Here is a 112,993-nt window from a genome sequence, read left to right on the forward strand (position 1 = left end):
TGCTGTTGCGCTGACATTGCCCTCTCCTGGGCAAACAGGACAATCTCATGTACAGCAGTGAGATGAGCGCAACTATGTGTTTCATTATGTTCTGAATATTTGTCAGTAAAACAAACAAATGAGCCAAATGAGAGAAAAAAAGTTTACTGTACGAGTAATTATTAATCGTGCAATTTACCGTTTTAGAGAGGAAATATCATCAGTGTTGGGGAAACAATATGTATGTTTATTACTTTTTTAGTGACACAGTGTTCTCTTTAAAAAAAATGTATTAATCTACAAAAAAATAATTTAATACACACATGATGTAGAATCACTAACTTTACCAACATACTGCATCTTGTGCTCAACTCTTCTCTACTATAAACAAAATAGCCCCGACACACTATTTAATTCAACTGTAACTAAAACCTAAAAACACTGTAACTGACCCTCTGAGGCAGTGAAACCCTCAGCTGCCATATTAAGTAAAAACATATTCACGTCAATTTACAAACTGAGGTGAGACATTAAAGCAAAAGGCACTAACTAAAAAAAACACTTCATTTTAATTGTGGATCGGGCTTTATTTTACATCTTATAGTGCTGTAGAGAATTGAGATCACTGTGATAGGAGCGTTGTTGAGTTATGGAGTGAGACAGAGAAAATTACCTAACAACCTCTTAGACACTTAAAAGGGGAACTACATTTTTTTTTAATAAATTGGACTTATTTTAATGGTCTAAGACAGTCTAAAAACATGAGTGAACATGAACAACTCTCTGATAAACAAAAACTAGAGTGCTAAAAATCAAATTTATGATGTCATCTTGACTATAGTCTGGACTGCTCAACAGACAGTGAATTAGGAAAGACATTATACATGCCCACCAGAATGTTCTGAGTATAGACCAAATTACATTTGTTTTCATTAACTTTCAGGTAAAAAATCCCTGAGTTATGTGCCTTAAATGAAATGGCGCTGAGCAAATACGGTCCTCAAATGATTTTTTTAGGTGGTGGCTACAATACAATTTGCTGTATCCAATGTGGTAGATTTGGTTTCTCAAAGACACTACTAAAGCAACATAGTGCATTACATTTGTTTCCTGTCTGTCTGTCACAGAATTCATTTTACAATGTTCTTATTGGTTTTTAAACCACTGAATGGCCTTGCCCCAAATTATCTGTCTAGCATGGTCAACATATATGAGCCTCCAAGGTCCCTGAGATCATCTGACTCAAACCTTTTGATTGTTCCCGAGGTCAGAACTAAAGAGCACGGTGAGGAAGCCTTTATCTATCATGCCCCTAAACTCTGGAGCAGTTAACCTAGGGGTCATAGGGGCTCTACAACAATAAAAAAATTTAAACGTAACCTTAAGACACATCTTTTTACCATTGAAATGTATTTTTAATTGACGGCTGTTTTATCTTAGCCTGTAATTTGAACTCATTTATGCATGAATTGTAATATTCAAATAAAATTATTATTATTATTAAAAATAATTAAAAAAAATAAATAAAAAAACAGCAGGAAAGACAGATAGGTCAGAACACCGTGTTTAACTATACATCTTTAAACGTTACAGGTACAGCTGAAAATGACAACAGAAATTAACAAGCATGCTGATTTTACATACCTCCATAACTCAAATCATTTGGCAGTTGTCTACCTGGAAGTGAGTGAGCTAAGTGTTCTTAGCGTGACGTCACTGCGATTCAGTCTATGTGGGGACATTTTCTGTTTTAAAACTGAGAATACTACAATAGAATAAAGCTAATTTGGGTATAGTAAAGAAAAGAAACATTGTGGATTCACAAAATCAGGCTCCTATCCATTGCTGATGGAGCAACTCCAGACTTTATCAGGGTGTCTACAGGTATCAGACAGTTACATTTAATGCTTTTTATGACCTGCTGAAGACATCATTTAGCCAAATTTAGGGCAGATTTTTGGACAAATCATGTTTTACTTATTTAAGCATCACAGATAAACATTGCAGGCTAGTAGTATCTATGTAGTCTTGTGAGTCAGTGCACCTGACTCAGCAAAAAGGTCACAGTGACCTTTGATCTCTGACCACTAAAATCTAATCAGACCATTCTTGAGTTTATCTGGACGTTTGTGCCTAATTCGAAGAAACTTCCTCAAGGCGTTCTTGAGATATTGCTATCATGGGAAAGGGACAGACAAGGTCACCATGATCTTTGACCTTTGACCACCAAAATCTAATCAATTTAATCTTAGGTCCAATTGGACGTTTGTGCCAAATTTGAAGAAAATATCCTAAGGCGTTCTTGAGCTATCACGCTCATGAGAATGGGACACACAGACAGAAAACCCCAAAACACAATGCCTCTAGTCATGGCTATCACTAGTGCAGTGGCCTAATGAATCAAAACAGGTCAATGCAAATATGAAAGAAAATGACAGTATTGTAGTTTTTTAAAGATTTGTAACAGTAGAAATGTGGACTTTTACATAGAGAGGCTTCACTCATTTTCACAAAAAGAAATTAAAAAATGGATAAATTAAATTTGATAAAATGTTTGTAGTAGTTAAGACCTCACAAATTCAAATCTAAGACTATTTAATGACTTTTAAGGCCTTATTGTTGTTACATTGGATTAAGGACATGCTAAGACATTTTAAGGACCTGTAGACACCCTGGTTATACTTGACGACACCACAAGTTTGAGACTTACTTCTCTGGTTTCTGGCTTTGAGAGAAACAGCTCATGTTCACTTTTATTGATTCAACTTTTCTAGGCCAAGGAAATAACATTGGAATTCATAATAATGGCTGTGTTTCCCTCTCAGCTTGTTTATGAGTAGAGAAAATCTATGTGAGTAAAACACACAAATATCACAATGATAAAGAACAACCCACAAAACAAATGTGTATCCTCTGACTGTTAAAGTTCGTCATAAAAAAGGACACTGACAAGAAGTTTTTATATATATATTTCTTTATTAAAACAATAAACATCCAAAGTGTTAGAGAGAGGAATAAAAGCACACCAAGAGTTAGGCAACTGGAAGGTTTCAGTATGAACTCAACAGTGCTCTGCGAGATAAGGTTATCAGTGCATTGTAACATTGTGAATTATAAAATTCAAAATACGAAAAGAATCAAATACATCTCGATTGTGAGGGCGGTATCTGCCAGTGAGGAAGCCATAGTTACAGTCAGTGTGAGAGCACTGACACACAATTTAAACTACTACACACTGCTGCTGCTATTTGAGACATTGTGTCCTTTATCTATCAGTATACACATCTTTATAATTAATGACCCAAATTATACAAAAAGCATAAGGTATGACTACTAAATGTTCAAAGTTGAAATACAGCTGGGAGTCATTTTAAAACATCCCGTGTTAATGGGACAGATTAGCTCTACAGACACCAAGATAATAGTACTAGAAGAATTACATTTGCTTTTTACAATGCAGAAGCTGGTTTACTGAATTTAACATAAATTATTATACTTAAAAAGCTTATTTTTAAAACAGGGTTCTTCAAGTACACTTCAAAAAATGTTGGCAACTGTATTCCATGTAGTTTTGGTTGTTTTTTAATGATAGACAAATCTAACAGAGGACTCAAATATTTCACGGTTGATATATATTGTGTCACACAAACCACTCTGTTCAGTCTCATATGCAGTTTATGAAATTATGTGCTGAAAACATTTTGACTAACACTGTTGGATACATTTTGAAATGATGGACAGAACAACAGACTGTAAGACTGCATGTCCAAGAATCAAAGGATGGAAACACTGAACTGAAACTTCTGGATTTATTGATGTTTAGGGGTAGAGATAAAGGGTTACTTGAGTATCTATCAACCTGGGGCCGTATTCACAAACACTCTCAGAGAACTCCTAACTTAGATGAAAAACTTTTAGTATGGACTCCTAGCTTAGGAGTGATTTAGGAAAGCTCTTAGAGCAACTCGGATTGAGGAAGGGACAGAAACTTTTACCTTAGTGAGGAGGTGTGGTTGACCCTGTTGTTAGGTGTGATGCATTCTTTTAACAGATGTGATTGGTTGTCACATACACACCCTTCTGTGATCCTGCAAGGTGTGGACACCCAGTGGAAATGAAGTGAACTGCTGACTGTGAAAGTGTTCTCATTGTTAGTGTGATCACTCTGCTGATGGATGGTTGAGACAGACTCAAGTCATCACTGCTGCACTGTTGCATTTTTCCAGTTTTCCAAATATCTTAGCGTTGTGATCATTTTATTTCTGGCATTAAAACGTTACGTGGGAAATACGTGCACAACGCTAATGACATCAACCACACATAATATCCCTGCACGATCTAATCTGTAACATTTACTCACTGTCATACAGTGTTTGGAGAATATTTCTCCGAACTCTTTGTGTTTCCACTATTTTCTCCTCTCATTCAGAAACTCTTAAGCTTCTTAAAAGTCCCTCTCCCTGCTCCTAACAGTCCTTCATCTTAGGAGCTCTTTTAAGGGCTAAGATGCTCTGTGAGTAACTTTTATCTTAGAATTTCATCACTAGGAGCAACTCTTAGTACTAGCAAGCTTTGTGAATACGGCCCCTGGACCCTTTTTCCAATGTTTTGCATCTAAGTGACTAATCAGATGAACAGTTTTTGAAACTGGTGTAGTTTTGAGCAAGACAGCTGCAGCCAGCAGTGACGACATAAGCTGCAATTTACAAACACTGAAAGTGCCTGTTATTGCCACTGACAGGCAGATTGTGATTTTAGGTGTCTGACAACATTATGGAGAGGATCCCTACAGAGATGGACCTTCTTGTTAAAGAGCAAGATCATTTTTGTTTAACCAGAAACAGCTCAAAATAGCTATCATTAAACCCACCAGACTCCATTTAAAAAAACAGCAATTTTATAATCATGAAATACACTTCATTGAAACAAAACTCACAAAAGATGTCTTGGTTCATTTTTCCACTGTTCCAACAATCACCACCTCTCTTCTATTTTGAATAAACCCTTAATTCACCCAGTAAGGTGTGAAGATATGCCGCCTCTATACACAGCAAAATTACAGTTTATTTAAATTGAGTCTGGTGTATTTGCTGAGGGACTTTTGGGGCTGTTTCTGGTGAACAAAAAGATCCTACTCTTTAACAAAAATGTAAAGTTCTATAGTGATTCTTTCCATATGTTGTCAGACACTTTTAATAACAATCTGAGCCAGTCAGTGACAAACACAAGCACTTTTAGTGGGCGTAAATTGGCGATGCTTAGTTGCTCCACTCCTGGCTGCAGCGCTGTCGCTCAGTACTGGACCAATTTAAAAAAAAAAAAGCTCCCATCAGTCACATAGACACAAAAACATGGAAAAATAAGGTCCAGGTTAAAAAAATACAAGGTACCCTTTAATGTTCTCCCTCTCAAACAAATGTGCTTCTAAAATATTTACCTGGGTAGATATCAGGTAAGAAAATCTTGGCCATCTTTACAATGCAAAGTCACACCTGTGAAACCTATGAGAGGCACCATCCCTCATAAATCAGACTGTTTAATCACTGCAGTGCTCATAAATAACTCTCCACAATTAATAACCGGCGAGACAAGCTGTTCCTTGTCTTGGAGTGATTGCTGATAATGACTTGTTGGCATGAGCACTCTCACATTAGTATCTGAGCATATGAAAAGTGTGTTGAGTGGTCGTGGTTATCTGATACAGTCATGGCTGTGTGGCTTGTGACTTTATTTTTTTGGCAAACAAGCATGAAACATTCTGCTGACAGTCTGAAGTAGCGTCGGTTACCTCTCTTCCTCCCCCCCCCCCTGCTCGATGCGTCACCATCAGAGGATGCACCAGAATACAACAACCCAAAACATTAAAATGTTAACATTGTTAACAAATATTAATCATATTAAATCTTTTAAAAAGAATAAAATCTGGAATCCTTCTCCTGTACAGCGACTGGTAACAACCCCCCCAGCCCAGTTGGTTTTGGCAGTGGTCTAACACTTGTGCTTCATGGCAAGCTGAAAAAAAAAATGGGGTGGGGGTTGCAGAATAATATCATGAGCATTTTGAAACCAATCATTGAAAATGCTATCTAATGAGAAACGAGAACTACAGATGCGGCACTACATGCAATAGCAAGATTAGGAAGTAAAATTAGTAAAGCAGAGATCTGACTATTTAAGCACCTTTCCACAAAGGAGGAAGAGCTGTTAGAGAAGGTTTATTATACAAGTGCTGGCAGGCAGCCAGGGGTCATGGTGTTTTTATTCAGGCAATGACAAGGCAACTTCATTTATCTCATTAACAAGGGTTCTAATGGGCTTGGCTGGAGGCTCGTTAAAGAGATGACCAGGGCCACCAATCAAGTACAAAGCTACGGGCTATGGAGATATGAGGATGATAGACACACTTTTACACAAGCATGCGTGCAAACACACACACTGCAAACTGAGTATGTAGCTGTAGGATGAGGAGAACTGAATTCTACAGATTGAGCAAGTGGGGGCAGTAGAGCAGCACACAGAATTTTAGAGTCATGCTTGAAACTGAGCAGCGAAATTGGCTGCTGTCACAAAGTGAGGTGTAGAAATGGGATTGCAGAAGTGAACTAAGAGGAAGAAGAGTCAAGGTGACCCTCTCGCAGCACTGCAGACGAGCTGCTAACAACACATGCAGATGGCTCGATCCTGACAAGCCATCGTGGAGCCATCGTCAGACAAAAAAATGTGATGGATAAAATGCAGACTGTCTTGTTAATCCTACCAGTAATGACTTCTTTATGCATCTGTAAATCCACCGACAGAGGGCTTCTGACATGCAACATTATGAGCTCTGATAATAACGTGCAAGACAAATGATAAGTGATAACACACAAAAAAGCTAATGGCAGCGAGTGAAATGATAAACGCCAGCAAATGAGTGAGTCTTCACGGGGGTTCTACAGTCAATCTCTCCTGAAACCAGCAGAGCCAAGGCATTTTTCTTTGCTTATCACAGTTTTTGTAATACATCACGGTGGGGAAGCTCATCTGTGAGCAGTAAGAAGGCTCTTTAAATGTCTTTCAATTATCCCACCATCACCAGTATGGCTTTACGCATCGCTCATAAAAGTCATTTCAATCGGCAATGGGTGGCTGTACTATTAAAGTCATTGACATCAGTGAGGGCTATCTGCTAACAACATGACAGCGCAGAAGGGCCGCCTAATCTCACGCAAGAAGCCGAGCTGCGAGCCCAGGGGTGTGTGATATACTGTGTGCCATTAGGACGACAGCTATGATGATCATAATCAGGTGCGCTCGTTACAAAGCAATGCGGTTTTTCTTTTGTTTTGCAGTAAAAAAAATCATATTATGTTAACAGCCTCATTAAAGAGCATGCAATTAGTTTTCCTGACAAACAAGAGATATGGGATAGATGGAGGATGAGGGAGAAGGCGCAACAAACGACAGAGTAAATGAGGGAAGAAGAAAAAGACTATTATCGTCGCAGAGCAGAGAGCAACACAGCTGAGAGTCGCAGTGAGGCAGCTCCTACAAATATCCTCAGGTTTAAGTAAAATGTTTGATCCTTTAGCTGGACTAATAATGACTTTAAAATGTCTAGATGTTTCATAACACATGAAGTCAGCTGTGTTAATATACATACAGTAAGCACACCCTGAGGTCATGCGTTGTAAAGTACAGTGTCTTGCTAACACGGTGCCTCACCTTGTGTGCAGTAACAGCGAACTGCTCAGCACTGTTCATCATGTCTGCAGTCCTCTCCTCGGCCCGACCTAATCGCTCGCCGCGCTCATTCAGAGCCTGGCTGGCCTTCTGTACAGCACTCGTCACACTGTCCGCAGCTGAGTGTAGTATACTGTTACCTGCAGATAAGGGAGGGAGTGACGAAGCGAGACAGAGCGGAGTGAAGTGAGGAAGAGAAGTAAAGTAGGACCCAAAAGAGGAGCGAAAGAAAGGGGAGAGAGATTATCATGTGCTTTGTTTAACACCAGAATTTAACAAATGAGATGCATGTAGCTACATCAGTGACCCTGAGCATTAGTGTTAATGCTGGGAGACAAACATGAACAAGTAAATGGCTTCCATCAGGTGCAACGTGGGAAGGTTGCTAATGAGATTCCCTCAAAGTTAATTTACTTCAAGGAAAAGATCAAGTGAAATTAACCTTTTCAGACTTCAAAGTATGCAACAGCAGATTTAATGTCTCTTTTTAGGAAGGCATGTCATTCCCGGTGACATTCTGCACTGCTTTTCTTCAATGTTGAACTTGCGGTGCCAGCTCTGTGATTGCTCTCCTCTCCTCTGAACTGTAGTGTAATAAAGAGAGGATATGTGCCCAGCTGCATCGGGCAGCCCCGGAGACCCAGTCGTGGATATAAGACAGAGAGAGAGCACATCTCACCGATAGCTGTGGCAGCCCTGCGGATGTTTCCTCTGACAAGCCATTAATCTACTGCACGTCAGGAGTGCTGCTGTTATGTGCTACGCTGGCATCCAGACTAAGAACAGCAATTGTCCTGCAGCTTTCTCTCTGTCGACAATACAGTTGCACTGTTGTGGGGTTTAATCTGTCACTTCTAGCAGTTCGGAAAATAATATGCACTGATTTTGAAGTTGACGCTTACTGCCCATGAGAACATCTACCTTTGGTGGGTCAACAGACAAATTCAATCTGTGGTGGCAAGTCATTTTTATTCTAACACCGGAGCGAAAAACACAGGGTCCCAAATGTGACAAAAAATGACTAGGAGCATAAAATTCTGTCTAATAAAATATAAATCTTTGAAGAATTGATCTGGTGATGACCCAAGCCACTCCAGGAAAACCCACAACCACACGGTCAACTCCTTTACCTAACGTACAAAAACACAAAAAGAAAATCACCCAGAGAAAAGATAAGCTAGATTCGATTTTCCAGGGTCTATATCCTCGGATACACAGTAAATGAGTTTGAGGGGAAGGAACAGGCAGAGCAAAGCTAGAAGGTACCTGCTGTATTAAGACTTGACAAGCCTGATTCTATCTACTCCCACAGGAAACTGCAATATAGTGAGTGTATGTCCCGTGGCATCAAGGCAGGTAGGCTGAGTGACAGATAATTGGTACAGCTCTACTGCAGTGGGCTATATGACAGCCCAAAAGCAGATGGCGAGGCCAGCTGGTGTTCCTTCGGAAAGAAGTTAACTTGATAAAGTGAAAGCGGTTTATGTAAAGACAAGCCTGTGCCGCAGACACACAGATGGATGTATAGATGTTCATCCCCATGGCTATGCACACAAAAGGAAATGGAAACAGATGCATACACGAGGCTTTCCCTCAGTCAAGTTTCCACAGATTACAGTAAATGAAACACAGACTGCGGGCCACGTTGCACATGACAAATACATCTGGAACGGTGATGAAATAAGCTTCACACCTGTCGGGAGTCATTTTTCATTTAGTCAGAGGTTTAAATATTAGAGTCTGTCCTCAGCACATATGGAATTCAATGTAAAGCCACAAATATTTATTGTTTAACCAGGAATCCTGCAGCGATAATCAAAGCAAAGTTCATAGTTATCATACATTGCAAAAGTGGATTTTGATTTACATTAGGGTTGGGTACCAAACTCAGGACTCTATAGGGTATTGACCGAATTATGGCAGTACTATGGAGTACAAATTCATGATAATGCCAGCGGTGTGCCATATCATCTTGCTCATGATAATACCGGTATAATTCTAGTAACATATGAAAAATTCATATCATGATACTACGCAACAACAAGCATGGCTGAAAGCGAAATTATTACCGACTCTGCAGCAGTTCCAAAAAGAGGAGCAGCTTCAGTAGTGTGGAATAAACTCTGGTGTCCTGAAAGTTTTATGAACAGCCTGGATTTCTCAGACTCTTTCAGCAAGTTACCGCTCAGAGGGAACTCATTCAGCGGCTCCTCTGGCAGCAGCACAGTGTCTCTCCCTCTCCTCTCCCGCCATGTGCACACTGGAGTCTGTGTTGTAAAGTGATTTTGTCATAAACCTTTGGTAATGTAAACCTACATGACGCTCGCGGCTCAACAAAAACTACATAAATGTGTATGTGCGATAGTTATGGTATCATAACAGCCTGTCACAGGTTACAGCATGATGATTAGAGGAGAAATGGCAGAGCATAAAGGTCCAGGTGGAAAAAAAAAAAAAAACTCAACCATTTAGGATTTTGCTAAAAGAAGGAAATCACCTGTTGATTTATAGATATAGATCCAGGGGACATTTTTTGTATTTAGGAGCTGTTTAAATGTGTAATTCTGTGTTGTTTACAAACTAAAGAAATGAGAGATGTTGTTCTTTACTGAATATTTGAAGGCAGACTGTTAGGTTAAAATATAAAACTACATCTAAATTAATATCTTAATATTATCGCAAAAATAGTTCTGTGAGTGGCCTCCGTGTAGCACAGAAGCTGGCCACAGAGCTCCGTCGGCAAAACACATTCATGCTCTGCTTCTATTTGGAAAAAATGAAAACACTTTCTCTGGCAGCTTTAGGTCGTCACTAGAGAGGATAAGACCTTTTCACCTTCAGACAGATTGCTCTTAATCCGCTCCTCCTCGGGAAGAGCCCGGTCAGTAATACCACCATCATCCTCAATATCACCCCCATTCTCACAACCCCTCCGCACCAGGCACGCAGAGAACATCTCCCTTCATTTGTCTGTGCACAATTTTCCTTTCTCTGGTGCCTTTCTTCTCCAGATCTCAGAGATGTGTGGCGGGCTGCAGCGTGGGCTCCCCCAGTGGAGAATGTAATTACAGTAAAAGGCAGGTTGGAGACATTCTGGAGAGCTTTATGAAAAGGCTCCAGCATCAGGAGCTGAATGAAAGATGTGTAGGAGTAGATTATGTTATGTGGTGCCATCGCTGTGAGCTTTAGAGTCTCTTAACTTAAAGGAGCTGATCAGCCATCACTGTTATCAATGGGGATAACAGCGTCGCTTTTATATTACTTAGGACGTTTACTGGTATTATTACAGTCATTTTAATGGTGCAGGAGTTTAAACTTTTCTCGGTAATGACATTTTTGCACTAGTTATTTTAAATCTGTGACTATTTTGTCAACCTACACTGTAGATTAAGAATGAGCTGCAGTACGAGGCCAATCCTTGCACCTCCCTCACACGCCTCTCTCAACAATGCAGGAGGAATTTTGTTGTTATACCCCATGATATCATGTCAAGCCAGGGTCTCTTTAACAATGGAGACTGAGCAAAAAGCCAAGTTGTTTTCTGGTAACAAAATATCCCAGAAAATACAAACTATGAGCAAAGACAAACATAACAAGGAAGGGGAAAGATCATTCAAAGTCTGCCCCTCCTTTTCCATTTTTGCTGTAAGCTGGAGATTACAGGCTGCGCTGCTGTGGTGCTGAAGAAAATAAGATGATGGTTATCAACAGGAATTTGTCAGATACACTTCACCCCGCTCACAGCCAAGTCACATTTCACTCATTCTGCATTTGGGATTGATTAAATTGGAACTTCAAGAACAAACACACCTACACAAAAAGATCCTTTTAAACATGCTACAGCACCTTTAATATTTCCACTCTGGCAGCACACATGATCATGTTATCACTGTGCTAGCATAATGCTGTGGGGTATAATATGTGTGGGTGTTTTAAGGGAGAGAGTGTCTTACGATAATTTCTTTTAAGTATTAGCGAGCAGCACATACTTATCTGCACTTCACCAAGTTCCATCAGAAATTCTCCTTATTACCCTGATATTACCAGAGGGCTTTAGGCTGCTGTTATTCATCCAAAGAAATGCATAAAGTATTCTGTCAAGGATTTCTGTGAGTGATCCCAGCCCTACTCAGAGCTGTACCTACATATCCAGAGCTTCTTGACTCTGAAGTACTCAGTAATTGCTGTTATTTTCAACCTGGGCCTTATTTTCCGAGTTTATGCTGTTAGGAGATGGGCAAATTAAAACATCTCATTGCTAACTTTACCATAGAGATATATACTTCCAGTTCACAGAAAGGACATACAACATGATTATTACTTTATAAGTGTTAAGTACAAGCACAAAAGCATGTCGATCTAAGGAGTAAGCAGCATAAAAAAAAAAAAACACAAAAAATAGCTCTAAAATTCAAGTCAACAGTACTAAAAAACAAAAGGGAAAATATTGTAGACAAATATGTGGTTGATTTTAAATAAATACACAATCACATCAAATGTGGCTGTTTCAAAGTGTTCAATATTAACAGTATTTTCGGCCTAAATCAACAAAGTCTGTTTACCTGCTTCTAGAAGTTATCAGAAGACCTGCAGCCATGAAAATAAACAAAGTGTGCGAGGAATATTAAAACAGTTTCAAATATATTTCCATGTTATAACTGCTATTTTGTGATAAATTACATCCAAACCACATCTGTATTTACAATTTGAGTGCTACTGTGATAGAATAACATCTTTTCATTTATCTTTGCTTTAACAGAAGTTTCTTTTGCTCTGTGTATGTGTGTGCGTGACAGCAGCACTTTCTGAAGTGGAGCTATGAAGCTCTAAAGTAAATAGCTGACAAGGGCTGAGCACAATAAATCATCATGATGGCATGAAGGCCAAGGCTGAAAAACTGTTTTAATAAAGCAAAGCATTCTTCCTTTAAAGGGATAGTTTTTTTTATTTTTTAAGTGAGGTTGTATGAGTTTATCCATCGTCAGTGTACCTACAGTAGATGGCGGTCGGCACGCTCCCAGTTTGAAGCCACAGGCAGGAGTGCAGCCACGGAGACTAAGCGATGTACTGCTGTGGACAGCGGCAGCAGCAAAACATATTTTAGACACCAAAAAATCAGTATCCGTCCAAGTGAATGCTATATTTAGAATACTTTTCACCTTGCTGGCAGACAGCCCTTTCCTATAGGGAACTAAAGCCGTTATGTGCTCTCTTCACAGCCATCAGTCTCCACTGTTTGACTTTGGTGAATCCAAACTAAGAAAGTAAAGATCAAGAAAGTACTTCAATTTGTATTTTTAATATTGCCACACTTTAAACCACAAAGTTACACAATATTTATTTATTTACTTATTAAAAGGATCCCCATTAGCTGCTACCTAGGTGACGAGCTAGTCTTCCTGGGGTAACATAAACAGACTAACTGTCCGAGACAGCAGTAGACCAGCAACTCCTGTTTTCTGCAAGGTAAAATTACTGTTTTAGTCACTGGAGTCTGGTGGCTTTAAAGAGAGCATAGATAACACAGCTTCAGTTCCCTGTTGGAAGGGCCCGTACACATGCAGCGTCGGGTGCTGGGCGCTACTTTTTTGAGCCAGCTTTCAAAAGCGCGGAGGCAGGCTGTGTCTACGGTTGCTAAGCAACCTTGACAAGCAACACATCGTAGCCTATTCACCTAAAATCCTGAGTGCAGAGCTGATCATCTTACAGGCACTGTTAATAAGTGTGTAGGTCTATCGTCCGTGGGACAGGTGTAAAGGTCTGGCAGCTCTGCACCAAAATGATCAACTTTCCCACAATTATCACAGACTGATATTTATGGCAGAGGGGAAAGATATCAGTCAGCTGTAATTGGCTGTCTTTCATCCACAGCCGTTCATGGCTTTGCTTCCGTGGGGGTACACCTGTCTGCCTCTTCAAATTGGATGCATGCCGACTGCTATCTACTGTAGGTAAAACCCTGATGGATATACAAGTACTTCATACAACCACACTTCAAGAAAACAGAACTATCCCTTTAATCTCTCTGTTGTTTTCCTAACTGACAAGATGAAAACAGAAATAACGGGAACAAAATGCTTCTTCTTTATCATTCATATGTTGCTATTTTGCAAGAGTCAGTTTCCTAAACACTGAAAACTAGAAAGGCAAGTCAATAAATAAAGCAGAGGCTCAAGCACTGATGCTACTCACCATTTCAAACAGATTATGCATAAAATAATGATGTATAAAATGAGAAAAAAATTCAACATGAAATGGCTAATGTAATCGTCATCTTGGGGCCTAAAGACACAGCTATGCAGCTCCTGGTACAAGATAAACCCCCGCTGCAGTTTCATTAATGCAAATCTTGACATTATCCGCAGCAGCATAATGAAACTATAGCAGAGTTTCAACCTGGAAGGGCACCTCCCTCCGGCACTCCTGACAGACACCTATTATTTTTCTATAACCTTTCATCCAGTCCCTTTTCTCCACAGTCTTCCTGCAGTTATTCCCCAAACAGTTAATTCTCTCTTTCCTCTCTTTTAATGGTCACTCCCAAACCTTTTATACAGGGCAGTTCTCCCTTTCTCTACGTCCTTCCCAAATCATTTATCCATCTGTACTTTTTTTCCCTGATACCACTCCCTCCTTGTGAAATATATACTGTCTATACACCCTACTGTATATGCCTATTATCACATAATTGTCTCCTAACCATCACAATGCTGCTCCTCCCCGTTCCAACCCTCACTGGCATCCAGGACCTCGACTTGCACCAGCAGTCACAAGCTATCTTCATTTCCACCTACATACACTCAATTGTGCTATCACTCAACTGTGATCCAGGGCTGAGGTTCACGACAAATGATCCTATACAGTCATTAGGACATTAATCTGTATTATCGTGTTTATTCCCATGTGCTTGAACTACATTTGATCCAGTTTAATGTCCATATTTATGCATCCTACAGATGCTCACTTTGAAGTGAGGAGGTGGATGTATAGCCTGAATGACTCCTTCAACCCTTTGGTTAACCACTCAGAGAAGCAAGGATATCACTCAGACCCTGCCGTTCTTTCACGAGGGGAAAGGCTTGACCTTGCTTGCTCAGTCGGCCTTTAGTTTAGTCACTGTCATGCTGGTTAAAAAAGGCACTAAGATCACCTATGGGGACAAAAATGGTACAGTCTGCACTGAATGTACCACAGTCTCTAACAGCTACTAGGTATTCATGAACAGCCCATTCTCAGTGGCTTTAATCAGCAGATAAATGTCAGCATCACACAATGCATTAAACAGCCATAATTTCCATCATTATAATCTTGTCTGAGCTTAAATGTTAATTTGTGAAATGCTGTACAGAAGAACAGAGTACTGAGGAAGAAGCACTTCATCACTGTGCTGTCCTCATGTGTCAAATTGTAATCTACCTCTGCATCGTATTTGTCAGTGACTCTGCACACACAGTGTGACAGTGAGGGGCAAGGACAGTGAACATAACTCACATAACCTTAAACTTAAAATCCCTTTCAGCATGTTTTCAACCCCCACAGTGACAACGCAAACCCAGGACATTTTGACCTCGTGCTCACTGGGTGCATACAGAGGCAAGCTCTGTGTGTGTAAATGTTAACTACAGTAGATTCCTAAAAATGACAACACAGAGGTCGCTTCAGTCCCTGAGAGCCAAGAGCGGAGCCCTCAGTTTAAGAGGCAAAAGAGGACAGACTTTGTATTAAACTTTTTAAAAATCCAACTTTGCGGAATGACCCAATTTACTGTAGTCAGTAGTGTACTGTAGTTTTTTTGAGGCGTATCTGCCAACCAGTGCTCCTTTAGATGTAGATGGTTATTTAAAATTTGCTCACTGCAAGATAATGTTGGTGCAGTGGCCAATAAGGGCAAACATTCTACTATTTCCCAGTACATTTCCTTTAGAAGAAGTGTGCTGCAGCTTTAGGAACGATGCCAGTTCAGAACTACATAAACCATCCATCTGTTTCCATCCACTTATCCAGGGCCAGGTCGCAGGGTTATCAGGCTGAGCAAGGTACTCCAGATGCCCCTCTCCCCCGTAACACTTTCAACCTCCTCCTGAGGTGTTCCCCTGCCAGATGAAATATCCCTCCAGCATATTCTGGGTCTACCCCGGGACTCCAGCTCGACGTGCCTAAAAGACCTCTACCAGGGGGCACCCAGGGGGCATCCTGATCAGATGGCAGAACCACCTGAAATGGACTCTTTCAATGCGAAGAAGTAGCAGCTCTACTCCAGGCTCCCTCTGGATATCCAAGCTCCTTATCCTATCTATAAGGCTGAGCCCAGCCACCCCATGGAGAGAACTCATTTCGTCTGCTTGTATCCAAGATCTCATTCTTTCGGTCACTACCCAAAGCTCATGACCAAAGTTGAGGGTTGGCACGTAGATGGACTGGTTAATCAAGAGCTTTCCCTTCCAACTCAGCTCCATTTTACCCTCACCCATGAACAATACCCTGAGATCCTTGAACTTCTTCACTTGGGGCAGTAACTCTTCCCAGCTTAGATGGGGGCAGTCCACTGAAAGTCCATATGAAAATCCAAAACAAATACAACAGAAATGTATGGTAACTTACACAAATGCTGCATAAAGCCAAAACAAATACATTAATAGGCAGCACACTGCAAATACAGACATTATTCAAAGTCAAAATCACACAACACAACTCCAAAAACAACAACCAGTCAACAACGACCCAAGTTCTCTAGTCCTCTAGGGGGAGCGTAAATATGCTGCTCTTCTATAACACTGTACGGCGAAATCTAAAACACAATACATACCTATTTATGTTGCTTCTTTACTCCACTTTTCTTCTAGCTTCAAACACAAACACACTCTTTCATCTGGTGTCTCTCTCTTGGGTTGAAAATTAATCTATTCCACTCTGTGCTCCCCATGGAGGCCTGGAGAACTCCCGTTGTGTTGACGTACATGGAGCGTTTTTATGTTGCATTTGTTTTTAGGGTTTGTATGTTCTGACATTGCATTGTTTCTTTATGTGCAGTGTGTTTGCAATGAATGTATTTGCTTTGGCTTTCTGTAGCAAGCTATACCATGTTTCTCCTAATGGAAATGTTTTGGGCCATGGTAGCGCGTTTGCCCTTGTTTGCAACTTTATATTGGTCTCTTATCAAACCTGACCACTACTGGAACTCATAACTTGCAAGTAGGGGATTCACCTATTTAACAGAGACACCTTGTTCACCACCTTGATTTCGGTAAGGACACTTTTTAGTAAGAGATACAACTTTATAAATTTAGTTCAAGTAGTTATCACTGGCTTACCTCGTCTTAGTAGATGACCATGGTGTGCAACAAACTCTTTCCTCTTTTTGTTCAAATAGACCTTGCAACGGAAAATGACTGAATCTACATCTTGGTCTTCTGTGATGAGAAAATATCAAATGTCATAGTCAGCTATGATGTTAAAAACGTGACATAATTTTGAAATTAGTCAAAAGTGGTTAACATTTTTTGATTATTCAATCACACGTTAGGTGTTGAGGGTTTGGTTGTAAATGTCATGCACCAAAACAAAACTGAAACTGGTTACTGTTTAATTATTAATCCAGCCACTAATTTTAAACCTCCCTGAGAGTTAACTTCACACGGAGCATTTAGCCAAAACTACCAGGAGACCAGTTTGTCTAATGCTGAGAGGTTGGAAGCATCCACTTAGCTTACTGATTTAACAATTCGTTTAGAATCAAGTCATGAATGTGTGCCAGTAAGACGGAAAAGCTCAGGTGGGAAGTGGGGTATCGCAGAGTATATGAGTGTGGGCAGCCGCCCAAGTCGGTACTGATAACAAGGCAATCAGCAAATTAGCTGCTTTTATTTCTGGACCAATTACATGCCCCATCAAGGATCAAAAACAAGGCCTGTGCATCTAAGTCTTAAACTCTGCAGTATCACTTCACCTAGAGTTATACCAGCTATTAAGAGGGTACTGAAAACTAGAGTGTTACTTTAATGGTTTTGCATCATGATATCAACTCTAATTAATTTTATATAGGTGCCTATCACATATTTAACGTTGTGAGACTCGGGATGATACCACTGTTAACAATATTACCTCATGGATGCAACGCATGGGTAAGCTGGCTGCTGGCTGCATTTTCAATGCCCAAGTGACAGGAGCTCTTGTTGTAGCATTATCAGCATGGGAGCAAGATTAAGCTCAAGTGAAAAAAAAGCTGCTGATGACATTGTGATGACAGCCCTAGCACACACATGGGAGAACTGACAACTAATATCATGTTCATTCACATGCTCCCTATCTTTGTATGGCAAAACATACTTGTCCATCAAGGGTACTTACTAACGGTCTCGATAGCGTTCACCCAGAATTATGTGCATTGACTATTTATATATTGTGCTTTCTGGAGGCTGCCATCTTGGAGGATTCTGCAGATAGCGTCTCCCACAGTTATGGTCCCACACCTGAGCAGCGTCATGATTTTTGTTTTGCACTGGTGTGAGACTTAAACTGGAGCAGACAGAGTTGGCAGCAGGCTGGCTTCCTCTCTGTTTGTCCTGTCACAATGTGCGTGGTGAACTGTCAACTTTTTAGTCTATCACACACAGCGTCCCGTACTCACTGAGAGTCAGGAGTTCATTATGAGATCATTGGCCAGATGGACTTACAGAGAGGTGTCAATAGCTCGACTGACACTGTAGCTGTCACTACAAAAACCACAGCGCTGTGTTTTTCAAACAGGACAGTAGAGTTGATTTTTGATTTTGCCAGTATGGTCCAGTGAAGGAGCTTAATCCGGTTTGACTTTATGCAAACCAGCTGAACCAGCATTTGTCATTCTAAAACGTTCTGGCAGAATTAAACAGTAGCCCACATTAGTAACCTGTATTGTCAGCGTCACAGAGCTACATCCAACATGCATTAGTAATAAGTACTATGACCTCGTGATTAACATAATATTGTATTTGTTTATAAATGGACTATCAGAGCCACTTTGTCTGACAGGCCATGCACAAATTATTGTGAGCCAAGGCAAGCAACATTAGGGGAAATCAATTAGAGCTGGAAGGCGGAAAGATGCTCATGGTGCACATTGTGTTTGTTAACTAGAAAGTTCATGTCTTTTTTGGGGTGATGAGATGAGACTTTGCAGGTAAAAGGTCATGGGAGTCTCTACAGTCTCATTCATGGGCTCTTTCTTATGATGTACCACTTGACAGCAGCTGGCCCAACCCTAGGACATGTAGTTTTTATGGGTACATTCATTTATATTAAAAGCATATTATATATCAGGGGCAGCGCTACGTGTCTTATAATCATCCACAAGAACAATGCTACAGGGCTTCGTAGTGTAATTTTCAGATCTACTGGAGGCGTGTGGTTGATATTCAACATTTGCACTCCATAATCCATCCTACTCTGAAGACCTCCGTGTTCAGTGCTCTCGGGGACACCACTACCTTCCCCACCTACACATGCAGAGATTAGAATATGCACCAGGGTCAGTTTAAATGAGTTAAATATGGACATGGTTTCCAGAGTGGGAGGGAGGTCAAGGCAACCTAAGAGAATGTTGAAGAGTGCCGGCAGTTTTATAATCAGTGAGTAGATAGTGGGTTCCCACACGCAAAGTGAGAAATTTGCCAGTAACTTTAATGTCTTTCTACGCATTTCACTTAGTCTCGCCTCTCTGTAATGCTCCAACATCTCTGTAAATATCAATCTCTGGTGATTGATTCTTGCTCACAAGGGGCAGATGGACATGCAGCAGGAGGCAGAATCAGAGTTGTGTTTCCATAAATAATTCCATGAATAATACATCAGGTTGAAAGAAGGAGAAAGAGTTTACCCCCAACCTCCAAAGATAAGGGTTGGGGGTAAAGAAATCAATAGCTGATTAAACTGCTCAGGATGCTGCACTGCCTACTGGGTATTTCTCTAAAGGAAAGCACCAGAACCCTTAACCTCATGTGCATTAAACACACAATTTGCGGCCAGGAAATAGCCAATTACGCCGTTTTACACTCACTCTTTACATGTCTTAAACATTTGGGAATTAGTTGTGCTTTGACTTGTTTGATCAGCCTGTCTTCACATATTAGTTCTGCTGAAATTATTTTCAAAGGGGGTTGTTAGCTTTTAATTGACTGTTACAGCTCTCACTCTGATGTTTATTGTTATTCTGAATGGTTGGAAACCAAGTGAAAATAATAAGTCTCACACTTCTAGCACACAGTGAAATGTGTCAACATCACATAAATCAGGGGTAATTATTTTAGTGTTGAATCAAGTATTTCAATGTGCTTTAAACCAGTTGATCTGTGTCAGATGCTTTGAATCACAGCTGATGTATTTGGTTGGACGTTCTCATTGACCTCACTTCAGCAGAGCACTCGACAGATGCTGAGGAGGACGAGGACGAGGAATAAGCATGCATTTTCATACGCACCAGGTGCTGGTTGTCATCATACATAATCAGATTCAAACTGGCTTACAGCACAGTGTGACAGCAGTGAGTCTGGCGCAGCAGAGCCACTGTGTTCTGAACAGAAATATTAACTAAAGGACGGTGAGTAGTGTTTTTTTTTGTTTTGTTTTGTTTTAAAGCTGTCTTACCCCCCAGCAGTTTGGACTGACAGTTGACAAACTCTGGTTTCCGCGCTGAGCTGTAGCGCTGGCAGGTGTGGTGAAGAATCTGGATGAAGGTGCACTTCTCTCCTGCTGAACCAGCAACCCACTGGTCAAATGCATTCTCAAACATCAGGTCAAACTCTGGACAGTCCTTGAAAGCAATGACAGTCAGAGGGATATGTGTGTCAGGGAAAAGGAACAGCTTTCAAGAAAAGAAATGGTGAAAGGGGGCATGAATAGTTATTTCCCAGCAAACACTGAAATGTTAAATGACCATTGTTTGAACGTCCAATCGTAACGTCCTGTTATTGTTAAATAAATGGTTCCAAAATCAAAGTGGCACCAACATCTGGGACATTACTCAGCCCTCAGCTGGACATCCTTCCTGAGCATCCTAGCAACATCAAAAATTGACATTAACATGAACAAATAATAACCTACGATGACTCACACAGGTCTCTGGGTGAAAATCTTGTGCTGTGCACAGTCATCCACCACATCTGTCTATCTACGTGGACTTTGCCGCTCTTTATACTATGTCACCTGACTTTCTGGCAAAAAGCCCAGGAAGCAAACTTCTCACAAGTGCGACCATAGACAGCTTGGATTAAGCTTTTTGGCTCTTCCAAGCACGCCCGGTAATTTGTTTTAATTTATATAATTTATCATTTATATGAAGATGTACATAGCTAGCATGAACATGTTTTTCATATATCAAAAATGGATGTTGAGTCTTTATACTTGGAGTGGATGTCACAATGTGGCCGTCTGATTGCGACCATTTCACAACCAAACAAATAAATTGACAATAGTCTATTAAATTATTTATGTTAAACAGCATTTTATTATCAAATGTTGTATTAAAAAAAAACGGAGAAACACGCTGTTTCATTGCAATCATATAATCAATATCTCCCAATTTGTACGCGAGTGTGAGAGTGGGCCATTACTGGAAGTGAAAACAGGCCCCCATTCTCACTCTGAAGTTGTCAAAATCCGGCACTTGGGCAGTGACTCGCGGCATCAGAAACTAACAAAAAAGGCGTCCTTTAACGTCGGCATGAGTTGACGTTATATTTTACCGGCGCCCGGCAACATCAGGGGGAAACATTGCGGGACAAGGACGAAAGTTAAGGCAGTGAAAGCGCGATTGGGGCGGGCCGGAGGGGTAGTGGATGGGTTCAACAAACATTTTCACCCGAGAGAGTGGTGTTCGCGTCCCCGTAAGAGTCTAAAGCCAAACCTTGTTCTTTATTCCTAAATCTAACCACATGCTTTTGTTGCCTGAACCCAACCACGTGTTTGTTGTTGAAGGAAAAACAATGTCAATTTGCGGTGCTGTACCGACGTAGTGCTTTTATTTTGAAATAGACTGTATGTAAAGGTTAAATCTCCTGTGAAAACGCAAGTGTATCTGAAAGAAGACAATGCATGTAACGGGCAGAACTTGACACGGTGTCTCAAAATGTCAACAACCAATACAGCCAGGGTACCTTGCACGCCGTATGTGGATATGGAAAGTCCATGACCAAACATCAATATGTGACAAGGTTGGAGTGAGAATGTGTTGGAAACACCGCCACCATCTAGTTGTCTAGCTCATAACTGTGTTGAAGTATTTGGTGTCCGACGGGGACCATTTCTGCCGAGAGACACGACATCAATGCCCCCCCCCCCCCCCTCCAAAAAAGCAATGATTGAAGGGGAATCTAAAGGACATACTTTGTTCGGGTCGATGCCGTTGACCTGCCGTAGCTGGTCGATTGTCCACTGCGACCTTTTTACGAAGGCAGACGATCCTTGGAACTGCTTCACCTTGGTGATGGATACATGGGAGGGTTTCTTATTCGTCACTGTAGAAACAAAAACAACAACACACCAGATAAGATTTAACGCCAACATTAAATTCCAGTATATGAGTTTCTTGTCTATCTTGTAGCCCTGATGTTTATGGTATGGCTAGAGAGGTTTGGATTAGGATAAATGGACAGTTCAGGTCACAAGGTGAGGAGTATTAGAGTCAAGCATAAGTACAAGCTTCCTTCTGTGGGCGGCAGAAACAAAAGCATCCATTAACAATGGACATTTCACTTTTGGAGCCAAGAGCAACAGAGGCCCCGATAACATTTCCTATGAGAAGACAGCCTAACCATGAACAGACGAACCCTGCAAATGTGGATTTAGCTTTTAAATGAATCCTGCCAAATTGTGCACAGTAATGTATACAGTATAGTGTGCAGTGTGTTTCTGTTGCATTCCAGCTATATAAGGAACATTGTTTCCACACCACTGAGCAAAGAACATAAACACATAGTTATATTGTTCCTGTCAAAGCAGAAATTGTTGAGCATTTTTACACCGCGCTGGACACAACTCATTTCTCATGAAGAAAGTGATGTATTTCTTCTCTTGCACTGCTGACTAAATCTAACGGGTAACAAATTACACTGCGTTCAAGCATGGAGGTATTACCGTTTAAACAAGTCACAAGAGAAAAAAGGACATAATGATAGCACAAATCAACAATGGCTTTACATTGTGCTCCCATTACAATCATTTCTGTAGGTGTTGTGGTGGTGCAATAACAATGATGCTTAGCTGCACAACAATAAGGGTCCATAACGTTTCAGATCCAGATAAAAAGTATGTTGCTTGCATATTCTGAGGCATTACCTGTGTAATTTGGGATATGATCCAATGAGCTTTTTCAGCATCCAGTAATACTTGCTCTGCTACCTGACACTTAGTCTGTTATCGACATGTTTTTCATTGCTATGCTGTTTTATGTCCATACAGCAGTTTGTAACTGTTAATCAAAGGTGTTAAATAGTCATTATTATCATTATTATTATAGTAACATTTGATAAAATGTAACATTTATGAATAATAGGGATGCGCATGATTAGTCAACTAGTCAATTAAAGGTTTCTACTCTTTCTAGCTGACCCCAGAAATACTGGTTGGTTAACCTTATTATTAAGATATCTACAATTCTGCAGCTGTCCCCAGACGTTCAGTGTGGAAAGTACAGTATGTCCAAGCCTCACACACACTTGCACTGGTGCTGGCTTGATATCTTCTTGCTAGGCTGAATGAGAAATGCTCTAGGGCACACTAGAGATCCTGAGAAGCCTCAGGTGTGTGTATGTGTGTGTCTGTGTGCCAATTTGTGTGCACACTCATCCATGAGAGAGTTACTGCATGGGTGTGCATGTGTTGAGCTTTTGGAAATGAGTCAGGATGTTAATTACTCAGTACATAAATAATATTTGTTCACTTTTAATTAATAAGATGTTTTGTTGGACAAGGTTCATACTGCACAGTGCAAAGTGCCACACATTTTAGCAGCATTTAAAATAGGATTTTGAAAAAATGTTATTAACAATGTGCTCTTAATACACATGGTGTTTTTTGGACAATGTTAATTCTCCCTACAGATTAAGTTGTCCCCATTTTTGATTGTTTTCAGAGTGGTTTCTTACTTAGTCTAAGCTTAAACTTCCATTTAAACGTCAGGTGTTTTAAGTCCTTTGCACACTGAGACCATTTTTTTTGTCTAAAATTGTCGCATGTCTAAAAATAAATACAACCTCACGTTGTATCAATCATGTTTGCGCACAGAGTTCATCATTAAAATTAAAAACACGTTTGAGTTTTCTGCATTTTTCACATCCGTCAGAAGTCTCTAGAGATGTTCGACCAAGAATAAGTGAAGAAAATGTGCTGCCAGGACACAGCTGCAACAAGATAGAGGGGCACAGAAATCATTTCATAACTCATACAGCTCACTGTCAACAAGTATTATAGTAATTTTCAGGTGGATGATGAAGAAGAGGAGGAGAATGTGGAGGACAGTTCCGCCCCTTCATGCAGCTGCAGTGCCAAATGCAAGAAAGAGAGGGAGTGATGTCAGCCAGATAGGTAACTCCAGTGGAGAGAGGCAAAGGAGGACATTTTCACAACGAATACAACAATAAAATGCATCGGACTCAGTGTGCAAGGTTTCTGAGCTTCACGATTTTTTGTGGGGATTAGACTCATCAGGAGTCATTAGGAGCATCCCTAATTAATAACTATGGTGTTTCATCATCATTATTTCCTCAGTTTAGCTCCACTTGCTCCAGCGTTACAGTTCACACCTATTCCCACATATATGTGTTTGACTCTTCCTGTAAAGAGATCAGCACAACCATATGTTTACAGAGCTCACAGTTCTATCATGTGTCTGAACTGCTGGATGTGTGTGTAGCTGGATAGTGAAATCCTTTTGTACTTCTGAGGGGCATCGTGTCCCGTGTTGCTTTTTTAACCCCAGCAGTCAACCTCTGCTTCCGCTTTCCTATGTTTGCCATTGTATCATCTCAGAAAGAGGAGGAAGTGCTCGGGTGACTTTCACTGCTGTTGCTCTTTACTCTGCTTGTTATCGCTCCAAAAAACTGCCAGCATCCCTGCTGGCTGCCATGTGACATTCTGCCTTTTGTTCAGGGTTGTTTTGTGAAACATCTGACACGCCTTTCTCTGGGAAAGATTTTGAGAATATAGGTAGGGCTGGATGTTACATCAGGTGATACATGCAGTAAGTGAATTCCCCTGAGAGGAGGGATGTTTGGATACGTTTTGTGTATCCATTTAGACAGCTGCTGTTAATACTTGAGGCACTGACCTAAGGTTGCAGGGTGGGACAGAGAGAGACAGATACAATACAGCCCGACTGGCAGTCATTTCTTTCTAATCTTCCTTTGACAATTTATTTTTATTCCAACAGACAGCCACAACCATGACAAACAGATGAAGTGAGTGATCAGATCTGTCTCGGGTCACGCAGAGGGCTAATGGAAGCTCCAGAAAACAGAAAATTTCATAAAGGAGACGACAGCTGGATGTAATGAACCTGCGTGTTGAGGGGTAGGAGTCTAGAAACTGAGGTCACCCAATTCGCAGCGAGAATAATTTGTCTCTGAGCTGCATTTGTGTCAGATGATACACTATAACACAGAAGCGCTACCTCCCCCAAACTGATGAAGTAGAGAAGAGGTTATATTGCTCTCACTTGAGAACTGGTAGCTGAGAAATACAAGACTAGTAAAGTATCAATGCAGCTAGTAAAATCCATCATTCATTGTCATCTCCATCTAGCATAAACAGGCAAGAGCCATGTTTTACAAACGGTAAAATCCCCTATTGAGAAGCATATTGCAATATGCTGTCTTTATGTACAAAGACTGCTTCTAAAACTCGAACATATCAGCACATCCCACATGTCTTTAATGGTAAAATGCTACATTTATGAAAAGACCAAATTCGGAAAACCAAAACAGGATATATGTTTACATACCCCGCATCAAATTCAGAATATTGTCATATACGGAGTAACAGTTGAATACTAGTGTGTATGTAGACGTAGTCAGTGATGGACAGTAGCAGAATATCCTCAGATTTCACTTGCGACAACCAGTGAATGTTTGGCATTTCCGTAGAATAAATTACTCATCCATCAATTGTTTCAGCTCAGTGCTCTGTGAAAAAAGTGTACCCTGCCTTCCAATCAAGCGGAATATGCCAAGCTGTGCACAAGCTCCAAATGTGTTTGCTTATCGCAAAATCACCGCAGGGGGATGACAGATCACGAATCACATACAGAAAATACAGTAGTTTTACTTTGGCAACCACTCATAGGAAGAATCACCAGTTGTAGTCTTGGCGCCTACAGCACACTGTAAAACATGATAGATGGGAAACAAAGATGATTATGAATGAGTTTGACCCCCCGAGCTTGAGAGGCTTTGAGTGACACATTCCTGCATTACAATATTCACTGTCATATCACCAGCTTTGTAGTGAGCGTTCTTTCAAAACAATCACGCTGACTCCAGGGTTGGAAAGACAGTTGCATACAGTAACACAAGAAATGCATAATAAATTATCTGTTCCTCACATGTGGAAGGAAATTTAGTCCATGTTAAGTCACAGTCTGGTCGGGCAGTTCGGCAACTTCTTTTTTTTTTTTTTTGTAGTTAAATCTCAAGGGTTTGAGTGACAGTAGCTCTGTCGATAGGGAACCAGAGGGTCGCTGGTCGACGTCCCCATACGGACTGGTAGCTGGAGAGATGCCTTGAGCGAAGCACTGAACCCCCAACTGCTCAGGGCGCCTGTCTAATACAGCCCCCACACTCTCACTGACATCTCTCCATTTAATGCATGTATAGGTCCTGTTTGTGCATGTGTGTATTTCAGGCCTGTGTATATATGACAACAGTGAAAAAAATTGACTTTCCCCTCAGGGATTAATAAAGTATATCTTCTTCTTCTTCTTCTTCTTAACTGTCGCATTGCATCCCACAAAACCTCATGTGGACAATCAGGCTTCTCTGTTAAAGGTGGAAAACCATGAAACTGAAAATGCAATACAATTTTAATGTTTTTAACTGAGGTATTAAATCATGGCTCAAGGAGAAACAACATTGTTATGTTTCAGTATTTTGTGTTTTATGGGGATGTATTTCTGTGTATGGATTTGTTGCTATATCCATTAGGGGTGGGTGATATGTCTTGAAAATTAGATCCCAGTATTTTTTACGCTCTATCTTGATACACAATATATATATAGAGATATTTGGCTGTCGGAATTACTATTGTTTTTTTACAGAAAAATATTAACACAACGATATTTCTGATAAATAATCAGCAATAAAGCGGATTTAACGACTAAATAGGTGAAGGCAATCATTAAAACAAATAGAAAAGTCTGGTAAGTTGATACATTTACATCACTAAACTGTAATGCAGCCTTTAAAATCAGGGAAGAAAACACTATACGATATCCAAAATCGAAGATGATATATAGTCTTGTATCTCAACAACAATATAATATCTTCGTATTGCCCAGCCCTAGTATTCATGCAGATTTATTTGGGGTATTTGTGAATGTATTTTTGTGTATGTACTTGTGGATAAATTCTGATTTATTTCATTTTTTTTGTTTTTTTTCCTATTTTACCTTTTAAAAGGCCTTCTGCAGACAGGTGTTGCAAATTGGTATTTTGCTGCAAACACTTAACACAACACACCTGTTTCTTAGGCATACATGTACAATTCCAATGTCCCAAGAACCAGTCCTTTATTCCCCATGCCATACAGGCAATGAAAACAGAATGACTGTATCAGGGAATACTACTACTTTTTATAAGACGTGCTCTCCCTTTCTATTTATATAACTTATTGCTCCTACCTACCTATTTGCACTATTGTGTCATATATATACTGTTAAAGTCTATGTTATACTGGTGTACTGTGTTAGTTGTCTGTATGTACTTTTGATTTTTCAGAGAAGCCAAAGACAAATTTCCACTGAGGTGGACAATCTGTCTATCCACCTATCCATCTATTCATCTGACTGTGATGTCCATAAAAAAAACAAACTACACCAAATTAAAACTATGACATGACACTGAGAGCTAGCAGCTGAATGCATCAGTGAATCTGTGAAAGAGACAAGCTGTCTCAAGGCCACCGAGCTAAATCGTCAGCACATCACAACACTGAGGTCTTAATCAAACTGCCAGACACCTTTGAGTCTCTCAAATCAATTTCATATTCAGCTGTTGACTCCCATCTTGTCTGAGTTGCTCCCCTGCATATTAAACAATTACTGAAAGTTGGAGTAGATGGCTTTATTCAAACAGCAATCAAGGAGACGACAGTGGAAAAATGTGTGCTCAAGTTCGTCTGCTAAAACCGCGAGTTGATCTCATGATCAGTCCAAAGAGTGAGTGATAGTGTGTGTGTGGAGAAAAACTGAATTTAGAGAAGTCAAAGTAACGACAGGAGCAAGCTGGGATACAACCACTGATGACAGGGGAGTAAGAAATTTGTTTCACATCATTAAACATGCTGACATTATACTTCATTTTATCAGTGTTTACAACCAGTGACACAGTAGGCTTCCATTTAAGATTGTATCTTGTCATGCTGTTTATAGACTACTGTTAAGCCAGACGACAACACCCCGACCACCACTGCTCCATGTATCATTTTAATATGAGTGGTCATGATGCTGACAAGCTTCACGTTGAGATTAAGATTCACAGGCCAAAGTTCACTGAGCTTGAACTCCTGCACAGAGAGACAAAGATACTAAGACCCTTCCTGTACATGAGCGGAAGTGGATCAAATGTGAAACTGAAATGTGACACACTTTCCTGACTTGTTTCACATTTACAAAGCAAACATAACAATCACAATTGCTCCCCGAACACAATGTTAATGCATAATAAACTTTATGAGAATGAGCAAACGCTACTTGGCCACATAATACATCTCGAAACGAGGAAAAGCCCACAACCACTGAGAGGCTGCCAAAGCCATTGTTTCCATGTGGGCTGTCAGAGGAAGGCCACGGAAGGGGTTCCTGTCCTGCTCCTTTCTCATGCTCTGATGGTGACATCCTCTCACTTCCTCCAGTGGATCAGTCCCTTGTTGTGCTTGGCTATGCTCGAGTGCTTGCGGCCTGAGAGAAAACTCATACTGTACTAGTCGTAGATATCGCAGAGGAAACCTTTTTGGGATCAACTTTGCCTAAAGGAAATATTATCACAGTTGTGGTTGTTCAGAGAGAAATTTGAGCACCAGCGAAAGCAGTAATGACACATATGATCATGTGAGAACTGCAGGTTGTCGATTATTTGTGAAAATGTTTAATAGTGCAGTATGGAAACAAATCCAGTCAAACCAATGCTATAGGAACAACTATGGGATTCAAACATTAGAGCTTGCCAATGAAACCACGAGAGCTAACAGAATATAAGGACCACCCGAAAAGGCATAACATTAATACCCTCCTATCCCTGATATAATACAACTTAATCCTCAAGTCAACACTGATGCTTATCAAAAGTCTCCATCCACAAGCCAGAAATATGATATACGTCAGTATTTTGGGCCATCCGAGTGGAGATATGAAAATCCAAAACCACAGGATAACAAAAGATCACATCAGATATGGAAGATAGTGTGTAACTGTGCAGTCAGGGAGGCACCATGTTGCCCTTGGAATGACTCAGTTGTTCCAAAACAACAATCTGCTAAGAAGAAGTAATTCACAAAATTAAAGTGCAGAGGATTATACAATATACACCAGGGCAGTCATTTTTTTTCTCAAACTTGATTAAACAAGTTTGAAATGAAATTGAAAACGCACACAAAATTGGTACTCCAAACATAATTCTCCAGTTCCTGAGTCTGAAATTCGGTGAGCTGTTACTGTCTCACAAGCACGTGTGGCCTGTGATGTCCATCCGTCTATAGAAAGAGCAAGTCTCTTATCCTTTAGTAAAGTCTTTATGTTTTCCTGTGTGGTGTCATACAGATACATTTTGATAGTCTGATGCCATTTGGAATTTAATGTCATGGCTCCAGAGATCCTGACACCATCTACTGAAACAATTCCAATGGGCCAAATATCCTTAATCTTGCTGCCTTAGCAGTGATGTTCTTTTTAGAGGAGGGGGGCCTGCTGAAGTGTGACTCCTACCTTTAGTAGGTGAGTCCGCAGATTTGTTGTTGTAGTAGAGTCAGACAGATGCATTCAAGTCCCATCTTTAGTGGAGAACCCAAAATACTTCCACACACTGCTCCTGAGTTGCTTTGGTGTCATAACTGCCCGCTCAGGATGGCTTTGCCTGCTAGTATCCTTCATTTTCCGAGCAAACTACAGCTTCACTAGCTAAAGTTTTGTTGACTGATAGGTCAAGAGGGCATGCAACAGGTCCAGTTGACAGTAAAAAAATTTGAGCACCCCCTGCTGGATCACATGCCAACCTACTTCAAAGGGTCTGCTGGTTTATAGACTGTATATTTTGAATTTGAAAAGGTCATTACAGTTCAACTTAGGGATGCACGATAATATCAGCACATTATCGATATCGGCTGATATTGGCTTTGAAGTGAACTATCAGAATCGGCCAACATGCATTTTCCTTTTTTGCACAATGTATGACTATCACATACATTGAAAAGCATTCAGTTTCACATCTCCATCTGCTGGTGGGCTATCATTAGAAGAGCATGCATACATAATATGATGTTAATTCCACTACAGAAGACTTGATGATCACTAAAATTAGGTGGGAAAAAAGTGGATATATCAATACTGGTATCAGTTATCTGCAAAATAAGTTGTCATATATCGGCATTATCGATTGTCGGCACAAAATCCAAGTTCATCTATTAAAAGCGTTCAAACCACTGGTTGAATCCTAAACACAAAGTGACAACCTTAATAAACACACTACACATGTACACACACAAACTGCACAGCTTACATGTCAAGCCAACATAAGCTGACATCTTGGAAATCACAGGTATAGTGCATACAGTTTGTGTGTGTGGTCAGTACTGCAGCTTCTACTAGTGTTACCCAACAATCCACTAACTGCTTTTCAAAATATAAATTCACTTATTCCCGTGTGCCACAAGATAGCTAGGAGCAAGACTTATCTTACTTCAGGTGTCTTGAAAAGCAAATATGAAAACTTTACTAAACTTTGTATTGGCAATCTGTGATTGTGTTGCTCAACAGATTTTCATGTTTGTATTACAATTTCTGAGTTTCAGTTTGAGGATACTCTGTTAGTCAAGCTTAAAAGATGAAAGTATGTTTTTTAATCTTCTGATTCCCATCTGTCCTACTTCAAAGAAGCATTTCACAGCCTCTATCTCAACCAGGTGGGCTGAGGATCTCTTGACAAATCAGACCCCCTCAGTTAGCAGTCAACTGGCTCTGTGCTCCCGTGGTAAGTAGACACCGTTGCCATGGCAATCTCATTTGCATGGCACAAGAGACACCTGAGAAGAAGGGGCTGGCACCTGGCCAGGTTCATACAAGGACAGCGAGCTAGGACAGTGAGCTCGGACGGTTTACACACGATTTTGACTCCAGGCTGGATTATAATCATCGGAAACTCAAAGTCATTTGGATATCATTAAGACAGTAGGAAGTGCTCATAAAGTGCTAGGCTACAAAGAACTGTGTACTGCTGTTTGTTTGGCTTGGCTGGGGGCCAGAAATGACCTAAAGGGATCATATGTATATGGACAAATTAAACGGCTGAGTCCATATGAATCATTATCAGTCTCATGCAACAAATGCTTCTAAAATGCAGGCAAACTCAAATGTTAGAATTAAAATATGAAGAGGGGAACAAATAAAACAAATCTAAAGCTTAGGCGGGATCTAGTTTTTCATACGAGACTAAGAATTTTCCTAGATGACCAAAAGTCGTCATTTAGGGCCAATGGTTTGAGTTGAAGGTGTGAGAAAGAATAGTATCAGTAACATTGTTAACACTGTGCTACATTACAGAGAAATACAAAACCGTACTAATGAACCTTCATTAATATAGGCCTGTATTTTATCTACAAGTGCACGTCACACACTGAGCGAGCCTGACCCTGTCGGCAAAGCAGTAATGATTGTGCTAAGTGGCTAATGGGCATGTAGCTACTTCCATGTTTCAGATGATACGTCATGTTTGTAGTCGACCAGTGAAGATGAGTTTACTTATCACCTTGGGTTCGTCCTTCACCTTCTCAAAATGATCCCACACTTTGGATTTCCTGCCCGACATGTTATTAACTAGCCTGTGGAATAACCGCAGGTACCAGTCCTGGAAATTAGGGGCCGTACACATGTCATGTCTTTACTTGTCTGGAAAACACGAGGCCGGGCTCTTAGCACTACTCTCGTGCCTTTTTTGTGCCAGCTTTCAAGAGCGCAGCAGGAAGCAACGGCCTATTGTCCATTGGACAGGTGTAAAGCTCTGGGTAGCCCTGCACTAAAATCATCAACTTCTCCGTATTTATCAGACTGAATATTTACAGAAGAAGGGAAAGATATCTGTCAGTCTGTCTGACTGCTGAGCGTGGCCTCTTCCTGTGCCTGTCCTTTCAAATTTAGGTTTTGATTTATTTTGACAAGGCGCAGCTTCTAATAGAGTATTACTTTTTTTTGTTTGTTTGTTTATTTGCTGACTAATGACCTTTCTGGTCGACTAACATCTGGTCAACTATTAGGGGCCAGCCCTAATTAAAAATCATACCACTGGGATTTCTAAATACCCTGGCAAAGCCTCATGCCATGACATCGCCCAAGCCTAATGCTGCATTTACATGAAATCAGGCAGATGGTAAACAGCAGATGGACAACACCTTCTGGATGGCACGGGAAAAACAAACAGTCTGACAGAATGGCAGGACAGAAAATGAAAGTAGAACATGAGTGGAACGCTATAGCTTCATAAGCATTTCTCTGTTATGTAGATGATGTTTCAGCCCTCAGGCCTTCTATGATCAACAATCATACATGGCAGTAAAAAGAAACACAAATGGTGATACTGTACTGTTTTTACAAAGAATGGAATAAAATATGTTAAATCAAATTATTTTGTGTTGTGTGCCCAGCAATTGTTCAGACTGCCTGTGTTTTTTTACCATGTGTGAATGAGCTACACAAGATTAGGCTGTAAAATTCCATTGCAGAGGACGGCAAGAAAGGTAAAATATCTTAACTTTGAATGACAATGCCATCCACCATTACTGTTGCCAGTATTCTCTGCTGGCCTCATCTAATTTTACCATCCTGTTCTCATCCACTAAAATGATATCCAGTTTGCCATTTACCGTCTGCCTGATTTCACATGAAGGCAGCATAATAAACATTTATGCCAGTACCCAACTGGACTTTAACTTTAGGAAGTTATCTTCTGCTGTGTCTTTCACTTATTACAAAAGAAGAAACCGTAAATGACACAGTGGTTTTAGGAAAGATCAGATGAGTTCATGTGATTTAGTAAAAGATTATGCAGAATGCTTTTATCATTTTATGCAAAAGCCTGTGTTAAATGAGTCAGACTTCACAGATGACATACTGCCTACTTCATGGCCCCATCTCTTGAGGTAAAAAACAACAACCACCTGAAATGATATCCTGCTATATTTATTGGTTCGAGGATGCTTTAGTATCTTAGTAACAAGGACAGTGTCATGCAAGGTAAACATTCAAACAGTTTGCCTTGCAGGTTGAATTTTGCGGCGTGTTATTAGAGCCGACGTCTGAGGGCACGTCTAACACTTTTCACTGTCTGGGTCTATGATTACAGGTCTATTTTAAAGCTGCCCCCACTCTGCTTGAGCTGGAACACACTGTTATCTTCAGAAAGAAGCTGTCACTGCAATGAACCACTGGCACTGGCTAGACTCGCAACAACACCCCAGAACAAAAGCCTCTACAGTCTATTCATGGGGTCGAAAACACAGTGGCTGCTGTGTACGGGGCCTCGTCAGATAGGATGGTGCCCATGCAGTGGCAAGGCACTGATAGTAAAGGGGAGTGCATATGCCATGGTGGATAATAACTGCAGAATAGAGATCAGTCTCGTGCAACCCATGGGAGGAACAAGTTGCTCACACAACAGATACTATTAGCTTAACACACCAACACCAACAATGGAGTAGGGCATTGTACGTCCTCATGCAACAATGGAACATTTACTAAAGACCATGACAAAGCAGCTGTAGTAAATCTTACAATAAAACTTAGTATTATCAACTTTGTTTGATTTTCATCATGTTCACATTAATCCTTAATGCCGAAAGATCTTTATTCCATCAAAGAGTTTTAATCAGCGAGCAGCAGACTTTTACTTTAATCACTAAATGACAGGTTTTGCAAATTCTCAACAGAACAAAACCTTCAGAATATTTGACAAATTAAGTTGTCTGTCACAGGCTGGCTGACAATTGTGCAAGATTATACAAGGAAAAGTTCCTTATGCAGTTTTTTGTTTGTGTAATGCCACCTTGGAGTGTGTTGTCATTTGATTAAAGCCACCGTAGTTTTGAATTTAGTGACTAACAGCCCCTAAAAACAACAATCATGCACAGCTGCCAATAGCTGTAAACCCTCACAGTGGGAATATGCATGGGGTACTGCTGAAATGACTTAAACACCAGGAGACTAGGAATTACTGCGGAAAAAGAAATGTCATTTTCACATTAAATAAAACCAAACTTGCATCTTTGCATTTTAATTAACCGAACACTGACTGACACAGCGCTGATATAACCTCATGCTCGCATCATTTTCTAACCATATGTTCAGCATAAAACCAGTCTGTCTGTTTAAAAGTCAAGTCCCTCCTTTCATCCGAGTGCCCCTAAACAGTAAAGATTCAAAACCCAAATGAGCTTTTTAAAACATAGCTGCCTTTTGCCTCCAGTCACATCTGTTATCCATCCAATTATAACACTCACCCAAGGACAACACATTAAAAGGATTCTGGAGGCTTGACAAATCATGTGCGTAAAGCCGTCCAAAATGAAGACTCTCATTTAAAGCTCCAAATCTTCTTTAAGTTAAGTTCAAATCAAAGCCACTCAGAAATTATTTAATTAAAGAGTGGCTGAACTGAAATGTTTTTGTTATCTACTCTGCTTTTTGTTATTAGGCAAAGAGTTTCTGATTATCTCATTACATTTGTGGCAATACCATATATTGTAAATCTCAATATATGTATTTAAATCTAAGCTCTCTAAGTTTCTCTCTTATAGAGATCACAGTTAAACTGATCTTGACTTTAAATCATAAAACTTTAATCACAGCAGCTGAACTGTAACGTGGTAAGACAGCAACACTTTGGTTATAGGGTGATGAGATGCCCTGTTGACAGCTTGTGGGAGTGCAAACACGCTACTGATCACTGTGACATTTCCCCTTGATGTCTGACGTGTGGCGTGCAGGCTTGAGGAGTTGATTAATGAAGTAACATGAGGAGTAAAGTTATCACAGAGTAAAATGTTCAGAGCAGCAGTTAGTGAGAAGATGAAAGAGGAAAACTGAAGATGAAGGTCAGGTGGGAGATAAGGTTAAGAGAGTTAGAGGCAGTTGGAAGAGCAGGCTCAATGAATGGTGAGAGCTGTTAAACCTGTTAGCTCACTCAAAGGTTTCAACCTCCCAACAGTAGTTTATAGGGTCAACACGAGACTGCGTAATGACAAGTTAAATAAAGTAGTTATAATACAGTTAAATAAAATACTCTTACAATTAAGTTAAAAAAGTGTTGTTATAACAAAGTTAAATGTTCACAAGAATGAGACAGATGAGGTCACACAGACCTTGACCCTTCATCCTTGACCAAAGAAATCGAATAAGTTCATTGCTGAGTCCACGTGAACATTTGTTCCAAATTTGAAGAAATTCCTCTAAGGCATTCTTAAGATATCGCGTTCACGAGAATAAGACAGACAAGATCACAGTGACCTTGACCTTTGACCACCAAAAACTAATCAGTTCACTGGTGAGTCTAAGTGAACGTTTGTGCCAAATTTGAAGGAATTTCCTCAAGCTGTTCTTGAGATACTGCATTCACGAGAATAACACAGACAAGGTGACAGTGACCTTGACCTTTGACCACCAAAAACTAATCAATTCATCGTCAAATCCAAGTCAACCTTATGCCAAATTTGAAAAAAAACTCCCTCAAGGCATTCTTGAGATATCACGTTCACGAGAATAAGACAGACAAGGTCACAGTGACCTTGACCTCTGATCTATGACCACCAAAAAATAATCCGTTCTTCTTTGAGTCCAAGTGGATGTTTGTGCCAAATTTGAAGGAATTTCCTCAAGCTGTTCTTGAGATAATGCATTCACAAGAATAAGACAGACAAGGTCACAGTGACCTTGACCTTTGACCACAAAAAACTAATCAATTCAACCTCAAGTCCAAGTCAACCTTATGCCAAATTTGAAGAAACTCCCTCAAGGCATCCTTGAGATATCGCATTCACGAGAACAGACAAGGTCACAGTGATCTTGACCTCTGATCTATGACCACCAAAAAATAATCCGTTCTTCTTTGAGTCCAAGTGGATGTTTGTGCCAAATTTAAAGACTTTCCTCTTGAGGCATACTTGAGATACTGTGTTCACAAGATTTGATGGACGGATCGACAGAAGGACAACCCAAAAACATAATGCCTCCAGCCACAGCTATCACCGACGCGGAGGGATGAAAACCCACGCCTCACCTGCTGACACACTATCACTATCACCCAGCGGTCTGGGTGGGTGGAGGAGTGCGTGTGGCGAATCATGTTTGTAAGACTTTTTTTTTTCTTTTTGTGTCTGACAGAGGGAAAAGGCTATATTAGAGAGTAAGAGATCCCAAATGCCAAAGCTAGTGTCATGCCTGCATCTTACAAATGTGTCATGACTATTTATGTGCACGATATAGTCATTTCATACATCCTTTGTGGAACAAGAAGGAATACACTGACTATAAGTGATATATCGCCCGCCCCTTGTTTCATTTCTTGGAAAGCATCGTCATCGAATAACATGGTAAAGGAACCGGTCACGCTTTCCAAGAAGCGGCTCTTTGTGTTTCTCTTTCTTATCTTGCTTTCTGCTCCTGTGCACATCCAGGAAGGAAACACAAGGTCTCTTGTGAGAGGCCTGTATTCCACATTATGACCCCCTGAGCTCGTTCATCATCCAGTGCTCCGTGGACCACTTAATAACCCAGCTATTCAGGCTAAGCCCCAGCCCACATTGCAGACATTCTTCTAGAGCCAGACCCCATGGATACAAGGAAATATTTAATTACAAAGGGGCACCAACCTGAGACTCTCCCCTGCTTCGATACTAAAGCACAAACCTCCCATCAGCCTATCATAGCTCCCTGCTGGTCTTATAAAACCTGAATCGATTGTCTTTCCACATGACCCCAACAGGCTTAAAGGGTAACTTCGGTATTTTTCAACCTGGGCCCTTTTTCCCCATGTGTATGTGTGCGTATGATTCATAGGTACAACTTGTTCTAAAACTGGTTCAGTATTGAGGGAGGCGGATGCAGCCGGGAGCCGCGAAACAAGCTAAAACGGTAACAGGGGCAAATGCGTCCCGTTTAAGTTTGCGCATTAAAATTGCTTTTTTTCGCCACTGACCGGTTCAGATCGCCAGTGCTATCTCTGTAAATAGCATACTAAACATTTCCCTTACCCTTCACTTGCTCTGGGCTGTGACGTCATCTTGCGAGAGCTTTGCTTGTTGCCGGAAGAAAACAGAGGAGCCATGCAGAGCGCCGCTCCAAGCGGCGCTGGTTGTCCCGGAGTACAGCTGAGAGTTTTACTGCATCGATTGAAAACAATGGTTCGTGTTTGTGCTTATCCGAATTGCAAGAACAGGATGTTGTGCAACACCCCGTACAGCTTTCATAGGCTGCCTTTGTCGGACGGCGAGATGCTGAAGTTGTGGCTAGTTGTGTTACAAATGGATGCTAACACTCCTGTCTAGACACTGCGCCTTGCAGACCATCGGGTCTGCAGTGTTCACTTCTCCCAAGATGACTACTGCCAGCCAAAGAAGAGAAGACATCCAATCCCGAAACACCTCTTCCTCAAGAAAATGGCTGCCTCACAAGTAGAGAGGGCTACAGACACAGTGGAGCAAAGCTCTTGCGAGATGACGTCACACACAGCCCAGAGGTAAGGGAAACGTTTAGTATGCTATTTACAGAGATAACACTGGCGATCTGAACCGGTCAGTGGCGAAAAAAAGCACTTTTAATGCGCAAATTTATACAGGACGCATTTGCCCTCGTTACTGTTTTAGCTCCTTTCGCGGCTCCTGGTTGCATCCGCCTCCCTCAATACTGAACCAATTTTAGAACGAGTTGTACCTATGAATCATACGCACACATACACATGGGGAAAAAAATACCTAAGTTATCCTTTAAAGCTGAAGGTTACATTTTCATGAGTGTTTGTTGGCTGGTATTTCCTCATTTGAAAAAGTGGTAATAAATAAACACGAGGAAAGGTAAATGCAGCTATGTTGGAAAGATAACATGTAGATTAAATACAGAGTGGGGGATAAAGACAAAAAACTGAAAGTATGTAGTGTCATCATTACATTCTGCAGCACAAACTCACAGCTTGCCGTGGAAAGAGATAAAACACATCCAAAACCTTTTGCAAGTGCCAAAACTCTGGTGAGTGTTAATAAACGAAGACCTCATAACAACCTAATCTGGATACAATCACGCAACAGCGTGTGCCGGTATTTCAAACAGTCAAAACAAAGTGCATTCCTCAACACTTACTTCTTCAGGATGACCTAAACCGATGTGCCTCGAACAGGACTCTTTAAACCATAAACAACCTCTGTGTCAAACCTTGGTCACAAAGTACTAGAAAGAAATGATAAGAGATAACCTGTTTGTGAGCACATGATGAATGGTGCTGTTAGAACATTCAGATAAAGTCCAATATGTTGTTCATCACAGGAGCAAGACTGTACACTCCCTGTCTTACCAAAACCCTGAAACATCTCTCTAGGAAATATTTCAAAACACCCTGTTCATTATGACATTTTTCTTTTCAACTAAATCCAACTTGCTGTAATTGTATCCTGCTAATAAACCTCATTATTCATGGTTATTTTGGAGATCCAGCAGTATCGGTTTCTTGTCTGGGTGGTCTGGCTTTTGGATGTGTGATGTTAGCAATCTAGGAATTCTACTACACTACTAATGTATCTATTAAACCAATATCTTTAATTGTTCTGAGCTATTACTGAAACATGTTATGGAGCTGGACTGGACACCGGTGAGTCATTCCATTGAATTCTACCTTAAGCCCTCAAAAGTGAAATCAAATGATGAATCAAAGCATTACAGCACAGGCTTGTTTCCAGATCTCATTTCCTCGCCCATCTGTTCTCTTTTAGACAAGGTTTAGCGAAGCACCGTCTGTATCTAATATAGAAGGGAAGACATGGAGATTAATACTGCACAACCCACTTCAAATATTCAAGAATACACACTGCTTTTAAGAAAGAAAACAGACAAGTTTCCCTGTCATGGTTCTGATAGATAAATTCAGACAAAGATATTTTTTGGCACTACAGCAGCATTAGACATATTCTGAATAGCGAAGAAAATGATTGCAGCATGTAGATGCTGCAGGGCACTTTGTTCTTTCACCATCGACACACTGTCGACTTTTCATAAGATTACGGCTAAAAAAAGCATTGGCATTTGTTTGTTGTTTCAGTTTCAAAGGACATGCTGTCGCTTTTGTCGAAGGGGATCTTGTTATGTATTGAAAAACACAGATCTTATAGTTAAGACAGAGAGAGACAGAGTGTGTGTGCGTGTGTACAACTGTGTGTGGTTAACGTACGCCAGGGATTGGGTGAAGGTTGCATTCAAATTTCCTACCACGTACTGTATGAAGACAGGATTAGAGCACCACCTTAAATGCTTTCTCAGGATTATAGGGTGAGGTCAATATTTCATGTGGAGTAAATACAATTCGCATAGTAGAGAATCTAAATTTATATCAAGTCCTTGGGTTACCTCTCATGTATATTTATGACAATGTCTGTCAGGATTTTTTCCTAAGTGTTTTTATTCCCCTTTAAGAATGAATAAAAAACAAACATATTTTTAAAACAGGCATTTTTCAAGGTTTTTTTTCATAAATATGTATTTAACAAACCTTAAATGCCCTTAAACTAATTCAAATATTAATATTCATATGTGAACATAATACAGTTCAAGCGTCAGCATCTTCTGCTCCCTCGGCTCTGCTGTCACTGCTGCTAGCATTTGCTAATCCTTCGTTTTCTGGCAGCCATTCATCATCACTGCCACCAGCATCATCCTCACTTGACTCAGATGGTATTCACTCCACTTTCCTGTAGGTCGTTCTTTCATAGGGATAGTAGGGATACCCTGACTGTGAATTTTTGGGCCGTTGTCAATACTTAAAATAACAATTTGGTCGATAGCTCAAAATTGATGTTTTATTTTGTTTTTGTTTGTTTTTTGTTTCAGCAACTGGGTGTATGCTAGCTACTACTGTCCCAGTTCTACCGCAAGGAACCAACAAAACATTCAGCTTGCAAGAAATCAATGTGACACGACACATAAACATCAGCCACCACCATCAGTGAATGTAATCTTATTTGCTGAAGGTAGTCAATGAGACAGATGCCTCGGCCAATAAATCAGCGCATCCCTACAGCCAATAAGTTAACGCAGATGAAAAGTTTTCAAGGAAAACAAAGTTGCAGTAATAGTATTAATTGTAGTAGTTGTAGTAATGCAGGAATGGTATTGATTGAAATATAGCCAATGATCCAGTTGAGATCATTAATTGTTATTTCCTTCCATCATGATATAAATACAAGAATAGCAAGAAGGACTGCCAAGATATTCCTGAGCTGCTCTGCTTGTCTGGCGTTCTGTCCACCATCTTGGTTTTTAGAGATCTGTGTTGCACTTACAACAGCTGGCCAGTTGGTGGCACTGTATGGGATAATACACTAGTGTCCACTGTGGTGGTTGATGTGCAACTGTACCATCAAAGCCCATGCATATATAACAAAAAAGCTTTTGAATAGCTGTCAACTATAGTAGCCACTATGCATAAAAGGCACGTTGCCATGGTTAGGTTAGGACCCCTTTTCCATTAGCATCAGGGACGAATAAGATAATGTGGAAAAACAACCTCCAGCTCATCCTTTATGATAAAAGATCAAACAGGCTAAAAACCTGAAAGCTCAGCTCTAGGCAAGTAGAAGAACTTCACTGCTACACCTGCCAACAACACACACAGCAGCAGAAACTGTTTAAGCTTTTGACTCATGCAAACTTTTGGGGTACATGATAAATGTGGCATGTCACCAGGAAGGGCTGGACAGTAATGAGCATCCATCAGTCTTCCTCACCCGTGACAGGCTCCACGAGAACTCCTCAGCAAGAACCTCCTCCACAAATCCAGACTAAAGTATGGTCAAGGTCATGAAGACAATCGACGGATCCTCAAATGACATTTACAAAAACACCCCTTCACACAGAACAGAAGGCTGCATTACGTATGCTCCTTAAGGAACAACAACAAACCCCAGGAGCTGTTATAATAGCACTTTAATTTCCAGCAACATGGATTGTTTCCTTTGCACCAACTGCTATACAGCTAGAATGATGACTATAACAAGAGCCCAGGGGACGTCATTTGATGCGTCTGCTGGATAGCTTTCTCCCCTCATTGTAGCCCCACACAGAATTTGCTGTCCACATTCAAAACAGTGATCTCAAAGATAATACCGTTGACATAACCTGATCTCCAAAAGTGACGCAATGGTGACAGATGTGTGCAATTAAAGGGTTCGTAAGAAACATGTGTGCCGCATTACAGTGGAAATTGATGATTAACTGAGGGGTAGTTCCCGAAATGATGTGTTCAGTAGTAAAAATCTAGTGAATCGTGGAAGGTTATCCCAAACATGAGGGTCACACAGTTCACTTCATTTACAATATTATGAACACTGTACTGCACCAGGATATTCATCTCCTTTTGTCTTCACTGTTGTTTTAGTCCATTAGTCCTGTTCTCAGAAACATTCATCAACATCGTCAAAGTGAAGAGGAAGATGAATAATTCAACGCTCATTACAAAGGGTCACGGGAAGGAATAAAGAGACGGTGATCCGGCCACATAAACATATACAATTCTACATTAGGAACGTTTGTGCAATGACATATGAAACAAGGGTTTAGTGTGGCACGTGGCTCTGTTAAACAATGATGTGTCTCATGGACTTTATGATCACTGTCACAGCAGATGTCTCTAAAGAATAACTGCAGTCTAGGGCCTGTATCAGTGACCACACAGGGCTGTAAATCTAAAGGAGGACATTGCCGTAAATAGTCTCATTTTGTCACACACTGATTAATGTAGCACGTGATCTTGTGTGGTGTAGTGAGGTATGGTTTTGAGCTATTAAAGAATGAGAGTATGAAAATTAGAGCCAAACAGAATCACTGTGTGTAGTTGGTGCAGGTACATTAAACATAAAAAGAATGACCTTAAAATAGGTGAAATATTGGAAAAGCTCAACAATGTCAACAACAACAACAAACCTGAAATCCAGATCAATACTTTCTTCAAGTATCCAATTAGGCCTGCTGGCTCACTCACTGGATTTTTATATTGGTTTTCAGTCACCCCCTCAGTGGGGACACCTGTGAGGCTGATTTACCAAACTTTTAATTCATCAACAACTTTAGCTCAAAGTAGTGGGAAACAAAATGATGTATTCATGCTGAGATCACATCTTAAAGACAAAGTTCTTAAAGTCCTCCCCTAGAGGTGTTAAATATGTACACAAATATTTTGTTTAACATTGTTTTCTCACACAATAGTTAAAAAAAAAAAACTCTTGAAAGAGGCAGGACGCAGATCTCCTCTTTTTCTACAGATTCTTGATTTGGTCTCCACCCTGCCTGGATTTGCTTTCAATTGCGCTTTCTGCATCCAGAACAGACACAACTAAAGTTGGATTTCTACTTCTAAAGCAATGCCATAGCCTAGGCACGTGCCTACACCTCCAAAACACTAGCCGATATTGGGATTACTGTGAAGTGCTGTAAAGTTAAGATGACTCAAAACTCTCCCAAAACACACATTTAACATGGCTTAATAGCAACAATTTCAAATTTCTAAGTGCACAAATCAGCTTCACTATAACTCACAGCATTCACAGACAAAGCACTTGTCTTTTGCTGGACACATTTTCAGAACGAAAACAACATGCTAATGTTTTTAGCACAAGCCTATGGCATTTTACATTGTATAAATTAGCATAGCCACTAGCAGACTTTTCCTCCACTGATATGAAACGAGGGACAACAGCAACATTTAACAAAGGTAATGTTACAAAATTTGGCTCCATTACAGCTCACAAGGTTCACTGACAAAACAACTGTTTTATTCTACACACGTTTCCAAACAAATATAACTTGCTAATGTTATTAGCACAAGCCTATGGCATCTTACATGGTATAAATTAGTGTAGCGATGAGCGGGCATTTCCTTTGGAAGCTTTGTTTCCACTGGTTTCAGCTTACAAAAACAGACCGGAGGTCTGTATCGCTACGATGTGTAGTCACATTTCTGGGGAGGTTAATGTCTGGCTACAGCGTAGGTTACAGCATCAGTTCGACACAAAAGTATAAATCCCACTTCAGTATAGTCAATGTCAGACGTTTTTGGGGACATAAACAAAAGAAAAGACATTTTTTAATGGAGGGGGACTTTAAGTTCTTGGGGTAGCTGCTTACCTGCTACTTCCTTGAGCTAAGCAGTGCAGCACACATCTCTGTCTGCAAGCACAGAAATTAAACTGATCTTGATCCTCACATCTGAGTGAAAGTTAAAGGAGTTTTCCCGTAATGTGCCATACCCTGAGCTTAAACCCATCTCTCATGGATCAGAAGGAGTTACAGTGTAATGACTGTATTTCCGCGGTCCAGAGTACCGAGTGAGAAAAGACAGCAAATATGTCCCCCAGGGGGCCTGTCACACACAACCACACGCATAGAAACAGTGTCATTGAAGGGCACAGATTGTCACTCTGCCAGGATGGATCACAAACATGCAGGAAGTTTCATTTGTTCCCTCAGTCATTGGGTTTCCATCTGGCCTTTCCATGGATGATGTTCCATGTGGCAGGAAAACAGCTGGAGGTTGTGAGAATGATATTAAACTATGATATCATTCTTCCTTTCCTTCCTACTTTAGTGTAGTATTAAGCGGGCAACAGAAAAAATGAGAACCTCAATACTTTTGGCTTCAGTTCAGTTCAGTTCAGAAGTTCAGTTTGTAAAACTCACCAACAAATGAGATGAGCAATTTCCAGCAGCTCAAGTAAAAAGAAAAGTGTTTGAAAATATCCTCAGTTGTTTTGACACCATCTTCCAAATGCATGAATCAAAGATGTCCAATAGATAGACGTTTTTCTTTATGAGTGTGCTTGGCATCCAACCAGTACACAGCGTGTACCGATACAGCACAGTCAGGGAGCCTGCAGGGGTGCTAAGCCATGCCCTTAATGTGAAATATCAGAGCAGAGCCCACCTGGCGCCTGACAGAGGAAGTCTCAACAGTGGACCTCTAGAGTCCCTGCAGTCTGCTGTCACCGGGCTGTTCAGCCACACAGCTGCCTGCAGAGAGTGAGATGCCAACGTGCCACTCCACATCCTATCTAACCTTTAAATACTGATGAGCACTAAACTTTAAGTTGTCTGACTACCTGGTGCGGCCTCAACACTTCTTATGAAAAGTTCTGTGCAGAGATCTGAGCTTAAATTTTTAGTACAGTACTTCTCTCATGTACGGCTGGGTAGTATTTGAAAAATTACAAAACCAGTACCCTTAGTGATACTGATACCAACAGAGTACTTTATTTGTTTGATATTTGTTTTTCTACTTCATTCAATACCCATCATGTGAATGGAAGCATTTAGTTATGTAAAATGCCACCAGATGCCACAGGCATGTAGTATGGCCATACTCTCAGAAGTTTTGGTGGCATCTTGGTATGCTGAACCGCCAACACCATCAAATACACAGAGCTCGACTTCACCACACCACAAACTGTGATCGCATTAAATCAAAGAACAACTGTGGAGATTGACTGCAAGCAAAACCATAAAATGAGTAATTTCTTTCTTTCTAGATCTGGGTAGGAAAAGAATCAAATGTAATCGTTTCACTGGAAAGTAGGGCTGGAGGATAAACACAATCGCAATAATATGTATCTCATATATATATATATATATATGTATGTATATGTATGACTAGTATAAACTACAGTCATGTTTACTCCATATGGATAGACCTAGATAGATCAAAACAGGGTGTCATGCAGCAGAAATTAACAGACAGCTGTCATTCAATCTGCAGTGCTGGGGATGAGCGTCAATGTACATGCCCATTTTTCACTGCAAAGTTTGTGCTGAAGTGAGTGTGCCGAGGTAAGGAGGAATTGAAAGTAGCGTGGACATAACGAAAAGAGGGGATAATGAGTGGAAGTGAGGAACAAAGAGTCCTTGAAGCTGAAGAGGAGTTTACGTTATCCTCAAAAATGGACAAAATCGTGGCTCAAAAAGGTTAAATAACGCCATTAATTTTAAAGTGATTTGACTATTTGAAAGGTGATTATGCACGGACGAAGACGGTCTGCAAAATACGTCGTTGGTTGGTGCCAACCAGGACTGGAAACACAACAAGCCCTTTCAGTTACCTGAAAAGGTGGCATCCCAGCCACTACAATGAGAGCATGAAAATCCGGGCCAAAACTGCAGTAAGTCCACCAACAAGTGTCCAACAGCCTAGCACTTCTGCTGCTATCGGCAGTGCTAGATGGCTGCACCAAAACAGCAATCAATAGTGTCCTCTTTTGCCGCCGTAACCAAGCATGAGAAGCGACTGAAAAGGAGCAAAGGTACAACAGACACAGTGTCATACTTTCTAGCCAAAGACGTGATGCCCATGAGCACCATGGAGAAAGACGGGTTCAAGAAATTAAAGCGCTAGACTGCAGGTACAAGCTCCCAGGCAGGAAATAATTTTCTCAAACGTCTCTGCCCCAGCTTTACGACGAGTGCCGTGGGAAGCTGGAAAATCATTTGGTTTCTTCAGGTGTCAGAAATTATCAGGGTACTTTTCAAACTTGCAGCGTTATCAAATTATATATGGTGATAAATATCGATATCGATCAATATGGGAAAAAGCATCGTGATAATATTTTTTGCCATATCACCCAGCCCTACTGGAAAGGTTTCGATACTACTTGGTACTGGGTTATTTCACTTGATACCTTACAGGTATAGAGTACAGATACCCAGCCCTAGTCATGTGCAGCTTTTATGGGGCATTCTCTACAGACCCTGCAGTGCATCAGCAGCTATTTATGAAGATTAAGACATTACTGTACTGGAATTATCAGTACAACTACTTCTGATACTGTATGTCCTATAGCCTGTTTGCCACAAGGGGTCTTCATATGTTAGTAGCATTGCCTTTGGTTACATACTTTATGACATGTTTTTACACTAAATGCTCACTTTGTATAAGGTGACAGAGCTGCACTTGATTTGATCTCAAAACTATGGTATGTCTGCTTGACAAGCATCGAGGACTGATCAGCAGTGAGAAGGTTCTGTAGCCCATAAATACACCAATCATACATAATCCAAATAGAAATTAACATAAAACCTCTGTTGGTATTCAGTAATTAAAATGTACACAATCCTAATTGTAAAGGCTTAAGGCCACTACCAATTACAGGTTTGAAGGGAGTGCAAACTTTGGGAGCGTTCAACTATAAGCTCAATCATTAACAAACTAATGTACCAAATGACTGATTTTCCTTTGCATTTCTTGACAGAAATTCTGTACGAGGCTCTGAACCTCTCTGATCTTTCCTCAACTGCTGCGATAGAAATTCAATAAAAATCTGAAAAAACATTTTGTCCAGCTGTTTTCCATTGGCAGGATTCCCACACACTGCTGCACAGCACTGCTGCCCAGTAAATCCAGGCATCTCAGAGTTTCATGATTCTTGCCTTTTCAGATTAGGTAGAAGGATTACAGGTTGAGGAAATTCTTCAAACTCTAAGGCTCATAAAAGTGCTTCGAAATCCTTTGGATTATCTCAAAAAAATGTACTGTCACCTTGCTCAAAACAAAGTTGTTTTTCTCACTTTGTGAAAAGTTGGCATTTTGGAGATAAATGGTTTTGAACCAGACAGCGACAGGAGGCAACTGAGCGACCTATAATGGATGGGCGACAAACACAGTTGCTCCCCTGGCTTTGTGGTCTGAGAAAACAGGTGGAGGGAGAAAGGAGTTGCATTAAAATGAGGACAGACAAGACAAGGTGCTGGTCTTTGGGTAAAAATTTAGTCTTAAATGCTCAACGAGAATAATACAAGAACATCCCAAGGTCAGACAACTCCTCTGGGATGTTTAAGTTGCTGTTTTTGCCGGACAGCAATTATGCTAAAATTGCTGTAGCCATGCCTGCTTAAAGTTGAGTATCTCAGTGTTTCTTTAAGTTAATTTCCACCAACTACTGATCAAAATTCACTTCATGCAACTTGACAGGTCTGTCTCTCTTGATTCTAGTTTGGACATCAGACCACGTAGTATCTCACATATCTTGCATGGCTCTGGGCTCTGTGATTGAATTTCTCTGCGGCAGCCCTGGAAAGGTGTGAGGTGGTGGGTGGGGAGCATATGGTGTTTTTCGGTGTCCTGGTGAGGTTCACGCCAGGCAGCAACTTCCCTACAGGGAGTGTTGTAGATACAGAGAAGGACTCCAGCTGCTCCTCTGGGTGACCTTCATTACCACAATTAACATGCATGCCAGTCACAGGCACGCTAGGCTGGGGTGAGGGCTGCACTATAAGCATGGGCAGAGAGGAGATGGGCGAGGGGCATGACACAACTGGCCAGTGAGTTAAGAGAAGGATGTTTAAGAAATGGGTTCATCCAAAAATATAAAGAATGAATCCAAAAAAAAAAAAAAAAAAAAAGAGATTTGTTTTTATGTTAAATACTAAGTCATGGATTTACTGGGGACATGCAGATACTACACACAACAACTGCCACAGCCAAATTAACTAATACTATATGCAATCAGAGGTTAATAAAAGTTACCATGCAGATAGAAACAGTAGAAGATCAGGACCCACTGTCACTAATCTGTAAGACTACAAGACAGGCAGATATATTTTCCACTTGCGCACTTGAGCTTTCAGGGTGAGTGAGTCATTGGGGTTATCAACTGGGCACATCCCCACCAATGTTTTGTTGCATGAGACCCATAAAACCCAAAGAAGACTAAATTGCACAACTGTATTGACTTTTTAATGTTCTTGCGATATGAATTTCTACAATAAAGATATTGCAAAGGGCAACCGTACCAATGCAGAGGCTCATAAAGCTGACAGCTCCTGGTCCCTCTCTGCCTGCTGTGCTAGAGTTGTAATAAAGTCCAGCTCTCAATCCCAAACCTAACGGCCAACAAAAGATACACTGAGAGATGGAATAATAAAGACGTTGACCGACTTTTATCAAGTGACAAAAGAAACCCCTCTTTATTTCTGGAGAAAGCCAGACATGAACCACAGAGGTATAGCTTAAAAGATTTTGTAATGATGCAGTTGTAGCTTTGTCACGTACACAATTTCTTGTTAGCCTGGAATTATACAATAACTTTAATAGGCTGTTTACGTTGGGCACGTCAGCCGTGTTTTTCATCCACATTTCAAGTTTTACTTGCTATTGCGGCTTCCAAATAAGTTAAAAAATAGTCGCCCACAGACACCAAAATGGGAGATATGATGAACTTGCTGTCTTTGGTTTAATTTTACTCACTGTTTGATGATCCAGGGTGCTTCGGTTGGTTTAAGAGTTGATTGATTGGCAGGATGTATAGAGAGTTGCAGGATGATGCAATGAACTCAAATCCCCAAATTAACATTCCCCAAATTAAAAAAGGCCTTTACAAAAACAAATTTCAAATCAATGGGGTATTAAACAACTTCATCAAACAATAAAAAACCAAGATTAACCAAATAGGCAGCGAGTTTATCTTATCTCCCATTATGGCGTCTGTGGGCAGCTATTTTTGAACTTATTCTGAAGCTGCAATAAACAAGACTCTACACTCCACACTCACTTCAGAACACGTGCCTTTAATTAAAGGTTCCCGAGATGTCAGGTCAGGTGCCGCATTAAAGTGACTCAAAAAATAATAGGAAACTAGGACTTGCTTGAAATGGAACACTTGGACTTTAGGGTCATGAAGTCTATTTGTCTTTTGTGGGTAAACACGGATTGTGTATTGGGTTTTGAATTTTGCCAGAATGTGTCCTGTAAGCATGTTTTCTCAACAATTGGTAATAGGTTATCATTAAACGCAAAATAGTCATCTACTATCTGGTAACAAGTTGATATTTGATTTTATGACACAACCAGTTCTGTCAACAATCTAAATTTACAGCACATACAATTAATGAACACAGTGAACTGCATTTTGATCTCTGCCAGGCATAAGCCTTGGTCATGTGCCCTATATTTGTGTGTCTGTCTGTCTGTCTGCAGCTAATGCAGCATACTACTGGAACAATCAGCCTAATATTTTGTGTGCACATTAATGACTGTATGCTAAAGGACCTCTCGTGGTTGCTGTGATTCACAATCGTTAAAAACCTGCTTTATTGACTCTTTTATGTCGTCAATGACTGCTGACTCCTCACTCTACTTAACTAGCCAGTAGGGGCCTTGATTTTTCTTCAACTTTGCTTGGATGAAAACCTCATAGTATGTTGCAGGCCACATTTTGGCCTTTTTCTGGGCTCAAAATGGTCATCCATAGAAAAGTTTGGTCTCATTTTATACCAGAGCATCTGCAGATTAATTCCATACCAAAGACGTTATGATCTACTAACATTAGGCAAGGTACAAGATGAATATATCCCCATCTTGGCTGCCATCTTGACTGTAAGGGAGTCAGGAGAGACAATTCCATCAGGCACAGCAGTGCCATGTTTGGGTTGCCATGGCTGTGACCCGGCTCTGTTCCGTCGCGGGGAGTGTTTCAAAAGCTGAGCATTCTGCCTGCTCGATTTTGTAGATTTGGTCATTTTTGCTTAATATTTGTGCCTCTACCCAACATAAGCGGTAAATGGTTTCTATTCTTCATCAGTAGTAATCGTGTTTATTGTTGTTAACTGTTATTTTGCTGTGCTGTAGCTGACAGACAAGATTAATCCTTTTAAAAGTCTAGTTATGAATGACATGGATCAAAGATTTGAGGCTTCGTTTAAGTTATTAAGAATGCAGTCATCCTCGTCATCATTTTTATTTTATTTATTATATATTTTAATTCGCTTCTCGGACACTACTGAAACATGCTGCCCTGCTGGAATTACAAGAACTGTCAAGAGTAGCCGTGATCAACCTGGGTGGCTGCTTGGTTGCCTCCAATAAGTGCACTTTTCTTGCTTGTACTGTAAATCTTTAAGTAACATGTTGGATATTGTGATGGTAAAATAGATAAACAAACTTATAAATTTTGTGGTCAACAGCCCTTATAAATGGAGCTTTTTCAGACAATGAAATGAGTGTACACTCTTTGTCCTTCGAACAAATGAGGCGAGCCATTTTGTTGAGCTACGGAGCCATTACGGATATGCGTTTACTTCACTGACATCAAGCATCACTTCACATGTCCGCAAATCTGTCTTCTCCACTCAACAATCTGATGAAGCCCAGGCTTTCACAGAAAGTTAGATCGTCTTAACGGCCTACGTGTACAATCTTCGTTACAAACACTCTGCTATTTGTCAAAAACCCTGACTATAAAAAATCAATACAGGCAAACAATCAGCTTATTGTACAACAGCTAATGGCCACTTTATTCAAGAACTTTTGTTTGTTGTTCTAAAGCTAATCGATGAAAGAACACAGAGGCCAAGCGAGGTGAACACGGAGACCATTACCGCCTACTTTTCCACTGCTTCTCAACACAGAGCCAGTCATTTACATGCCTGATCAGGTCCCTCGGTACAGAAGCATGGCCAGCAAAAACACTGCTTAATTGGTCAGAGAAAGGTTCTGATTTGTAATGACAGAGGAGCAGAACAGTATCAGACTGCTGTGCTGTTTGGACAGAAAACCTCCCACATTTGTTATTGAGCTGCTCGTCTGATGGTTAATGATTTTAGAGGAAGCTAATCAAGACGGGTCTGTATGAGAGTATGGTTACTACATGTGAAAAATGTGCTGTTTAAAGTGTTGATCTTCAAAACAAAACTAATCTGCAGCAAATATTTGAGATCTAGGGGCGTTATTCGGAACTTTATCAACATAACTTTTCACTTATCAGAAGCATATGCAGAGCAAATATGAAAACTGGACTAAAATGGTGAAAAATAGTTAATTTACATAGTATTACAATGTCGGATTATTCATTGCAAATGTATGCTTGTAGTTTGCACACTACACGTATGCAGATTGTGATTGATTTTTTGATGGAGAACATTATTCAAGTACTGACAGAAGGTCAGATGATACACTCTTTCAACACACTGTTAGTTAATATTCTACTGGCCACTGCCCCAAACCCGTAGACTTTTATTGACATGCAACTGGCAGCAAACCAAAGTGAAACTGCAGCAGCGTTATTGTCTGACGTGAGACTTGGCTTCCTATCAACAAGACCACTTAAAAGTCCGAAGAGCTTAACACCCCCATGGTTTCTATATACAGCCGTATAGTAAATGACACATGAGCCAGCACCTCAGGTCAAATCATTATTGAAGCATTGAGCATAAACCCTTCAGTTCTTCACTGAAAACAAAGCAACACTAAAAAAAATATTCATGTATTGACATATAGGAGAAAAACAGCCTGTTCTTTCTAAAACTACCTATGAAACACACATTATTTGCTATACTGTAAATGAACAGACTTTAAAGTGCTTGTGCCATGTTGTCTCCTCTGAATCCAAAATATTGCCAGACAGCTGACGTGCTATTTTTCAGGCATCACTTCCTCTCTAGCATTCACACTTGGGTCTGCACACATCTTGCAACACTTTCATCCTTCAACCATGCAGAGAAGCATGGCAGCACTAGTCTATCAAACCTCACTTGCATGCCGAGATGACACCTAACGGCGAGGGCTCTGTCTGCTTGGCTAGCATGGTGCATATCAGACAAAGTAGCACCTAGAGACAGAATGTAATTTAATATGTTGTCACGATATTCACAGTGCAATATCACAGTCTTTCGCAATGCATTTCCTGCGCAAGTTGACTTCATGATGACCAAACAAACATACGGGCCAGCCATTATCACAACTCACTGGTGATTTCGCTGGGCCTCTAAAGGGGGACAGCATCTGTCTTCTTCAGTTTAAAATCCAAACTCAACATTACAATAGATAAGAACCAAACTGAGGAAGTGCTGTAAGGAGATGTGAGAGATGAAGACCAACAGATTGAATATAACAAGGAGAAGGTCAAAGATATGAAAGTAGGGGGGAGATGGAGGAACAGATAAAAGAGCCATCACAGGAAAGGACAGGGAAAGATGAAGAGATTAAAGTTATGGGCAGGAATACTCCTATCTCTTTAGCCCCCAGTTGTTCCATTAGTTATTGGTTGCATGGGAGGAGGGAGTAATGGAAAGTCAACTCCATCTTAACTTTTAGCAGTGTATTCAAAGGTCACAGAGCAGGAAAAAAAGGTCAGAATAAAGCCTCTCAACAGCTGGGCGGACTCCATCTCATCATCTGCTCTGGAAAAAGTGTTATCACGGTTCCTTGAATTCATTCCTCAACTGCGCGAGTGCATATAAAAACAAAAAATCAGCATGATGTCATTAACTTGTTAATCAAAAAGCATTTGTGCAACCGTATTATTTTGGAGGGTAGATGTGCATTTGATACAGAGCAGTCTTTTGTTGTTTTTCTGGGATTGTAATCATAAAACGCTCATTTCATCGTTCTGATAAGTTTATCAGAAAAGGCCAAATTGAATTTCGCGTTCTTTCTTTTGGCGAGACTTTCAGCCCGTCAGTTTGTTTCATGACCATCGTGAAATGCCTTGATTAAATAACATCGTGTTCGGAAAAAAAAGCACAGCATAACTGATCGTGTTAAACAGAAATGCTAACGCCTGCCAGTTATGAGGAGGAGAACTGACAGAAATGGTTCCCTTTTCATATTTTAAAAAACTTTGCAAGTTTAAGACTCAAACTACAAATGTGATTAAAGAAACTTTGGTTTTCAAGCTTTCACATTTTATTAAAATACAAAGACAGTGTTCCAGATGCTTTCCAGCCTGTAGCAACTTACATTATTTGGTTAAAAGGAACAACAAGGAGCCAAGACTGGGATTTAGATTCAATGGCAGGGGTTTTCCTGGCTCAGAATGGGTCTCTGGGGGTGACTAGGCACGATAGCATGTTTGTATTACCATATTTGACAGAAATCTACGCATTTTTCTGTAATTTCTGACCATTTGATAAGCAAAAATGTCTGTGGTACTTGAGTAAATAAAACCCCAATTATTTAAACAGGTTAAAAATAATATTTTTACAACATTGGAAGGGGTGAGGGGTTAGTGTGGCAGAGAGAGGTGTGGGGTTGCAGGTCTGGAAAGTTTTCAGAGTTGCACTTTCATACACAACAGAAGAGTGTGATGTCAGTTGTGCTTTCACCTATTGTAAATACTTAGTTGGCAATGGTGATTTCCCTTTGGCACTGGCCAAAACCTCTTTAGGGGGCACCAAAAATTCCTCTCTGCAGAAAAAACCCAGAAAAGAAATTTCAAACTTGAAGCCTGGGGGTAAACACATGGGTCAGGAAATTGTCACTGTGTTCCCTCTGAAGATACTGTAAAACAGATCTACTACACAGGGAGGTATGTCAACACTTGACCCTTACACAAATTATTACAGCTTCTAAACTTCTGACCTAATCTTTGCATCATAAAGACACACCTAAACACACATATACTGCATAAAGATATTCACAAAAATAATTCTTAAAACTTAAAACTAGAGGAAAACTTCAGTGTTTCTGTGCTGTAGACTGTATCTGTTTGATCTATTCTACATTCCACATCTGGAGATGTGCAGTATCTTCTGTAGATCAAACTACTCCTCATCCTGCGTCCTTGCATGAGTTACAGGCCGACATGGTTTTGTCTGTTTTTTCAAGCATCCCAGTGCAACAGCTTGTGATCTAGAGGTCTGTATACAATGATAAAGGGCAAAGCAAACCTGGAGCCCTTTCTGCACAAGGCACAGGTTAAGTGAACTGCACCGCGGACTTTAAGCGAACCATTTTGGTTTGGTTCAGAAGGGTCTGAGTTATCTTGGAGTGTTAACATATGCGCAAAAAATGCTGAGTCACCACTCTGAGTCTGCTTAGAGGGCTGAATAAGACCAAGTGTGAAAACACCCTTAAATACTTCCCTTTAAACTACGATCTGTCCAAACGTTAAGTGTGATGATGGACTTCTGTTCCAAATAAGGTTACTGCAAGGTTTCTTTTCAAAAATTTTAGTCAGTCACATAAAAGAAATAAGATCAAGTGTATTTTGGGGTTCTGCAAGAGTTACAGATCACCTATGTTAAAAAAAATAAGGTCAGTTCAGAGATTTCAGACCATCTAACATGTTTCTGTCAAATGTTGCACTGGGGTGAAAGTTACCATTGGAAACTGTTAGCCAGAGTATGTTTTCCATTCTGTGCGCTCCTCCTTAGTCAGACTGTGTCTTATCTGAGTGATCTCTCTCTCTGAGTACCTGACTGGAGTCTGACTTGACCTCGGTGATGTTCACTATTTGTTACTGGCAGAGAGGAAAATCTTTTTCCAAAAAAGCAATTTATTCTAATCTCACAACAGGCGAGCCTTAATCTGATAACTGTGACAACAAGTGATATTATGGGAAGCAGTGTGTGCATGTGTGTATGTGTGCATGGGTGGGAGCGATATCGTGAGCATGTGTATTTTCCAAAAGTGGGTCTGATGTTCCCCACAAGGTCCAATTACTCAGGCTCAGTAGATTCACTGCTGTCTGTTTGCATCAAAGATGATCCTCATCTAATGGCCTGATCCAACCAAACACACAGGGCCACATTCATAAACAAACAAATAAACAAACGCACTCCCACCACCCAAACAAAACAGCTATCTGTAAAGGACCACTGTCAGCTGGTCCACACATGTTGCCTCCATGCCTGGTCTCTGGCTTGCCTGCCAGACATGACACCGTGACACAAGTGTCCTGTCTCTTGGTGCTGTCTGAGCACTGCACTGGGTGACTCCTCCAACAGCTCTACACTGTCACTCACTCTCTCCAGTCTTACTCTCAGTTCTCCCTCATGCTCCGTCACTCAGTCACTCGCTTGCTTGTGGCCTCTAAGGGGTAAAGGATTAGAAAATGACTAGGTCAGGGATCTAGGATCTGTCTTGGACCTTGTGCCAATTGCTGGCATAAGCACCATGCACTGCTAAGCAGTAAAGTTGGCTCGTGTAGATTTAGTCTTGAGTGCATGTTGCTCAGGGAGCACAAATCAGTCACTGTGTTAACTGCTGTAAAAATAATGTTTTTACAGATTTGTTCATTAAAACAGTTGCTCCGTACATGTCATTTCCAACACTGCTACTTAAACTGTTCTTCAATACTGAAAAATTATGTGCAAAAAAATCAAATCCCACCCTCTGCACCTCGTCTTGCAGACTGCAGCCAGACTGGAGATCTGCTTGGAAGGCAGAATTCCCATCCATTTTGGAGCAATAGATAAATCCACTCTCCCTTTAAAGAGACTGATAGAGTTAATTCCAGATACACTGGCTTAGCAAATCCATGTTCTCCACTTAAAAATCGATACTAGCTGCTTTAAAATGATATAAGAATCGGCCTCAGCCAGCATGTAACCGTGGAATCAGATACGGCTCTGAATTCATTACTTCTGATGGTATCAATCCTGCTATGCCTTATTAGAGCCCCTCACAGAGAAGCTTTTCTTATTACGCTCCTTTTAAATCTTCCTCGTTCTCCCTCGGACAGCTGTAGTCTGACAGCGTGCAGAACAGAGGCAGAGAACATTTCTGCCAAGTCTAAGAGGTAGAAACTGAAAATCGACAGGGGTACATCACACGACTAAGTGAATAATGAATGGAACCTCAGAAAAAAGTCACCTGCAGCCGGCTTTGAAAAGTCAAGTCTATTAAAGTGAATTTTCATCTATCATTTTTTATCATTTAATAAAAGAATTTTACACATCATCTGTCAGTATGTATAGCATGCCATATTTGTGAAATTCAGCCTTACTGTATTGCTGCCAGAATGTATGGGGATTATTACACTATCCTCCATTCACAGCCTATAACAAGTGCCACAAAGCTTCTAGATGCGTTCAATTAAACTATTCCATTAGACATAAGCTTTGCTCAAAGCCTGCAGGGCAGAATGCATCTTTAATTTATCATGCACTGAAAAGATAAATTAGAAGCAACTGAGCATCAGGTGAGAGCACTGAGAGGCTGCATGTTTGAGGAAATTCACCTCTATAATATGGCATGTACCAGCATCCTCGACTTCCTGTTGTGATTGTCAAGCTTGCAAATAGATTATGCGTCCTACAACGCAGGATTTCCACTGGACGTGTGTCCGTTGTGGAATGGCAGCGCTGGTTATCCACTGCGTGCTCCACCGTCCGTCAATACCCACCGGCTGCGTTTGCTGTGCGGAGCAGTGCAGCTCCGCCGGAAGACATCTCGGTGCACTGCCGTGATTAATATCTCCACGTCCATGGTGTTAACGGGGTGAAATGACCTCTGAAAACCTCTGACCTGTTGACTTCAGGCCTGCCTCTGCCCATTATGTAGTTTTCAAGGTGTAGTGCAGGGAAATATGATCCGCGTGAACACTGTATTATGTTTTGAAAATTAACCGGATGTTTTATTGTGTTTCTGTGCACGACTTCCTGCCCCGCACGATCTGCTCTGTGCTGAATTGCTGCATTGTGCTCCGGCGTCCGGCAAAAATAGAAGTCCTGCGTATCTGTTGCGGAGGGCTCCGGAGTGCCGGAACGCAGCACAGCCGCAGCCGGTGGAAACACACACATTGACTAGAATTGAATCCTATTGGCTCCGCTGCCGTGCCAGAGCAGAGACGCAACCAACACGCATCTGGTGGAAATAGGCCGTAATACAATAAAGTAATATAAATGATCTAGATGCATCTTGCAATTCATGAGAAATGAGACAGCAATAGTGTCCTTTGAAACTGCCGAAGTTTCAGGTTGTGACATGACTTATGAATCAAGAAAAAACAAGTATAGCTGTATCCCGGCCAAATCGCATAGTTGGAATAGATCTGCAGTTCTACTCGGTCTCTATATTTATAAGTAGAAGTGGTGGGGTACTCATTGTTAAATGTTTGCTTAGTGTAATTCAATATATGCAGTCTGGATTGTTCTCTAACCTCCGGGCTGGAAGCGAGAGAGCCAAACAAATATTTACTGTGAGTGCTGCGAGGGATTTTCTGCAGAAGAGCCCAATCAATAATTCGCAGCTCTTGCCTCAATCACTTACAGGCAGTTAACAAGCCACTTCCCCTCTCTGAGCAATGGAAACTCAATTTTATAGCACAGACTTGGGGGTTTAAAAAGTATGATGATGCCATTTTACTTCTCCTGCTTTACACTTTCATAGAGAATGAAAAGAGGGGGGTTAAACTGGGGACAATACTAAAGGGAGAGTCCACCCCAAAATCAAAAAGACATTCTGTTCCTCTTACTGTAGTGCTATTGATCAATCTAGATTGTTTTGGTGAGAGAAATCGGCTGTAGAGATGTCTGCCTTCTCTCCAATATAATCAAACTAGATGGCACTCAGCTCGTGGTGCTCAAAGTGTCCAAAAAATACATCTGAAAAACTCAACAGCAATGTCTCTTTCCAGAAATCATGACCCAGTTACTCAAGATAATCCACAGACCATGTTGTGAGCAGTTCTAAAACTGCTCACAACATGGTCTGTGTTGTGAGCAGTCTACGTTGTTTGGTAGAAAGAAATAGTTCTTACATGTAGGAACTATTTTTTTTCTACCAAACAATGTCCACCAACCATATCACTGCACAGAAGGAAGCGTGCATCTACTGCTAGCTCACCTAGCACCCCTAAGCTAGCTTACATCGCAGCTCAGCCGAGGAGGACGCCATTAATGTTTACATCTCATGCCTCTTGTGAGGTTCGTGCTCACGACAGCACGAGATGTAAACATTAATGGCGATGTAAACATCCGCCTTGGCTGAGCTGCCAAGTTACCTAGCGTAGGGGTGCTGGGTGAGCTAGCAGTAGATGCTCCAACACTTGGTAACTCACACCAAAAGAATCTTGACTGATAAATAGCATTGCAAGTAAGAGGACAAATATTTAATTTCAATTTTGGGGTGACTGTTCCTTTAACTTCTGGTTGACGACTTAAGATCCTCTCACAGGGTTTTCCACAAGAATTATTTAACAGAGGTGGTAAGCCAATCAGATTCTGACCATATATTGTGATCACTTCCATTAGTAAACTACACACTAAACAACGGCCATGGTATTTAACTACAGACTGCATTTGCTGTGTATTTTGCACTACACTGTAAACATGAATGAAATTATATTTAATTAGGCATTTAGTGATCCAAAAAGACGTAAATCATTACTTGCCAACACTGTAATTCTAATGTGCCATGGATAAGCCACATTCATTTCCCAAAATCCTGAACTCAGCCAATATCTCTGCCGGAGGGATGGTGACACTATTGCGTTCACATTATGAAACACACACAGCCTCTTGCACCAGCTACTACACAGTTAAGATATTCAAATGGGAGATAATTGGACAGCTAGAGAGAGCAGTCCTGCCGAAGGAGAAAAGAATAGCATGTTTCTCTAAAGTTTTCCAGCCAGGCAGATGGGTCTCCAAGGTTATTGCATAGAGTTTTTTAGCTTTTTGTATGCAAGTGTTTGTGGTGTTGGCTCAGATACAGTATGCCTTCAGCTTTATTAGCCCCATAATACAGGTATACATGGAGCTGACAAGAGAGACAAAGACATCTCGGTGCTGGGTGAGTAAAGAAAGGATGAGTAAAGGTGTATAATAACTGTTCTATTTTTTCCTCACAATATCCCTTGAAAAACTTTGAGAAAGGACGAAAAGTGAGGCAGACACAGAGCACTGGGTGTGTATGTCTGTGTGCAGACGTGGACAAAGGAGAAGCTGACAGTTTCCAAAGGACATGCATAAATTGATCAGCTCCTTTGGTCCAGGCAGATATTTTATTTATGCAGCACTTGAGGTATTAGACACCTTTCTGGCCATCAAAGGAATTGTAAATCAAGGCAAGACACGCATCAACACTAGGAGGGTGCAGAAGAAATGTGTCTTTTAACCTCAATAATACATGACTCTGGAGATATAGAAAGTGTTCAAGGAGAAATAGGCTATATACCATGGATAATATGGGTGGGGCAAAAAAAATCAATTCTCAGATGCATCATGGTGCAGACATGGATGACTCAGCATCCATTCACAAATGTCAAAAAAAAAATTTTTTTTGTCAAAAATGATTATTTAAATGTTAACAGTGTGATATGGACGAAACTAAAGATGCTGAATGCACCCCAGAGAGATGTGCAGCACCCTAACAGTCTACAGTGCGCACAGGCTAGAGTTAGCCTATCTTGTAATTCTTCTCCACTATAGGCACCATATAGGGCTGTAAACAACCAAAGAAAACCTTGGTCGACTCAAATTCTGCCTGCTCTTCAACCAATCAACTGGTCGTTTTGGAGAAAAAAAATGTGCACATTTTCTCGAGATTGACTAAATCACCACAGTTTATAAGATAATGTTACTAACATTAAATATCGCTGCATGCAAGAGAGAGCCTTACTAATTTTAACCCAGACACCAACGTTAGCCATACTGCTGCTCCAACAAGGGCTCTGGTGTCATCCTATCCTTTTCAGAGGCTTTGAAATCCAGGCTTGAACTGCTGTGACTTTTTGGAGACTTCGTAAAATAAATCCACAATAAAAATCTCACACTGGATATCTTATGTGATTCTTTAACTGTTCTTGATTAAAATTAAGAGTTGAAAAGTGTGAAACTCTTGGTAAAACGCTGAAATCGTCACTGTCCCAACCAACAATCACAGTGGAGAAGGGGTGGGACAAATAACACAAAGACCAACCATCACAGTGGACTGAATGTGCTGAATAACAACTACTGCTCTTTCAGCTGAGAAAAGAAATGCACCGGTGGACACATTGCCTTATGAAAGTAACACCAGTGACTGTCCGACCAATGAGAATTTGGTTGGACAAGAGCATATCACACAATCAATCAACCAACCGACCAGAAGGTGACAGTCCTAATGTTTTAATCCAATGTCTACATATTTACATTTGTGAAACCGCAAAGTATATTGTGAATACTTTCTACACTTTCACCCAGATACAAATGGAGTACAGCAGCTATCAGCAGTTACTGAACAAACGAGACCAGATGGCCAACAGTCACTGTAGCTTTAAACAACTTAAACCAACTCTGTTTCACCTCAAAAAAACCCTGTGCCCGTTCAGCATCTTGGATTTCCCTGGAGCTGATGTTGCAGCAGAGAAGCTGCTTTCCACTGCTGGAGATGCAACGTTCATAACAACATAGTCAAACCTCTCCCTCATTTTGTTATTATCATACAGGCAGGTAAGGTGCTTTTAAATCAATGAAATAACAAGGCTGCACACCATTTATCTTAATTGTCAGGAATATTTCATGTTGTATTTCAGTGTTATAAGGACACTAGTGGATGGTTTGGCAAACAGTATTTAATACGCTTAAACAAAACCCTATGTCAGCATTGATGGATTACCATAGGGCCTGACCAGGGGCCCCGAAGCCTTTGCCTGCAAAATGTCACTGAAATTAATATGTACCAACCAGTAGGACATTCAAAATGAACCCAAAGAGACAAAAAGACCACATAGAGATGTAAAGGAATGCAAAATAATGACAAAAAGAGGGGGAACAACCACAAAGAGACACGTAATGACCAAAAACGACACAAAATTACTTCAAAGAGACAAAAAATTACTTCAAAGAGAGGCAAAACAACAACAAAAAAGAGGCAAACCCACCACAAAGTCTGTATGTCTCGCTCAAATGAGGCGGTTGGGCCATTTATAATATGTGCCAAGAGGCCCATTGTCACATAATATAGTCATGTACGCAAGATTGTTTAGTATGTCTGAAACCTTATTTTATAACAGCATTGTAGCCCTCTGAATCAAATCAGATCATAAGGTGCCTAAAGACTCCCACCCCTAACAGATAATACATTTCCATTATCTTGTTGTAAGTCTTTCCATTCCACATCACAAGAAAAAAGCATTTCTGACGTGTTGCATTTCAAAAACTCAAGCGTGGTAGATTAGTAACAGTAATAGCTTCCTAACTTCCACTTTCCATTTCAAACCCTCCTTGTTTCCAGTAAAGTCTATCAGGGACTAGGACCCTTGAGATCTTTCCCTCCCTTTCTCCAACATCTCTGTCTCTTCCACTACGCACAGCTCCTCCCTGTCTCTTCCTATCCCAGTCTGAGTGGGTACATACTGTAAATTGTACTGAATAAGCCTCCTTTCCTTCTGGCTGATAGCTTCATATATCTCAGACAGTCTCTAATAATCAGTCTTTCATGACAAGCAGAGTCACAGAGGGGCCCTTAACTGAACAGATTTACAGGCTGCACCTGTAGATTAACACAAGCGAGTGAAGCCAAACACAAATTTGTCATTCCCACCATTAAAATTAATCACTTTTATTCATGGAAATACAGTAGATCAGAGAAGTCAAGGCCTTCCACTGCAATTGCAAATCATGTAATTATTTGCATAAAAAAAAAATCGAAGATGCAAAAGTAGTCGAATAAAATCTTGTGATGGGTAATTATTCCAGCACACATCACTGATTTGTTTTGTACATTTTTTGTAAACAGCTTACTGTACCTCAAATATGCCATCTGGCAGCATTTTAGCCATACGCACTTCACACAGCTGGATGCTTTTTGCAGATGTACCAAAGTTTTGTCAGCCAAACTGATGATGAATTGTACTGGAGGCTCGAAGCCAGGATGATTGTGTAGTGTCAATTTTCAAGCCAAAACTCACTTTGGTAAGTCCCTGTATACGGATTTTCGTCCAACAGAGAGCAGGTTGAACTGTTGAGTTAAGGTCAAAATAATATGTATTCCCTTTCAACTACAAAACATTTTCAAAATCGTAGCTACTGTTAGGTATAAGCTGCTACTGTTAGCATGACCACCTCCTCCTATCCCCCTACAATGCTTCTTCCTTCCTTCCTTCCATTCCTGACCTATTCTCTTTTTATCTCCACTCCCCTGCTTGCAAACAAACAAATGACCCAGTCAAGTACACTAAAGTTATTGCAGTCAAACAGAGACAGGTATATAAATTACTTGAATACACAAAGTATTCTTTGTAAAGGCTTGAAAGACGGATGGCATTAGTCGCTGGGAAAAACATTACCAAGGTCCATGTTTTGAAGAGTTTTCTTTGGGGAGTGCTGTGGCTTGTGAGACAAAATGTGTTTTCTTCTGCAGCAAGAAATGTGTTGCAACTGCAGCTGGCAAACACCTGAGACAACTCAACAGCTCAATGTCTGTAAGTGAAGTCCTGCCAGTGAATGTTTTGCCTTATTTGAGCGGTTGGCCTAAATATCTCAGCGAAACCACAAACTGCAGCAGTCCCAAACCTTAAAAGTCCACTACAAGTGAGTTAGTAAAATGAATGTGAATAAGGATACGGCTAATTTGGACCAAATACGTGTTTCATTCATACTCTATTTCATTCATACTCTGATTCTCCAAGTCTGCGCAAGCCATATGAGGCAAAAAGAAGTCCTGTTTGTTCAATTACTGCTTTAAAAAGGAATACCTCACACACAAAATGACCATTTGTAAATCAGTTAGTCATGCTGTGTTGCCTTGAATTTGAGAATTAAACTTTTCTTGCATGCCTCCAAGGACCGTGCTTAACAACAACAAAACTATATCAAAACATCAATTTACAAACTCTCACAGAAGTCGCACTGTACAATATTAATGTCATTTATCCAGTCGTACGCTCAGCACTTCCTAAACACATGCTTTTTTCTAGAAAGCCTTATGATGCCTTCACATGAAATCAGGCAGATGGTAGACGGCAGACAGAAAACAGCTTCTAGGCAGCACAAGAAAAACAAACAGTTTAAAGGACTGGCAGGACCGTTCCAAAACACATGTAATGATGTGTGTGATAGATACACTAAATAAAATTCTTTATTGTCTATTATTTTATGTAATTACTCTTGTACTGTCCACTAACTGTCCAGATTACCCATGTTTCCACCTTGTGTGAGGGAGCTACATTCATCTGGTTGTAAATTCAGTTGTGGAGGACAGCCAAAAGTTAAATTTTAACTTTGGATGGCAGTAACGTCTACTCTTATCGTCGTCAGTATTCACTGCGGGCCTCATCTTATTTTACCATCCTGCTCTCGTCCACTAAAACCAAATCCAGTATGCCATCTACTGTCTACCTAATTCTATATGAAAACAGTGTTAGTATTGAAGTTTGGCTTTAAAGACAGCTTAGATACGTTTCTTTTTCAGTTCAGTTTAAATAGAAAGATTTAGAGAAAATGCATGTGTTCGGGAAGTACTGAGCAACTCACTGGATAAATGAGACTTGGATTATACTGCACGAGTTGTGTGAAAGTTTGTATATGGAAGTTTTGATATAGTTTTGCCCCCAATCAATCAAAAAATCAATATGTTTGCCGTGTTTCTTGGAGGCATGCGAGAACAGTCCATTGCAGAGAAAAGAAACAGTGGAGAGAATGTATGTCAGCTGAATGGGAAGTATTATTATCCATCTTGCAAACATCTTAGAAGTTGACAGAGGAGAGTTATCGGAGAGAGAAAGCACTCCAGAACATTGCCTTTGACTTCATTGTTGTGATGGCCAAAGTTTGCCTCTTCAAGTCTTCATCAAATGCGGTTGTTGAACGAGGGCCAAGTGTAGCAAAGAGGATCCAGACAAGATTGTGGACGTAAATTAATGGGCTCAAGACAAGGCCTCAAGAGTGCTAAGGACGCAATCTATGAGTGCTGATTCCCAGGCCTAAAAACAAATGAGAGCAACTAGTTTTCTCAGTTTCTGTCATTTGTCCTGAGATTACTGCATATGTAAAGTAAATCCATAACAAATCACACTCACATTAATCTTGGTATAAGACCTTAAAAGCACCAGCTCACCTTACACATGGCAGCAGGTGGCTACTTTTTTCCATTTATCCTTTTCTCCATTTATCTCCATGACCTAAAAGAGGACTGTTATTGCCTCCAAATTGCTGTGACAGACTGAGAAATTAGCTTTGTAAAATGTCTAGAATTCTAATGCTCTGCCAGGACATTTTGTAATAATCAAGGAATGTCAATACACTGAGAAATAAGGACGAACTCTGTTGGAGGAAGCCTTATTTTTCAACCCAGACACAGATCATAAAAATATTTTTCTTCGTATGAGCCATTTCAATATCTTCAGAGACAGTTTTAGTAAAGCCAAATGAAATGTGTTGGAAAGTCAGTTGGATTGAGTAACTAAAGTTGGTTATTAAATGTTTCGTTGTGAAGTCTCCAAGTTTGACAAGAGCAGAGCATCAGCTAATTATATGGATGGTTGACTTCTATAAAGCCGGGGCTGTTCGCTCTTTTATTACAGCTCACTCTCCTTTCCTCCTCTCCTCCCCTTTTTCCCTTCACTTCACACTGCACAGATGAGAGGAAGGGTCTGGGGTACAAGCTTTGTTTGCACAACACCGCGAAGATGACTTCTCCCAGGTATGCAGGGAATTGTGTTGACACGGTCTTTGCTCTATTAGTGAGCCAATAAATATGGTCAGAGTACACAGTATCAAAAACATGTGTGGCGTGGTCCTCTCCTCCAATAATTACCTCCCAAATGGTCCCTAAGTGGCCACATCACCTCATCTCCCTGGGCCATTCCCTGCCGTCGTGTGCCATCAACACTTTCACAACATTCAGAACAACAACAACGATAAACCCCAGGAAGGAGGCCAGAAACTAAACCTCATCACTCCAAATACTTCTGTCAAAACAAGAGAGAAACATCATGAACTCGTCAGGTCAAGAGGAACCATGCCCAGTTGTGTTAAATTGTGTAATGACCAGCTGGAACTGTGATACCCTTTTCCCACCAAAATAGCTTTGGTTCTTGAACCTGGTCCGCTCAGAACTCTTGGAACCTTGGTGCCATCTAGCAAACCAGCCCACGTTTCCACCAGTTTTGATCGGAACAATTATAATCAAGGATGCCTCATCAACGGAGGGCCTTGCGCAATAGAAGTTAACAGCAGTAGCAAGATGGCAGACTGCATTGATTGGCCTACCTGTGCACTTTTGTCCTTTTACCACAGATATTTGTTTTCATCCAAACACAAGCATGGACCAACTATTGATGATAATTTCGCACTTAACGTCTCTCTGATGGCTTTCTCCATGACTTCATAGTTCGCACTTCAGGTTAAGAAAAACCTGCTCTTTTTTGGTTCTAGCTTGGCACCGACTTTGCGGTTCTAAACCAATTTATTTTTGGTCAAAATGCTAGGTGTTCGAGGTAGGGATGTCCCGATCCAACTTTTTCACTTCCGATCCAATACCGATATTACAGCCTTGAGTTTTAGCCGATACCGATACCAATCCGATCCAAGCGCGTATTATTCATATTCACTTATTTTGTTGTCAGTCATGTTAGAAAAGGTTTGGTCAAGCGATATTACTCTAACAAGAACAACTACTTAATCGGGTTTATTAGAATGATCCATACATTTGGTATGAGAAACTGACCTGTTTATTGTCAACAGGGTTAAATAAACAAACTTTAAACTTGAACATTAACATTAAATAAAAAATATAGCTGGTTTGCTTTGGCTGCTTTGGCCCCTTAATAAATAGAAAATAAATCAACACAAGAAATCTTTAAAATGTCTAACACTGAAATTAAAATAGCAGCAAGACTCCACACACTTGTGCTTTGGCCCCCTAATAAATAAAAAAATAGATTAACACCACAAGACATTGTTGACATTTAACAAACAATGCAGCCTTTCCTTTTCAGTTATTTTTGTAGTGTCAGTGCCAGCCTGGTGCTGCTGTTTCTGTATGTCTGCATGCTGGCTTGGTGGATTGATAGTAAGTGCTGGAGCGGATCACTGGAATGGACTGCTTGAATCGTGGCGCGCTGGGCTGGCCGGAAAACCTGGATCAGACTCTATGAAAAACTGAATCGGAGTTCTGGATCTGCATTTTTCCATGCAGTCCGATCCGATGCCAATGCACGTTTTTTGCTAATATTGGCGGCCGATACCGATCCGAATATCAGATCGGGTGATCCCTAGTTCGGGGTATTTAGGGGTAATTAGGTGCAGGAAACCAGAACGGAACCCATACCAGGTTAATGGAAATGGGGTATCGGTGGACCCCCAACTGGGAACCACCTCCACTTTAAAGTCAGATCAGATACTTCTTCTTACAGTTGGAGGTCTTTGTTTATCACTTCTATGCATTAAACTGTGTGCTGAAATACATCACACCAAAATCATTTTGAAAACAAGACCAATTTCCCTTGAGATTACCTTAATTTAGGAATATATAAGGACCGGAAATCTATTGTTACACCACAACAACTAGAAACAACAAATCGGCTGCAAACCACGGCTAACCACAAATAACTCCCTGAAGTCAGAAATATCCTCTAAGCATGAAAGCTAAGACAGAATACCCCCCTTCCCTTGCTTTATTTCATCATTTCCATCTCCCATCTCCTGTGTGTCTCCAGTGTAAGCAGGAACCCTCCTGTTCTAAACAGAGAGTCGTAAAAAAAAAGAAGTGGAGCTGCACCAAAAGCAACCAGAGAGTGAATGAGGAGCTAGAGGGAGCTGAGGGGAGTCTTCCAAACTAACAACCATGCACTGCTTCCACCACACCAATCATCAGATTCCTGCTAAAAAGAAAGCACCCTACTGTTTCTCCTGGAAAACAACACACACACACACACACACACACACACACACACACACACACACACGCACACACACTCAACGACAAAGCAATGGCAGCTGAAACTCTCACAGGACTGTGGTTGATTTGTGAGGAGATCGTGAGGCAAGATTGCAGGTTTGTTCCGTGAACCAAAGTGCTGTTTGGAAAGAAGAAACGCAGACTGAGTTGGACACTAAAGGACAGAGGAGGGGCTGATACAGGAGGATGATAGACAGTTTGGCTTCGGTATAGAAAAGCGCTGTGAAGTGAGCTGTCAGAACCACTGGGGCATGTACTGATTTGAACACACACACATCCATTCTCTGTGGACTGGATGAAACATGCTGGCTGTCTCTACGGAGAGAGGTTTTTGTATGCACAACAACACACACGCCTCAGTCCACCTGCAGAGCACCTGAGCCTTTCATCTATCCCGCTCCACCTGCTGTATGCTTGTCTGTGTGCATGTGTGTGTGTGTGTGTGTGTGTGTGTGTGTGTGTGTGTGTGTGTGTGTGTGTGCTTGCTGAGTGAGCAAGAGAAAGAAATATCAGAGACCACGCATACTGGATTGTGCAATGGCCTAACTGCATGTCTGTCAGCGGGACTCTCTCATAGATGTTTTCATGCTTTTCATCTTAACGTGTTAAATTGGAAAAAAGAAAAAAAAAAACCTACGTCGAAATGTAGGTAAACTCAATTTGAGCTTACATATTATACTGCAGCCTTACAACTATCACAAAAAAATGTGTTAGTGCCACAAGAGAGGACACAAATGTCCCAAACAACTGAAATGGATGAGTGCCTTGGAACCATAATTGGATACTGGAGTGCCATAGGAGAGTGATAGGTATGGATACAACCCAATATCTGCAGGCATTCGAGCATCAAGGCCAGGTATGTTGTAGCAGGATTTCTGTTGGCTATGTTTTTCTAGTGGGCCAAAAGTAGTGCTCAGATATTTTGTATGCTCATCTATCTATCTATCTATCTATCTATCTACCTACCTACCTTTTTCAAGCAGAACAAAACGGTGATTTAAGTTTTATGAGCCTGGTGCATTGTGCTGGATGAAGGAAAATGGATGCAATTACAACCAATCAGAGCAGCAAAATGTGTTCCATGTGACTTTTCAAATTTGGACCTGTGACGCTCTGTCCATCATCATATCAAACCCGCCCCATATCAGATAAATGGTTGTGACTGGCCCGGCCCGAGCCAGGAAGGCTGGTTATTGTCTGAATGGAAGGGGGACCAGATGCATCTGCCAGAGCAAATGAAACGTGAGCTCACAGATTCATCTGGTTCCCAGGCTACCATCTTAGGCGTAGAACCCAAAATATTTCCACACACTGCTTGTCAGATGCTTCAATGTGTTGAGTGGCTAATCACAGCTGTTCTGCTCTTTAGTGTAAATAATGGTGTAATACATTTAGTTTCATTTGTCAAAATGATAGAATTTTGAATAAAAAGTGACAGCCCTAGCGTACCTTATCATCTTTTCCTGCATATTGTTTCAAAGTTTCCCAAAAAGAAATGAAATTCCACCTTTTAAATAGTTTCATTTTGCCACCTGCCCTTCACTTCTCTTTCCTTTTACTTTCTGTCTTAGCTCTCCTCTCCTAAGCTAAGCTCAGGTCACTCAAGCATTGAACACCCCCATTTTAGCCAAGAGGAGACTGGAGGCGAGGGGTTGAGGGGGAGGCTGTCATGATAAGAGGGGGCGAGGGTGAGGGGTGAAGACAGTTCATGTTTTAAAGAGCAGTCTGGCACAAATATAAGCTGAGCTGCTGCAGCAACCTAATTAGTCTAGATAAAGACTGCCATAGGCCACTGATACAAAGAGGTTTTGGTATGGATGGCAAGCACACTCGGCTTCATGCACACATACCTTAACGGGGAATGTGGTATTAGTGTCATGCTGATGTATTTGGTCCTGTGTGAGTGGGCTGTATGTCTCTGCTCTCAGTAAATACTGGACGGCCAGCATCAGTCACTGGCCTTGTGAGAAACCCACAGAAGGCAGCATTCTTCACAACAGAGCACAGACCACCCGCACACCCACGCCTGGCTAAACCTCGTTAACAAACATTTGTCCAGACTCCCTGAGATTTTTTGAAAAAGTTCAGTTCGATGCAACGTGAGAGAAAAAAAAAAACAAATCAGAAAATGCTGAAGCAAATGTGGCCCAACACTACCAGCTCTTCTGGTAGGAGGATTTTATCTTGTTTGTTCAACACATACAAAATCCAAAGTGTAAAAATGACAAGTTGCAGGTTTGGGGGGGGGGGGGGGGGGTTGCGTGCCAGGCTAGACATTTCCCTGTTTCGTTTCCCAAAATGTCGAACTTTTCTTTAAGCCTTAGTCAGTTTAACCACAACTTAACATTAACAGGCTGAACGATACTTTTTTGAGTGTGACTCATCTTCTGAATATATTTTGGGGGTGGGAAATTGGTTTACTCACCATGACACTATTGTATTCATGCTCTTCTATCAGTCCAGGACACAGTCAATGATGTAACATGTTAAGATATCATTAATGCATGTTGCTTACCCTAAAATAATAGGGCTCCCTTTTGTTGCTCCCCTCCTGTTCCTCGCTCATTTTCAGGTTGTAGTCGGCGAGTGGTGAGGCATGCTTTAGTTTAGTATATCAGACAGATTTCTCTAGTACATTAACATTAGTGTTAACATTACCTTTTTAGTCTTGCAGCTCAGACCTGCAACTGGGAGACCTCTGGTTTCTTTTTGTAACCTCAATTAGCTTTAGTCTGGCTCAGAATGGTCAGGAAATGATGTCCTGATAACATTGCATGTTACGGGTGCTTCATTCTTTTTCAAAACACTCCTTTTGATAGTCATTTGAGAGGATCGTCAATTGTCAAAAAAATGAATAAAAGATTTCAGTGTGAAACATTCATGTATTTTCTCACCCTGAACCTCTTCCCCCTCTGCATATCTCTAAAAGAAACATGAAATCTGTTTGGTGATGCAGTGGTAACACCTCCCTGATCCTTAAAAATGTGTTCATGGTCTCTCATTTCTGTTTCCATTTATAATGATGGACTAACCTTGGTAAACACACCCACAACCTCATATGCATGTATATGAATATAGAAAGTCAGAGTGATGTGTTCTTGAACTGAGTAACCAAGGTCACAACTTATCTGACTTTCTAAGCAGCTTAATATACCAGTGAGCTACACGACCTGCTTGCCCATCCATCTCACCATGTAATCAATAGCCATGAGGCCGCTGATGATGAATGGAGTGAAGTGGAAAGTGCAATACACAAACTGGTGTGGTAACTGTGGAATCTATATTCTACATGGCCTTGGAGAAAACAATGATACTGGGCTTTGTTACTGAATGTGTTTCTTTGACAGAAAGTAAGAGATCTTTGTCCCACCAATGACGACACATGGGTGCAAGATAGATGGCAGTGATTGTAATGTATACAGTTGTCATAAATCACAGGTCTCCACTAAAGATATTAACAATAAATCCCTGTGTAATATATGATTGAGTAGATCTTTTCTACTTTATGTAGAGCTTAAGCTGATGAGGTGTGGTAAGGAAGAAGCTTACACATCCAAACCGAACAAGATAAAAACAAACACTGCATCTAACTACACAAAAACAGATGCACACTCACCAAGACACCAGCATGAGATTGTCAGCATATCACAAACGTAAGACACAGCCTACGCATAACATTAAACATGGAATCAGCCCACAAAATAACATGCCTGCATAAATACACTGTGCATGAATGCACCCTTACAACATGGATGCCTACATGCTTCCCACATAAAATCCACACATTAACATAAAGCAGCCCTGAGTGTGTTTACATACGCACAAGTATCCTTGTTATGATCAAGTGGCCAAGTTATGTGTTCATATGTAAACATCATATCCTGGGTTCAGAAACCTGAATGTGCTATCTGGAGTACTCCAAGATACAGCTGCACACAATTTATCAGAAACCTGGATACTGTTTCTCATGATTCATATACACATCACATATTTTGATAAGGGATGTCAACAGTTGACTATTAATCGAGCGGAGCATATTTTTGACCTGTTATGCATGTTGGTGTGTAGGCTAATTTTGCTACCCGTCAGTTTAATGCACTGTGCACCATCCAGGTCTAGTGGGAGCTAGCTTGCAGCGCCGCTCATTCGACAATGACTGCTTGTAACACAGTCCAGACCTAAAAGCATAGCTGTGGAAACATCGTGCTGACCCTTCAGTCTTCCCCCAGGTCGCCCCAGTACATAAGCAGCTTTATTTTGATTCACAGACCCCCTTTAGCATTTTGAAATATAACCGTTAGCTCTGTTAGCACCGCTAGCAGCGTCAGCACAGGTAGTGGTGCTAATATAGTTAACTATGCTAATCAGAGTTTGGCTCAAAATGAAGCAACTAGCTAAGTAGAGCGACTGAGGGGGAGACCGGAGGGCGGCCACATTTCCCAAGCAACTTTATTGGTTGGTCCCACCACCCAGACTAACTGCCGCTGCTAGTTAACGACAGCTCCTGCCGCTGCTAGCTAGGGATAGCTTCCATCCAATCTGGGTGGTTCACAGTGCAAAACGGCCAAGGCTAATGTTATCTAAACAGTGGAGGCCACAAGGTGGGAAGTGGGCACAATGTGTCCGCATGGTAATATGGCTAGCCGGCTGTCTGTGAGCACAGCCAACATTCATTCATTTTCTGTGACTGCTTATCCTGTTAGGGGTCACTGGGGGGCTGGAGCCTATCCCAGCTGACATTGGGCGAGAGGCGAGGTACGTACCCTGGACAAGTCGCCAGACTATCGCAGGGCTAACACATAGAGACAATAGGCTCGTTCGAGATGAACTGCACCTAGCCTGGAAAGTAGATAAGAGCAGGCTGCCGCAGCGGGGGGGCGGTGACAAAAAGCTGCGGTGAAGTCGGACAGTTTCCCGACAGTTTCCAGTAGCCTTCAGTCCGTACAGGAAGTCACAGACACACTCACATCCTGTCTGGAATGATGTCAATTCATTAAAAAAGTGATCAGACCCATATATCAATTTGTTTTCAGTCTCCAGTTGTTTTAATTATGATAGATTAATTTAAAATAAACCTTCAAATCAGACAAATACAATCTTAAACTCTAACAAAAATGAATAGTTTATCTAAAATGTCATATTGTTGAGTCAACATCTAAACCAATCAGCTGTTAGATCAGGTGAGAGCCAGGCGGTGCAGTCGGTGGAGAGCAACTGCAGCGCCTAGCTCTAAAAACTGCGGCCGCCTTGCTCTCGCGATTTTATCGCCGTCCACTTTTGTAATATGTCAGAGCAAGTCGGGATGAAGTCGGACACAAAACTAACCGGCATGCATTGTGCGCTGATCGCCGGTGATCAAATCTGCGCAGGTCTGGCTCATCTCGAACGAGCCTAATCATTCACACTCAAATCTGTGCCGCCAATTTAGAGTCACCAATTAACAATTTGGGCTGTGGGAGGAAGCCGGAGTACCCACAGAAAACCCATGCTGACATGGGAAGAACATGCAAACTCCACACAGAAGGGTCTCCCCCAGTTCAGACCAGGAACCCTCTTGCTGTGAGTCAACAATGCTAACCAGTGCACCACTGCAACATAAGGCAAGACATTCACAACACAAAACATTCAAATTTCACCACACCTAAATGCATGGTGCTTTGGAATGTGGTGCTAAAGGTCACTAGTCCATGGAGCGCCAGACTAAAAGGCAATTTCACATTTTGTTTTCTTAAAAATAAACTGGTTAGTTACCGTTTAATGGGTGTCTGGCTACTGAACGCAAATCACTGAAACTGACAACCCTAACCCTGACAGGATCAAAACCAGGACATGGCTCAAAACTGGGATACTAGTGTGCATAAAAACACACTCAATGTAGCCAAACACACAAAGCACGTATTATTGACACACAACTGGGAGTAGGGTGTTGGCTTATATCAGTCAAACAGAGTTAGGTAGTTGAAATGAAAAGGATGAAATTCCATAAAATGATTTAGAAGCAAACAGATGGCTGCTCATTTCTCTGACTAAACCCCCGAAGCTGGCAACACGTAGGCTAGCAGTTAAACATATAAACACACAGACATGTAAACAACAAGGGCAAAAAGAGGTGTGTAAACCATGAGGAAAGCTCGAAGGAGAAATGGGATGGGAAAGGCAGAAAATATGTTTTCCTCTCAGATCAGAAAAAATAGAAACGTGTAGACTAATAGGCTACTCCAGTGAACTTTCACAGTGTCTTATCTAGCTCAACTGGCCTCACATCTCTCCTGCCAAACATTCTGTGGGCGGTCCAATGTTTCAGCCCTGAGGTCCAGCCATAAAGGCACCACGTGAAGCCCAGTGATCAAAGAAAAAGCTCACTAACCAACTTGGTCCATGTTGAGCTTCTGGCTTCGCTCCAGCACACTCCTATGTCATCAAGACCCCTGATGCTGTTGTGAAAGCGCTAACATACGTTTCTGTGTGTAGCTGAGCAGCTCCGTTTGAATGTGTATGTGTATATAAGATCAAAGGCATCATAGAAATCTCCTCACAGCACAGGCTAGGAGCATCTAGCGGTCACAGGGGTGAAGAGAAGCCAGAGCAAGACAGCAGAGTTTAGTTTTGTACCACTTCTGGTAAAATAAATCAGTCAAAACGTACGATAAATGATACGCAAACCATTTAAATGCATGCTGCATTATAGTTCTAGTGTGCTTTAGGTTCACACTGGCTTCTGACAAACAAGTCATGCATGTCCATTAACTGTGCTCCAAGGCTTTTTCTCCTCCGGGGGTCATGCTGAGCTTACAAATCTCACATTGTTTGATAATGACAGCTAGAAAAATAGCAAGGAAATGAAACATCCTGACTCCATACTGCAGCACTACGTTAAAAATGGAGCAAATGAATCAAGAACACCAGTTTAGTTTAGCTTTAAATTCTTATTGCACACATCACATAATCTTGTAAATGGTTGTGTTCTCAACATGAGCCACACCAGATTTTACTTTAAAGCAGACTAAGGGTATGTTCACATTACAGGGCTTAATGCTCAGATCCAATCTTTCTGCATCAATGGTTCACATTCATATTTGAAGTGACCCATATCAGACATTAGTGTGAATGAAGCTTTGCCCTGAAATGTCTCACATATACGCAATTAGGTCACTCACATGCGCATTGGAACAACAACAAAAAACATCACATTTGCGAAACAAGCTTTTGGGGAAAAAATTATGATGTGGTCTACGTGTTCATCTCACAAATGATTTGCTGCAGAGGTCGGATGACAATTCCTTGTTAAGAAGGAGGCTGCCCACTGTTTGGAAGGGCTGTTTCTCTGGCCGTAGACTAACAAACAGAAGCACATGGCTCATTATCATGCAGAATAACATCATCTGACCAATGTTTGTTTTCGGGCTGTCTTGAATTGGGACATTTTTCAAACCATTGAGACTTTGTGGAGAAATAGCATGAGGGTGAGAAGGAACACACAAGCCATAGCTCTATTTACAGCTACTGCTGGCAGTTCTGTGGAAAGAGAGGTGGGGTGCAGAGGAAGCAGAGCGGTGGAGCCAGATGCCCCCAGAGAGTCGGGGATTCATATCATCAGTCAGAGACCCTTAACTCCTAATAACGCTCCTGCTTTTAAGTGGTGAATTTATCACTCACAGCAACTTAATACAACACAGTCTCTGGCTTTTGTTTAATACCTAGCATCAGTAAAAAATGTTGTTGCACATTTCCAATCCTTCATTAGCACAATTAGCTTGTTTACTATATAACGTGAATGCCGCTGTCACTCTGAGCATCCTGCTAAGCCCATTCAAACTTTAAAAACTTTATATGTTTAATAAAAAAATATTCGTGTTCAACCACCACATCTGTTCTGACTGACATAATTCTGAGTCTTGTTCAGTCTTAGTCCCACTATGAAAAATCAGATCTTTGTCTTTGAGAGCAATACAACATCAGATTTTGGCCACATTTGTGTGTAATCTGAGCATAGGCTAAGATCCAGACCCAGACTGGAACCTGCCAGACTGTGATACCAAACTGCAACGCAAAGTAGATAAAATGCTCCTGTTTGTCAAAACTGAACAGGTTAGAACATGAACATGGGCTTAAGAATGCACACTGTATAATTATGTAATATTCCATACTACCGATTTAGGCCTTGTGGACAAGAAGCCTCCTCTAATGGAAATCACTTTATTGCTACAGGGAATTTCACAATATTATTGTGCTGCTTTGCTGACGTACAAGTGATTTCCAAGATTTAACCCTGAAGCCAAACAACAGTTAGCAATGCGAGCAAAACCGGTCTTGTTTTCCTGGAGCCATAGTAATTCTGAAACAAGAATCACTTTTCTTCAAGTGGCAGCTGTCCAGGCCTAGTTGTTCCACTGATAGATACAATGCTCTACCTAAGACAAAAAGCCATGTGTTCAGCCAATTCAAAGACTCAGACTCACCCACACTGAAAATACAGCTCAGACTGGCTGCTGCGGTTATAGGGTCAATTGCATAACATCCATATTACATGCGTCTGAAGGCTGTGATTTATTCCAAACAGATAATAAACTGCAAGTAATTTTTTATATTTCCAGTACAAGTCATAGGAGGTGAAAACATCATGTTTTTCTTGTCTCCAGTCAGATCTTATGACAATATTGCAGCATATGATCCTGGAGTTAGAGCAGCAGTGACGGCCTGGTGTTTCATCCTGGCACCCTGCTTGAGAGCGGAGCGCCCGCGGCTGTCTCTACAGTACAGCTCCTCATGCTGTACGATTCCTTTAGCTGTGACATACGACAGATTACATAATTCTGCCACTGTATGGCCCTCATTCCTTAACTATCTGTTACTGTAGCCATGAGACTGTCAGCAACCCCCTTCCCCCACCCTTTTAAACACACATAGTGCTTCCATATAGTCACACAGAACACTCAAAGTCACACACACACCAGCCTTGTTTCTCTGGAAGGCACAGGCTGGTTTCACACTTACGGTTTGGCTATACAGTACACCCAAGGGATGCACACACACAGACACAACTCAGAACAATACTTGGCTGGCTTAGAGAAATGCCACATGACTAAGTGAACCACATAACAGTGCTTGCCTTCACTACTGTGCTCCAACATGTGACACAAAACAGCAGCTCAGTCAGGAGACAGTTAGTGCAGAGCAGACGGCAAAGAAGTTTTAATAATCTAACTAACTCAAGACATAAGCTTGGGTTGATTGTGGCGATGCCAGTTGTGGTAAACATTATGTAACGTCCATTTTCACATTTCGCACATTGTAATTCAAAAGAATACGATACAAAATGTTCCTCCTTTAACACCGAACAAACCAACAAAGGGCTTTTCAGTAGAGGGATGAAATAGTCTGATGTCTCTGCTCATAATAAGAAGAGATGGCAGTGAATGAATGGAAGTTAGTTTTCTCAATCCTAGATTAAAAAAAGAGACCTTGACTCCCACTTACATCCCCCATAGACCAAAACAGAAAACACACCTATTCAGCTGGGTTATATAAAAAGTAAGTAAGAATGCAACAGCCCACGGTCCCTTTAGTCACACAATCCAACATGAGGCCTCTCCATCCTCACAGCAAGGTTGGACTGTGGCAAACTTATCTTGCTCCCACCAGGCGATGCAGAGATCTGGGCTATAAATCCTCCCCTGATAGCAATTTTAAGGCAGTTAAAATTGGCTACCCTTCGACGCATTACAGAGGATTTAAGACTGACCCTGGCTCAGTCGTTCTGTCTCTCTCTGCAGGTTACACTGACACACACACACACACACACACACACACACACACACAATAAACTGCCTGGCATCACCACAGCTTTGCAGCGTTGAAGAATGAGCAGTCCCACTGACACACTCTGGGGTTATGTGTTTAATTACTATATAAAAGGCAGTTCTAAATAAATACCTAGTTTGCCTGATTAGATTATATTTGTATGTAAAAGTTGAGTTCAATAACATTAATCACATTGCGCGGGAATTTTTTGCCTTAATTAAAAACTTAAGAGTAGAGTGATGTCAGAGAATGAGGAGCAAAATAGGGAATAACATCCAAGAAAAGTCCCTGGCCACACACAGACACTGCACACACATTGTGATTCATGGTCAGCTCCGTTAAGGAATACTCTACCCTATTGTTTGCAACGAATGGAATAAAATGTATTAAATAAAATAATTTAGTGGTTATTACTTTAAGTAACTATCCTAGTGATTGTACAGTATTTATCCAGATCATGTGTGTTTTCTCCTTGTGTGAAGGAGCTACGTAACATCTGGTTGTAAATTCCATTGCGGAGGACAGCGTAAAGTTTTATATATATATACATACAGAACATTGGGAGCAATTTAGGGCTCAGTATCTTGTCCAAGGATACTTCGACATACAGACTGGAGGAGCCGGGCTTTGAACGGCAATGTCGTCAACAGTTACCATTACCAAGAACATTTTCTTTCAGCCTCCCCAAATTAACTATCCTGCTCTCATCTACTAAAATGATATCCAGTTTGCCATCTGCTGTCTTCAATTGAATTGAATTCAACACAAGTCTTTTAAAGACATCTCTTTGGGCTGTGGGGAATTACGAAATCACAAATAGACAAAACAATTAATCAAGAGCCACATTTGGGATTCTAACTATCAGCTTTCCACTCCAGACCAGTCTCTAGTCCATTCACGTGTCATATATTCTGCTGTTATCATTTTTAAAAAAAAATTTAAGGAAGCTACAAGATCAGATAATTTATGCATTTTAATTATGCCATGCAGCCTGAGCTGTTAGGATATCCAGTGACTTTAATAGATTTTGGAGCTGCAGAGCTTAAACAGGGCGCAGAGGTGAAGGCTGTTGCTCAGGACGTGATGAGACTGGCATAACAACAAGTGAATATCAAGCAACACTCATTTCCACATCACAGGAGGAATGACTCATCATAAACCCCTCTGACAACAGTGTCCGCTTTCAGAAACCTGTGGTTAATTGTGACTTGCGCTTGACACAAATGGCTTTTATGTGTTCGTGCCTGAGAGTGTAAACACAGAAACTAGACGACTGGGAGACAAACTTGAATTTGAATCCGCGCCAAGAGTCTGCGCCAGCCTTTTCTCTGCACTGATATACTTTAAATTCTCATCAAAATGAAGTAACTTTGAACCTTCAGTGATGAGATCTGCTGCTGCCAAAGCAGAGTTTAATACACATTTAAATGGTGGGATTAAGAAATGTCATTGATCTTCATAAGCAGTTCTGCTGGCACTGAAATTAATATGCTCTAGCTATTCTCCTTGTGAATAATATGCATGGCTAATTCAATTAACAAGCAATATCTCAGCTAACATTCAAAGAGGGGGAAAAGCAAAATAATTAAAACCTTGATTTCCGGTGAAACAATTATTCACTTTCTGCGTAAATCTAATCTATTTAAAAAGGATTGACCTAAAGCCCAGCAGTAAATTGATTTAGCGTGTTATTCTACTGGCAGAGGAAACGCAAACATGCTCATCAGTGTGAACATTAGTGGGAGAATTAGGGGAGACATGCTGAAATGAGACTTTGGGTTGCAACAACACAACCGACACACAGAACAAACGAATACATAAGAAGAAGAGAAGAGAAGAGAAGAGATTTTTTTAACCAACTTACCTGAGACGCAGATGAAGGTCATGTAGTCTCCCTGACCACCTGTGGCCAGGAAAGGTATCTTCTTCTTGGTCCTCCGCTTCACCTGCACGGCAGCAAGCATCTTCTCATCATGGGGTGTGAAGACCTCCTTGTTGATGGCTGACTTGGCACTCATCTTTGAAGTGGGCAGGAGTGAACAGCTGGCGAGCAGTTTAAGTGGAGGGGATGAGATCCACTCTTCCTGACGAGGAAAAGAAAATGGCTAATTTCATTAGCATAAATGATGGACCAGGCGGACTACTTGGAGTTCACAAAAGTTCACTTTCTCACTCTCTAGAAGTCTCCCATCTTACAAAGAAACATTTACTTATTCATTCGCCTCTACTGGTATCTTGCCATCGGAATAGTTTGGGTTTTATTTGTCAGGTTTTGAGATATACAACTCTTTAATCCAATGAAAAAGTCCCTATGAAAACTGTTGACAGTGTGTTCTGTGGATTATCTACAATAGCAAGGACACCAATTCACAATGAGATGTAACATCAGTTTTTAAGCATAGTATTTCAATGGTGTGAGCTGCACTCAGTTTTATTCACTTACACTGCATTGGAGTGAAGACAGCAAAGATGGATAACTCAAAACCGAAGCAAATAAAACAAAACTACCCGCATGGACAAAGAGCACTTGAGCACTGGTTCCCAACCTGAAGGCAGCCCAACAGTTATGTTGAGAAATCTGCAGCCTCCAGTTTGAAAGGAGGCACACCAGAACACAGTGCCATTACACACGGCCATCCACTGTTTACCTCAACTAAAACACATCCAAACGACCCCAGGCTGCTATACAATAACACACACTTCACACACACCAGACTGGACAGTTATAGCTCGGTGTTCTGCCTGTTTATGCAGGAGACTCAGATTACTGGAGCGTGCGTGTCACAGCCTTCTATCCCATGTTAAAGCAAAACAATTTAATCTATGCATTACAGTGCAAACGTTGTGAATGCACTGTCGCATTTTAAGGCAGTGGTTCTTAAACTGTTTCCTTCACAAGCTGGACAAAACGTTTATGCACTCCCACCGCACAATTTCTTATCAATCATTGATAATAAATGGGGGAACATCTATTAAAAAAAGATCCATGTTTCATTTTAGTGAAATAAAGGTGAGCATGATAGCACCGGAAAACTTATTATTACTGCTTATTTTCCCAACATAAATCATATTCATTCAATGTTGTTTCACTCCATACTTTCCCCCTGGTTATCCACACCCCACCTGCCGTGGCTCTATGCCCTCCCATGAAGGCCTGCCCCACATTATAAGAGCCACTAATGTAATGATATCAAAGATGTGGCATTGATTGATGTGATCATCATATAAGCTGCTTCACCGAGCTTTTTTTTTTTTTAATCATTTGTCTCTATCATCATCACTGTGATAGGCACAGCTGTCCTGAAGCAGTGAGACCAGTGATGTGACTGGCAGAGAGGACATCTATTGATCACCACACTCTCTGATCTGTACTCCAATTCAGCAAGCCCTTTTGTACTTTGCGCTGCTGTACAAACATGAGGCTAAATAGTCGGGGCGCTTTGAAACATTCACACACAGTCCCTGCGGCCAAGGCCTCCCGCTTTGCTCTTGCATAGTTACAATAAAGCTCAGTGCCATGTGTACTTGCAACTTGTCGTCAATAGTGAGTAGTTTAAGGCCTGATGATGAAACTATACAGTATTTTACAGGGAAAGCAAAAAGCAAAGAGAAATTGGACAAAAGTTTAACAAAATAAAACCTTCAGTAGCACAATGTGAATTTTTTTTTTTCTGTTTCTGAATCAACCCTACTACAAAGACAACCACAGCGAGACTGCAGTGACATGAAGTGAACAGAAGTCATTCTGTTAAAGAACAGTTAGAACTTTTAAAGCTCATGTCACATCCTCAGCCTCGGGCCAATCACTCCCCTCGGTCTACAAAAGTACACACAACCAATCTAAATTTATACACTCTCTACTGCTCACAGTGTATAGCGCGTTAAAGTAATGACATAGGGAGTTAAAGGGTTCCAAAATGGAGAATGGTTGCATCTCTCTGTGCTGCAGCCAGTCTCCACGCTCCATCTCTTTAAATGCTTTGCCAATGTTCTTCTTGGAGCACCGCCATTCGTAGAGATGAAATGGCTTCAGCTGAAGCTGTTAAGAGTGCTGGTAAGTCTCACTGATACAGAGCAGCAATCATGTTTCTATTATTACGAGCCAATGTCTACCAGGGAATGCATTTTTTAGTGACTGGGAATATACCACGAGAGACACAGCACACAGTGTGTCTGATGGTGTCAGGGAAAACTGTGCTTAGTTGACCTAACTGTGTTTAAATGCTGGATACAGTCATAAAGAACTGGGTTAATTAGGTCCAAAATCTCTCTTGAGGACGATAGAGCTTAATCATTTTCTCAGCCACACATATTCACTCTAGACACACAAGCACTCAGAGCCACGTTCCACAAAGGCCACCCGGAGGAACCCATCTATCTGTCAGTCTCAACCAGTCGATGAATTACTTTACTCGAGGCAAAGCAAGCCAGACTGCAAAAAAAAAAAAAAAAATGCCTTCATCACACTCACTTGCTAATAAATAACAGACCACAAACACTACTATGTTTAACAGAGCAGCGAGCTTTAAAATGAGTGCTCAGCAGCTGGGGAGAAGCAAGCGGAGTTGGAGTTTCATTCACTGATTTTCATAAAAGCGAAACCTGCAGGGGGACAAGATTTACATGAACAGTTGGAAAGTGAACAAGCCAACTTCTCCGCCCCCAAACTAAGTAACTGAAAGGCTGCCATTGTTGACTGGTGGTCATTGTGAAAGTAGGATTACGTCAGGCTAGACGGAACACTTCATCAGCAGTGGAACATAATAGCTTGGGACATAATACAAAGGCTAGAGTACAATGCAATCTAGCCCTTGCAATAAGTAGTACTTTCATGAAGCTATTATTGCTTATTTTTGTTGAGTGTTAGGTGCATTTACATGGACCCTTATTTTCCACTAATAATCACAATAGTAGCTGAATCAGAATCAAAATGCCTCATACTACCTTGACTGGAAGAGACTGATAGTTTCACTCTGGTTGGAATAAATTTATTTCAGTCAGGACCACTTTAGTCAAAGAAAACTTTATTTCCATTTGCAGTATTATATTTGGCAGTATGGCTCTGTTCTGGAGCCTCTCTCCCTTTCCTCGCGCCTACGCAGAAAGCCTTAGGCGGAGAGAGCACACCTTTCTGCCCTTCCACATGCCTACGAAGAAAGCCTAAGGTGGCGAGAGTACACCTCTCTGCCCTTCCACACGCCTAATTAGAAAGCCTAAGGCAGAAAGCACACCTCTCTGCCCTTCCACACGCCTACGTAGAAAGCCTAAGGTGGAGAGAGCACACCTCTCTGCCCTTCTGTGTGCCTATGTGGAACACCTATTGTAGGGAGAGCACACCTCTCCGCCCTTTCACACGTCTACGTGGAAAGTCATAAGGCAGAGAGAGCACACCTCTCTGTCCTTCCATGGACAAATGAGGAAGCCTGAGGCAGAGAAAGCCAACCTCCCTGCCCTTCCATGCGCCTACATGGAAAGCCTAAGCCAGGGAGAGCAGCAGCAAAGACCCAAGGGAACAGAACAGAGCAGCATCAATGACAAAGCACTGATAGGTCAGACACAACATGAAAAGGAGGAGCTGGGGTGGAGGCGGGTTGCAAGCTGGCTTGCAGAGGAGGCAGCAACAGTAGGAAGGCCAGAGCAGACTAAATATGGCAGCCTGAACGAGATTTGCCAATTGGGCTGTCTGAGATCAGCTGATGTAGCTGGGATGTGAGCTGAGCTTGACATCATGTCCTGCCTAAACTAACACTATGCTCAATTCTCTCTGAGCATGTTTGCCCAATGTGGGGATAAAATTTGATGATGCTGCCACAACAACTGTTTCTACATGCCTACTTCCTCTGATTTTGTCAGAAAATTGCTCTTTAATTCAAAAAATATTTAGTGCTTGGCTAGTGCTAGTTCTTCTGCTATACTTAATGTTTTAAATTATTTGAATTTTCTCAATAAAGTTGGGAAAAACATCTCCTGTTATATCTAGTAGATTAAGTGCTTCACAGCAGGTGAAACCACCACTGTGCAAATCTACTGAACTGCAGTGCAGGCAAAGATAACATGTTAAAAAAAGAAGATAAATCATCATTTCAAAATTTACAGTATGAGTTTCAAAAGGGTAAAAGGTATTGCAAGATCACTGTATTAATACTCCATTATGTTGTACAGAATGTTAAAGTAACATCTCCTATGAAAGGCCCAGATAGACATATAAAGGGCTCAGTGCATTACTTCTACATTTACAAATTTTGTTTTGCGCGCTTGTTTGTTTTAAGCACTTTACAATCTGATTGAATATCCCCTCTTCCTATCCATCTCTCTTCCTCTCTGCTCTTTCAGCAGTGCGAGACTTCACAGTAAACAAAAATGCGGGCCAAGATCTTGTGGAAAGTAATTAGAGAGGTTAATAAATAAGCCTTTGGAATTTAAAGGATGTCCAGCATCCCAACGTTTCGGTTAGGAAACAGATCTAAACTCTACTATAAAAAATTCAACACCCTTGATCACAAGCACAAAGTTGTTTTGTGACTCAACCTTCTGTCAAAAGCAGGAAAGCTGTTTGAGTGAGGGCCTTTGAAGTGAACCAGGCATCATGTAAACACTGCAAAACTGAGCTTTGAGCTGTGTGTTCATGTCAAACTGAGCTGTGATAAAGACGGTGAGACCTGTGCTGTGCCAGTCCAACCTCAAAGTGCACAAACAGTACAGCTCTCACAAGACTTGGACATCATGTCCTCTGGAAAAAAGCTCTGAATGTTTCCAGCACCCGGCAAGGATGGTGGTTTAAACTCTGGTGTGTTTCACAGCTTTCAACACGTCTACACAATCTGAAGTCAACAGACTGATGGTTGTGTTTTTCTAATTAGGATTCTATATTCTTGTTGAGAGGGAAAACAGCTGCACAGCTGTGAGATTCCTCATTATATCATGCATGAAACAACCTACATATGCATAATACTGTATACATCTGTATTCACACTCATTTACATATGAACAGTAAATGCCCTAAATGAGCTCACCCCTTCCCCTTGGTATCTATCCTTTAATACCTCCTTCCCTTCTCAGTTACGGAATGATACAAAATCAAAAAACCAGAAACCCAAGGTTAATTGCTGAAAAGCCACTCGTCTTGTTGCTCTCTAGAACAAATCAGCCCAGCGGTGTTCCTCAGTAGAAGCCCTAATCCGTAACATTTCCTTTCCTCTCCTCTCCTCTCCTCGTAGCTCTTCCAGCAGAGAAGGAAGGCTGCCCACATCTCCCTGCAAGCTGTCACCAGGCAAAGGGGGAGCACATATCCCCCCTCAGGTGGCCCGCTGAAGCATGACGGGAAGGAGGGGATAAGGGGATGGGGGATGCGAGGAAGAAAACAAGAAGGAGAAAGAGGAGGAGGAGGCAGACAGGAGCCTCAAGACACTGAAATGCAGCCAGCTACAATACATAGCTTATGGTTTGACTTTGAGCATTTTTATGCAATGCTCACAACGCAAGCCTGAGGAGACATATTGGAGACAGCCAATAAGGACGTACATATATTTTACGAATGCTTATCACCCCATTTTCAAGCAAAAACACTTCATTAGCTGTGGCTGTGTATTGCCACGCAGACAAGGGAGCAGCACTGTTCCCTCTCTCCCCTCTTGCCCAGCGTCTTAAAGTAAAATCTGTTCAGTCAGTGCTCCAGGCTCTCTTGGGAACTCATTGGAGTGGGGTCTTTGAGTTAGCTGCACAGCCACTTCTTTAAGCATCGACACAGACCTGCTCTCCAGCTTGCACTTACAGATCCAGTGGAGCCTGCCACTGATGCAGAAGCTGCAGGAGCAAAGGAGAGGGGCCCAAAAGACACGTGGATGACAAGGCCTTATCATGTTTTTAATTTCCTTTGAGGAGACACAAAAACTCAGAGCCAAAGCTTCAGTTGTCACAGGCTAAAAATTCCATCTAGGGAGGAATCACCAAGTATATTTACTCTTTTGCTCGTGTAATTAAAATTCTGGCAGCTAGCGTGAGAATTATTTAGATAGCAAGGCCTTAGAAATCGATCACATAGATATGAAGTAATGAGCTACAGTATGGATGTGGACTTGTCAGAAGGGCTGATGCAGTGAGGGAATTTCCTTTACAGTGATTAAGGGTGGCTCAACAGCCGGATATGCAGTATGACCACGATTTTTTGTTGTTTTTGACCACTATCACTTAATTTATCCTGATTTTAGTGCTTTATAAATGAGCTTTAGGCTATTCTTAGGTGTACTGTTGCTTTTTAAATGACAAAGATGACAGTTTTTAAACAAATTAGACACTTGTTCATTGTTAAATGCAGAACACAGCAGGGAAATGAGGCGCATTAAAGGGTTTTTAGTGCAGCTGGTTGCTTTGACACAACATATCCACAGAAGCAAAAATGTTGGCACAAGGTAGAGTACTTGCTCTGGATTAAGGTAGGGCTGAAGCACGTAGGGAGAGAGAAGAATCAGGCCCCCAGCAACACCGCTCAGCCTTGCTTCCAATATTTTCCAGTAGCCACTCCAATATTGCAGTGAAAAAATCCACTGGGAAGCAAACAGCATTTTCCCAATAGACTATCACTATAAAAGAGAGGTCTGTAAAATTGTTGACAGGACACCTTGAACTGCAATCAAGGTTAATTATGACTCTGATGAATGGAGGTTTTATACTCTCCTTAAAGGGCCAGTGTGTAATATTTGGCCTGGTTTATTATCAAATCTGAATCTGAATCTGAATATTCTACCCATTAATATGTTTATATAAGTGTACAATCACTATAAAATAAAATTCGTTTGGTTTTCGTAGCTTTATAAATATGCTTATATATATATATATATATATATATATATATATATATATATATATATATATATATATATATATATATATATATATATATATATATATATATATATATAGCAAGGGCCTTGCTTTAGAGAGGTCGCCATCTTGCGCTGCCATGTATATACGGCAGACCGAGCGGACAATCCAGCCAGCCAGAGAATGCGTTTCGTGTGTATAAATAAACCAACAAAGACAGTGGAAGGAAGGAAGGAGGAGGAAACAGCAGAGTGTTAGTAGTTCGTAGATAGAGAGTAGTGAAAAGGTTTTTAGTTATAAAGTTTGCGAATGGACCACACTTACCATGCAACAGGAGAGAATGAACCCGAACCGTCATCTGCGAGGAAAAGAAGACGCAACTTCACTCCTTGTGATGCACTCTCTGCGGCGCTTTTCCTCCTGGTGATATATCTCCCCAACGATGGTAGCAGTAGCACCGAATCCCATTCTGTGCAGCAAAATGGGAGCGAAGGATTCAGCTTCTCTTCTCGCCCGCTCAGCATCTAAGTTCCTCATCTGTATGCTCCGGCTCAAACAGGTATGGCTCTGGATCTGTGTCCACTACAAGAAACTCTTCAAAATCGCGTTCAGAGTCGTCCATTGCAGCTACTATAGTCCGGAGATATTGCTAGGCTAAATAAACAGCTGAGCTCTGTTTACAGGCTACGCTGTCAGTCAGTGTGCGGGCTGGAGATTGGTGGAGCAGAGGGGGGAGGGGTGCCCGCTTGGTATTGTAAACGAGTATGTGTGTATGGAGTGTGTGTGTTACGCTAGAAGAGTCAGAGTTTGGGACAGAGTCTTTTACCCCCTGCAGTGTTACCGGAGTTTTTGGAGTGCTCAAATAAACTGGCCTTTTTCCCGAACGCTACTCTGGTCTCCTGCTCGTGAGGGATTCATTACAATATCGTAACATGGCTTAGATTACTAAATAAACATTCACCTCGTTGCTAGATAGACCTACTCCTGAAAACCCTTGTCTGCGCAAGGCTTTTTGTCCCTACGAGGCCACCGTCATTTACCCGATGGGAGGGGTGAGCGAGTGAGCCCTGCAATCTAGAATTTCACCACTGATGTCACTGTTTTCAACGGTTTTCAACCCATTTTACACAGTGGCCCTTTAAAACAAGAAAATGTATTTAAAAATTTGTGACATCATCAAGTTATGAAGTCTACAAGCACAGTGGCAACTCGAGGGCAGAGCCTGCTGGGGAAACACTACTGCGAATATTCAATGGGCCACATACTGCAGAAAGAAACCTGGAAGCTAGAAACTTTTTTTTGTTTGTTTTTTTGGAGTATGCACTAGACGAGGAATTGCATTGGACTAAATAGGCGCCATCTTGGGTCCATCTATGGGATGGACCTGCCTGTCTATATGGGCTCAGTATTCATTTCTCCTTCATTTTGTTGTTGTCGTTCAGCGACGAGACGATTGGTCTATATGGTAGGCAATTAGTCCCACCCTTCCTCCACTGTGATTGATCGCGGAGAGCAGAAAAAAATGGCATACAAGCAGATCTTGGCTCAGAATAGATGCTCAGTGCCTTGTCATGTCGTTAGCATTTGTAGCATAGAGTAAATATGTGGTCCCATGAAAAAATAAAAACATGAACATAACTGGTGTTTGCTTTCCATCCCCAGCGGTTGGCTTGTCAATATCGCAATATTGTGGTTATTGCAGAACAGCCCTATATGAGCCCAGGCAGACTGATGAACAACTGAAACCTACTGTGACAACAATGTTTTGTATGTGATTGAGCTTTCACTAGCTTTGAGAGGATTCATTCGTTTAAAAACCACGAGAGTGAGAGCAGAATTCAGTTCAGGTTATTGCAAGGGCAGGGGTTAGTCACATAGACGTGCATGTGTGCACATGCATCAGGAAGAGTGATAAGCATAGGAAAACACATATTTGTGCCTTATCTTAACGTCTTAGTGAACACCCACCCCTGAATGGGAATGATAACTTATTCCTTAACTTTGTGTATATAAGATTTTTCCTTTTAGATTCCGACAGCTTCGACTACAGAAAAGCTCCAAAATCTATTTTCTGTGCACAGCCTGCATTGTAGAGCACTGCTCAAACAAGAACAGCTGTCTGACTGATGTTAAGAAAACAGTCAGTTAAAACAACAGAGGTTATTTTGCTTCTGGGAATTGACTATTTACCTAACTATTTAAGGAAATGGTAGGAATAATCTATCACCAATATCTAAAAAACATTCTTGTAATTCAGAGTATACTCCAGAGCAGACAGCAGGAATGGTATGCTTGAAATCTGCACGTTCAGCAAACACACACAGGTGAACTGCACTGGTGTGTCAACAAGCATTTTCCCTTGCGAGTAAGACAGCAACAAAACGAGGAATTATAATTCCTAGCAGAGAATCAGTTGGAGTGTACACTGAACCTCAGCTGAATGAATGTGATGTGAAAAGGAGGATTTTGGAACATAATGATATCTGGCAAGATAACCAACTCAAACGGATAATATAATCCTCCTCTAGAAGCAATTCATCCCCTGTATCTGCTCCTCCCACTCGCATTTGACTGACTTTGGCAACTTTCAAAGACAAAGTAGTTTCTTTCATTCCACACACTGCGCTCTCAAAGACGTCTGAAAGAAATAAAACACTTCGCCTCATCTGCAGCTTCTCATGCACGTCTTTCATGTTGATGCATGGCTCTCTGTGCAAGGCCTTGATTTGACAGGAAAAACCTCCCATCGTGCACACATCTTCATAGATTGCATCTTTAGGGAGTGATGTCACATGACGGTGTCATTTTGAATGAGCGGTATCCAGCGTCGCCACGTGAACAGATGGCAAATGTTACCTCTCGTAAAATAACTGAGAGATTACACTGTCTACCCTGCTGTTTTCCTGGTGTCAACGCCAGCCTGTGATGTATTTAAATCTAATCTTACAGTACGTTATAGTGCAGCGTAGCGCTACAAATAACAGACAAAACTCAAGCCTTGACATGCGCAGTAAAAACATTTCAGTCAGGTTACTTACAAGGATCATACTGGATCATAAGAGCCAATAACACCAAGAATTATTATGTTGTACAACCTCACATTCCAGCTCGTGCTGAGGGAAAAACTCTCACTGGTATTTCATAAGACATGAAAGTCAGTGAATGAGTCAGTCAAAGAAAGCTCATAATTTTTGCAGTAGTTCTACCATGTACTACTCCAAAACTGCACTTTGGGAATTAAACTGCACCCTCTCTCTGTGGTAGCTCGACTTCGAGGCTGGATTGTGAAACATTACATCAAATTATTGTTTTGTCTGAAATAACCTTGCACAGAGTGCACAATAGTTCAGTAGTTGTATTTTTTTTGCTAATACTAACTCAAAAACAAGCACAAAGGGAAGACGGCTTATTCAAGCTGTGTAGCACTTCAGGCCTGAATTAGCCGTCCAAGTTTTGAGATCTTAGACCAAATCCCTCCATAAGAACCAACTCCATGTGCATGCCAGTCAGCAAAGCTCATTAACACAGTTGCTCTGCCGTCGGAAATCTTCAAATATGCCTAATTCAGTCAAATCTGCTATGATTTTAGTATGTAAAGACGGGGTCTGAAAACAACCGCATCTGAAAATGTTTCTGAAAACAGCCATGCTTGAAAACATTTTTGATATCAATATCAGAAATGCCTCAGATACTGTCTAAAATGAAGGATCGGGTATCTGCAAGTATGCAAGTCTATGCACTGATCAAATACCGCGCAATTTATCTCTAAACTGTCAAGCAGTTTCACACCCAGATAAAATGGCACTTCTTTTAGAAATCAGTTCTTCTTTGCTTCTTCTAAAGAAGTACGCTACACAGCAGGTTGCGCTGTGCAGCCACTAGCAACTAGCAAACTGTGGCTCAGGAGGTAGAACAAGTCGTCCACTAATCAGAAGATCAGTAGTTCGATCCCCAGCTCCTCCAGTCAGCATGTTGAAGTATCCTTGGGCTACTTGATACTAAGATACTGAAATCCAAAGTGCTCCCAGTGGCTGTGCAATCAGTGTGTGAGTGTCTGAAAACTGAGTAGCAGTTGGCACCTTGTACAATAGCCTCAGCCACCAGTGTGTGTGAATGAACGAATGTGAGTCATAGTGTAAAAACACTTTGAGTGGGTGGAAGACTAGAAAGGCGTTATACAAGTGCAAATCCATACACCAACTACTGTTTTAGAGTGGCAAAGAATAACTGATTACATAGTGTAGTGTTAGCTGTTAGCAAAATGTTAGCAATTTGGCAATATTTACATTGGAGAGTCCCACCAGTAAAAGGCAGCATGTTCAGTGTGCAAAGCTTTAGTTTCAAGGGGTGGCACTAGAGTTGGCAATTTCAGCACCGCCATTAGGGCTGGGTATCGCCACTGGTTTCTTGAATCGATTCGATTTCTGATTCAATTCGATATCGATTCTATATCGATTCCATTGGGGATGTTTCAGTTACAACATCAACTTTTGCTGGTGTGTGAAAGATTCTGAGAGAGCTAATACTGTGAATTTTACACAGAATTGTTTTAAAAAATAATAAATTCAGAACAGGAATAAAACAGAATATTTTGTAACTAAATGTTTCTAGAGCAGCAACAGTTATATTGAAAGAGCAAAGTCACAATATAAACTCAATCTATCACTAGAAACATTTCTAAAATGTCAGCATATAAATCATATTACTGACATCACAGTACTGAGTGAAGTTTAGACAGAATAAAGAACACAGACATCAGTCAGTATCAGTCCTGCTGCCATCTCTGCTCCTCCCTCTGCTGCTGAGGAGAGTCACTGTCTGCAGGTAACATTACTGTTGGTAAGTTTTAAGATACGTGGCAAACAAAGCCAAACCATAAGACATAAGCAGTTGTTGTTTCAGCTTGTTATTAACAATTTGCTATTGGATGGAAAGCGCTCTGTGCTTGTTTAAAACATATATTAGTGGCAGTGGATGAGAGACTGCAGACAGAACAGATTGAAATATCACTTTTCTACATGTTTAGATGTTGCTCAACAGGTGTATTGATAAAGTCCAGACTTTTTCAGGTGTTTTTTTTGCATTTACAGTAACAAGCGTTAACTCTATGATCTCCATCACCACATCTGCTGCAGCATAATAATAAATTACACCAAATCATATACACGTAAGCTAACAGTTACAGATAAAACGGCTGTCAATAATTTAGCACCATGGCCCGTTTACTACCGGCAAGATTAACAAGGTTAAAGCTTCACACAAAAGCGTATATTCAAAGATCGATTTCAGATTTTATGAAGCGATATTAGGTCATTCAAATGGACATCGATTTGAATCAGATGAATCTATTATTTTAACACAGCCCTAACCACCATCATGTTTTACAAAGGTTTGCCCTCTGCCATGCCATACAACAATGATAGCAATCACTTCACATCCATACAGGATTGGTAGTTTACAAGTATTAAAGATTATCTCTAACACAATGGTATCAGATCGGTACTAAATTTTGGCCAATATGCAAATTCAGGTATTGGAATCAGGAGCTGAAGGGAAAAAATTCAATTGGAACATCTCTAAAGTGGAGTCCACACTTTATTCTTGAGGGAACATTGCAGCAGTTTGTCTGAAATGCTCTCAGAGAGGGAAGCACGCAGCATGAGGGAGGAGAGGATCAAAACCATTTCTGGCTTAGGATCCTTCTCATAATTTCATCATGTGAAGGATTTTATCTATATCTGTATTTTTCATCCTGCCTTAGTAATTTGTGTCTTTAACGTGGGTCGTATCTTTTCTCTTTTTACAATATGTGAGGAAAACACACAATGCGGTTCACAGTGTGGGATAAAAAGTAAATGTACACATGAACAGATAATGCACATCCTGCTGATGTCTATTTCCTGTCACAATAATGGAAACCGTTGATCAAAAAACAAAGAATAGCTCTCCATCAAAGCAGCAGGTTGAAAAGGGCCTTGCTCTTTTCCCCTCAAAAAGAAAAGATATGGAAGGACCATCCATTTTCCTCAGCTGCTAGTGAAGGTTATGCGGTGCCAGGGAGGCATGGGCTAACCATGAATCAAAGAATGACATACCAGGCCCCCAAATGAGCTCATTCTTTATAGCCCAGCACCTTATGGCGATAAAACATTTGGGAGGGACTGAACGGTGGAAGGTGAATGGAAAAGCAAACATTGAGTACTTACCAACAGATGTCTCAAACACAACTGCAGGGATCATTACCACAATGACTCATGTATATACTTGGGCAATGGCTTGATGCATTCACATTACACAAGTGAATTAATTAGTTTGCATAAGGATAAGCTAAAAGCAACAGCACTGTGTCAGTGTACACAGGCAGAGTAACAGATATGGATGATATACTTCGGACATGAACAGACACTAAACACATAATAACCAGCTTTGTGTTTAAATTTACAACTTCTCCATTTTTTGCAAAACTGAGCTGATGCTGATGATCACAGCAAAGGGAGCACGCAGGGAGGAAAACCACAGTCTCAGTGATTCAGATTCCTCAGGGAGTCCAAATCTTTGTGTCATTTTGTCAGAAATACTGAAAGCATGTTTTTTTCTTCACCTTCTCATTATATGATCCACTAAGGCAACAAGGCTCTTTGTGTCTTAACATCTGCCTTCAAGGATATCTGTCCTCGCTGGCAACAGAACCAGCTGAGGTGGTGGTGGACACACAGAGAGGGAGCCAGCTCCACAGTTTACATTATGCTGACTGTAACTGGACACTGAAGTATGGGGAAAGGTATAACCTTATCTTTATGGCGTGCCAGAGCAAATTAAGCCCTGAACTCCTGCATAGGAAGAAGCAATATTTTAATGTAAGTGGGGTGGTTAAAGCCACTGGGAGGCACAAGGGGAGGATGAGGAGCCTTACAACTAATCTGAACCAAACGTCCCTCTAGGTCCCAACCTGCCACGGAGATACAGAGGTGGAGACATGTGGTAATTATCTGGCTAACAGGATGTAGACTGTGGGTATAAGCCTGCCAGTGGCCGCCTATTTCAGAGAGAATTCTCGTTGCATTACCATTTACAAAGTCCCCATTGCTTTGTCAAACTAGCCAGATGTATCTCCAGACTTTGTTCTAGCACTGTGAATGAAACAACAACCACAAAGCTAGCAACCAACATTCATAAACATCTTTAATGTATTATCTTTTGCCTGGATTTAGCCATTGTAATGCCAGGGATCTCCTCCTCACATGTTCCACCAAAACAATTTCCCTCCCAAAACCATTTTGCAACAGTACCACCACTGCACCCTAGGCTTAGCGCCGCCCAAGAGGACTTTGTGTTTAAAGAACTACAAATAACCCAGAGCATTTTTCCCTTAGTGTGGAATTATGATGGGTTTAGCCAGACCTTTCTGCAGCACTGGCACAGCATGAGATAGGTCTGGCTATGCGAGACTGTGTGGTTACTTGTGTTCGGAAATACAAGCTTTCAAATGAAACTCTTTCTTCTATCTTTGGTTTCAGCAAAGAGCAAGCCCAAGCAGTTTCGGAGCCTATAAACCTGACAAAATGAGTGAAAAATGGCAACGCGGTCTGTTTATGTAACAAAAAAATAAAAGAAAAGCATGTTTTAAACAAAGTACAGGCTTGCACGTTTGGTTGTTGTGAAGAGTTGAGCCCTATTTTTCTAGTTTGGGTGACATTCAAATATTTTTCAAAGGAGCCTTTGAATAATAGTGTCAAAAAACGCAGCCAAAATAAGAATGTTTATGAAAAACTTGACATTTTGGAAATGCAAGGGTTTCACCTGAGAACATCAATTTGTACTTAAGTAGTTTTGAGCCCCCCTTGGTGGCCCTTAGGGGCCCTAAGCAGCCTTGGGCCAGCTCTGCTTTAGTACACAGAAGCACACCAAACATTCATCTCAAGACACAGCACCAAAACACATTTTCAAAGATGCTTTGCCGAGAAAAAAGCAACCGGCAATGATAATCCAACTGATAGCATTTAATGAAATGTGATTGACCTGGTGTTTTCTACAGCATCAGGGATGATCAGATCATGTCTTTAAAGAAGAGCGTAAACCAAATTAAGAACTCCAATTTGTTGTTTCCATAGCCTAAGAAAGTTCAAACAATAGTTGTAAACATGAGCTACTCTCTCTGGAAGCCAGAAACCAAAGAAGCAAGTCTCAAACTTATGATGTCATCAAGTATACAGTCTGGAGCTGTTCTGCAGACAATGAATGGGAATTTGTGAACCCACAGAATGAGCTATAAAAACTGTCCTTTATTCTAGTGTAGTGATCTCAGCTCTGACACAGCAAATGTACCCTATACTCAAAATACTCTCCTGGGTGCTCTAAGTGTCATCTACCTTTGCCAATTCATTGTCTATGAAGCAGTTTCAGACTTCAAACTAGAGTTTTTGCACTCTGGTGTTTGGATTTTGCAGAAAGTTGCTCATGTTTACTACGATTTTTTGACTGTTTTTTTGACCACATGTATAGTTCCCCTTTATCACTTCAGTCCATATGCACCAGCACAAACTATCACCACCATCATGTTTTTAAGAGCCTTAATAAAATGTGACCATAATGTTTTGAGACATCAAAGGAGAACTGTGTATTCCCTTGATTATCGTGATCTCATGAATGAGTAAACAGACGCATGACACAGAAGCACATCCTACAATCACAATACTGAGCAGTTCCAGATGGACTACACCCAAATTCACTTGTCAGGGCTGACAGGGAATTTCACTGGAATATTTGCACTTCCAAATAAGTTACATGTAAAAGGGGGGCAAACTTGCCCAGATCAAATATTGGACTATTTAAGGCTTGACACAAGAATGTGAGCTTTTCACTTTTCCTTTCAACACACCGTCACCACAGCCTCAGTTTATAGAGACAGCTGCTAAACAGGGAGGCGCGGCTCACCTCCGTCAACACCGTAAAACACCAACATGGCACTTGTACAGAAAATTAACTTGAACTATTTTAATTTTGTCTTTAGCGCTTAATAGTTAATAAAATCTTTAAAAAATAAACTACGCTGCGGTAAGTTTGACAGTAGCTACACCAGCGCGTGCACAATCAGTTAATGAGCTACACGCTCGCGCGCACTTGTTCTGATACCAACGGTAGACAGTTAAACGGCGGTTGACGCAGTATAAATGCCAATTGCTAATCAATAACACGAAAACAGCACATCAATTAAACTTTTTCCACGCTGAAACCCATTCATAAGTGAATTAAATTCCCTACAACAGAAGTACAGTGTGGAGTAAACGTCACTTACCGATGTGTTTCAGCGGTGCCTTCCACGTGCGGTCCACAGATCCTTGAGTTAATGTCTCCAGCTGCTGTCACAGTTGAGCCACTTTGAGCAGCCTCTTCCTCGTTGTTAGCTGTCTCCTCACACTCAGCGGTGGCATTTCGTGTTTAACATCGCGTCGACTTCACTTCTACGACAGTTGCTGGTTTGGAAGCGGCGGGAGGAGAGTTTTGTTTTCCCTGCCTGCCGTTTGCTGCGCAGAGACCGTCTGTCTGACTGCGGCTCTGTATGCGCGTGTGAGTGTGTGTGTGTGTGTGTTTGGATGGGAAACCAGTAGCAGGTTCCCAGACACACAAACTCCCCCGCCAATCACGTACAGTGTCACACTATCACGTAAGCAAGCAGTTCACATCTGCATGTCATGACTCTTTAAAGTGTATACAATGCACGAGCTGGTTAATTGTTATAAATGGAGGCTTTGAGTGGATGTTTATGGGCTATAGTTAAGTCCTAAAACGTTTTTAGCACCATTTTCCATCTATGACGTCTTATAATACCAGTCTGGTTAGAGTTTTTAGTCTCAAAACTCAAAGACAGTCCTTCCCAGAAGATTTTTTCTTCATGAAAAAAGCAGAGGCCATTAACAAGGACACTATACAAACATCACATAGTCCTAAGCTACATTAGCCTGCAACTGTAAGAGGCAATAGGTACATACAAAGATAAAGATATGATCTTTTAAATAAGGTTACTGTTTGCTAACTAACAGGTTATATTAACAGTGACAGGTTAAAGGGACAGCATGCCACCAAATCAGTAATAATAATAATAACTAGTCCATACCCATTGAGTGCACAGTTGCCCATGTACAGTTTCACATGGTGTGTGTTTGGGATACAGGTCATAGGAAATTGCAGATTAAATAGTCAACTGAACCCATTAAGAAGAGCAATGCATTCAGACAGTTTTGTTACTTTGATAGTACGATTGCAGCCACAGCGATCTATCGCATTTTAGCCATTTTTCTGTTGTTATAGCGCCACCCAGTTGGCAATTAAAGGTAAATTTCTCCAGTCCTTGTCTGATGAAGGGCAGGGGCCCGAAACGTAACATGAATAAATTGTTCAAGGAGCAGCTTCTGGTGTGCGGACTTTATCTTTTATTCCATACTTACCTTTTGGTCCAGCACCCAGCATTAAGTTTTTTGGGATGTGCGTGCTACTTTTACCTGTTATTAAATTTCTCCAGTCACCTTGAGGTGTCCTGTATCTACTATATCATATCTACTAAGTTTAGTAAAAATCGATATGGCGGTTAGGCCTAGATAAGAAATTAGCTCTCTAGCGCCCCCATTTTGTTTGATCAGGTCAGTAATGGAGGGGTCCCCTCAGATTATGTGTGGTCATATGCCTACAAAGTTATTCATTGCCTTACAGAAGCTCAGTTTTAGTAAGTTTTCCAACTTTTGCCAAGAGGGAACTTTAGATATTGGTCCCTAGATTATGTTCACCAAGTTTCATGCAGATCGGTGATCTGAAGAGATCGATTTTAAGTGTTTGTTCCTCATGAGGAGAGGCATCTCTGTGCAAAGTTTCATGTCTTTTTGACATACGGGGCATGAGATATGCCCATTCAAAGTTTGCAATTTCAATCGGTTGCTATAGCGCCCCCCTTTGGCCAATTGATGTAATATTGCTTCATTCGCATCCTCCCATGACCCTCTACCACTGTGCCAAATTTCATATGGATTGACCAAGTCAGTGAGGAGAAAAACATGGAACAGACACACACACAGACACAGTGTTTTTGTTAGTAAGATAATGCAGTTTATTTATAGGTGCCTTTCAAAGCACTCAAGGACACCTTACAAGACACATTTAAAAAAAGAAAAAACACACAAATCTATGTATCCATAGATCATAAAATCAAACAGTTCCATAATATAAAATAAAAGTTAATAAATGACAAGACAAAATTGAATTATAAATATTAAAAAAAATCATCATCATCATAAAGTCATCATATGTGTGTCTCTATCACATCAGACCAAATATGCCAGCTTGAAGATGGGTGTTTTCAGATGGGATTTGAAGGTGGAAAGGGAGTCAGTATTGTCAATGGCAGGGAGAGAGTTCTAGACGTAGTCAAGTAGTCAGATAGTCAAGCAGGCAGATGGCAATTTGAGTTGGATTGCAGAAGAGGATCTAAGAGTATGGGAAGGCGTGTAGATACATATGTAAATACACGTTTTCCTCTGTAGTGCTATTTATCAATCTAGATTGCTTTGGTGTGAGTTGCCAAAGTTTGGAGATAGGCAATCGGCTGTAGAGATGTCTGCCTTATCTCCAGTGGTGTAGTGGAGAGTATACGCAGGTATACAGGGTGGGAATCACAAGAGGATGAACAGAATACTTACGGTACAAGATTACTGTGATTTTAAATATGTTGCGATACGCTGAGTATTGCGGTATCCTCCCGAGACCCTGTGTCCTCATATGTGGACATCACATTTTGGGTTTACTTGACCTTATACTTTATTCTTCTTAACTTAGACCTGTTGTCCTTGTTCATGGACACTTTTTTTGTGCAATCTAGTGGTAGTAACAGCACAATACACTAATCTATGTAAAAGCAAGATGGCAGCCAACTCTTATGATCTCTCTATTATGTTTGTAGTTTGATATGGCAACAAATTTGACCAATTTAAGCTACAGCAACAAGCTAAGACACTGTTAATTAGTAAGTACTCATTTGAGGGCATTGGGACTTTATTATCATTGACAATGTTAAGGTTTTTGTACATTTCTGGTCCTACTGATGCCAAATAGGAGAAATTTAAAATGCATACCAAACAAAAGTTAGGTCCTCAAGAGGATATATTGTGGCGAATTACCTTTTTTCAACTGTAAATTATGTCACCAGAAGAAAACGTTGTCAACATCTGTTCTATCTAATAAGGTTAAGCTAGCTAATGTTACAGCTCAGCCGAGGAGGATGCCATTAATGTTTTTATTTAGCGCTGTCACTCGTCCATGAGTAGATGCACACTACTGTCTAGGCAATGATATGTTAGGTGGGTTAAGCTTGGTAGAAAATACATAGTTCCTAGAAACTGAACAAGAAACTGCTCACAGCAACACTGGACAACTCACACAAACATAATCCATACTGACACAGAAATGAGGGAAAACATGTATTTTTTATTTTGGGGTGAAGTGTTCCTTAAAGTTTCTATGGGAATATTAGGTACTGGACTAAAATGGTAGCAAAAATATATTTTTTATGTTTTTTATTACCGAGTCTCTGTGACTCAAACCTTTAATAGCTCTGATTATAGTGGGCGTCCCACACAATAACTCAATGACCATGTTCAGTAGCGAGGGCATTCCCAAAGGTCACCATTAAATAAAAGTTGTGTAACTTTTCTGAATTACTTGTTTCAACAGTTCTGTACTTCCAAGGACTCATAAGAAAGACACTCTGAGTCCTTATAGGGGTATTGCAGGATGACATTGGTGAAAAGTACTTGATGAGATCAGTGGCCACTAAACAGTGACTTTAAGTCCGTAGAAGGATATACTGTAATAGGACTGTTAAAGGTAATGTTTAATCGTTGTTACCACCCCGTCTCTGTGACTCAACCCTTAAATATCTCTGATTTTAGTAGGCAGCTTCCCACATTATGAGTGGGAAGAGTACTAGAGCATTCCCCATGGTCACCATAAAAAGTAGCTTAACTTCTCTGAATTACTTGTTTAGACAGGCCTACACGAGCAGCACATTTTCCAATAGCTCACTGTGGTAGGTATCAGTGTTCACTCTGTCCTGAACTGCCAGCAGCAGTTTACTACCATCTTTTGTTTCTTTAGCCATGCCAACAGAAATTTGCTCCCTGGGAATTCACACACACAGAGGCAGTGGAATCGTGTCTGTATAATGTTTTGCTTGGCTGGTTGCAAGTCATCCAAATTCCCCCCGTCTAATTCCTCTCCTGGTAGATTTGGCTTCTTTCATAAGCTCTGTCTTCATTTTGAGCAGACTTGGACACCGTCGCTGCCTCATCTGAGATAGTTCAAGTTTTATGTGCTTCTGTTTCTTTGCCTCTGGGTCCCTGCAGCTGATCATTAACATGTTGCAGAGGGGAAATGATGAGCATTTAAGCCATCATTATTTGTCATGTTCAGCAAAGGGCCAGTTGTACTGCAGCAGATGTCCGTGATATTAAATGCATGATAAAGGATAAACAAATCCACTTGTGGCTTACAAACAGCAGCCCTGTAATCAAGTATGAATGTTTCTGATTTCCTTCAAAAATCTCATTCAAAACACTCTGCAGGAGTTTGTCTGGCGTTATATTTCCGTGCTATAGTAATCTGTTGCAACACCAAAGTAATTGTAAGGTGTCACTGTGGGCCCATAAGACCAGCTGTATTAATTAACTGCAGATGTCACTCAGTTTTTCACTTATGAATAAATTAGTTTAAAAATAAAATATTCCCAAACAGAATCTCACTTGGCAGTTGGCACACCGATAATCAAGTATGGAAGTTCTTTATTCCTGCAGCCCCTTGACGCTTCCTCTGGATCATATTACCATTTGTCTGGCTTTGTGATTCCACGCTACAACAATCTGCCCAACCATCTGCTAGAGCATGTGGAAATAGTTCATTTCAAGAATTTAGATTTGAAAAATGTTTGCTGAGTCTTCTGAGACTTTTCCTTTACGCTTACCTTCAGACAATCTGCTTTGATTTACACACTTCTGTCGAGATTAAATTTAGACATGGAGTGTTTTGCTGCTATGGCTGCAACACCGCTGGGACAGCAACAGGAGAGTATTGGATACTATGACAGTGTAGAAATACTGAACTGTACCTCTGCGCTCCCCCCCACATGAGCAAAGACTTTTACTGCTGTAATGAGTCACTTTTTCCAGGTTAAGGGAAAAGCAGACAGTGGCCAAAGGGGAAAAATAATGCATACACACACACATGCAACCACATAGGAGCACACAAGCAGAGAGGGTTAAAAGGGCATTTGCTGTTTCCTGCTGGAGAGTTTGGGAATTCAGGCAGCTGGGTCTCTCTCGGGAAAAGTGGGTCTGATGAAAGAAGTGAAACACGGAATCCAGTCAAGGTTTTGTACTATGTGGTACTACCAGTCTCAATAACAGTCTGAAGAATGATTGCCCAACAGATATGTTGAAAGCTTGACACTCGTTGCTCAATTTAATGCTGAGGTTAGCTTTTGGATGCATGACACACCACAGAGGCTGTAACATCACTCAGGTTTTGTACACGTGGCATGAAGTTTCCGCGTTGTGTTATAGGACTGGAATCTGGGGGAAGGAAATTGTGGTGGAAAAGTAACCAGCTGCAGCTATTCTGGTGGAATTTGCTTGAATATCTTATACAGTACTCATACTGTATGTTTACTGCACTTTTGCAGGGGCGAACCATCAAGAGAGGCAAACCAGGCAAATGCCCCCCCCCCAAAAAAAAAAAAAAATATGGGAAAAGGGGCCCATGATGGACAATGGACCCCTGGGCACAGGCATGCAGAGGGCCCCACCACCTTTCCTTACTAAGAGCAAGACACATAGACTTTATAGTGGCCTCAGATTTGATGTCTGTGGATTGCCCCCTCCGAGTTGGGAGGGAGTTATTGCCTCAAGTGAGGGAGTACCAGTATCTTGGAGTCTTGTTCATGAATGAGGGTAGAATGGAGCGAGAGATTGATTTGTGGTTTGGTACGGCTTGTGCAGTGATGCAGGCGCTGTGCCAGACCGTCGTGGTGACAAGGGAGCTGAGCCGGAAGGCAAGGCTATCGATTTACTAGTCCATCTATGTCCCAACCCTCACCTATGGTCATGAGTAGTGACTGAAAGAAGGAGGTCGCGGATACAAGCGGCCGAAATGAGTTTCCTCAGAAGGGTGGCTGGACTCAGCGTTAGAGATAGGGTAAGGAGCACAGACTTCCAGAGAGAACTTGGAGAAGAGCCGCTGCTCCAATGCTCGGAACGGGGTCAGTTGAGGTGGTTCGGCATCTGATCAGGATGCCTCCTGGCGCCTCCCGTTAGAGGTGTTCCAAGCATGTCCAACAGGTTGGACCCCCAGGAGGAGCTGGAAAGCATCGCTGGGGTGAGGGACGTTTGGGTTGCACGGCCTGCTGCCCCTGCAAACCCAGCCCTGGATAAACGGATGAAAATGGATGGATGGATGTCTTTTGTAGTGGCAATGACAACAAGTGGTACACGGTTTGTGTTAAGCTAATGCCAGCTTACTTTCAGTGTCACCCTAGGCAAGCTGCAAATTTAAACAAATTGTATCCCCAACTTCTAATAATTTAACAACCATAATTAACCCTGACTACAGACAGCACATTGTTAAACTGTCCCTGACTCATCCTCAAACCAGCCATCACCCAGGTGAGGCTCCTGGACCAGCTAGTGTTATTCCCTTTGATTGAGTTTCTTTCTGTACCCACGCAGATCTCTGTTTCTCTGTGTCCAGTCCCAAAGTGCCCCCCACTATCTATTTTATATGCAGATTTGAAGGTACAGATCTGTGAGTTTACGTCACAGCAAAATAGCGGGTAAACTAAGGACAGGTGATTCATGTGGTAGCCTAGCAACAACAATAAAGACAACAACAAAGACGCAGCAGGCTGCAAAAAGCGCTCCTTATGATCGAGGACTGATTGGTGCTCCTTATAGCTACTGTATGACTGCTGTATACTGCTAGTTACAGCACTCAGCTAGCTGCCTACAACTGTCGGGCCTCAATGGGCTTCTTTGCCTGGGACCCCCAGAGTCTCGGCTTGCCACTGCACTTTTGGAATCTAAAAGTCATTTGTTTAGTTTTACATGAGTAATTATCTGGAGCAGCTGTGCTTCACTGATCTGAGTGCAGTTACCCACTTAAAACTAATGTTCCTAATATTCCAATCAGATTTTCCATTAAGTAGCATTAAAGAATTTCCATGCCGTTGCTTCATCGCTCACATATTAAGATCAATATTCAAATAAGTTAGATTTTTTTAGGCTCTGCTGCACCATTATATAAAGAGGAGTCATTTGAATGACTTGTGCAACATCCACATTTTTAAATCTGGAGTCAGAGAAATATTTATATCCAAGATTCCTCTTTTTACAGCCGCTGCCTTTACATAAACTGGAAAATCACAGATGCCTTCTGCATCACTTTATACATTTCCTTGTAACTCTGTATGAAGTATGGCATCACTCAAAACTTTGGAATCTTGTCTGGAATTTACAATTAGCTCGTGTGGGCTTAAGTAAAGATTGCTGCCATCACATGACCTTGATGGACCTGCTGAAAAATCCTCACAGTTGAGACGTTGAAGCAGGGGAAGGCAGAAATCTAGAACAGACAAGACATTAGCAGAATATGAAAATACAAACTCCTACTGCAGTTCTCCCCTCTCTGTCATAAGCTCCTCCCACCACACGACCACAGGCATTTACACATGCTTCACACAGTAACCCAGTGTTTCCCATACAATTATTTATGTGATCACATTTTATTGCAAAGTTGCACACGGTGCATTTATCCACCCCCTCCTTGCCCTGCTCTCTGTTTAGGCTATTAGACTGCAAATGAGACAAGAATTAGCAAGCTGTTAGCCATCACATAGTCCCTTCACCACGCTCCTTGCCACGGTGGACTGCATCGCCAGGAGGAAAGAAGGCAGCAGCTTCAAAGATGGACCTTCATCCAGCTGTAGTAGCTAGAACTTGGAAGATCCTGTGGGTAGTCTGGACTGACTGGTCCCCTAGGAGCTGGGGTTTGGGCTGGCTGGATTTATTTTGCTCCCATGTATGTTGGTCTGTAGCAGTAGGGAGTAAAGCGGGATTTATACTTGTATGTGAACTATATGCCAACCTTACCCACGTGACCTACGCTGTTGTGAGCATATATACTTTTGTGGTGGTGTGTCTGTGTCGCTCTGCAGTTACACCTCCAAAACACTAGTTTGTGACTGGGTTTCTGTTAAGTGCTGTAAAGTGTAGTCGAATCAAAACACACATTAAACACACATTAAACATGGCTTAACAGCAACATTTGCAATCACAAGTACACAAATCAGCTTCACTATAACTCGCAGCATTAACAGACAAACACTTGTCTTTATCTGGACACATTTTCCCCACAAATACAACATGCTAATGTTCTTAGCACAAGCCTATGGTATTTTGCATTGTATAAATTAGCCTAGCAGCTAGCTTTTCCTCTACTCATATGAAGCCAGGGACAACAGCAACATTTAACAAAGGCAACGTTACAAAATTTGGCTCCATTACAACTCACAAGGTTCACTGACAAAAAAACTTTCTTACACTAAACACGTTTCCAAACATATGTAACATGCTAACGTTATTACCACAAGCCTATGGCATTTCACATGGTACAAATTAGCATACCGACGAATGGAGATTTCCTCTGCTCATATGAAGCCAGGATAAATCACACACAAGATTTAAAATGCTATTTTTTGTGGAGGCTTTATTGTCTTCACAATTTATTGTTTCTTGTCTGTGAAATTTAAGTAAATAAAAACTTCGTTTACACGGGAAATGGTTTCAGCTTACAAAAATAGACAGGAGGTCTGCGTCGCCGCAATGTAGTTACATTTCTGGGAAGGTGGGCTACGACATAGGTTACGACATACGTAGGGTCCGGTGTCGATTCAATGCCGAAGTATAAATCCCACTTGAGGGAGAGGACACATTGTGATTTCAGGCTCTAGCTAACGTTAGCTAGGCCTACATAGGCTAAACGTGACCATGAGGCAGCAGTCATGAGCTTTTAGCTCCGGTTAGCAGACGGCCAAACTATCAGCAACATTTTTTCTCTGTCTCTACAATACTTTGCTGATATTGACACGTGTTTGCTTTAATTTATTCTCAGACTCTCTTTCAGACTCTCTGTTCAGACTCTCTTTTTGATAGGTCCGCCTTCATTTTTTGGGTTACTTTGTAGTGTTGGGAGTTGTTGCCAAGGCTGGAGTCACAACTCCATCTCTGCAGGATTCTCCGCAATTGAATCAGGCTTTCACTGAGGGGATGTGCATGAGCATCTGCATTTGTAGAACAGCAGATAGAAAAGCCCTCTCTCTGACAGACAGGTAAGCTTTCCAGTCATTTCACTCAGCCTAAAAATAATTGCCGGACGGCTTTTTTACAGGCCTGTGACAGCCACAGATACCAGATTGTTTGTTTGTTTCAGGGCATTTAATATACTGATTGTTAACGTGATGAAAGGAGAATTTGAACAAAAATAACAAAAAACGCTTCTAAATTAAATTGCTTATGCTAGCTTTAATTGATGACTCCTTGAAAACAGTCAGTACTTCATCCATTGAAAGCACTCCCACAGGAGGCAGGAGCTTCTGTCACAGCTCTACCTGGCATTCCTTCTCCCTTGGCTCCATCCCCTTCCCCCTGTCCTCTCCCTCTACACTCCCTCTCTCCCCCCTCCCAAAAAAATCCTGGAAAACATAAACATCCTTCCAGCCTGTGATGTCAGACAAGGAGCTGAACAGGCTGGTTGGATTAGGGAGAACGAGGAGCCTCAGTCCCCGTGGTGCACAGGGTAAACATGGAGATCTGACGACAGAGGAATGGAACGGTGCGAGGGACCCTTTGCTCCGACCACCGGCTGCCTCTCATCTCCCCACACGGCCAGATGGCTGCTACACACAATCCCCAATACTCTCTCTATTAGTCTCTATATTTTTTCTTTCTCTGTCTCACTGCAGCACTAATCAAACACTGAATTCATGTGGTTTGTTGTTTACTCTTCACAGCGTGAGGCATGAAACACACACATCAGACGCTGGTTACAGAGCTGCATGAGAGCTCACTAGAGAGAAAAACATGTCACAGTGTGGTCGAGCCGACATCCATACGTTACTTCAAAAAGCATACGCGTGTTTTCACAGTGGGGGAGCTGTTGCAAGCTTTCATTTGAGATTCTATGTATGTTTCAGTCGCAGAATATCAGAGCGTACATGTTTGACTTTCTTTCATCAGAGTTATTTGGTGGTTCTCGGAAACTTTGGTGGACTGGCCAAATTTAGGGAGTTGGACTGTGTGTTTATTTGAGGATGGGGTGTCTGAGATGTCTTGTTTAGGTTTAACTCGTCAACATGGGCAGATTCTGAGACAGTGGGCCCCTGAGCAGGGATATACAAAGGGCCCCAACATCTCTCAGAGAGCAAGACGTACAGACTGTGTGGTGATTTCACATCTCTTTGTGGGTGCAGTGCATCCTTTTGTGGTCATTTTGTGTTTCCTTGAGGTTGTTTTGCATCTTTTAAGGTTATTTTGTGTCCTCTTTACTTTTTCGGTGTCTCCATCTGGTTGTTTTGTGTCACTTTGTAGTCATTTTGTGTCTCCTTATAGTTGTTTTGTGTCTCCTTGTGGTTGTTTTGTCGGTTTTTGTAGTTATTTTTAGTGTCCTTATAGTTGTTTTGTGTCTCTTTGTAGTCATGTTGTGTCCTTGTAGTTGTTTTGTGTGTCCTTGTAGTTGTTTTGTGTCTGTTTGTAGTCATGTTGTGTCCTTGTAGTTGTTTTGTGTCTCTTCTTATTCATTTTCTGTCTCCTTGTAGTTGTTTTGTGTCTCTTTGTGGTTGTTTTGTGTGTCCATGTAGTTGTTTTGTGTCTCTTTGTGGTTGTTTTGTGTCTCTTTGTTGTCCTTTTTGTATGTCGTTGTAGTTGTTTTGTGTCTCTTTGTAGTCATTTTGTGTGTCCTTATAGTTGTTTTGTATCTCTTTGTAGTCATTTTGTCTCTTTGAAGTCATTTTGTGTGTCCTTATAGTTGTTTTGTGTCTCTTCTTATTCATTTTCTGTATCCTTGTAGTTGTTTTGTGTCTCTTTGTGGTTGTTTTATGTGTCGATGTAGTTGTTTTGTGTCTCTTTGTGGTTGTTTTGTGTGTCGATGTAGTTGTTTTGTGTCTCTTTGTGGTTGTTTTGTGTCTCCTCTTATTCATTTTCTGTCTCCTTGTAATTGTTTTGTGTTTGTGGTTGTTTTGTGTCTCTTTGTTGTCCTTTTTGTGTGTCGTTGTAGTTGTTTTGTGTCTCTTTGTAGTCATTTTGTGTGTCCTTATAGTTGTTTTGTATCTCTTTGCAGTCATTTTGTGTCTCTTTGTAGTCATTTTGTGTGTCCTTATAGTTGTTTTGTATCTCTTTGTAGTCATTTTGTGTCTTTATAGTTGTTTTGTATCTCTTTGTAGTCATTTTGTGTCTCTTTGTAGTCATTTTCTGTCTCCTTGTAGTTGTTTTGTGTCTCTTTGTGGTTGTTTTGTGTGTCATTGTAGTTGTTTTGTGTCTCTTTGTGGTTGTTTTATGTGTCATTGTAGTTGTTTTGTGTCTCTTCTTATTCATTTTCTGTCTCCTTGTAGTTGTTTTGTGTCTCTTTGTTGTCCTTTTTGTGTGTCGTTGTAGTTGTTTTATGTCTCTTTGTAGTCATTTTGTGTGTCCTTATAGTTGTTTTGTATCTCTTTGTATTAATTTTGTGTGTCTTTATAGTTGTTTTGTATTTCTTTGTAGTCATTTTGTGTCTCTTTGTAGTCATTTTGTCTCCTTGTAGTTGTTTTGTGTGTCTTTGTGGTTGTTTTGTGTGTCATTGTAGTTGTTTTGTGTCTCTTCTTATTCATTTTCTGTCTCCTTGTAGTTGTTTTGTGTCTGTTTGTAGTTGTTTTGTGTCTCTTTGTTGTCCTTTTTTGTGTGTTGTTGTAGTTGTTTTGTGTCTCTTTGTGGTTGTTTTAAGTGTCGATGTAGTTGTTTTGTGTGTCGATATAGTTGTTTTGTGTCTCTTTGTGGTTGTTTTGTGTGTCGATATAGTTGTTTTGTGTCTCTTTGTGGTTGTTTTGTGTGTCGATGTAGTTGTTTTGTGTCTCTTTGTGGTTGTTTTGTGTGTCGATGTAGTTGTTTTGTGTCTCTTTGGTTGTTTTGTGTCTCTTTGTTGTCCTTTTGTGTCTCTTTGTAGTCATTTTGTGTCTGCATGTAATTAAGTTGTCTCCTTGTAATAGTTTTGTTTCACTTTGTGGTTGTTTTGTGTCTCTTCTCAGTCATTCTGTCTCCTTATCATGATTTTGTGTCTTTTGTTGTCATTGTGTGTCTCTTTGTGGTTGTTTTGCCTATTTTTGAGAATATTTGCTGTCTCTTTGCAGTTCCTTTGCATCCCTTTGTGGTATTTTTGTTTCTCTTTGTGGTCTTGTAGGCCCATTCAGTAATGCATTCATTCTTGTTGAGTGAGGAATAAGCACATGTGTGCATGTGCGTGTGTGTGCACATTTCACATTACAGAACCAGGTCAAGTGTAACAATCCACTTTGATAATCTTTAAGTAGTGTGTAATAAGAAAATATTTAGACCTCAGATCTGGTATTGATTTCACCTGCTAGTGCCTGATGGAGTATCTCGCACATCTGGCCTCTAACCAATCACATTAGATACACAAGAAAGCAATTTGTGTCATGATGTCATGTTTGTCAGACTTTTTTTTGTTTTTGAATTACTGTTTTGTCTTTCCACTTTCCCAGAGAACTCTGTGTCGAGCAGAACCACTTTTCTTGCTATTTCTTTCTTTCTCAGGCATATCTCTTTTTACAATGAGTCACTCCAGGACAATGGCTGTCAAAAGGCGTCATCTGATCTGTCAGATTATAGGGATTATTCCTCTGACCTTTCAGGCACTTATGAAACAGAAAGACCTGTCATTTCTTTAAAATGATCCTAACAGCTATTCATACAACGGCTCACACTGACATCACTTTTGACAACGCTTTTACTTTCCTAAGCGTGAATTTTGGAACCAGTCATTGGAATATTCCTTTGCCAAAGACAGCCACTTTAATTAGATTTCATCATCTGAATGCCCGGCCAGCCACGAGTAATGACTTTCATGCTCAGATCAATCATAGCTGCTTTGTCGCTTTATGAAACATAGCAAAGAAATTTACTTTGAATCCCTGTTCTGTATTCTGCATCACTAATATAAAGCTGGTTGTTCGATCAATGACACATTTAGTTTTAATATTAAAAGAATCAATATGTAATTAGATTCAGACTGTAGGTTTGTGGGGGAAAGATGGAGGTCTCACTAATCTTGCAATAATTTACCTTTAACAGCCTCCACTTTTTTAAACCAGAACACATGCCAGAGGTACAATTATCTTCATTTTGCGTTTCAAATTGGCATTAAAATATGAAATCAGTGCCGGTGCGTTAACATCACATCAAAATTCCTGATTGTAATTGCTAATTTTTTACATCTGGGGAGTACAAAGGAAACACAATGTGGAATGCAAAACAATGTGACTCACTGTAGCTGTGAGATGTCTTCCTGTCAGTCTTCTCTGTTTTACCCCTCGCCTGCTATCATCGTGCCAACACTGGAGAAACATTAAATCTCGCTGTGCCCAAAGGCAGCAGCTTAACTCAGGAGTGAAAACAGGATTTTCAGAAGGAGGACGCATCCTGAATCAAAGTTAATACTCTGGGGTGTGCTGAAGTCAGATTTCGGAGCAAAAGACTCTGTAATGGAGCCACGCGCCATTAAACACCACAAACTACATCCATCTCCATCATGGCAGTCAGACAGTTGAATGATAGCTGTGTGGACTGTGTGAGTCTCTCAATCATATTATATAGAAGAGGTCCTTCAGTATGACCCTGTATGTCTCATATATCCTGAGACCCTGTGTCCTCGAATGAAGACATCACATTTTGAGTTTTCTTGACCGTATTCTTCATTCTACTTAACTTATACCTGTTGTCCTTGTTCATAGACACTTTTTTGTACCATCTAGTGGTAGTAAGAGCACAGTACACTAATCCATGTAAAAACAAGATGGCAGCCATCTCTGCCAAGTCAGTCTGCAGCCAATCCTGATGCAAAAGTTGACAAGGTCTAAAACCTGATCACATTTTATGGTTGAAACTTGTTTATTCATGATCAATAATGTTTATAGTTTGACCAATTTTAGCAACAGTAACAAGATAAGATGCTGTTATTTGGGAAGTACTCGTCTGAAGACATTAGGACTTCATTATTGGCTCATTTGAAGACATTGGGACTAAAATGTCGCTCCATTTGAGGACATTGGGGCTTAATTATTGTTGACAATGTTTAGTTTGTTATACTTATCAGGTCCTACTGATCCCAAATAGCTAGTAGAAATTTAAAACCCAAACCAAACAAAAGTTCTCCGGAGGATATACAAGGGTGTAGATTTTGGGGTGAACGCAGGGGGCACATACCCCTTAATATTTTGTGCCTTTGTCCGGAGCAACACATTCTCACTCACTCTCATCACATACTGACACTTGGTCATGGACTTTCCATGTCCACATACGACGTGCAAGGTACCCTGGCTGCGTTGGTTGTTAAAGTTCTCGGACACCGTGTCAGCTTCTGCCTGTTACATTCATTGTCTTCTTTTAAAATACACTTCTGTTTTCACAGGAAATTTACCATTTACATACAGTGTCTTTCAAAATAAACGCACTACGTCGGTACAACACCCCAAATTGACGTTTTTTGTCCTTCAACAACAAACACACGAGGTTAGGTTTAGGAAAAAAGAACAAGGTTTGGCTTTATAATCTTATGGGACGCGACACCTCTCTCTTGGGTGAAAGTCAGTGTTTGTTGGACCCATCCACCACCCCTCCCAACCATCCTTGTCCCGCTGTGTCTTTCCCCTTGACGCTGCCGGGTGCTGTTTAACTGTAACAGCAACCGGTTGCACATCATGCCAACGTTAAAGGATTTCTTTTTTCTTTGGTTTCTGACGCCGGAAGTCACTGACCAAGCACCAGATTTCAACTTCTTGGGAGTGAGACCAGGCTCTCGAGAGACCTTTTATTTTGACAAATTTAAAGACACCATAATCGGTGCACAAAATTTACTCTAATGCAGAAACTGTTTGATGCCCCCCAAACCCCCCTTTTCGTATGTTTCCTCCCAATGTTGAAACAAAACCTACACCCTTGCTTGCATATCAGTTAACACATTTGATAATGGTTGTACGATCTAAGTTTGGTTTAAGGTTTCATTTAGTTTGTCAGAACCCCAAGTTTCTGTCTGTCTGAGTCATCTCCCCTCTGTCCTCTGTCCCTCCCTGATTCTAACCCAATCAGTTAAAAGCTGCTAATTTAGCCGATCAATGAGCAAAGCCCTCTGGGTAACACAAAGAGCCAAAGATCCAATTTCATTTTGCAAGTTCAATTTGGTCTTTATTGTCGGCAGGACAAGTGGTGTCACTCTGAGACGCTGTCATGGCCGTAACGCCCCAGGGACATAATGTGGAGATACATGGACACAGGGGGCAATGACTGACTTATATCTTACTATGCCTTGATATCTGAGAACAATTGAGGGCAAACAGGCAATAAAAAGGAGGATAAAATAGAGGGAGATGGCATGAATGAGGTCCAAGGAGGTGATGGTGTACAGCCCCTTTTAATACTATCGATCCAGGGGGATTGATTTGAAAAGATCTCAATATGTTACACTGTGGCCTTGTTCATACTAAATAAATGCCTTTACTGAAGAGAGAAGAATCTGTCCCTAGTGTCCCATTTACACCTCTCTATTCAACTTATTTTGTAAAAGTTTGTCCCTTTTGTTTTTTCAAAAGCAAGATTCCTATCGATTCTTGCAGCGTTATGATTTTGGCAAAATATCTCCCAGGATACCTCTGTTTCTACCTCGTCAGACAAGTCAGCAGGCAAGCTCCCATCATGCCCCAGGCAAAGACAGGTTCTTCCACTACCATAGAAAGGAGAGAGAGAGAGGGAAAAAAGCAATCTGACACTTGTCTGTTTGTCCCAAATGTATTCCCTAACAACGACAGCCTTTAAATTGCATTAACTCATCTGAAAAACAAGATGTAGCTCAAACAAAACAGGTCTTACTGAGCGAAGCCATGCAAATTAACCAATTTTGTGCAACAGTGCTTAAAGCCAAAAGGTCCCCGGGGGAGAAGTGGATTGCTTTAGAAAGGACTCCAACAGCAAATAGCCCGAGAGAAGATTCAACTTGAAATGTTATGTGAGCCGGAATACACAACATCTGTAGCTTTAGCTCTAATTTGTTACACACAATTCGTGTATACTTGTGTACTGTATGTATGCATGACCATAAAATTCTTGCGTGCTGCAGAAAGTGATGATGCAAGCGCCTTGGCTCACAACAGGCTCATCTCATCTCTATAAACACCATGTGACATGACCTCATCAGCTGAGAGGACACCCTCCGGATCAGCTCTGAGACTTTAATGACATGCTTATAATTTCTGCAACTGCACGCATGATGTCTCAGACTTCAAGGCAAGACTAACAAGGTGGATGACCTAAGGCTTCCAGTAATCATCCAACAGCTGAGATGTAGTGCTGTCAGATGTTGTTTATGGATAACAAGGTTTTTATGGTTCTATCAAGACAAGGAGAGAGGATGGATAATGTCTTTTGCAGCAATAAATGAGAAGACTTCTCACGTGCGAGTCAGCGACAAAGACCTCAGCACAATGACCGAACTTTTTTCCCTAAAATAGAATCCCCCCCAAGGTATCTGAAAGGCCTGTTACATCTGTTAACAGCTGGAACACACCAATACTAATCTGACAAACTGCTTAATTAATGGCAAAAAATGAATTTTCCAAGCTTATAGATTTGATGTTTTAGCCTTTGAACAATGAAAAGCCTTGACCTGAACATGTGTTTTCTGGAGCCTTTAAACTTGGTTTAGCAGCTCCAGAGTGTAATTGATGACATCAAGATAAGAGTCTTGGCACCTTTCAGTGTTTAGCCCAGACTGGGGCTTTTCCATGGAAACCTATCTAGACTAAACTGTCCAAGGTAATGGGAATAACATATGTGAGTTCTTTTAGGGTGGACTTTTTTTTTGCTTTAATATGTGAACCCAAGAGGTCAAGCATATAAACCCATAAAGCCCATAAACTGTATTTAGTGATGTTGCATGGCAAATTGAATGTATAATAAATGGAAAGGGACTGGAAAAAGTAATGACTCCTACATTGTTTACTTGCCGTTTGCCTTATAAGGAGAAGGATTTTTCTTCATCCTGAGTATTACATTAATTTTTCCAGCAGAGAGGAAAAAATAGTGTTGCTGTGCTCTGCAGACATCCAAAATGGTTTGGCTTGCAATAATCACATAAAGGAATTAATGCAGCACACACACTGGAAACACATCAGACTACTTAGTGATTAAAGTTTATGCCATTTGTTGTTGATTTACAAAGCAAAATATCCAAGGCCCTCAATTATGCTGAAAAAACATTTGCTTTGCCAAGTTATGGCATTGATTAAAAAGTATGAAGCTAAAGTTTGTTATTTTATATCCAAAGCAAATTGAAGAGAAATTGCAGAGCAAAACTTAAAGGACCTGTACATTACATTTAGTGCATTAATATAAGACATTAAAAGTATACTGTAACTACCTACTATAGGATAGAATGGAGTGTGAGATGGATCAGCGTTTTGGCACGCCATCTGCAGTGACGTAGCTGGAAGGCAAAGCTTTTGATTTCACTGGTCCATCTACGTCCCAGCCCTCACCTATGGTCATGAGCTCTGGGTAGTGACTGAAACAATGAGGTCGCAGATACAAGCAGCCGAAATGAGTTTCCTCATAAGGGTGGCTGGGCTCAGCCTTAGAGATAGGGTAAGGAGCTCGGACATCTGGAGGGAGCTCGGAGTAGAGCTGCTGCTCCTTCATGTCGAAAGTGGTTTGGGTCTCTGATCAGGATGCCTCCTGGGCGCTTCCTGTTAGAAGTATTCCAGGCAAGTCCAATTAGTAGGAGGCAATGGGGCAGACCCAAGACATGCTGGAGGGACTACATATCTTGTTTGGCCTGAGAACGCCTAAGGGTCCCCCAGGAGGAGCTGGAAAATATTACTAGGGAGAAGGATGTCTGGAATACTTTGCTCAGCCTGCTGCCCCCACGACCCAGCTTCAGGTAAGTTGTTAAAAATGGATGGATGGATGAAACTATTTGCTATGTAAAGATATGGGCATGGCGGCTGGGGCTCATGAGGTAGGGCAGTCATCTACCATTCGGAGGGT

General features: G+C 41.0%; 1 protein-coding gene across 4 annotated transcripts; it reads right to left on the minus strand.

Moving 5' to 3' along the window:
* Window positions 1-2,935: 2,935 nt before the first annotated feature.
* On the minus strand, window positions 2,936-95,182 carry stxbp6 (syntaxin binding protein 6 (amisyn)). 4 transcript variants are annotated; one of them, XM_078175101.1, is made up of 8 exons: window positions 94,900-95,182; window positions 85,929-86,073; window positions 78,649-78,864; window positions 22,060-22,190; window positions 20,323-20,488; window positions 17,013-17,111; window positions 7,684-7,841; window positions 2,942-5,991 (listed from the first exon to the last, which is right to left on the minus strand). In XM_078175101.1, the coding sequence occupies exons 2-8, from the start codon at window positions 85,960-85,962 to the stop codon at window positions 5,968-5,970; spliced, it is 828 nt and encodes a 275-aa protein (XP_078031227.1). In that variant the 5' UTR covers window positions 85,963-86,073; window positions 94,900-95,182; the 3' UTR covers window positions 2,942-5,967. The 4 variants fall into 4 exon arrangements, with proteins under 4 accessions (XP_033498787.1, XP_033498786.1, XP_078031226.1 ...); XM_033642896.2 differs by lacking the exons at window positions 17,013-17,111; window positions 85,929-86,073 and having other exon boundaries at window positions 2,936-5,991; XM_033642895.2 differs by lacking the exons at window positions 17,013-17,111; window positions 85,929-86,073 and having other exon boundaries at window positions 2,936-5,991; window positions 78,649-78,868.
* Between the last annotated feature and the right edge of the window lie 17,811 nt (window positions 95,183-112,993).

Source organism: Epinephelus lanceolatus, chromosome 15 (genome assembly GCF_041903045.1).
Source record: "Epinephelus lanceolatus isolate andai-2023 chromosome 15, ASM4190304v1, whole genome shotgun sequence".
NCBI classification, from domain to species: domain Eukaryota; kingdom Metazoa; phylum Chordata; class Actinopteri; order Perciformes; family Serranidae; genus Epinephelus; species Epinephelus lanceolatus.

Coding starts and splice junctions, on each gene's coding strand:
- stxbp6 (XM_078175101.1), bottom strand. CDS start 85,962: ATGACGGTTCGGGTTCATTCTCTCCTGTTGCATG. Junction 20,489..22,059: donor ACGGCATCGACCCGAACAAA/GTATGTCCTTTA, acceptor ATTGCTTTCAAG/GACTGTCCAGAGTTTGACCT. Junction 5,992..7,683: donor TCGCTGTTACTGCACACAAG/GTGAGGCACCGT, acceptor TTTTTTTTTCAG/CTTGCCATGAAGCACAAGTG.